At 48.4% G+C, this 143,390-nt stretch overlaps 2 protein-coding genes across 2 annotated transcripts; both read right to left on the bottom strand.

Annotated features, from left to right (window-relative positions):
* Positions 1-7,315: 7,315 nt before the first annotated feature.
* Positions 7,316-65,205, bottom strand: NTSR1 (neurotensin receptor 1; the record flags this gene model as incomplete). Its single annotated transcript, XM_082007355.1, has 4 exons — positions 7,316-7,565; positions 9,924-10,014; positions 21,802-22,003; positions 64,531-65,205. The coding sequence occupies 4 exons, from the start codon at positions 65,203-65,205 to the stop codon at positions 7,316-7,318; spliced, it is 1,218 nt and encodes a 405-aa protein (XP_081863481.1).
* Positions 65,206-97,833: 32,628 nt separating this feature from the next.
* Positions 97,834-111,129, bottom strand: SLCO4A1 (solute carrier organic anion transporter family member 4A1). Its single transcript, XM_082007452.1, has 11 exons — positions 110,269-111,129; positions 109,141-109,231; positions 108,227-108,348; positions 107,797-107,908; positions 102,485-102,639; positions 101,631-101,826; positions 100,865-101,030; positions 100,067-100,239; positions 99,657-99,721; positions 98,967-99,115; positions 97,834-98,157 (listed from the first exon to the last, which is right to left on the bottom strand). Exons 1-11 carry the CDS (start codon positions 111,092-111,094, stop codon positions 98,008-98,010), a joined length of 2,205 nt encoding a protein of 734 aa, XP_081863578.1. The 5' UTR covers positions 111,095-111,129; the 3' UTR covers positions 97,834-98,007.
* Positions 111,130-143,390: the final 32,261 nt, after the last annotated feature.

Here is a 143,390-nt window from a genome sequence, read left to right on the forward strand (position 1 = left end):
GTCCTTTCATCTTCACGCTGCGTTTCACCAAGATGAGGGAGAAAGAAATGGTCCATCCAAGATACTAATGTTACTCACAAGAGATTTCTTTGTTCTTTCTGTACCTTTGCAGGTCTTGAAGCAGATCTTCCAGGCTATGTGTTCACAATTGTTCCTTTGTGTAACTTCAGTTTACAACAAACCTGAGACGTCTCAGCAGTGCACAGCAGAGTAGCAGCTGTGCAAAAGCAGCGTGGACCGTTTCTGCTTTGCAGGAGGGTTTTACATTTTTGCATTAAAAGGGTGAAGGATATGCTTCCCATTTCTTCAGCACTTCACAGAGAAACAGCCATGTGTAATTAAATGTCACGTCACTGGTGATCCAAACTAGCCAAGCCCGCCAGTACTTTCAAGCAAGAGGAAGAGGTCCCTACTGGAAAGACCAAAAATTTACAGTGAGCGTGCGCATGGGTAAGTGTGTGGCTGTTGTATTCGCACCTATGATGATATTCTGTCCGCCTCTGATATGCTTAAGCTTCATTTAAGTTTTTTTTGACTCCTCCCACTTATTTTGCTTTCAGTAAGTCTGTTTTCAGGAACGCAACAATTGTGTTTTCTCCTCCTCTGGTAGCTGCGGTGGGCTCTGTTTGACCTGTCCTAAACCTTCCATCACCATCCTTTCCCCTGGCATTTTGGCTGAGCGAACCCAGGGCTGGGCTGGCTGGGCTGCGCTTGCCCCGCGTGGTTTTTTCACCCAGGAAACAACCCCAGCGCTCTGGTTTGGCCACCCTGCAGCGCTCGGGGCTGCGTCTGTGCTCACGTACTTCTGGAGGGGTTTTGCACTTGAGTGCCCGAAGTCGCTTCACGCTCTGCTTCATACTTCACAGCCCGCAGGAGACCTGTAATAATAACCAGGATGCGCCTTATTGCTTAAATACCCTCGCGAATAGACTCCAACCTCATCTACAGTTCAAACAAATTCAATAAGGCAGAGGAGGATTTAAAGACATTTTAAATAAATTAACTTCTGGATGGATGTTTATTAAGTTTTATGAAGCCATTTACTAAAATGTAACATTACTTTCAAAAGGTGCCTGAAATTTTCCTCTTGTGAACTACGGAAATTACTTTCATAATTGAACTGAGAAATATGGGCCGAATTGAAAGCATTCTTCTTTGCTTGAGGCACAGTCCTTGTGCCTTTATAAAAGAAAAAAACAAAATTCATTGACTCTCCACAGCCTTCTGTTTTCCTTCGTGTCAGTGGGGCATGACGTGACGCCCGATTGCGTGACATGGGGTGGGAGGGTTGCGTGGGTGGAGCGAGGAGCTCTGCTTCCCGGGAGTTTTGCTTTTTCAAGGAGTCAGCCCTGAGCTGGAGAAGTCACGAGCAGAGGGCAACGTTTCTCACCCCAGCTTGAAGGTGGTCTGGATTTCTGCGTGAGCAATGGAGGCTCCCTGGGAGCGTTGTGCCCCGCACGGAAACCTCCTGCAGCCAGCAAACAAGGACGTTGCTGCGTGTTGCTGATTTTCAGGGCTGAAGACACTAACTGCAGCTCCTTAGGCAGCGGAGTGAAAATACACCTTTTAACAGAGCAGGGCTGAATACCAAAGAAAACAATCCATAAAATAAATTATTTGATTCTTTAATAATTGATGGTGTACGGACAATAGAGGCTCCTGCCTTTCTCATCTGGAAGCACACCAAAATGCTTTCAGAGAGGCAGTGCATTTCAGCTATGTTTTAGAAGATGAATTTTCCAGACATGAATGATTCCAAATATTTAAATTTTATTTTGTTCCTGCTTTCCAAACAACCTTTCCCTCTGCCAGAAATCAAACAATAGGGCTGAGTGGCTAAAAACTATGAAGGTTTTGTGGATTTTCCTGGTGCTCAGCTGAGCTATTTCACAACAGAACTTAAATGACAACCAGGAGCTGCAGGGAGAATGGAGGTGACTGATTTTTGCTCATTAAGCATAAAGGCATTTTAATATAGTGGGTGATACCCAAGTATTCTGTTCCCACAAAATTAATGTGTTTTAGAAAAATGGATGCCAGGGAGGAAATGGGTCATGCAAGAGAGGGGAAGGTAGGAAGGGAAGTCTCACTGTTAAAGTGCAGTAAACCTGCTTTGTTTTTCAGCAACACGTTCTCCGGGGTGAGGGCTGTCTCCTTTGCTGTGTGCCTACAGCTCCTAGTGCAATAAAGCCCTGATCTGCTCCGAGGTCTGGGCAGGGCTGCTGCAGAAGTAATGGCCAAGGTACAATCTCTTGAACATTCGCCCTGCGACGGGGGAAGGCAAGGAGGGAAGCCAAGCAAGTCAGGAGCTCAGAAAACAGCCAGACTCCCGCAGCGCCGCGTGGACCTCGGCGCGGTGGCTGCCCTCGGCACAGCGCAGGTCGCTCCCGAAGCCGGGAAGATCTCCACTCCCATCCCTCAGGCTTGTGCCTGCCCCGCGTCCGAAGCCCGGGGGCTCAACCAAAGGGAGCTGGACGCTCTCCATCGCCGCTCCCAGCAGCGCAGCGGGACTGCGAACCGGCGCGGACCCTCTTTGGCTTTGCCAGGTCTCGGGAGGGATTTCTCAGGGCGAACTTCACTGGGGAGCCTCCCTCGGCCGGCGTTTGGGTGCTGTGCCGAATAGCCGGTGCTTGCAGGCTGTGGGAGAGGAGCACTGGGGGCCCTTCTGCAGGGGAGGTGCAAAGGTCAGTTCAAGGTCGATGGGATTTCACCGCTTTAGACCACAGCCAGGTAGCCTGTGCTGGTAGGCAGGCTGTATGAGAAAGCCGCAGCTGCCGTTTCAAGCATAACTAGCCCAAGCCTTAAATTTTGATATTTATTTCTTAGGATCAATAAATGACAAAATAAAATAAAAAATAAAATACAGTACAAAGGCTATATCAGGAAGTAACCATTTCATTACAGTTTGATCAGTAAATACAATATCAATAATAGCAAGTTACACTGAAAGAGTGTTTTCCATTGCTACACAAAAGGATTTCACACCCTCTTCCTTCCCTTTGTCACAGAAAATATTACAAAGGAGATACTGACACACTTTTAACATTCATTTTTTCCCCCATTGCGCAACAGGCCACAGAAAATAAAGCACATCAACGTTTTGTATTTCAGAAAAAGAAAAGGTGCACTTCAAAAAGTATTTGCCATAAATACAATATGTGCAAGGACTATCAGGTGGCACGGCTGGGGAAGGACTCTTGATCACAAAGCCAGGACACAGCGCCATGAAATTTTGGAGTAGCAATTTCTGTTTTCCTACTAAGCGAATCCAGACTGAAAACAGAAGAACTGTTGAGCTGTAATGTTAAGAACCAGACAGAGCTCTAGCAGATACAGCTTTGTTTAAAGAGCTACCAAACCACACAACCAGGAGGATACCGGGCTGGTGCTCTCGTGCCCCGTGGACGTCTGTCCCCCCCGGGGGCAGGTAGCGATGGCAGCCGCACAGGCGATGGGTTCAAACCTGCAACGCGAGCTGTCTGCAGCAACAGCACGCCTTGGGTCTGCGTTTCGCTGAACGTTCGATGCTATAAATGCAACCGTCATGTTTACAGCACGTGTCCTGCTAACCCTCCTCACTGACTTTTCCATTTAGTTTTCTCCTTTACGGGCACAGGTCTCATGTGCTTTACAAAAAAGACAAGCTCAGCAGAGCGTTCAAACACTGATGTGTACGGGGCCTTTGGTGAGAAAGTCCTGTCTGGGGGAAATTTCCGAATAGCGTAATGACTTTGGAAATCTGATTTCACACACAGCCGAATGGATGGCCCTAACAAGAACACTGTGAAGAGAAATGAAACCTCAAAATAATATTTGAAGAGGTCACTTGATAGACTCTCTTCAGATGGGAATTTCTCAGAATCCATCTGGCAGCTCTTCATATCTGTGGGTTCAACAGATTTTTTTTTTTAGTGGAAACAAACAGTTCGAAAACACTTATGGGAAATTTGCATAGATTAACAGCAAGCCGCGCCAACGCGCATCCCTCTGCCCCAGCGGAGAGTTCAGGCAAGACAGGAATACAAAGGATGGGAATATGCATTTTGTCTAAAGGCAAAAGCCACTTATACTCAATTAGGTTTAAAGCTAACCCTTGTTGGGTTAGTACTTCAACCGTTGTCAAAAGGCATGGGAAGAAACAATTTTCTGCTATATACTGGGCAGTTTGTATCTTTTTCTTGTCTATAGTATCATGCTTTCCTTCACAAAACGGTGAGGTCTTGCAGTAAGTGATCCTCTTTTCTTTGAACTCAACAGAACTAAAACTCTAGGTCAAATATAGCAAAACTAGGGGAGAAGAGGGGAGAGGATGAAATCAGCTGTAACTTCCACTTCTCAGCTCAGGTAGTCAGATTTGGCCAGTGGAAGAGGTAGCTTTGAGATGCGATCTCAGATTAAGGCCATAGGCTGAGGTCTGCTCCCATGTTAAACTGCAGGAACAGAGCTGCAGAAGCCAGCAAACTGCTCAGATAAATCCCCCCAAACAGTCAGCTCTTCGGGACTCGAGTAGCCCAACAAACATTGAGGAAAGTTTGTGGTAAGTTTGGTTTTACTCCAGCTTGTTCCCATTTTCACGTCAAACCAAAAATAAACCTACTGCTTTCTCTGAGCTATGATCAAATATTCTGTAAGCTGCCAGTGTATCTCAGTCATGAAAATCTAAGCTGAGCATCTTCTGTGAAACAACACTTTTTGTACAGTGTTTTCCGAGATAATCAAGCACATTTCAGCAGGTTGGTGTTGAGGAAGTATACTAATAATGTTTAACATTTCAAAAGCAACTGAGACATGCAGGATGTGAAATCCTAATGAAAGTCAAAGCAACACACAGTTACAGCTTCTGCGGAAGGTTTCAGAAACCACCTCCCAGCTGTTGACTCTATTTGGAGGTGAAGTTAAAAAATCTGGGTCCTCTCCAGAAACATTCAAACAGTGTCTCGCCTGGAAGGCCAATGTTAAGTGTGTGACATTAAGACTCCTCCTCCGCTGCTCATCGTACCTGGACTTTCCCACGAGGTGGTATGTACAGGTCTTCTAGAGCACCTTCTTTAACCTGCCCAAGCCATTTCTAACACACACACAGATAACATTTGCTGGTTCCTCACAGATTTCCTTCCAAAGAGAGACCAGTCTCATTTTTGCTTATTTTCGGTTGTGCCATTACCTGCTTTTCTTGCCAAAGAGGAGTCAACTGTGCATGAGCAACCAAAGTGCTTTGTTGGGTATAATCTCTGCCCTGTGTTTGGTACAACCAGGGCAAGAAATTAGAAGAAGGCATGACAGGACAGAGCCTGTAGTTTGGCTGAATTAGAAAAAACTAAAGGCCCACTGATTTCTATTTGGAGCCCTTTTGGAGTGATTCTGTACTATACAATAAAATAATCTCCCACTCTGGCAAGTGTGGTTGGAGTCAGGGCTGATGGGGGCCAGGTCTACCACGGTAGCTAGCTATACAACTGCCGGGTTATAAATGCCTCAGAAGTAGGCAGCTGTTACTCACAGCTCACAGCAAATGCCCCACAGGTGTTTTCTCTATGTCCTGAGCCCAGTAGGACCTAAACCATCAGTCCAGGGAGTTGGACTTGATGATCCTTACGGGTCCATTCCAACTTGAGATATTCTATGATTCTATGATAGTGTATCTGTAGCAGGAGAAGTCACCGGTACCCAGTGGATCAGTAAGTGGTCTCCATCATTGTGTGACTGTTCACTGGGGCCAGATTCACATCTCCAGCATTGAGACTTCTGTCATGTACCAAGGGTGCTCATTAGTTGAAGAGCAACATGGGATGGGCAAAGCCCAGAAAGCTAAATTGAGCCAAGCGACTCTTCTAGTTCGTCATCATAAAGAGACAAGCCCTGCTCTCCTAACAGTGTGGGAGGGGACACAAGGTCACCACCAGCAAAATCACAGCAGGGGTTGCACAGGATGGTTGGTTCTAGGTTCATGCAGGTCACCATCTGGTGATGTGACAGTGGTGAAAGCCCTTTAGCTTGTCCCAGAGGCCTGTGACTCCTGTTACTAAAGGCTCTGGAGCAATTTGTTGCATCACATAGTAGGCTGTTAGAGGTGGAACCAGATGGGAGAAAACCTCATGCTACCTATCCTGGCCAGCTGAGAAATTTCGAAGAGACTTTTCAGGTCTTGTTTCTGCTTGTTAAAATAAATTTGTTTTAGACTCCCCAGTTTAGACCTTCTTATGTTCTTCATTTGTACTATCTGAAGATTTGTGTGTGCAGATCAGTGTGCCAACAGGTCTGGTAGCAAAAAGGAAAAAAAGAAAATGTAGAACAAGAGGCCCCTCTGCCTACAAATGCTATAACCTATGAGATGTCAATATGTGAAAATGGTGAGGAAACAAGTAAAACTGGAATAAGAATGGGAAAAATCCGAAGGTCCCACAGAATTGGGGCAGGTTGCTGTTATCTCAGCAGCCTGGAGCCCTCATGAGCCTGGAGTTTTCTCACCTCTTAATGCAGGCTGGCTAACTGTTCTCCCTGGTGAAAAATAGGATTTGGCTGTATGGCATAAGTCATATTTTCATTTCTGTTTTCAGCACTCCAGCTGGGCACAGTTTCTGCATTCTTGACTTTGCCAGAGACTTTTTTATTTATTGGTGTTGCAGTACCAATACCAGTGAGAGAGGGAGCTCACTGTGCCAGGCACCATATATGCCCTAAAGTGAAAGATGGCCCCCATTCCCCCAGGCCACAGCCACCCTGATCTAGGTAAGGCATCATCTGTTGTTATTTAATTTCAAGGAGCCAGAGTGGCTCTCTTGAGCACCTGGGTCATATTACTCATGATTTAGATGTATTTCTAAAATAACCACCTGGCTCCCTGAGTTTTCACTCCTTGTTCATTGAACATCCCACGGATGAGCGCTTCCATTCTCCAGAAACATCCCTTTTTGTTCAAAACTGCTTCCTCCTCATCAGACTTTCTGCTTGGTGCCATCAAGAGACTTGATCTCAAACTCTTGGATGTGAACATGGCATCTCTGCATCAAGAAAAGGATGAAACGCAGTATGATTTTGCCTAAGTTTAAGATGCTTTGGGTTCCCAGTTAACACCGCATCTGGATTTATGCCAGACTGAAGTTACAAAACGTGTAGACATTACTCACAAGAGGCAAGGCCAATGCTTTAAAATAACCTCAGAGTTACTGGCAGAATGAAGCCTATTTTTCCAACAAAAATGACTTTGCTAAACACATTTGTGTTACGTGAATTTGGAGACCATGCATGAAAGTCACCGAGGCCTCTCTCAAGTTTTGACTCCACGATGAAATGCATTTCCCTTCCTCCATTGGCTTCAGTATGTAGTTTCCCTTGTGACTTGGCTGGAAAATGTGTGGTTGCTGGAGATGCTGTTGGATTTCCTGGTGAAGGCCAGTCGTTTCTTCTTCTTCCTCCATGGCAGGCACAGGAGTGTGAGTGTAGAGAGGAAGATCTGTCGGAAGTTTGCAGACACCAGGTTGTAGAGGATGGGGTTGATTGCAGAACTAACGTAGAAGAGGACGTTTGTCAGCATGTAGAAGTAGTGGTAGAAGTTGAAAAGGAAACTGCAAGAACAGATGAAAGATAAAAATCTAAGTAGAGTGTAGACAACTGAAATAATTCAAAGTCACAAGGGTGAGAAAAACATGAGCTGTTTTTTCAGCTAACCTTTATCAGCTGGGGACATGAGCTTACCAACGGGGCATGAGCCACCAGAAAAAAACATCTATATTTTCAACTGGGACTGGCCAAGCATAGGTCAAATGTCTCTACAAACGCCCTACCCCAATCACTAGCGGTTAGAAACTTATTTATGCCCTTCGTCCGGATGTGATATTTACCTTGCGTGTTCATTTTGTCTTCAAAAATAGACATGCTTAAAACTGAGAAGCCAGATGGAAATTTATTTCTGAGTCATGCATATACATTAGCTTGACTTTTCTGGCTGCAGTTCTGGTCTACAGAGCCTGCAGAAGAGCCAAGATCCAGTAACAGATGCAGCTCTCTCCTCTTCTTGGCAGCAAGAGCTGCATCAGCTCATTCAATGGGTTCCTGGGTTGGGATTTGTCTGTAATCTGGGATAGCATTCTCTATTCTGGGGGTAAATTGATGATAGCATGTGTTTGAAACATACCCTGGCCATCACAATATAATGTTTTCAACTAGAATTTGTTGAAAATGCTTAGTTATTGTTTTTATTTTGAAATTATCTTTCCTTGGGACAACTGAGATCAACAGCTCTGAGCTGGTAAAGCATTTATAAACAACGTGGGACTCATTTTTGAGAAGATGTTCCCCAGGATCATTTATCTCAGTGGAAATTGCAGACCTTTTTGTTAGTCTGAGCACTGTCTAACAAAAGATAAATAGGCGTGTGCTGGAGTACATCACTGATCCCCCCACACCCCTTCAGCACTGCCAAGTACTGCATGGCCCATCCAGCTCTTACAAGCAGAGTTTCTCTGTGTAATTGTAAAGAATAAATATAGCAAAAATTTCTCTTCTTCAGGGGCAGGGACACGCATTTATAAATGAACATGTCAAGCTGCTGCAAGCTCTTGATTTGCTACCATACTGATAGTTCACCATTCAAAATATGCCCATAAATGCAATGTTTTCCTAAAATCACTCATGGCTTAAAAAGGGAAAGAAAAAATTAAATGCAGCCACAATGCATAAATTCACACTAACTGCAGACAGACTTCTCTACCCCTCTTGCTCAAAGCAAATGCAGCCATTATATAATTGATTGCTGCTTTAAGTGCTTTCCATATAGGAAAGCAAACAAGAAACAACAGTTTGTCCCAGTGTGTGCTTAAAGCTCTGTTTTCATGATTGAAGATAGGTTTTGGTTTTTAATACGGATGGATGTACAATTCCGTTCAGTAGACTGCTATACCATAAATTACTATATTTTATGCTTGGTTTTTATGAAATTTTAATGTCTCATAGTTGCTCTGCTTTTTGGTATTGTAGATTTTTTTTTCTTTTCCTGTTCATTGCAGGTAACAGACCCGATCCCAGAGAGAAGAGGGATGTAACACCATGGGAGAAAAGACACATTTTTCACTGGGTACACCTCATGGCATCTCAGGCTACCTGGGTGTATATCCTCAGACATCATTACTGCTTAACTGCTTATTTAAAATGAATAATCAGTTCTGTGGCTGCTTTGCTGTGGAACCTGGCCTGCCATGGCAGAAGGGCTGCGCGGAGCTGCTTGTGTGCCCTTGCAGATCTGTGAACAGCGCACGTGCGTTCAGCGTAGGTGTGCAGTTATCCCTATATTCTCTGAGAATTTGGACATTTTCTAATCAGCGGCAACTACCAGTATTTAATTTTGATCCACTCCCTGCAAAACCCAGTAAATAACCTGCCCCAGCCTCAGCAGGCAGTGCAGTTATTTCCCCACCTGTGTAGTCTCTCCTATCACTAAGGAAATGTGGTGTTGAGGAGCTAAATTGTGTGTTGACAGGAGCTGCTCCATCTTAGGGCTGGTGATCGATATCTCCACCACAGAGGGAGCAATCCACTCCAGGTGTATAAACACCCGTGTCCAAATGTCATCGTGTTGCATCAAGGGCTGTCAGAGGTGAATATCCACAGCTGTTGTTAACGGGGGCAAGCCTGTGGAAGGACGAGGTGGCGACGCGTTTCGGTTCAAGCTAATGCTTCCATCACCCACACCCAGGGGATTTTGATGATAAAACTAGGACTCTTAATTTGGCTGGCAATCATGGTAGGAAATCCGAAAGAAAAAACCGAAACAATTAGGAGGTTGAGGCTTTAGCCCCTCGCACGGAGAACGCCTTCGCTCCCAGATCCCCACCTCCATCCCCAAGTCTGCTGGTGGCCCCAGCTCCAGCCTGACCCCGCACCCTGTCCTGGCACGGGGCGAGCTCGTCGCCCGAGCCGTGACTCACTCTGTCCAGTGGCTGGAGGGGACGTAGCAGAACATGAGGCGCCGGATGTGATAAGGGAGCCAACAGACCACGAAGGCAATCACCACAGCACCTGCAAGGTATGAAAAAAGCCCATTACTTTTCATGAGCACTTCTTCATCGGGGTGAGAAAGGGACCTGCCTGTGTGGTCTTTATCGCCGTAAACTGTTTTCCTAAAGCCCCACTTCGTTATTCTATTGCTATTGTGCCAAGAGTTAGTAACCCTGAGGGACACCCAGCCTGCAAATGTCTGTAAAAACAAGCACAGCAGAAATAATAAAAAGCAGCGATAAGCACGGGGGCAGTGGCATCATGAACAAAAGACGGTACCATACAGATAAAGGATTGCCGATGCCTAGTTCAGACACTGGCTTAAACGAAACTGTATTTGCATCTGTCCTTGTGTTTCACGCCCTCGTGGCACGGGGTATTTTGTCCAAAGTAGTCGCAGAGACAGTTCGTGTATGTTGTTCATCCAGGTAGACAGGGAGCCAGGGACACCATGAGCCCATTAGTTTGTCGCGGGGAGCCCCCGGCCGCCGTCCCCACAGCGCTGGGGATCGCTGAACGGCCTCGGGAGCTGCTTTCTGGTGGCAGGGCTTGTCCTCTTGTTCTATGTTTGTGCAATACCTGAGACAGCGGTTACAAGGCGTTTGGGTCTGGACGTTGCCGTAATAAAAACGATTAATTAAAGGGTAAGCGGGGAAAGACGATGTGGTTTTTTTTCCTTTCCACGTTCCTGCTGAGGGACATCGAACGCTGGAAAATAAAATGCAAAAAGTCTGAAGGGTAAAAGAGCTGTTGGTAGAGTGTGCTTGTCAATCTTGATTAAAAAGTAGATACATCAGGCAATCGAGGGAAAGATTTGTTTCCTTTTGTAATATGCATTTCAGCCTCTCTGTGAGACGACAGGATTCTGGCAGAATCCTTGCAGGAAATAAAGAAATCGCAGTTAAAACATAATACAATAAAAGCCAAGAAGAAAATAAAGGCTAAATAAAATAATTATGTTAATTTTTTAACCCAAATTTGCTCTACGGAGAATAAGGGCCACATCACTCTTGTCCTTTATGTGACCTGTGAAGGGCTAGGAAGCAGCAGAGCCCTCTTACACCACCGGTGCGATGCCGATTTGGCAGGTGGAGGTGAAGGCGGCTTTTCCTTCTGCCTTGGGACTGAAAATATTTCTGTGGGTATGTCCCAAACCCAGAAGCTGTCATCCCGCAGGGACTATGCCACAGCTCATGGAGGAGCTATGCAGAAGATGTGTCTCCCTTGAAAAGCGCGGTCCAGGAGGAGCAAGTCTGGCTGTGGTGGCATCTCCCCATCACCGTTACTCGGCCGAGAGGCACGGGGGAGGCTTCAGCAGGGGAGTGGGGAGGGAAGTGTCTGTGCCCTATCTTTGTGGGCGTCATCACTAGCAGGGTCACTGCCGAACTTGTACAGAAACGAAACCATTCCTGGCGTCCAGCCCCGTGCTCACAGACTTCTCTCTTATCAAACACATAACTAACAATGGAGATAGTTATATACTTTTAGCATCATCCTGCACGATGTATGAGAGCATCTTCCAAGAATGCTGCAAAAGCCATTTATTCAATAAAGTTTTAGGCAGCTGAAGGGACATGTTTTGGAAAGAAGGCTGGAGGGTCTGTTTTTATTCTCTTGTCCAAGTGAATTCATTATTTCAATCTGAATATTTCTGGCTGCTATATGGTCATTGTGATCGCAGATGTAATCCATCACTAGACGGCCTGCAGCTCTTCAGATGCCGTCAAGTGAAGGAATTTGACCTGCGTCTGATCCTGCCCTGAGGAGCTTTGCTGGGACTTTGCTGGGCACAGCCCAGAAATGACATGTGGCACAGGAGAAGTGGGGAGGACCACCAGGAAGCTCGGCGGGAGTGCTGGATGCCTGCCCTGCTCTTTCACAATTCTGGGCACCTGCTTTTGCCCACCTCCAGTAATTAATTTCTCTGTCAGATGGACCTTTGTTTTGCCCTGCGTGGAGCCATCCACCCGTGACTCCCCAGGAGATCCCTCCCAGGGGCCACAGGAGAAGCCTCTCCAGCCTCTGTGCCTCCATCCATCAGCCGCGGGCCAGCGGGAGCGAGACCACGTCACAGCTCTGCTCCCTCTGCTTTCCCAGTGCCTGTACCGGATTAGCTGGATGTTCAGGCTGTGAAAGCAGCTTCCCAAATGGCTCCCACCACGGGATCGTTTGTGCAGATCATAATTTTTGCAGGAACCTCCATGCACTGGCACTTTCCAGCTGCTTACCCCTGCACGCAGCTCTTTAAGAACAGCAGGATCTGGATTCTTTCTACAGCCAATTTTAAGTCTTACACATCTGCCTGTTAAATTTACCAACACGTTAAATGGAAGTGGCTTTCTCCTGGGAAAGGATCTCTGCTTCTGTTGCTCAGACAATGCCGTGCCAAATAATATGGAGGCAGGGATCTATAGGAGCAAAAACACATATTGAGAGAAATATCTGCTTAACCTCAGCGAATTAATAGTCAATTAAGTAAACTGTGGTAATTTTGTAATATCACGTGCGATCACTCTGCAATTAAAACGCTATTAAACACATAGTTAAGTGCATCGGGAACACTTATGGTCTGATTTTGACATCCCCGCTGGGTAGCATGCGGTGCGGTTCTGTGCCACCAGCCTCTGCTGTGCAGATTAGGAGACCCTGACCTGTATTTGTCACCCGTAATCCGTATGTTTCAATTTTATCGTACAAGGGATCAAGCAGATTTAGGGTGGCAATCCTGCCCTGTTGGGTCCCCTCCCCAGGGATGAACTTGAAACGCGGGAATGTGTTAACTTTCATCTAACGCAGCGTCAAAATGCCCTTTTCTGTCAGATACCTGGTGCCTTTTGCTTCTGTCTCATGCCTCCCCGGGCACATGCTTATCAAAAAGGATGCGTTGTAAAACAAATGATGGACAAAGTGGCTGCCAAAATGATTCTTTCTCGTTACTGGCTCCTAGGACCTGTTCTCCATCATCTTGAGGCTTCACATGAGGGTTGCTTTGATGGAGTAAGATGGAGCAGGTCAGCCTGCTGGAGCTGAGCCCTGCCTGGGGAAGGGTTTGACCCCACGTGTGGTGGGGGTGACTGGAACGGTGTTTGTGAGGTTGGAGATTTCCTGCCTCTATTTTTTGAACTAAAAATAAACCAGACCCATCCCTCACTTCTAATTAATTCAATGTGGTTTTAGTAGGAGCAGAGCTGCTCCATGAACTTCTGATATTTCCCACATTTGAGCAAAGGAGGTGCCAAACGAGCCCAGGGCTGGGGAGCAGAGAAGAGACCAGAGCAAGCCGACCTTGGCATGCTGGGGATGCTGGGGAATGATCCTTCCACTGAGCTGCATCTTCATTTCCCTTCTAAATCCAACTCCCAATTTAAAAGTGTATTAAAACCTGAATTATTGCATCCTGTGGCTTTCTATTTTCTCTTATCATGGCTCTATTCTCTGTCCATTTGAACTGCATGCCAAGGAAGAAGGGGAGAGAGGAAGGAGAAGCAGGGGAGAGACGAGCCCTTGTTTGTCTATCACGCAGGAAGTCCTGCAGAGGAAAACATAAATTTTGAATGACGTCTTTTTCATTGTGCAAAAGAAGATTTAAACTGTGCCCGTCTTGATTTTCAGACTAAACTAGATGTGGAACCAATCCTGGAAGTTAAATTATATTAGATCGCACTGAGCATTTTATTTTACCGCGTGTGTATCCTGTGGCTGAGGCTGGGAGACAGCCCTTCTCCAGGGCCAACATCTCGAAAAACTCAGGCTGGGTTAGCATGAGCAGGGAGCAATTCATCGCATGTAAAAACTCCTTGGTGGGGGCTTGGTGGCCAGCTCAGCTGGGCATGGGAGCCACGCTCAGGAGGGATTTTCAGCCCTTCCGTCCCTCTTCTGGGGCCACCCGAGGCTCGGCGTAACGCCGAGCACCGGGGCGGCGGTGGGTAACGCGCTGCCACGGCCGCCTGACGCGGGACCCCAGGGATCTGCCGCGGTGCGAAGCACTCGGATGGTGTTTTCCTCCTCGCTTTAGCCCCTCCATCCCCTCCAGGGTCCTGCTGAGTTACCGCCCGGCGGCTGCGGGGTGGCCATCCCTCCGTCCTGTCCTCCTGTCTCTCCAGGAGAGGGAGAAAAGAGATGCTGCTCCCTCTTTTAACCACCTCTGCTGCCGGTGAGGCCTCCAGAGGAGCTCAGATCCATCCTTCCTTGATCGTTTTGTTCAGATTATTTTGGCCGATTTATTCTTTTTCTCTGCATTTCAAGGGGAGCTGAAATGCATACAGCTGGGCGACAGCGCGTTGTAATTTTTGAGCAAAGTCGGGAGCTGTTTGGGTATGTGCTGACCCGTCTGAACATCATCTCAGCCATTTCTGCATTTCAGCTCAGCAGCGGCCGCGTGTCTCCGACGCTGCCCGAGGAATGCACGCTCCAGCTGCAACGTATATGACAGCGTTATGGGGCTCGTGTCGGGGATTTGCATTAATGCTGGTTTCTGGTCTACTCAACGCTCATGGGTTTTATATACTTATTTAGTCAATGCCGTTACAAGAGAGTCTCTCACGAAGGGGAGCAAGTTTCACCGTGCCGCCTGATAGGAGGGGTGGTAAAAGCTGAGCCAAGGGTAGATGTAGCTGGCACTGCTTCGCTAAACCTCGAGGCACTGTTTGCATTAACGCCATGCACTACCTGACAGATCGGAGGCAATATTTATACCGGCGGGCCCCAAACAAGGGATTGTGGCAGCCTCAAGGGTGAGTATGAGCCTAGTAAAATTAAAACTGCTTATGCTGGTATTTGGGTCACAAGGCTGCGGAACAAAGGATTTCCATAAAAATCAGAGGGGATGGGGACCACCAGTATGCACCAGTGGTACTCAGGAGAGCAAAGAAGGAGAAACTGGGAATAGCAATGGGCCTGGGGAGCCCTCAGCTCCTTTAGACACCACGGAAAACATGCAGCATTTGCTGGATATAACCCCCCTGTGCTCTTGCACATGTTACTGAGCAGTGTAAACATTAGATTTGACTCCTTAATTTCCATTCCCAGCAGCCAGAGATCTGCTTTTTGTCTTTCTGTATAATTTTCCTTCATTTTTTTCCTGCTAGGGGAGGATTGTCTGGTTTTACGTATCTTTTTTGGATTATGAGGTAGAAGATGCTATCTTGCTTGAAAGGAGCCATGATCCCCTAAATACCTCTTTGTTAATGGCGGCGAGACAGCAGAGCGAATAGAAAAACTTTTTGGCGTGCAAAACCAGCGTATTTTATATCCTCCAGCCCTGATTTTCAACGGCTTCAGCTGACAGATTTGAAAATGGATGTGAATTCCTGCCCCTGCTCACGCTGGTGATTCAATCATCCACTGGCATTGGTTTCGTCCATAAGGAGCAAGGCAGAAAATGAAGGTTAAAGCTAGCACAAGCACAGGCTCCAACAAGCAGCATGTCACTGCTGACCCAGTGCAAACTGGGGCCTCTTCCCCAGTTTCCGTCAAAGGTAATTATTTTTTTGGAAATTAAAGAATTTTCTTGATTCCATTTAAACTTCATTTGTGCCGTTCCCCCCCAGGATGTCCAGGTGTTTGGAGAAGGAAGAAGAACGAAAGAAAATTTCCCCTTTGAGGGATAGATAAGGGCTCCTGTCTCCTCCTCACCAGATTCAGGGCTCTTTCTATTTGGTAAGAGCAGGTATAACCTGAACTGGCATCCTCTGCAGCCCCTTTCTTCTTTCCCCTCGGGTTTTGAGTTTCACGTGTCCTTTGTTCCTCCCAGAACGGTTTCTGCTCTCCAGAGGGACCCTGGGGCTGCACTTACTACATGCTTCTGCAGTGACTAAGGCCTTGGCCGGACTGGATGTTTAAAAACGCATCGGTTAGCTTTTTAAACACTCATACGGACGGGGTTTAACACCTGGAAAATCTGCTTGCTGGGTGCGACCAGCCCTAGGGATGTCTCCAGAGACGCAGCCACGAGAGCCGGAATCCTGGTAGAAATGCCTGGCCAGGCTGAGCTGCGGTGCCAGCAAAGGGACACGTCTTGGGAGAGGAGGAAAAAGAGTCTCCTTGTCCAAGGGGTGCAGCCACGGTCCCTTCCTGCTCCTCAGAGGGTGTTTACAGAGTGCTCCAACACTGCTCTCTTTATGTCCCTTGGCGGGCTGTAAAGTAAACCTACGCATATGAACATCTCTGGGAAATATATACAACTGTTATATAGCTAATTTATCCTCCTGAATTTCAGCGTGACACTTCAGCCGTTAAGCGCAGCTTCCACTCACCTTAACGTCACAGGGGTTTTGCTGAACTCCACTTGGAGTTGCCCAGACTTTTTATTCGGGGTACAAACTGACATGAATTTAGTTCCTTTCTCGCAAAAGAAATGATTCATGGACAAATCTGCTTTCCTTAGAATATAGGAATAATGAAATACGACCGTTTAAGGAGCAGATGTTCAGGCTGGTGCTCTTCTGTGTATTGTGGCTGCAAAGTATTTGCTATTTGTTATTCCTGTTCGCGGGACGGTTACACTAACTCTCATAGCAATATTCTCCTCCTGAAACAGGTTGCTCAGACTTGGAACGTCGGTGAGGAGAAGTGAATAGACTCTTCCAAACATTTGTTCAGAAGGGGAATTGTTAACGCACAAATTAATGAAAGGCAGACGATGTGGATGCTTCATTCAGTAAAAATATATGGTTCGACTTCATCTCCTGAAAAGCATCTTGCTGAGGCATCACCCAGCCAGCTGTGGGAGACTGAAGGATATTCTTTTAATTGGTTAAACCTCTCTAAGTGCTTCATAATTGCTTTCACTAAGCAGCTTCTGTAACGCAGCAAATGCTACCTGGAACTAATCACATTATAATCGGCTTAGCCAGCGTCCAGCCGGGGATGCGCAAACCTCCTCTGGGTGTCCATCAATTTGTCTCAGCGTTGTTATCAGAGCTCAACTGTGCCGTTCAATTACTCCTTCCTTCCATCCACGGCGGGAACCGATCTGACAGGCAGCCGGGAGGTGTTGGAGGCTGCTCGGAGGAGAATGGGCTGCAGGCTGGCGTATTGATGGGGACAATTAGTCCATGTCACAAAACTGACTCCTTTTGAGAAGACGCGTTGGTCAAACGGTGCTTTCAGCCTGAGCCAAGCTCCAATATATCCTGATTTTTGAGCAGCTGATTGGAAATGTGAGGCTGAAACGGGGAGGATTTATATTGGCTCTCTGGGTCTGGATACGGTGTGCAACGGTCTGGGCAGCGTACGTGAGGTGTTGCCTGCTGAAGGCTGCTTATTCTGAAGGGTGCACGTGTGCGTGCATGTGTTTAAGACTTAGTGCTAAAGTCTGGATTTATTTAGGATGTTTTCCACCTTGGAACAGGCTGCCCAGGGAGGTGGTGGAGTCACAATCACTGGAGGTGTTCAAAAACCATGTAGACGTGGCCCTTCAGGACATGGTTCAGTGGGCTTGGGGGTGTTGGGTTGGTGGTTGGACTTGATGATCCTAGAGGTCTTTTCCAACCTTAATGATGCTGTGATTGGGTGACTCTGTGATCACGTGACTGGGGTACCACGCTACGCAATCAGAGAAGCTTCACCCTGCCATGACATCACACAGGAGACGCGGCTTCCCAGCACTACAACACAGCCAAGGAATAATAACAAAAAATGGAGGTGGTTTATAACTGGGGAAGTGGAAGGAATATTGGAGGGTGGCTGAAGGAGGGCAGGAAGTCTCTTGGTGGGAGGTACTTTCAGCGGCAGCACTGGTGCAGACGTTGCCCTGTCATCCTCACAAAAGAGCTGGGAAGCTGCCAGCGCCTCAAGCTCTCTGAATTTGGATCCTCACACCTGGTGAACGCTGACAGCAAGAGAGGGAATTACAATCAGAAATCTCATGCAACTAACGAGCTGGTTCCCAGGCAGCAGCGCTGAAATGTTCTTTGATCCTGATCTCCCTAATTATTTTGTACATCACCAAAGTCAGACAGAACCAAGAAAATACTCAATCGCTAGGAAAGAGGAGGAAAATGATGTTGTGGGTGTTTTGGATGAAGCTGTTAGCCTGACCATTTTTAGCTCCTATTTCAATGTAAATAAATACATAATCTGAGTACATCTGGAAGAAGGAAGGAAGGTGTTTGCCACTCTGACCTCATCCAACAGCTCTGCACACCATGAACTGCAAAAATTTCTCTTCTGAACACTAGTTTTACAAGTTCTGAAACATTTCTTAAAACAAAATCAAGCTCTCTGTAATTCAGGCCAAAGTTCATTTTTGGAAATGGAGAATACTTTGACCCTCATGAAGCTCTGATTTTGTGCCAACAGTTTTATTAGTGTGGACGAGCGTCTTTTTTCTTTTCCCATCCTCTTCCGTAAACTGGCCTAGACTGCGTACATGGTTTTGGCTGCCGCGGATCCCAGGATAAATCATGTGTATCCTTGGTTTGGTTTTTTTTTTGCTACTTTTCAGGCAGCTCAGAGACCTGGTTTATTAAAAAAAAAGTTGCAAGGAACAGGTGAGAAAAGCAAATGTGAATCAAACACCTGCAGTAATCAAGTGCATCTGAAAAATGAAATGAAGCAGGGTTTCATTCACTCTTGCGAGTTAAAAAAGCCTTTCTGCATGATGTGGTGACTCACAGACAGAACTGAGGGTGGATTTCTTATTTGCTGGATCTTCCTCGGTCCAGAAAAGGAGCAAGCGGCCGCACTCACCTTGCCTTCCCAGCAGGGAGGGGAGCTCAGCCCTGCTGCTGGGGTAGCACCGCAGAGATGCCCCACGGGGCCACGTCTGACCCACTTTTACACCGTTTCAGGCTCCAAACGGAAACCCTCACCTTTGCTAACTTTTCTCAGCTTTTGCAGTACATGGCAAAAGCAAAAATTTGCCGGGAGAAGAAGGAGAATGAAATGAAGCTTATTGTTCAGAGAAGGAAGGGGTGTTTTTCAGTGCCTCGGGGGAAACGCGGACCCGTTGGCGAGGGATGCGCTTCCACCACCACCGAGCAGTGCCCCGGGAACAGCAGGCGTACATTTAGGTGTCTCTGTTATTTTTCACAAAGAACTCTCTCCTCTCGATATTAACAGCGTATATAGTACTAAAAGGATAGAGAGAGAGGTGAGCTGTTGTAGTGCAAGTGAGAAAAGGCAACTTCTCACTAAGTGGCAGCAGGCAGAAGCGTTAAGCAACAGAAGAAGATGGGAGGGAGCCAAGGGACTCGCATGGCCCCGTCCTTGCAGGCTCGGTGCCGAAGCAAGACTCACTTCTTATCCCCCTGTGGATGATGGTTAACTGGGGTGCAGAGACAGTAAATAACCACAGCCCCACAAGATAATTACAGGGAATTTAATGTCTCCTGGGTTTTGCCCTCCTTTTTCTCAGTAGGTGTCTCCCAGCGCGGCGTTCGGAGCCAGGGCTTGGCTCTGGCCCGGGCGTAGCGCGCGGTGGGATGCATCCCACGTGAAAACCGGCTGGAGAATCTCATGGAGGTTCTTGGTGCCTTCTCTAGGGATTTCTTTCCTTGTCAAAAATGTGGCCTTGGCCAAAGCACTTCAGTTACCAAGAGCTTTGCCGTGAAAAGCACCAGTGAGAAAGCTTTCTGCTATCAAACTCTCACCATCTGATGCGCACAAGGACTCTTGCAGTTTATAACCAGTGCTGGCATACTTCATTAGATTTTTTGGGATACTATTTTTGAACAGCTTTTGCTCTATCATCTGTCAATTTAAGGTACCAGATTCTTTGGTCTTTTCCTCAGTTTATTTAATTTAATTAAACCACTAAACCAATATTTTGCAGTACAGCTCAATTTCTGGGTGCAGGATCTTTTATTTAACCTTTGTCTGAACCAAAGCTCTGCAGAAAAAGAAAAGGAATAACGTAACGTATGCAAGGCTTAAGTTGCTGTTGACCGAATCATTAAAATGCTGGGCTAATTTTGCTTTTTCAGAGAGTCTTTGCGTATGAGCAGGTCTGTTCTTTAGCTCTACATATCTACAAGCAAAGGCAAAAGAAAAGGATTGTTTGTGATTACCCTAAATGTGGTTGTTTATAAGAATTTAAAAAAACCCTGAATCTCTTTCTGTCTTCATCCATGGAGATCAAAGTTCTGTCTAGTTTCTCCATGGAGTTATGAATACCCACCTGAGCAGTGCATAAGTGGCCACTTGTGCTCACGGCTATCAGTGTTGTTTCAGCCATTGCGTGTGCAAACATGAACCCTTTATTGCGCGTGAAATACGGATGAAGGCATTTTCCAGAACAGGGCTTGGGAATTTGACTGAAACATGTTTAGATAGCCAGCCCTCAAATGGCTGCAAAATGTAGTTACAATCATATAAGAAGCAGCATTTTTAAAAAAAAAGCTCTGCTGCATACTAATTTGGCTTGGGGCAAAAAATGTCTTTTTTTTTTTTAATATATTGCGATTGGCTGGGTTGGAATCTGGAAAACAGTGGGTGCAATATCTGGTGGGAGAAGGTAAAGTGTGACTCACAGAAGGGTGCGCACGTGTCCCTTGGGAACTCTGCTGACTTTATAGTGAGGCATTTGGCCCCCAGGAAAGGCGAGAAATCAGAGTCACCTTAGCCCAGAGCTGAACATTTGACCTGGGGAGACGTCATGGGCACGACAGGAATGGGGGGATTCTCTCACCGTAGACAGCACAGCCGTCGCCCCTGCCACCGTCTCGCTTCGGGTTTCCACGTGTGCGGTGGAGCTGTTTCTGGGTTGGTATAAAACACCAGGCGTGTGGGACTATGCGAGGAATGTTTCGCTACCAAATCAGTTTTGCTATTGTCAGAGTTTTGAGGAGGAGAAACACTAAGAAGGGTCTGATTTAATCAAAAATATTTTTTTTTAATGAGTCATTTGGCCAACTTATTTTCCTTAGAGAGAGAGGAAAATTGAAATCTCAATTAAAGCTGTGATTGATTGTGAGAAACATTTTTCCCCTGTGCGTGTATCTTCAGGGGGAAACTGAATTTCCATAGACTTCTAATGAAGCAGGGGACACCTTCAGCGCAGCTCCCGCATTTACCTTGGGAGCCGGGGGGGAAGGTGCCAACATGGGGTTTCCAAAGTCTCTGCTTTTTTTTTTTCCCCAGAGTTTGCACATGTGATTTACCATGGGTGATGCCAGTGGGGCTGCGTGCCCTGGGCTGTGTGTCCCCTCCAGCTCATCTCTTCGAACCCAATCCCGCAAAATAAGTTTGGTTTTAAAACTACATCAGTCTCCCGGTCACGCTCAGAGCCTAAAACCAGCACCAGCCGAAAGAGCTGGAGCTGGCCAGAAACAGAAAAAGAAACAGGAAACCTTGATGTTATCAAGTTGTTTCTGTTTCACAGAACATGAAATACAGTTTTTTCCTGAAATTATATTTTTTTTCTCAACTTCTCCCTCATTGAGCACAATTAATTAAATAATACTTAAATCTCTTTCTATCTTCCTTTCTCTATATTATTTTCTTTTAATCCTTTAAGGGAAGGTTAGGAATCAGAAAAGTGACTCTGAGAGAAAAAGAAAATAGTGGAAAATAGAGAATAAATTTCCCTAGAAAACTCTTGGTGACTCAGCAAGAAATAGATGAAGGAAAGAGTCCAAGAGAACAAACAAATTTATTTTCCAAAGTTTGGGATTTTGAGACAAGAAATGGACAATTTTGGCAAACGTAAAACTGTTTGGGGGCAATTTGGATTTCCAGAAAAAAGCTAATTTTCATTTAAAATATGTTTCGGGTGAAAGCATTTACCCATTTCAACCTATTGCTCTTCAGATCACATTTACTTAGACACCTCTAGCCAGTTCCATGCTAAAATAAGTGAATACTTACGCAGGACCCTCACGCCGTGCTTCAAGGCTTGCACGCGGCTGGGCTCCATGGACATGCTGAGCATCGTCTGCTGCCCGCCGATGGTGCAGACCTGGTTTTCCTGGGCAGCCTGCTTGAACATGACCATGAGCTGGTTGGCGATGACGGTGTTGAGCACAGAAATGACGACCATGGGGAACACGAAGGAGATGAAAGTGTTGACCTGCAGGGGAGAGATGTGGCACGGTCAAGGGGTGAGAAGGATCAGTGGAGCAGGAGATTGTGTTTTACTTCTCAAAGCAACGGAGGAACAGCCTGCAGTGGAAACCTTTTGCCTCATTTTCCTCTGCTGGCTTTGGCTTTTGAAGGCTTGTGGCACAGGGAGGGAAGACTCAAACACTACTGACACACATTCATTCACATGGGTCAACGCTCAAAAAAGGCAAGTTAATTCACATCCAATTACCTTGTCTTCCGCTTTTCAGTGCAGTTCATTGCCAGAAATGTCTTGACTGAAACGTGCCACTGATCTTTTCATCTTGCGAACTGCAGGACGCTTCTTAGCTTTCATTGTGCGTAGCATGACTTCTAAACAACAGTATGTTATGGTATTTTTTCTTTATTATGAACATTTTTTGAGATCTTTTTAACTAACTTTTTTTTTGGTGTTCTGTCCTTTCCTTGTAGATTTATATGACAGCGTTCTGTAATCTCCTAATCAAATTATCCAATAAACCTCGTGCCTTAAAGCATTAAAATTGATCGGAATAAACAAGTGGAAGTTGTAATGTTTTTAGTACAAATTATTTGATTACTACAGTTTTGATAAAATTAAATGGAGGATCAAATTAAGCAGTGATTGAATCAAGTGGAAGTCACTGTTCGTGTCAAATAAAAGCAGGAAGGCTTTATGAGAACTTTCCATGCGGTCTAGAAACCCCGCTGGAGCTGCGCTTAACAAACGGCAGCCCGGGGAAAGAGAGGCACGTGCAGGATTTGCCTGCATGTCCATGGCAAGGCTGCCGTGGTGGGATGGTGAGCTGCTGTGCTCACCCTCCCCGCAGCATGGAGGGGCTGGGAGCCCACGGGCTTGTCCTCGCCGCTGCACGGCTCGGGGGGAGGCTTAGCACATCACCGAGATGAGTGCGGGACAAATCAAAAGCCCCGTAAATTTTTTAAATTTCAAAATATTAACAATGATTAACCTGTGTGCTGCAAATTACTGCAGAAGCAATTTTATTAAAAGTGATAAAATGACAAAAAAGATAAAACTACTAAACCCAATAGAGTACTTTGCTCTATGGCAGGGTTACAAGGCATGCTAACGTCTTCCCCAGATATAGCCACATATCTTGCACCTTGGTGCTCGAAAACACGGATGCAATCCTGCACTCCAAGCCAACCCCACGTGCCTCTGCAGACTGCAAACCCAAGAAAGCCTCATCTACAAACGGGTGCTCCGCCTGCTCGGACAGGAGACATCCCTCCTTCGCCCACCCACCCATGCAGCACCACCACCTCAGTGTACAAGCATTTGCTGTACGCCCGGTATCTAGTGCAGATGTGTGGGGGATCCCTCTGTAGGGATTCAGAAATGCCGGAGGTGAATGGAAAGATGGAGAAAGAATCCAACCACCCCCCCCGGATGCTAGAGGGGACCCATAAGAAAAAGAAAGAAGCAACACATAAACATATGGGGAGCAGGTGCAATGGCAATCAGAAGCACTTAAGTTTCTTTGTTCATAAATTTGAGAAAGTTGCAACTCATCTTCTGGTGGACTTGATGATCTTAAAGGTCTTTTCCAGCCTTAATGATTCTGTGAAGACAGGCAGTGTTGTTGTTGCCAAAGTTCTCTTTAGATGGATCAAGTCTCTATACAGCTTTGTGCTCCAGAGCTCAATGCCTTCAGTAGAAGTACCAGCTGGGTTTCGTCTCTCGCAACCCATGTGGTGAGAACATCTTCTCTTGTTTATGCTGGTAACAATAATAGAACTCCTCTGCAGACTGAGGAAATTCCTAGATATACCCCACCATTACGAGCTGTTAATGGCCTCTTTTGTTAAATATATAGCAATTTTCTAAGCTTCTAAAAGATAACACATCTCACAGCCTCCTGCGTATAATAAAGAGTTATCTTTTGGAGTTGCCTCAAGACGTGAAGAAAGATCATTAAGCAGTAGGGACCAAGTTCTCAGCTGGTACAAAACAACACGGTTTCACTGAGAGACTGGTTTGTGCTTGTAAAGAACCTGCTTCATTTATTTAACCTTCTGCCATGCATCTGGGTTGCTGGTGCACCCAGGGGTGAGGTGACTTGCTCACACTTACCGGGGCAGACGACGAAACAAGCCCTGTAGTCTCCTTGCTCCTATTTCTATGGCTTTAGCTGCCGAACACCCTTCTTGCCTACTGCTGAACAACGTTTGCACGTCAGCAAAAGGAAACGTTTGCCTCTGGAAATGCTTCACTGCCACCTGACTTTCAGGGTTTATTGGCTTTCATTCAAAAACTTTGCCCCAGCTATAAATTAGTCTTGCCTAATATGATTACACAGAACTCAAAAAGTGTTTTCTGAGCTTTCTTCAAAGCCTTGATTCATTCCATAATTGTATTGTGAAGTCTTTAAAGAGCTTGGAAAATTGTCTGCAATAGCATTGACTTTCCCTTTTATGAATTGTTACAGTAAAAGTGTGAAAATTGCATGCTTTCTATGAAAGGCTATATTTAAAGATTTTTTCCACGTCTTGATTTGTACCAAAACTCTCACATAGTTAAAAAAGAAAAAAAATCGGTATTTTCCCCAGAGGCTGGAGGTTTTAATTTGTGGAAAGAATTATTTGCAAACACAAACTCTCAAGGACAATAAGGGCTAGAAAAGTGCATCTCCCTCCTGCAGACCCCTTGTATTCGGTGCTTTTTCTGGTGAGCTGCTTGCTGGGTTGTGCCAGCCCAGACCCCAGCGCACTGAGCAGGTCAGAGCAGCAACGCTTCATGTCCAGGTGACCTTGCACGCTGCTGGAGCTGACGACTCAAACACCTTTTCAAAGCTCCTTCAAGAGGAGCAGGTCGGGGATCCCAGGACTACATATTCGTACGTCTTCAGGAGCAGGAAGACTCGTGTAGGTGATTAATGGGATTTTTTTACAGTGCTGAAGCTCCTAATGTCAGTGGGACTAAGGCAGCTATGGCTGCCAGTGAACACCTATGGGAGCCCTTGGGTCCTTATATACCTTTACAGATTGCTCTGGCCCTGGGAAGGAGGATTTAGACAGTGTCCAGGTTCATTTTTGACCTGAAGGTCTTGGGCTTTATGTTGGCTCACCGTGGGAAGGACAGCTTGGGTGGTACTAGGTCTAAACTACTTCTGTGTTCAGAGTTGTTTGGATGCAGGAGCAGAGTGGTCTGGCCTCATCTCTGCTGTCACCAAGCATGGCTCAGTCTGATTCTCCCCTCCATTAAAACTGGCCTGTTTGCATCAGTGTAAACCCACCAGATCTGATTCTGCTCAGCGCCGCGATGGGCAGTGACGTGCCGCAGGAGCACAGCGCAGAGGCACCGAGCTCCGCCTGGAAAGGCTTAGCACTGGCTGCTCTCTGGTGTGAAAAAAACCCAACACCCACACCACAAACCCTGTGACCGTGCGCTAAATCCTCATTAAAAAAAAAAAGAAAATCCAATAGTACAATATTTGCCACTGGCAGGATGAAATGAAACACTAACCCACTTCCGTGCTGCCGTCGCTCCTGTAATCAGTGCAGTCCTAAAAGCCATTCAGACACCAGACTGGCAGCATCTGTGGGACGGGATTAGTCCTCGGGACCAATTCATGTTTTGTCTTGTACGGAACCACCACCTTTCCTTCCAGCCTGGGCAGTAACACTCAGAGACCCGAATCACCCTTTGGCTGCGCTGTGCAGGGCGGTGATGCCACGGATGCCGTCGAAGGGCATCCCAGCAGAAATCTCTGCCTAGACCCTGTCCCCGTGAGGGCTGTGCCTGAGATATCCGGTCACTCGATGGATGCAAAGACGTCACAGACTCCGCGGCTCTGACTCGCCCAGTCCTCAAAGGTACAACGCTTGCACGGACCCCCCGGTGGTGACGCTGACCCTGCCAGCCCCGTCTCGGTGGCCACGGGGGTCCTGCCCTGCCCAGGCACCGAGCCTCCCTGACTCTATCGATCGGTGACGCACTTTTCTTCCCAGCTTTCTCTTAGCCTTCTATTGCCAAAGGTGATTTTAATTCCAGCTGAAACATGAAGCATTAAAATTAGGCAGGGTTTTGCAGGACACAGAAGACACAGCAAATCTGGGGATAGGGTTTCATAAGCTCATGAGAAGACAAAGGGGAATTTATGAAACTTTAGTCACACTTCTGGAAGGGAAAAAATGCAGTTACCAGCCTCTCCCGGTCAGCTCAACAAAAATCAGACTTTGTGTGGGACTAGAGAATTCAGCGTGATGTGAGTTTTCTTCTTCCTTCCAAAAAGGAGCACGGGAGAGACACAGAGGAAGGGATGAGCAAAATCAAGTGACACAAAAGCAGAAGCCAGTGCTTAGGTTTGTGACTCTTCCTAAATCTTTTGCATGGAAAACTGCTCCCCTGGCTCTGCTAAGCTTCATGCTGACGTGACTTGCTTTTGCCAAGTTGTCCCTCAAATTACTCAGCTGCCATGGTTTCCCCGGGTTACCACTAAAGGCAGACATCAGCTCCTCGCAACGGTGATGGAGAGGATGAGCATATAACTTCACAGAGGGACTCCCCAGACGGCTTAAATGAGTCCTGTAAATCAGAATTTTTGTGAAGGTTTATTCTTTTGTGCTCTAAGGTGACTTCTGGAGGAACATGGACTCAGAGGCCACCTCGGAAGAAGATGGTTTTTCCATCCCTCCTACGAGCTCAGACTTTTGCCTTCTATGTATCTGAGGGAGAGGAGGGGAAATATTACATCTGTTACCGGCATTTACAGGTCACCTTCACTCCCAGCAGAACTCGGTCACCTGAGGCACCTGCATCTGACTGTTCCCGTGGTCCATCAGCGCGTGGCTTTGGAGGTCAGTTAATGAGTGTTTGTAGACGCTTTAGGAGGTCTTGGAGCACTTAAGTAGTTAAAAGTAAAAAAATTAGGCTAAAGGCCCTTCCTGGAGATACAGTAGCAAGTTAAACACCTCCACTAGAAGTATTTATAATAAAAAATCCCCAAGAACCAAAACTATTCATAATATATTCATTGAAAGAGTTCTGAGGAGAAAATGTTCCTTTACTGAGATCGAAAAAGATTTCTGAACTCGCGTCTTGTGTTTTCCCGCAAGCCAGCCTTTTTTCTAGAGAAGCAAGTAAAGTCGCAGAAAGCGCGTGAAGCGTGCCACGTCGGTCGCGGCAGCGGCACGGCGTGCTGCATCGCAGCGGGGCACCCCCCGAAGCAGCAGCCGGGTTCCTCGGCCAGCAGGAGCAAGACCCCCAGAGGGGACGTCGGGGGCAGCTGGGGTTGAGGGACAATTTTAGCTCTGGGTTATGACAGCGGTTCGGTGGCAGAGACCAGAGATGTTCTGTCACTGCCTGGCAAACGAGGTGACGGCAGAGCCAAATTCCTGGCCTCCGTCAGCGCCGCGTCTCCGGAGGCGCAGCCCCTTCCAGCAGCGAGCTGGGATGTTCAGAGCAATTTTCGCCCCTTCCCCTTCAGGGGTGTGAGAAGGAGAATTAAAACAGAGAGAAGGAGCAGCTCATGAGGGTGAGCTGGTAAAATCTCACCCGGACTGACTAAGCTTCTCTCATACGCCGTTTCCTCGCGGCACGCCTGCCTGCGGCTGGGAAGTGCAGCGAAAGGGCTGTCAGCCTTCCCCTTTTCTGCTGGGGGAGATTTCTCGGGGCAGAGACGCTCCTCGGGTCCAGCCGCCGCTTGCGGGCACGCCTGGGGACACGGCTGAGAAACCCGAAAGGAGCCGAGGAGTCTCTCGGGAGATTTGTCTTTGCTGGTTTCCTGGAAGCGATGATGGAGAGGACCGAGGACGCAGGGTATCGTTTGATTCCTGGGCTTGAGCAAATCAATTAAACCACATAGCTGGGGCTTAACAATCTGCCGCATTCTGGTTCGCCTCATTTCCAATGGAAATGAGCAGTAAATTATCCCCCCCCGGCTGTGGAGGCAGTGTTGGCGGCATATGTCAATCAGAAAAGCTCATTCTGCTACATCAACATTCGGCTGCCAAAAAATATTATTTGACTAAATGTACTTTCAGTGGCCGGAATTAGCATATTTTTAACCACCCCGTGGATGATTTCAGCCTTTAATAAGCACAGTGCCGCGTTCCTGGGCACGGCAACCTGTGGAAGACAAGGCAGGAAAGAGAAAGGCGCGTGGCGGTGGCATGCCAAAAGGAGCGTCTGGCAACGGCACTCGTGTTTGATGTTCACAGGATGTATCTGATGAAAAATCCAAAGTTTTTTTTCTTCTCCCACAGTAAATAAATCACCATCTAATTAAACCCCGTCTTTGCATAGCTTTCCAGATGTCCATGCCAAGTATCTAGCGGTTATCAGCTAAATGCCGTTCCTCAGATACAACAGGAATCTGAGAGGTCTGCGTTTGTGAGTGCTGAAAGAAAAAAAAAACAACTGCTTTTGTAGTTTCCCGTTCCCTGTACCTGGTACAGGGACGAATAGTGGAAGCCAAAAAACTGAAGCCTAGGAAGAGAATTATCTCTTCTGGAAATTTTGGGGGAATTTTATTAATTTCAGAGTGTATTAGCACTAGATTTTAGTAGAAAATCTTTCCAATCTTTTCTCTCTCTGATTGTTTATTTAATAAATATCTAAATTAAATCTGCAGATTCAAGGAGGAAGCTTAAAAGAGTATGGAAGTGAGAGAATGATTTAAGGAATCTGAAATGCTCGAGTGGGTCTCTAGCACTAGTGGGGACCTGTACTGCAGGATACAGGCGCCGGTCCCTCTCTCAGATAAACGCATCCCGGTGCGGGAACACGAACCCCGGACAAACAGGAACAGGGCCAGGCGCTGCAGCCGGCCGGTGTGTCCGTCTGGAGCTCTAGCAGTGTACCTGAGCAGGAGCTCGACCTTCACACGGTGCCGGCTTTAACTCAGGCAGGTTTGCCCGTCACGTTTTATTTCTGGCGGCTGCTATCTGAAGCAGCCCTGACGGCGTGATACGGTGTGACGCAGCCGTCGCCCTCGGACGGAGGCCGTCCGGTGACGTGGGTGGCTTGGCGGCCTGTGCAGGCTCCCTTGGTCGGATTCTGCGTCCCTGCAGGGTCCCCTCCTCCCCGTGACATGAACAAGCTGCCTTCACATACAGCGGGACTTCACCAGCTGGGGGAAGTGACCCTCCCCTTGCCTCGCAACCGGGCTTGTTAATGTGAATATCTGATGAAGGTCCAGATGATGGGACATTCTATTCCATCATTAACTTAATGGATGATCAAAGACAAGATACCAAAATCCAACTAATGTTTCTCTCTTTAAAACAGAATCTCAGAATCACTGAATCATTAAGGTTGGAAAAAACCTCTAAGATTGTCAAGTCCAACCATTGACCCAACACCGCCATGCCCACTGAACCATGCCCCAAAGTGCCATGTCCACACATTTTTTGAATACCTCCAGAGATGGCAACTCCACCACCTCCCTGGGCAGCCTGTGCCAGTGTTTGACCACTCCCTCTGTAAAGAAATTTTCCCTGATATCTAATCTAAACCTCCCCTGGCGCAACTTGAGGCCATTTCCTCTCATCCTATTGCTATTTACTTGGGAGAAGAGACTAACTGCCACCTCACCACAACTCCCTTTCAGGTAGTTGTAGAGAGCGATGAGGGCTCCCCTCAGCCTCCTCTTCTCCAGACTGAACAACCTCAGTTCCCTCAGCCGCTCCTCGTGAGACTTGTGCTCCAGACCCCTCCCCAGCTCCGTTGCCCTTCTCTGGACACGCTCCAGCAAAAGCGTTCTGAGAAATGGCAACAAAAGCCTCTGGTTGTTATCACACCATAAGCCCCGTACCTGGTCTATTCAGCTACAGGTGCATATGGATTCCATACATCCTATCCAAGGTAACAGAAGGTGATCATGTGGGCTGCTCTAATCTCATCCCAAACAGCTCCCCTCTTCATCTCTGGGAGCTGTAAGTGTAGACCGGAAAGACTGAAGAGCACCTTCACTCTGCCCCAGCGAGGCCTTTTCAGAAGCCTTAAATATCATCCCCAGACATTTCAGATAAAGGTTATGATGATGTGAAGCACAGCTCGCAGGCACAGGTATCCGACGCCAAAATGTTATGACCAGCTACGAGTTACGGAGGCAAACCTTGAAGCTAGGACACAGCTGCGCGGGGACAGGGGGACGGGTGGCAGTCACAAGCCGGTGAAGCTCTGGGAGTCGGGGCATTCATGCCGGGGTGAGCAGGACGTCAGATGTGTGTCATTCAGGGGAAAATTAAAAAAAAGAAAAGCCTCAACCACAGGCGCATCTTGCCCAATCCACCTCTGACTGAATAACTCAGCGGGTTTTGCTGACCTCAGCTGGCATTAGCCACAGGAGCTTGAATTGGGTCAAAATTCAAGCCTGGATATTTTAGACCTCTGCAGGAGTCCCAGTTTTCTTCCTGTTTTGGATGGGGTCTGGGAATAGGGGGACTGCAGGCACTGTTGCTTAGGTGAAGAAAGAGAGCGACAAGTCTGAAGATAAACTATCAGATGGATCTGGTGGATGCTCCAAGGGACCGGACTAGGTCCTGTCCCCATGCGGCTACTGCCCTGCAGCCGTTAATGTCAGTGGACTGCTACTCAGTTAAGTGCATGGCAAGGACATGTGAGCCTCTGTTACCGACACATCCATTTGCTGGCCTTATTCTCTAAAGGAAAACCTCTCAAAAGCTCAGAGGACAGCGCATAAAAGCTCAGAGGACAGCGCAAGACTCGTGCATGAGCTCTGGCTGCTTGCTTCTATTTAGATGTTTCAGGTTTTGTGTTGGCAGGTATCTCTATCGGAAGGAAATGCGTGTTCCTCCAAGGCTTACGGTGAGAGCATGCACTGTTTGCAGTCTGTGCTGTACTTTTGAGATCTTCAAGGTGCCAGTATCTGCAACCTACTGCAAAACAGGACTTGTTCCGTACAGCCCGATAACGCGCAGGAACCACTCGCAGGCTAGTGGTGCTGCCCTCCCTCTGGCCGGCTGCCTCCGATGTTGTCTCCAACGGGCTAACGCCAGACGTGAACTCTTCCAAAGGGCTTAATTTAGCTCTAGCACTGAGATCAGAAGGAGGATCTGCTTAAACTCTGTTTTCATTAGCATTTCGGTTTTGCCTCAGAGTAGTGATGTGTTCCTGGTAACGTACCTTCTCTCTTTAGATCCATGGCCATCATGAGAGAGTGACCAGTCAGTGTGGATTAAGATACTAAGAAAAACCAACGTGTAACATTTTCAAGCCTGTGTGTGGTCCCGCACTGATGAACTATAATGGGAATGCAGAGCAGCTAATGAGAAGTTAAGTTCATCACATACTCTGCAGGAGTTAATCAGATACAGAACAGATGGAAATAAATTGCATGGAGACAAAAAAATCGATCATATCTCTATGGCAAAAACATTCCACCAGCTTTTCCATTCATAAATCTCCCTCCACGGAGAAATCATTTGTTCATAAAAAACAACATCTGATGCAGGACAACTTAAATGGGTCTCTTGCTCATGGTGGGTTGGCAAAGATGTCAGAGCACTGAATAATGGTGGCACTCCTGAGCTTGACTAGATACCTGAAGAGATCATTTAACCTCATTTCTATGCATAGTTACAATCCTGTGGCCTAAAGTATTTTCAGATTTGTAATAAATAATAGCAAAAAAGGTATGATTCATACATAACTTGTTTGATATAAATGTTTGATGCTTTATATCAAAATTACAATTCCTAATTATACACAAGGCTAATACCTAAGTATCAAACTCCCTGGGGACCTCAGAGCTCTTCATTACCTTTGCTAAATGCCAGAGAACCTTCTTCATTATAACTACCCATAAAAGAAAACATCCTCCTCTCCTGGTCTTGAGGACAATGATTTCAAACCTGAACGGCTCTTCCGGTTCCAGCTCCCAAGGAGAGAGAGAAGCTGAGAAATTCAGGAAATCCTGGAAATAATGGATTGGAGAATGGGCAAATGGGAAGGTTTTAAGGTTTGCCACTGTGTGTTGCAGAATGGATATCCAGCTTTATCTCACCCAATAAAAATGAAGGATAAAAGAATGTTTGTTTAGAAAAATGAGAGAGTAAAACAGTTCCCCCCCAAAAAACTAGCCCCAAACAAAAAAAACCAAGCCCTCGCTAGGATTACACTTGATGAAAATGATAAAGATGGGTTTGGGGGTCTTGTACGTCTCTCTTCAGTTAATCTAGGGCTTCCTGCCACTGATTTAAGAGGGTTATCTGGAAGCTAAAATGGAAAGGTTTGGACCAGGATGGCTGTTGCCTCCCCATACCTGCTGAGGGAGGAAGGAGGCAGTAACAGAGCAACACTGATGGTCCTCTCAGATGTCATCATTAACCTGAAAGCTTCCAATCTATCCCCCCCAGTCCTTCAGGAAATCTTCCTTCTTAGTTTCCTGAGATTGGGTACATTGAGCTACAAGATTAATTAAATTTGCCTAATTTTGCTTGCAAACAAGAATAAAGTTAATTTGTGTGCTGTCAGTTTACTGGCCTCAGCTTTGCTCCTCAGATCTAGTTATCCATAGCACTGTTTAGGGCAATATTTTTGGTTGAACAAAATCTCAGTGAATAAAGTCCTTGATGTTCCCTTTGAACATGCAGGTCTTTGTTACTATTTCCCCCTCACCCTCACCAGCAGCAGTATTCTACTGAAGGGAAAATAATACTTCAGCTTCAAATGACAGGTTGAAAATATGCTTTAAATAATTTACCAGTGCAGTTGGATTTCAGTTCTCACTATCTGCTGGTATTTTGGTTCCTACTTGTTTTCACCAAAGGGGTATTGCCCATCGCCTATCACAATATATTTTGTTTTCTCAAGTTCTGCTACTTGTCAGCTCTCTACATAACTTAATAAATGTTCATACAGTGCCTAATGCTCCTGACGTCTGAGCAATCCTAATCCAGATTTTGCAGTTATTTTCCATTTATCCTCTTGTCTGTCGTCTTTTCAACCGGCACAAAGCCATAGGGGCTCACGTGATGGACATTCATCCAAAGAAAGTGCCTCCATGTCTTGGTGCTTCTCCTGGTGCAGGCTGGTGTTCTGTTGAGGGTAGCTAATGGTGTCCTTGTCAAGACCAAGAAAATCATCCTCTTTCCTATGCTGTTAGCTGCGACTGCCAGCGCTCAGTACATCTGATGCTCCTGCTCCCGCCGCGTGGGCTTTGCAGCCTGGGACGGGTGCAGGAGTGGCAGCCGTTGCAACCTTAATGAGGGCAGACGACACGTGTGTCTTAGGGGTGTATCGCCGTGCAAATAAATCACAGCAGCTGATTTTGTGAGCCGATACCCGGATCCTTGCTCCTCTCACATCTGCTCGTTATTCCGTACTTCTTCGGTTCGTGCTTGGGGTAGTCATTGCAATGAATGACACCGTTACGCTTGGATATTGTCTCACAGAGTGTGTCAAAAAAAAGCATCAAACCACGGTGACAGTCGATGATCCCCCAACTTTTCTTGTTCTGTTAATATTGAGCCATTTCGTCCCTGATAATTGAAACGGGTGGCTTTTGCCTACGTGAGTGTGAAGCAGGCCGGCGTGGGGATTTCTGGTTAGTGTTTTCAGAGTAAAATAAAGAAATAATGCGTAAGCATGGGAGTATAACACGTGAAGATTTCTAACCGCGAAGAGCAGTAAAGAGTTAAATCAAGCAGTGCTTGCGTTCTTTCTTCCCACGCTCTTGGCAATGCATGGTAGGTGGATCATGACAGAGAAAACCGTGGGTCTGCTCTGCTCGCGTGGTGACTGTCAAACCCCAGTTTTACACTTGGCACGTGGCAGCGCCGCAGCCACGCACGGCTGCGCGGGAGCGGGGTGCCGGGCTCCCCGCTGCTGCCGGCGTCCAAGCTGGGTCTGGGCGGCGGGGTCCCACGCCGGGGCCAGGGCATGGGCGTGGAAAGCAGCAGTAACCCCCCTCTCCTGCTCCTTATGGGGGAAAAATGGGGATGCAACCAGCAGCTGGATGACAGGCGAGCACACACTCATTAGAGCGAGAGTGCAGGGTAATTAATAAATCGGCTCCATCCCCCAGGATGGTACTGAAGAGTTAAGATCGAGACTTTGCTATAAACGAAGCCAGCAATGAAAGCCTTCAGCCTGACGCATGAGGCACGCGCACTACAGAAGGATTTAATGGAAAGTTAATTTAAAAAAAAACAAATGGAAAGAACAAATCATTCTCCTACTGAAAAACACATTGGGCTTGCTTCTGGTTTTGCACGTTCTGCCAGGTGAGGTGGAGGTAGATGAGGGTAAGAGGTGCTGGAGGAGAGAAGTGAGATCATGGCAAAGAATTATTTATCTGTTGAATTATGTTTCAGGATCAAATTTGCTGAAGCTATTTGTAATATTTCACATATGCTGAAAAGTCACATTAATACAGCTGGTAAAATAACAGCTTGTCTGCTTAAAATAATTAGTAGTTGACAAATGGGTTGAATTTTAAATCCATGAGGATCTTTGGTTAGCCCTAATAAATGTTGATTAAGGTAGCAATTAAAATCTAACAATCTCTCTGGGGGTCTGAACTTTAAATCTGAAGTTTGGAACATTCCTCAATTTACAGAGAAAATGCTACAGTTCCTCCCCAAGCTGCGTTATTAAGCTCTGGCTGGGCGGATCTTTTGTCTTTATTTTTTTTTCCCAGTTTACACAGATTAATTGTAACCGAAAGGAGTGCCCCACGGCCAGGGGCAGCAGCCAGCACCTATCCCACTCTAACATCCGATAGACGTAAATACCTCGGCGCAGTGGCAGTGCGAGGTTTTAGCTTTCTCTCGAGTAAGTTAATGCTGTAAGACCCTCTTGAAGTCCCTATTTCCACGGCAGTCCTTCCCAGGAGGCAGCACCCGTCCCTCTTCTCATCAGGCTTTGAAGCGGGCTGGGGAGATCTCCACCTCTCCTTCAAGATGTTCTCCTGCTTCGGAAACGTAGCTGACCTCTCAAAAACAAGCAAGGTCAAGCGGCGCTGAGTGTGCGCTCATCTCTCCCGAATCTCTCTCCTGCTGCTCTGATAGACCCGACTATGCATCTCTTAATCAGGATGATTGGATGAGCTACCAAGCCAAAGCGTTGACTAGATAGCGTCTTGAAGAAGACTAAAATTATCTCCCTCTGCTGCGCTTGAGCAGCGTGACCAAGGCAAATCAAGAAGCACATTTTTGTTTATAGACTTGTTTTACTGATTTATCGTCATGGGACGTTTCACGAAGGTCTCAGATTCTTTACGATCGTACTAAACCTGAGAAAATTTCAGTCACTTCCCTGCAGTGTTCTATTTTTGAAGGAAGAAAGTGCATTTGTGTTTCACGGAGCACCTCTTTTACGCTGGCCAAATCCTTTTGTTTTTTCACTCCTGCTGTGGGCAAGGCATAAATCTAACACAAACCCGGGTTTGTCTTTCTTCCTTTATCACACACTAGTTGTGTGTCCTCCATTAATTCCATTTCCTGCCCCAGTTCATAAGGTGAATGCCAGCGGGGCAAAAATAGGAATACAGTGTGAACTGGGAGCGAGTCGGTCCTCTCGTGCTCCCAGCGTGAGTGGGAGCGCGTCGGTACGACTGCCTTGCCGGGCAGCGTCAGTATGACGTCAGCGTCGGACGCCAGGCGCGTCACTGTATGGTTGTATTACAGCCTGCTTTTTCAGGTCTGTTCCTGCTGACTTTGGGAGCAGTTGAAATAAGATCTTTTTCCTGTAGGGTACTTGCCGTGGCTGCTATCGAATAAATAGACCAGCAGAAAATTTGTGCACGTCGTGGCAACCCGCTCAAATCCAGGGACTGCTCCGGGGGGAAGGCTGGGGGGTCGGAAGGAAGCTGCGTCCCCTTGGCCTCCCAGGGCTCTGCTCAGGGTGGTGGCTGCTGCTTGGTCCTTCTCCTGGCCTCAGCACCCTCAGCTGCAAAGGAGACCTTGGCTGCGTGTGAAACAGCCTCCATCCTGGACAGCTTCTTGTTCCGGGAAGGACCTTTAATAATCTGCGTAATTTTTAGGTGCTTTCTCAGCCCAGCCTGTGCGATCTGAGTGTGGCTCTTGGTTTCTCCACAGCACCGTGTGTTCCTCAGTGCGTTTGCTGAGTCCATCCACGTGGGTAAGGATATTTACAGCAAGAGAGAGATGGAGAGCTGAGAATGTGAAGAGCTGGAGGAGGAAAGGGAAGAAATCTGTCCAGAGGGTGGAAAGAAAAGCTCATTCACTCTCAGTCAATGTGTGTATCACTTTTTTTTTTCTTTTTGTTTTCTGTGTTGTAAGGATGAAATACAAATGGCTCAGATAAATACAGAAAGGGACAAAAATGAAAGCGTGGTAGCTGGGAGTTGCTCGGAGCTATTTTTTTTCAAAGGAGGCATGGGAACTGGGTGCAATTGTGCATTTACATTTGAGTGAGCAATTTCCATGCCTGAAGCTTTAAGACAGGTTGCTCTCCATGCAAGACGGATGCAAGGGTTGAACCAGCCAGGAACCGGAGCCGCAGCAGGACCTGAGAGGCCGGCGGTGAGCGTTGGCTCGGCTCGCTCAGTGCTGCAATAGTGGGGCTTTCAGGGAAAAGAGCAGCTGTGGCAAGAGGTTCCCATGCGGACACGGTCATCCTGGACACCTCCATCCACAGCCATTACCACCATCCACAAGTAGGGGCATCAAAGCTGGCTGAGATGGATCTACCTGTGCTGCAGTGGGTGCTCAGGGCTGCCGTGGAGACACCGCCCTGGGTCTCGAAAGATTATTCTATGGGAAAACATGAGCTCCCTAAGAGAAACGGGGGTGATTATTCATGCACAGACTTCCAAGCTACTTAAAAGGGCCTATTTAATACTTTTATAGTAATACTATGCACTCTGCTGCTCTTACTGTAGAATTACAGGTGTCAGCCTCGGGGAGAAGAGGGAGGTGGCATGTTTTTGGAGAAAAGCCATTTTGCCAGAGAGATGAGCCAAAGAGAGGGGCTGCAGAGAGACCTGGCATCTCCAAGGACCTCAGAAGATCTACAGGTTTTGGAGTGCTGACCTGCTGCCTCACAAACCCGGTAAGGTAAATCAGCAGGTAAATAAACATATAGTAGGGACAGTACGGAAGTACCCGTTGGCTCAAGTGATGAGTGAGGAAAGGTGATAGCAGAGAGATAAATCCTAAATCTAGCGTAGCTAGAGACGGAAGCGGATATGAGAGCCCTCCTTCCCTGGCGACAATATCTCTGTTGGCTAATTAAAACCCACAGCGTTGAACAGGTCAGGTCCCAGTGAGCTGCAGGTCTGAAGCCTAACTGGACAGCTGGAAGGCCACCATAACCCCAAATCCACACCATCTTCCAGAAAACGATCCCAAGGCAAAACATATCAAGAAGGTCTTGGCTCTCTACTGCAAACCATAGCAAAGACAAGTCCTGATTGCATTTCCATTTCTCAAAATTGATTTTTGGTTTTTTTTAAAGGGCAAAATGAACATGTGGGACCAAATGCTGTCGGATAAGTCTGCGAATGAGCCTAATAGGCCAAATGTCAGATTTGTTTCTGGTGTGGCTGCTGAGGAGTCGTTACTGCATACAGTCTTTATGTAACCTACTTCGCTTTGAGGCCTGATCCAGCTACCAGGTGACTGGCATGAGGAAGAGGTTTTGTCTGTGGGTTGGCTTATTTTCTGTTCTAAATTTCTTTGGACCGTACCCCAAAGCATCTGTCTGTAGCCAGCGTTGGAGACTGGCTAAAAGCCTGATGGATGAGGCAAGTTTTGGATTCTGTACGGAGCCCTGGCTGCCGGCAAAGATATAAATTGATATAAGGTATAAAATCTTAATTTAAGATTCTGATTGCAGGTTTCAAAGAATCTCTAAGTATTTCCCCATGGCAGCTCAAACCCTGTGTAGCAATTTGCAGCCTGTTAGGAGTAGGGTTGTTTTTCAGATTTACCTTTCTCAAAACCCCAAGGGTCCAGGGAGGAATGGCTGAAAACATTGACCTAGAAGCTGGAGCAGACATCAGCTTCCAACATCCAGGCTTCCACAATGCAGGAATCAGGGGCTAAACCTCTGCAGATACCCAGTAACTCATGGTCCTGTTCAAGGAGCTGAGTGTGGCTGCAGAGGCTGATGGTAACTCCATTCGCTGCTCACGGAGACGTTGCAGCTGATGTTGCCGGCACTTGCTTACATTGGCCTTTGCTATGCATTAACTAAAATCATTTCCTTTTTAAGCACAAGAATTTCAGTGCAAAAATCACTGCTTTTATCCCTAAGACAGGCTTCCCAGAAACAAGTCTCAATCTCTTGTAGAAACCATTCCTCCTCCAAGAAGCCAGAGTCCTTGCAGAAGAGGAGGTGATTTAGCAAGATGAAATAATCAGTGTCATGAATGCAACCAGGATTTCCCTGTTAATTACCCGACTGGCTAATTAAGGGGCTATTTTTTTATTAAAATTAATTCTCATCTTTGTAAAATACATGGCTTAAAAAGGGCATAGTACAGAAGTGTTTATCACCGATGCCCTAAGATGCTAATTTCCCAGTGTTATGACTTGTAATCAAGATTAATTTTCTCTGACTTACCCTCCAAAGGAAAGACTTTACACCAGTTTTGACATTTAAATTACCTTAGATTTGCAAGTCCAATATTATCATAAATATTCATAGCCAAGAATTGAGTATTTAGTCTTTAATTTTTTAAATTTTTAATTCACTTCTGAAAACTAGTTTCAGATCAAGCGCAGAGGAATGAAGCACCTTTTATTTGGATCACTGGTAGCATCTGGCTTTCCTACCCCAACACATTATGTTTCTGTTTGATGCTGCTGTTGAACACCCCATACACCAAAAATTCAACGGTGGAATCATCCTTCGATCCTTTTCCCTAAGTCTGTTTGCGAAAAGCTACTTTGAACCGCAGCCGCGTGCCGTGGCCGGCACCGCCGTGGCTGGTCTCTCCTCTCGGGCGGGCAGAGCATTTATGCTTTCACAGTTATACAGACAGAAGATGCTTGATTTGCCCTGAAGGCTGTCCCTGTGCACACAGACCCCGGCTTGGCACGGGCGAGATGCCTGCTGAAAAGAGATGCCCGGAGATTTGTGGAAAAATGCCTTTTTGGTGCTTCCTGGCTTTTACGCTGGTATGTGCTGACCCTCCCTGGCCCCGAGCTTGCGCTCAGGGTGACGGTGTGTCAGCCTCAGCACGTTGCCCTCGAGCATCCCAGCTGAACCCGGCAGGCTCCAGGCTACGGGAGGGTCCCCGTACCCTCGCAGGAAGGGCGAGGTGCGCCCTTGCTGCTCTTCCTCAGCCACCCCATTCAGCCAATCTCTCTGGCACCACTTCAGCGCCCAAGGAGAAAGCTGCGTCGCTTTGTGTGGGCACCGGCGGCCTCCCAAGGGTGATGTGCCAAACCCCATCCATCTTCCCTGTGCAGGGGTTCAGCCACTGGCAGAAACCCAGGTGAGAAGCAGGAGAGGTGAGATGCTTCAGCCCCCGTCCTTGCTGGTGGGGGTCTCTGTGGTGGCCGATTTCTGTCTCAAAATGTCTTAAAGATACTCCATTTTTCTCCAGGATTTCCTGAGAACGTAGGTCGATGTGGGATGGGAAGAAGGACAGGATCAGCCCGTACATCGAGGAGAGGGCTGGCTCTGCTCAGAGCCTCGCAGCCGAAAGCTGATGGATCCTGCCAGGCAAGTACTTGCACACATCAGTCTCAATAAAGGGCAAATTGCCTTTCAATGAAACATTCTCCTCATTTCAGTGACTGATGACTACTTCTTTTTTTTACATCTGATACCTTTCAAATGCAATTAATTCCTCAAGTCTTTTTTCTCCTGTCAACAATAAGGCAGGGACAGAGAACCAGCAGTATTACTACTCACTTCTCAAAAACATTTCTATTTGCAACAGGCTAATAAAACCCCAAGACTCACAGTGGCTCTCCTACCCTTCAACGAAGGCATCTTTTTTAAGCATAAGCAGCTACTTCTGAGACAAGCCACTGTCAATGCTTTAACTAACACAAGATGGAATATGACACATATTGCTTTTATGGCACACTAGGATAGCACGCAGCTCACCCCCACCCCTGGGACTATGGTAGCTCTCCTGCTGCCAGGCACCCATGGGTGTTAGTGTCCTCATCTTCTTGTGTCAGCATCTTTGCACCCCAGGGACCAAACTGACTCACACTTGCTGACCTGTTAACAGGCAAGTTACACTCAGATCGATTTTCTGATACCCGAGGTATCTGCTCCTACCTGAGATCAAAGAAGGACTTGCTTGCCCAGGAACTCACCAAGATCTTTTTTTTTCCTTGCTTGCTTTTCAGTTCAGTTCAGTTCAGTTCATTATTTTAACAAAAGATATTTTCTCTGCCTACAAAATCTAGCCTCACAATGGATGACAGAAGCATTTCTAATAGTATTTACTTCTCCCAGTTGAAAAGAAACTGCTTGCAATGAAAGCCCAGACTATTAGAGGGGTGACCTATTCACTTGGGATCTGAGTGTGGCCTTAGAAAATGAAGCTTTGAAGATGTGAGGAGGGGCATAAAAGGTCTGGGATTCCAAGTTCAGGTCTCTCACTGCCAAAAATACTGAAAAATGTAATTATTTGGTGGGGTGATGTTCCCTGTGGTCAACAGCTAGGATTAAATTGAATACCAGGACAATAAATTGAAGTTCTTCCAGATTCCCTTTCCATGAAGGACCAGTCATGAAAAGGATAAGCATCAAAACTGGTGATGATGAAGCTCTTCAGCTCTGAATTGTTTTGAGAGAATCCACTTGAACCACTGTGGTTAGAGAAGACATGTAAGAAATCTTGGACTCTGTGCTCCCAAGCAGCTCGTTGCAATGTAGGAAGAGATGCTCCTGTGTCAGTTTGGCAGAAAAAAATATGACAACAGCCTGAAACTTCTTGATTTCTAATTCAGTAAAAACTGAGAGTCTTTTAAGTGACAAGTTCTCATAAATAATTCCATCTAATGGAAGATACTTCAGTAATTGCGATATTTTAATTTCAGCCATTTAAGTGCAGAGAATTCTCGTTAGCTCTCAGTATTCAGGCACTGCAATGAATTTTCATGGAGAGAGACTAGCATATGCAGCGCTGAAATGGTGGAAGTACGTTGAATTTATTCAGCATTTTATGGACGAAGACATTAAGTGATTCATTAAGCAAAACTGTCCATCTCCTCTGGGTACAAGAAAGTTTTTGTTATTCCTGTTTTTGAGGTAAATAAATGGAGGCAGAAAACAACTAGATGTGATCTAAACCTCTTCTTTACAAGCATTTTCACAGTTACTTTCTCTTCTCAAGGTTTATTTTTAAATGAAGCCTTCAAGTGACCCTGGGAAATCTGACTTTCCATACCTCAATCTGACTCCTGTGTAATATTGCTTTGACTAAAAGCAATAAAAACATCCACGGGGGAGAAGAAATGCCAGGCTGGCAGACTGAGTAAATGGATATTATAAATGAATAAAGCAAAATTTAGATTTCAGGAAAAAAGCACTGCCATTTCACCAACACAGAGAGAATTTGGCCCGCTAGCGATGCTCATGGTTGCTTAAAGGAATTTGCGGTACCTTGGAGAAGCGACTCTTCTGATTTCTGTATGTTACTAACTCTGAAACCGAGTAATGGAAATTAAACCCACCACATTCTCAATTATTCCACTGGCACTGAAAGTGCTGAAGGAGGAGGAGTGATATTAAAGGAGGGTGTGCAAGAATGAAGGTGAGTGCTTGTTTTACACCACACTCTGATCTCTCTCGTGAAGAAATGGGTCGTAATGTCTTGGGCAAGCGAGGCTCAGCAAGGGTGGCATCGTGGGCAAAGCGGGAAGAGCGGTAGCACATTTTCCTTTTGATGGTTTCTCATCTTTTAAGTGGCTTCAAAAATAGGTGTAAGCAAGGATGTAAATGCTTCCTTCATGTCTGATGCAGTTAAATGGAGCTGGTAAAGGTAACTCACTGCAGGTAAAGCTGGTGGGAGTGGGAAGCACCCATGTGAGTCATTCCCTCCATTTAGCTCATATTGAATTACCAGCTCAGGGAGGCATCACTTGATTTTAAGATAGAAATTAAACGTTCTCAAGACTCATCTCCCTGCTGGGCTGTTGTTGACAATCAACATGTGAGTGATACAGAAGAGGACGATGACCAAAGCAGGGCCAGATCTCAGCCAGCCTGGAGGATTTGCTGTGCACCACTTCATCTCTGCTGCGGATGTTCTCCTTTGGGGATGTTTGAGACATGCTGCTTCTCCTTGCTTCCACAGACAAGGCACCGCAGCTGGGTCACTCAGATCCAGACATCTCCGCATCAAGGTGCATTTCTCCTTCATTCTCTCGTTGTCTTCCTTGACCCTCTGAATCTTAGAGGGTTTGCTGCTGGTTACCTTCATTTTTCTTTCATCAGGTCCAGCTCTGATATCCTCTCTTTTATTTGTTTGTATAGCAGCTTTCCATCCCCAGCCCCAATCCAACCGCAATCCCTCTCTGACAGCACCCAGCCTGTTTTTGAAAATACCTCTCTTCCCCATTACTTACAGCTCTTATTCACTTCACATCCTCTTTTCCTCCACTGCTTAATTCGGAGCAGCACAGCTACAATGACAGGGTTATGCCAACTTTGACGACTTTATCAGGTTCGCAGCTCATATGAGGGAGCTGAGAAGCGTAGGTCGCTCCTCACCCACCCCAAACCCATGGGCACTACGTGCGGGTCTCTGCAGCTGCAGTTGCTACAAGCAGTCAAGGCTGCCAGCTCTGCAATAGCCCTTTCAGGGTATTTTTGAAACCATCTTCTCTGATCTTTTCTCCTTTTGCCTGAAGAAATGGCTTTTTGTATAAATGCATGCATGTGATACCAGGACCAGCTTTAATTCTAAGGGTAGAGTTCCAACCTCATTCGAGTGCGTCAAAGTATTTCACAGGCGAGGAGCTGTCAACTTGTCGAAAAGGCATTCAGAAGTTCTGCTCTGCTGCACAGCTCTTGGTAGAGCAGGGATCATAGAGATTAAAAAAAAGGATTTTTCTGATGTTTAATGATACAGTCAGTCTCACAACCTGAGAACAAAAATAAAGAGCCCGAACCAAACAAAAAGAGGGAGAGGCACCAGCCGTTTGAGTGCTATTTGAATGATCATATTTAGAGCCTATGTAGGGACCTTATTAAATACTCTTCCTCCAGGTTCTCCCTGGTATATACCTAGCACAGACAAGGGAAAACATTTGACCTTTAGCAGTGAAAGAACGTGAGCAGGCTAAAAAAAAAGACACACTAGAAGACAGATACTTTAAACAAAATTAGTCAAGAGAGAATGCTAAGAAGATTGTGCCTAACTTTTAGGGGACAATTTATGTCTATGTTTACTAATTTATTATGCATTAATTAAAACGCTTAAAGGAAGTGGAACCTGGCTCAGTGCTGATAAAGCCAAATCAGACATACTTTGATTCAATGCAGTAAAACAGTGAAAACTGTATGAAACATATAACCAGAGAGATCTGTTAGGAGAATTTAAAAGCTTTGTGCATTTAAGGATATATTACACGCTGTTGTAAGGTAATGAAAAGTACAGGGACTAAGTTGACGCAGGAATGAAAGTTATAAAAACAACTGAAAAATGTCTTTGTACTGTAAGGAGCTTCTAATAATTGCGATTTACTATATATTTTACAGCTCATTACAAAACCTTTTCTACATTATAATTTATTGGGGAATTTCATCTAATTCGGTGCACATGAGAAATGGGTGGGTGAGAGTGGGACACATACACCCAGCTGGGTTCCAACCAGCTTTCAGGACTGGTCTGTGCTGTAGCTGGACGGGCAGGCCCTGTCGTTCCAAACATACTCACTCGCTGCACTTTCCGCTTAGTCCCTTCATCTAACACCAACTGCTCCTAAATTGTAATTAATGGCAAAACCACGCTGTGCTGTTTGCAGACTCGGTCAATCAATGAGTGATAGAAACACAGAGATTCCCCCAATTTCTAAGAGAAGCAGGTACATAGGATCATGAAATGAAGAGCAGAGGGACCTACTTAAGCGAGCACACAGCGAGTTCATCAAACCAGAGGTGATTGGGTCTCCTCTTTGCATCAGGAAGCAGCAATGGAGCTTCACTCCAGTATTTTTATTCTTTCCTGAGTTCCTGATACTCACCAGCAGACCAAAACAATAAATGCCACTGGAGGATTGAGGTCCACTGGGGTTTCTTTCCAGCCAGCTGCTGGAAAAGCACCAGTTACCTCTGGCACATGGCTGCCTGGCTCCCAAAGTTCAGGAAATTGCCTCAGTGTAGTTAAAACACGGCCGATGAACAAGAAGAGCAGTCACAAGGAAAGCCACAAGGCGAGTCCCAAGCCTGTGGTACCTGGAAAGAGCGGACTGGTCTGGGCTTGCTCTTCCATGAGCAAGGCGCAGCCTTGAGCAAACGCCTCCAGGTATCTGGGCCGGCTCCCTTGTCTGTCAGGCAGGGAAGGATGTGATACGTGCCTGGAGCGTTCATTATTTCTGAGCTGAGGAGCATTTTGAACAGATCCCCAACACATACAAACTGTCAGGCACCACAAGAATGTGAGCTGACCTTAGCAGAGCGATACCAGTTTTTCCAAGCTGATAGTCCATCTTGCAGTGGGCTTTGAGTGTGCTAAATACCTTGAGTAGGCTAAGGCTTGCCATCTGCAAAGGACTGGGGCCAGGCCGCGGTGCCTAGAATTTCAGTGCACTTCTAATGCTTAGAGATGGGAAGAGGATATTGGTCTTGTCTTGAAAGAACACCTGATGACCAAAACTCATCAAGGATGGCCAGGAGAAAAGGTAAAAATTAAGAGGATGTGTGGGACTCCAAGAAGTCCTGGTCAATCCTCATTCCTCAACTATGCAAGGCCACACTGAAGTCTGGGCACACTTAGGATCTGCTCAGCGTAGAGCTCAGCACCAGGCAGGAACCACCCAGACCCAGTGGTCATAGTCTGAAACAGCAGCCCATGCCCCGCCAGGGACAGGTAGGCACAGCATGGGCAGCCCTAACTTCTTCTCTCTTCAGCTTCTTTTTCAGCCTGCCCTCCCTATCACTTACGACTTTTCATCCTTGGCCACACAAGATCTATATGGAATAACAAATATATTCCAGATATTGATCGAATAAAATATTTGGAGCTGCTACAGTCATGGCTCCAGGGAAGGTCCTGTGGGGTCAAAGGATGCAGGTGGGAGCCTGCGATGTGCCCAGGACAGCCTGGCCGGGGACACATCTCCTCATGTCCTCTCCCAGATGACTCCCAATAACATCAACACACAGTGACACAGCACAATGACATAAATAAGCCAGATAGTGCTGTCATGACTTGCACTCTCTCTCTTCATGCCTGTTGAGCAGCTCTTGCCATTTTGATGGATCTTTCTCTGCAGGGAGCATCAAATATCTTCATTTTCTAGGTATCATCTGGGCTGAGATTAGTCATTCTTGACACGGGCATTTTTTCAGCTAAAAGATTAAGCTTCTCCTACTGGGCACAAAATATTTGGATGTTGTCTTGCAAGATTTAATGAATTTCTTGAAGTTTGCTGTGCACTCAGGCTCCTTTACCCCTGCAAGCAAGGGCTGTTGGTGCAGCTCAGAAGAGATTGAACGAAAGCTAACTGGGAATTCCTGGTGTTGGTGGGATGCTGCCAGTCCCTCTCCCAAGGTGGAGGGTGGAGCTAGATCCAAAACAGGAGAAAATCGACAAATGTGGGCATGGCATTAACACCCAAAGGCTTGCAGAGCCACTGGAAATGGCTGGGGCCAAGGGTTTATCCAACAGTCTTCACGTTTTGAAAAATTATTTCCTCCCCTTCCTTTTGGCCAGAGCAGTGACTGCTGTTTATTGGTTTAGACAGTGAAAGAGTGGGATATTTTGGAAAGAATGAACAAAAAAAAAAATCTGGGAACATTTCCATTTCCCTCAAATCTTGCTTAACTTGCTTTAAGGTTTTATTAAGGACATGAAATTGTTGACAATAAAATGATTTCTCTGTGCTGGGAGAGGTAAAGCAGATTGTTACACACAGAGAAGTGAGCTGACTGCTCTCATAAATAAGTCAATGTGTTACTCCTGCTAGACTGGAAGCGGAATGACAGCCCTTCCAGATGCTGATGCTCTACTTCTCTGCAGCCTTCAGTAAACCTAAGTTTGCTAAAAATACCTTACAAAAGCACACGTGCTTCAGGGCTACAGAAACACCTGGAGCAGGGGAGATTTTAAATGATCAGATTCCAGCTCCCCACCTCAAAACGCAGCCGTGCCGAGCGTTGCAGCTCTGCTCCCGCTGAACCCTCCCAGATCTCCGCCGGTCATCGCCGCCGCGGCCGACGTGCTCTGCGTCGCGGGAGCGGGGAAGCGCGACGGAGCCGGAGGCTGCTGAGCCTCCCGAGGGTGCTGTGCATGCGTGCCCGCCGCGCGCCGGCCGTTTCGGGAGCAAATCGCGGCACACGAGGGGAGGACGGGGCTGCTTAGCCTTGTCTGTGGAGAAGACTATTTCAGATTATGCGTTTGCGTGCACGCTCAGACTCGCTCTCCTCCCTCCCCTGCCTGGACACACCGAAGAGGCAGGCGCAGGGCAGTCGTAAAACATGTAGTGAAAGTTAAAGGGAACGGGAGATGGAAGCACATTAAATTCCAAAGCGGAGCTTCGTTTTGGGATGAAAGCTCCCTCGTTCCTCAAAACGCAACTCACGTGCAGCCAGCGGCTACCCCAGCGGCTACCCCAGCGGCCAGCAAGGGCATGTCGCCGTCCCTCCCTGCGGCCCGACGGAGGAAGCGTATCAAGCGTCATCCAGACACAGGCTTTCCTCCCCTTTATTTGCAATTTGATGTCTGAGATACATAAGGAAAGAGAAAGCATGAGTATGAGACGGTGATTAATGCTTATCTTTACCCACGCGGAGAATAAGTTACTGATCAGCCACTCTGTCCCTATCTCCTTATTTAAAATTCAAACTAACAAACACGAATGAAACAATAACGTTTTAATTAGATGGAAATAGGAAAGCTGCAAGAGAATGATATTGTTGCAGCAGCCTGAGGTTCCTGAGCCACATGTAATTACTTTGATAGATAACGCACTAAAAGGAGAGTTAAACAGCACAGTTTCCACAACACTTTTTGCACTCTGTGTCTCTTCTCACTTACTTAATAGAAACCAGGAACAACTAGAGTGGGAAATGACTTTCCTTCCACTGCAGCAAGGACAGCCTTCTGGGGAGCGAACCCAGCCCACGCTCCCACCCTTCCTGCCACGCTACCTGTCTTGCATTAAAAAAGAAGAAAAAAAAAAGCCCCACAGCTCCAAACCAGACAATGCCCAGACAAAGTGTTACAGGACATAAACCGTGATGCAAATCTGCAGGAGCGCAGGCTGACACGGAACCACGGTGATGAAAAGAGGAGCTGGGTCATGTTGCCAGTGTGGCTCATGTCCCTGGCCAGGGAATGGGGAGGAGGCCGGAGAGCAGCAGCGGGCTCCCAGGGCTCAGAGATGGTCACCCTCATCACTGCCCAGGGCTGAAGTTACTGCAGGTATGAAGGGGGGGGAAGAAAAAAAAAGAAAAAAAAGAAAAAAAGAAAAAAAAGAAAAAAGAAAAAAGGAAAAAAAGAAAAGAGAAAAAAAGAAAAAAGAAAAAAGAAAAAAGGAAAAAAGGAAAAAGAAAAAAGAGAAAAGGGAAAAAGGAAAAAAGAAAAAAAGAAAGGAAAAACTGGATTTAAAGTGTCCCATTAAACTTTATACAAATATAAGGATGTACTCTAACTAAAAAAGGTAATGAAAGACTGCCCTAGTCAGCTCTGATGCTAACTTGCACTCTGGTGTGGTCTAGGGACCAATCCCTTTGCAGCTGGTTCCCCCAGGGTCACTGCAGCTACAAGCCCAAATTTTGGAGAGGCACAGCCCGGACCACATGGCGTATGGAGGCTTTTGAGGCGAGGCCAGTTGCCAACACAAAATGTGTCACCGTGAATCATCCACGCACTGGTTTCAAAGTACAAAACTGTTCCCTGAATCATGGTAAAAAAGCACAAATGTTCTGCTCTGAAAAAGGAAATTCACTGACTCCTTCTTGAGCCAAAAATAAGGAAAAAAGTTATGTAATTAATTTACTTTGAATAATAAGCATTTCAAAGCTATCTAAACAGCACTAATAACAGGGAAATCTCTGTTTATTTAATCAGTCTGGTTTTGATATGGGATTGATGCTGGTGCTCCAGGCAAGCTTGTCTCATTCTCCTTAAAACAATTTAAACACAAAACTACCCAACAGCTGGGAGAGGCAGGCAGGGCAGCAGCCTCGCTTCATATCTGCATTATTGCCTTAACCATGTGCTCCTAAAAAACATCCCATTTTTGTTGAACGCTACATTGTGAGCAGAAGGAGAAGCTGGAAGCATTTTGTGAGTGTCCTGGTTTTGGCTGGGATAGAGTTAATTTTCTTCCTCATAGCTGCTATAGCGCTGTGTTTTGGATTTGGGATAAAACGACAACAGTAAGTCTTGGAACAAGCTGGTTTCTTAGGGGTGACCAGTGCCCATTTCACCGCTGATTTGCCCCATTTCCAGCCTGATCAGCTTGGCTGGAGCCAGATTTCTGACAAGTCACGGTGAGAATTATAAACAAAAAAGCCATGCTTATTTTCAGCTGAGTTTCTTGTCTCCCTGGATAATAACTCTGCTTTCCTCAGCAGGCTTTGCAGTTCGCTCTTGGTGACTGGACACAAAATCCCTGTTTTCTATGGGATCGCTTATCTCCAGCAAAGCTTCAACGGAATATCAACGGAAGGTATGAAAACTCTGTCAAAACAACCACCGTCCCGGCCCGGGAAGTAATTTTTCATGGCTTCTTCTTTGATGTTTGCTGGTAACAACTTTCATCACGTTCATTCCCAGAAAGGGTTGGGGGCTTTTCTCCCCACCAGCCTTCCAGGACACTGGGCACAGCCCTTCACCACCGGTGAAGAGGTCTTTGATCGCCAACCCCGTTCCTGGGGGATTCCCAGGGACCTCCCTGTCCATTCGCCGCGTGCCCATGATTTACGCCAGCGGATGCGTCGGTGTAACACACGCGCACAATAAAAGCAACTTGGCAAAGCTGGTACAGGGCTGGTGCTGCAGGCACGGGGCTCGCCCAGCTCCGAGGAAGGGAACCAGCTTCGCCCCGCCGCAGCACCGCACCCGCGTTTGGGACCGGTGTCTGTTTTTAAGTGGAGGCAGCCAGGCAGAAAGACCCATTCTGCACCTGAGCGGTTTCCCCGCTGCCGAGACGCTGACCTGACAGGCCCCCGACACGAGCCGGCTCCCGGCGGAAGAGCAGCACCGCTCCGGAGGGGATGCTGGCTCTGAAGGGGAGCAGCCAGCCCGCCGGTGTAACGGCTCCACGCGGCTCGGGCAAGTTTTGCAAACGTGCTTGTGTGAGATTCGTGGGACAGAAGTAGAGGGAAATCTGCTAAGTATTAAGGTTTTCCTGTAGTGTAAGGCACTGGGGTGTAGACCACCTCCCCAGAGAGGAAAGGAAGCCCACTGCTGAAAAGGAATTAATGCCCAGGAAATTTTCAACTGCGCTTCAATTTTCTATCAACAGTACCCACAGGGCACAAGTCAAAATAATCTCCGCAGCCAGATCGATAAGCACAGCCTTAAAAGCAGGCTGCTCTCTGCCATCTGCATTGCTCAGGAAGGTGTGACTGCAAATCTGCACGGAAAATCAGGGACCGCACCTGCCAGACTCAGCCCCAGCTTTAAAAGCCACCCATCACAGCCACGCTGGTCCAGCCCCGTAAAACTGGGAAATAGGAAAAGCCACACAAATCACCCAAACCCACCCCTTCTCCTGGCATTAGTGAAAAATCACCTGAAATGTTTTTGGTTTGTTTTTTTTTTTCTGAATTTGAAGGCACATCTCTGCTTTACGTCAGCAAGGGAGAATGGTCCCTGTCTTTGTGAAAAGAGCCGAGCTCGGCTCGGAGGCAGGGGCAGCGGCTGAGCGGGGGCGAGCAGATGCGAGGGAGTCGGTCTGTTTGTTGGCGTACGGCTTCTGTGCAAAGCTACAGCTGCAGTTGTAGAGTTTGAGTCAATAGTTGCTTTAAAAGAAAACCAGTTTTGTTCTGCAGGCACAGAGGCCTCTTCTATCACTACCCAGCAGGAGATATATAAAACTGTCATTTCTTACCCTGTTTCTGCCCTTGTCTCTCTGCTTCAACTTTTTACAGGCTGCCAGTGGGTTTTTTATTGCTTTAGGTTTTTTTGTTTTAATTGAAACTGAGTAAATTACATTTTCCCTAAATACTTGATGAGTTTAACAAAGTTTTCTGTTATTTTACGGGGAAGAAACTAGCAACCTTCAGAGCAGGAAACAGAAACACCATTTGAACTTGTTTTGTGCAAGAGCAAGGAGACATAACCTCACAATGAGGGGAGCAGCCCCTGGGAGCCATTAAAAGCAATTTTTGCCTGGGCGATATTTAAGGGATGGAATTTAGCACAGCACTACATGATAGGAGAAAACCTCTAGAGCATGCCCTGCAATTTTCCCTTTCCCAAACACGTTTGTTTCGAAGTAACGGAGACACAAGCCAGCTTTATTTCTGACTGTAACGTCACTATATATGTAGTAGCATTTCCTGAAACGTCTCCATTGATAAAAGGGGGAGAAAAGGGAAAAAAGAAGCATTCAGGAAAGTGGAAGACCTGCATCATCGCCCTGTGATACAGCCACTCCCTGCAGCTCATGGCAATCTCAGCCTTTTTAGAGGAACTCGGGCTAGGCAGGGAGTGACGGGGGTGGGAGACCTCATTTGCTGGAAGAGACGGAGCTGGCAAGCAGCAATGCACGTGGCATCTCAGTCTTGAAATAAATTGCTCCTGCCATGCTTCATCTTCCCTCTCTTTTCCTAGAGGACCCCGAGCATTAATATCACTAGCGAAGTGGATGCCTGTTCCTTCCTACAAAGGAGTGGAGCAGCTCCTCCGACACAGCTCAGCTACTCTACCCTAAAGCTTGTAACCTGAAATACCCGTCTTGCTGCCAGCACCCCTTAGCCACCGGCCTTCCCCAACGCTGTGGGGAGCCACCCTCGAGAGGGCGAATTTGAAGAACAGGTTGCTAAGGGACTGCAGCAAGCTGAAGCCTTGGTGAAACAGAGCAAGACCGTGGGAAGCGTCGATAGGACCTGGTGGGATTTGGGAGGGTGCAGGCAAATGGGGTGGGGTTGTGGTTGGGAGTTGAGCTTGGGCAGCTGGGTGCTGGGAGCCATGGCCTCGTTGTGTTTGGTAGTTATTACCACCTCTCTGCCCTGGCCCCTTTTAAAAGTCCCATTTCTTTGGATTAACCGTGGTTTTGTTTTCACTGGAAGCACTGCCCTGAGACTCGATGTCAGCGAGGCCCTTGTACTCTGGCTTGGTGATGAACCAAAAGGCATCCATAACGGAGCTCTTGCCGGAAATTCTTGCTGCCCTTGCTAAGCAAAGCGCATTTATTGGTGAGCTAGAAGGTCTAACAAATTTCTGCCATTTTCTTTGACCCTCAGAAAAATGGCTATTGTAGCTGCTCGTGCTCTACCTTCAAACGAAACCCCTTGCTCACTAGACACTAAAGAATTAATTGTATTTGCTTGGCTCCAGGATGCTCTTGGAAGGTAAGCAGCAGATCAGACAGTGTTTCTGGCCATGCTGCCATTGCATTGACCTGTCTCCAGTTAGAGCTGGGCTGGTTATTCCCTTCTGATACCCTAATGCTGCCCTCGGGCAATAGCTGCCTTTACAAGGTCTCATCTTTGCATGATCCCTCTTAGAGAAAGGGAGAGGGGAAGGTTGTTCTCCTCTTCTAGGGAGCAACAAGTGACAGAGCCGGTATCTGAACAATGCCACGTGGAATGAGTGGCATCGTGCCAGTGATCAGACTGTGAGCTCTTCGGCACATGGTACCACACTTTAACGCTGTTTGTGCAAGACCAAGTGTACAGGGCCGGACGCTTGGGCTCCCAATATACACAGCCATGGCTGTTTAGCTGCAGGGCAGCCTGCTCTTCTCTAACACCCCTGCCTGCAATAGCCAAGGAGCAGGTCAAACCCCGAGCTTTGTGTCTTTCCTTTACGTATCTCAGAAGCTGCACCTCGATGTCAATCCGCAGAGCAGATGCCAAAACAAGTCTCAACACAAGTCGCAGAGCCAACATCCTGCAAAAGCCCCTTTGCATTATTCAGGGTGGTGGAGCCCAAAGCAGCTTCTCTGCAGGGCTGGAGTGCGAGCTTGATCCACGGTGAAAAGCAAAACAAGACTGATTCCTGTCCTGGCAACTCTAATGGGTTTGGCCACATTGCACAATGTGATGGTCACGTTTCTCCTCCGTGAAAAGTGAACTTGGGCAGTGACCTGGTGTGCTGGGTTTGGCTGGGGTAGAGTTAATTTTCTTCATAGTAGCTAGTATGGAGCTATGTTCTGGATTGGTGCTGAAGACGGTGTTGATAACACAGGGATGTTTTCGTTACTGCTGAGCAGTGCTTACACAGAGTCAAGGCCTTTTCTGCTCCTCACACCACCCCACCAGTGGGTAGACTGGAGTGCACAAGAAGCTGGGAGGGGACACAGCCGGGACAGTTGACCCCAACTGACCTTATGACGTCATGCTCGGCATATAAAGCTGGGGAAGAAGAAGGAAGAAGGGCATGTTTGGTGTTGTGGTGTTTTGTCTTCACAAGAAACCATTACGCGTGATGGAGCCCTGCTCTCCTGGAGATGGCTGAACCCCTGCCTGCCCATGGGAACGGGTGAATGAATTCTTTGCTTTGCTCTGCTTGTGCGTACGGCTTTTGCTTTCCCTATGAAACTGTCTTTATCTCAACCCATGAGTTTTCTCACTTTTACCCTTCCGATTCTCTCCCCATCCCACCCAGGGGGAGTGAGTGAGCGGCTGCGTGGGGCGTAGGTGCCAGTGGGGTTAAACCACGATACCTGGGCAGAGTGTTCAGTTCTCCAGAGGGTGGGAGGGACAGAGAAGGACCCAGACAGAAATCAGGCACAAACATGCTAATAAAGTTCATAATGAGATGCTGAGCCCACAGTATTACACCTGACAAATTCATCACACAAAGATACAAAGGAATAAAACAGCTCTAGATAATTGCAGGGCATGAGAATATGTTCACTGTCATCTTAAACTTGGTGAGATTAATTTTCCTGACAGCGTGTTTAAAAGAAAAGTGGGCTATATAATTAAAAGAAATAAAACCCTCACAGATGGTTTACTGCCTGACCAGTGGAAGTTACCTTTTGAGGTTCTTTCCTACCTGGATGTCAGCATTTCCCAGAAGTTTTTATGTCTCCAGACCTTTCCTTTGGCTGTGGAACCACAAGCAGGCTTTCAGGCACTGATTTTTGCAAAATGGCAGTCTTAGATATAGATTTCTTGATTCAAATATTCTTAACACTTGCCTATAAAGCACCAAGCACAAATCAGCATCGTATAAACCAGAGTAATAGAAAAGCCAGGCTGTTAATCTTCATAATGTGCCTCTCAGTGGGGATTTAACTTGAATGTTGTTTGCATTAAATATGATACCGAGTGCTGGATATGCAGTTATAAATAAATCAAAGGCTGTATTTAAGCCAAACACTGTCCCACTGTTGACTGCAGGCTCAAGCATGAGAGCTGTTAACAGTGGACTGCACAGATTTGGTCGGCTGCCTGACTTGCTGGAGGAAATGGTAGTGGCAAGTTCCATCACTGGTGCCCCGAGAAACTAATTGGGGGGGGGGGGGGGGGCAATTAACCCCCTTAGTGTGGTTTGTAGTGTCAGCCCAAACTCTAGCAGTGCTCGCTGTATTGTGGATACTTTTGTTTGGGCAGAATAGAGTAAGGTTTGCTGTAGCTGAGGTTCAGCAAAATACCTCAAGTGCATCGGTCTTTTCATTTGATATATAAACAACTTAATTATAGCAACAGAGTCGGCATTGCTCTCCTGGCAATAAGGAAAAAAAGAAGACAGGCTGGGCTCGTGCAACACAAACTGCTCCTGCTTTCCACCTGACCCCTCGGCCGTCAGCGGCCCAAATTCAGGAGGAGATTTTGGGCAGTGAGAGTTGAGGCTTCGGTCCTGGGAAACACGTACCCATCACCCTGAGAAATGCTGTGCTCCCTGCGAACCTTGCCACAGCAGCACAGCTGCCAGCACTGTGATTTTTATACAGTCAGACAGTTTGAAAACTATTAAGAAATGGGAGTTGTGCTGGTCCCCTTGCTCCGTGGTGTGGGAGGATGTCACCTCATTTGGAACCTGGGCTGGAGGAGGGCAGGGTGGGAATGACCATCTTGAGCCGAGCACAGGACAGAAGGGCTTGGGGTTGTTCTGGTTTGCTTCAGATTTGGTAATAGCCACCGGGAATAGTCGTGCTACCTGTGGCAGAGAACAGCGTGGCAGCATGGACGTGAAATGTCCCTCCACACCCGGACACAAATTAGACCACAAATATTTGGAGGAAGGTGCACGATCAATGCAACGTCACACCACATTTCCGTGCCCTCCTGACTGCCTGGTGCTGCCCAGCACGCTAATCCGTAGCTAACTCCCTGAGCAGCTTTCAGACCCTGCGAGCTTATTTTTAAGCAACCTGCTACAAAGCCACAAACCCCAATCCTTTTGCTTTCCTCTCCCCCTCCCCGTGCTCTACTTACGGGTTTTCTTCACGACTATTGTGCAGGCATAAAGCTGTACCTGTTCCTCCTCTTGTACTGCTGAGGACAAGAGCCAAGAAAATTCAACTGGACTTTCAAAGGAGAAAAAAAAGCATATCCCAAAGGGGCAGTGAGCTTATCGGGTACTCTATTGCTGGTTTTCTCCAGTGCCTTTCTCTGCCACAGCTCCTCGCCGCCTCTTGGAGCTTCAGGTATTACCGGATTTGTTTCCCGGCACGGCTTGGTCTCCAGGCTGGACCAGGCCTGCCAGCCTGGCCGTATGCCCTGCCCCGCTGGGCTGCTGCACTGTGATATGCTTTCTGAGCAAATTCCTGCATATTTGTTTGCCCTTTCAAGGGATTTTCCATCCCTCAGCTCTCCTGTGCTGGCCAGGAAGCACCTGCCAGCTGCCAAAGTGGTGTGAAGAAGACCAAGCCCAGGGCAGAGTTTGTCCCTCGGGTTAGTGACTGCAGTCAATATATTAAGTGTTTGGGGCATACACACCACCCCATCATTGTACCTTGAGGTCAAATATCTATTCATTAGCCTGAACCTATATTTTCTCTTCCTCCTACAGTGCTTTATCACACTTCACACACTTGGAGTTAAGGACAAGCAGATATGACAGTGTCATAAGCCCATGACTGACAGTGACAAAAAAATGAAATGTGAGCTTTGAGGAGGGAAACTCAATCCTGTGAGTTTCTCCTTTGAATGAAATGAGTATATTAAAATGCATAAATTATCCCCGTGAGGATAAAACGTAAGGTCTTTGCAGGAGGAATCGACAGAGTGATGTGAGCAAATGAGCTAAACGTTCCCAGTGGCTGTGTGAGCTGCATTTTTATAAGATGGTTTTGAAAAAATCATAGAATAGGAGGGGAAAGCAGGTTAATTTGGTATTGAACATACTCAAACAGTTATGGATTTATTAAACAAGTTCTCCAAGGGAACAAGGTGATATGACAGTCCTACCAAGTACTGAGACCACATTTATTCAGTTCAGCACTGCAGACCTGCATTGCTCTTGATTATGCTACGATTAATAGGATGTGGCATTGCAATGACTGTATTAATTAGCTCCTTGGAGTCCTGATCAAAAGTGGGGGTCTGCTGAGCTAAATGCCATTCTGCATCAAAGCATTCATAGCTGATAAGGCAGCAGGTCTTTGCTCCACAGGTCTGGGTGAAGCTGATAAGTTGGTAGACCCCCTTCTTCAAGGTTAAAGGAGGAAGAAAATCAGGTGGTTAAGGGATGAGGTTGCTTCTCCTGCTGCTAGACACCATGCAAAGCCTTGAGCAGCAGCGGGTGAGCATCCGTCAGGCTGAGCCTGCAAGGGCAGGAGAGGACCCGTCAGGCAGGGTTGCGTTGCCCAGGAAGAGAAGGCAACCAGCACATCCATTGCATGTCAGAAACCAGAGAAAACACTGTAACTTTCTCCTGGAGTCCCACTGCCTGCTCAGAAAACAGAGGTCTGTGCCTTGGCTCTGTAAGCCAGTGTCTATCAGAGAAGGCAACCTCGTGTTAGCCCTTTCTCTTGCAATGGAAGCCATCCTGCAGGCTCCAAAAGTCGGGCAAGCGCTCCAGGCAAAGGGACAGCAGGTTTTCACTGACCCCAAAGAAACAGCACCTGGATGACTTATGATATTTTAACACATGACAGTTCCAAACACACCTGGTGTGGGCGGGAGGCAGGGCTTGTTGGCACATCCAAAGTGTTGCACTGAAGTGTGATTTCTCCTGGGGTCATTCAGCAAGTGGGAAGGCATGGAAATATTAAACCAGATCCACCCTGACCCCCTGAAATGAAGGTCCTCAGACAGCTTCCAGGATCCCAGGAGTGTCTTGATGGGCATAGCACATGCTAAGGGAGTGTTTGCTAATCTTCCTTTCCTCTGGAGGAGGAACAGACCTCTTGAGGCAAGGGAAACCATTTGCCTCAAGAGTGCAAGTTGGTTCTAACAGCAGTGGCCCTAAATTCATTACCTAGAGGGAGTAATAAATGGCAGGAAAGTACGGAGAGGGTATTTGCAAAGAGAAGGGAAAATGTTGCTGAAATCAGGCTATATACCTGGTCTTGTCTGGGCTGCCTGTTCCTCCTTTGTGTATTTAGGAATTTGCTTGGCAAAGAGACACCTGGGAGGTTTTATAAAGGGAGACTTACTGCACAGGGTTCAGCATCTGAGGAGATGTAAATCCGCAGGTTGGGTGCCAGTCATGGCGGGGAGCCGGTGGGCCTGGAGGCTGCCCGCGAGGACGGCGAGGGGCTGCTGAGCCGGCGACACGGCCACGACAAATGCCACCAAACCCAGGGCACGTCCTCCGGCTTAGCTGTCACTCCAGTGCCTCTCTGATTTACTGGTACTGAATATGCTTTTCGCTCTGTGTGTGGCTTTATAGTTTAGAGGTACTCCCAGGTTTTTCATGAGCACTTTGCATAAAAAAGGTACTTTTTCCTCCCTTTCAGATACTGAAGACTTTGTGAAAGTTTACATTGTTTTCCTTTATTTTTTTCCATTTCCACTAGTAAAATCTCATCTCCTTGATTTCTGTCTTCAACTGACAATTGTCTCTAGTCCCTGAGAGCTTAAAAGCTTCAAATAAATCTCATTGAACTTTCTCTCTCAAAAAAAGTTCAGCTAAAAAAACCTTGTCCATTCTATTACTTTTTTTCCCTGGGAGAAAAAGAGCCCCCATGAAGCCGTGCCCGGCAGTGCACTCTGCACTGAGAATTATTGACGCAAAAAAGCCACGGGAGACGAGAAGCAAATCTCACATGCTCCAACCACGTGTGGGAGACCAGCTCCTCCGGCCCGTCAGACGTACCTTCTCCGAAGGCCAAGGCCGAGAGCAGCACTCCCCCGAGGTGCAGCCCTGTCCCGCAGCATCCTCTGTCCCAGCAGGAGCAGCGGGGAGCCACAGGCTTCTGGTACCCGGGAGGGCGGAGGAGCATGGACTGCCATGCACAGATGCACCAGGAGAGCACTTGGATATAGGGATATAATATTGTCTCACCACTGTTTCCCTCCCATCCGTGGAAAACTTTACAACAGATACTTTGAATGCAGGAAAATACTGGGAAGGAACCAGCAGCTCAGAAATTTCTGCTATCCAGACAGGGTTAATACTCCATCACCATCACCTTTTCTAAACCAGCCCCAAGCACTTGTTTCCTGAATAACTCATCAGCTCAACTGATTTATCATCAGCTTTTTTTTTTAATCCCGCACCTAAGATGTTTTGAAATTGAATAGAAGAAATGGCATCCATGAAAGACAAGACGTGGGGGCTGATGCTGTTGGAACATGATGAGTTAGCTGGCCCTCTCTCCCGAGAGCTTCATTTAAGGGAAAAACCCCCAAACCTTTCTAAGTGATCACTCCCTCACACAAAATTACAGAACAGAGCTATTCAGCCCGGGCCACCAGCCATCGTGCTGCCGGACCAGCATTAACTCTGATGCAAAGCGCTCTCGGCTTGCATTTCAAAGAGCTCTGGGACTAGCAAGGATGCCATTTTGTAAGGGAATCTAAAAAATATCAACTCAAACTCCATAATAAAGGCAGAAAAATTTGTCACCTGGGGAAGGGCAGCTCTTCATGAAACCTGGAGACCGGCTCACCCAGGTCCCCTGCTTGGACGTGTTCTTGCAGAGGGTGATGGGGGCCAGGAGCTGAGACTGGACTGGTCTCAGATGGTGACACCAGAAAAGCAACTGCAGGATGCTCGCGTGTGCATAGAAGTAGGGAAAAGGCTAAGAAAGCTCAGAATTTATAATCTGCTTTTCTCTACCGTGCCAGACTGAGGGTGCTGGCTCCCCTCTGAGAGGGACACAGGGTATGGAGGTACGGGCGGATGCGCATTGGAAGCATCTCCAGCTCCACACGATGCAAGTGGCTTCTTCCAGAGAGCCGCCAGACAGATTGGGAATGTAACAGCTCAGCTTCAACCGCTTAAGGCGAGGGAAAGGAGGGGTGTCAGCACTGGGGCCATGGGGTTGGTGTCTAATGGTATCTGCTTTAGGGCTAGATGGCCGCAACACCCAGACTTTCCCACCTTGTCAGCTCTGGACCCCACCACGCGCCCCAGGTACCGCTGCTCACCCGCCGTCCCGCGCCCTTCGGCAAGGGGTAACTTCGCAGCAGGGAAAACGCGAGGGTGGCACCGGCGAAGCCCAAAGCCCGTTCTGCCCCCGCGCGTCCCGTGGTGGGATGCCGCCCATCACGCGCCTCGGGCAGGACGCAGACGCGTTTCTAAGCGTCGGGAAGCGAAAGTGCCGTCCGCGAGCCTCAAGCAGATGCTGCGCAGAGACGACAGTAAAAGCCCTTAAGGGAAAGGAGGGGGGAAGTAGGGAGAAGACAATTAGATAGCTGTTTTAAACGATCTGGAAGAAGATTAAAGGTGGCTGCAGGTTTTGTTTTGGTTTGTTTTTTTTTTCTCTGGGAAGAGGAACCACTAGATTACCTTCGTCTCTTCCGCCTTTACAAATTGCTGTTAAGAGGAAACCCTAAGAGCTAAACTGATCGGACACATTTCCTTGTTCTTTTATTATCCCTCCAGCTGACATCTTGGGAAGGGGGAGGGAAAAAGAAATCAAGTGAATTAAAATCAATTGGGGGAAAAAAAAAGTGAAGAAATTATGTAAGAACTGGCAAAACACAGCAGACCAAGTGGTTATATAAAGCAATGAACACAAGAGCTTATTTAATTTAGATCTAGCTGCAAGACGGACCACAGTATAAACAGGCTGGGATTAGGCAAGCTGGGCTGTCATCATGCATATGCTGAATTAAAGCCCTGGGTTCTCCGCAGAGTCTGTGGAGAAAAGCCAGCTTTTTAGGGATGCTCAGGCCACCACAGATGGGCATCCCCACTGGGGGGGTGTCTCTCTCCACCACTGTGGGGATGGATCCGGACACACTTAAACATCAACACCTTCCTTTGCTTGTCTACCCGAGGGGCTGGCAGCACCGTGACCTGACGGGACACCTTTTGTGGGACACAGTCCTGCCTCAAAGGTGCTGACTTGTTGGAGGGGTTAGCAGCACCCACGCGTGGGCTTCTCTGGTGGGCAGAGATCCTGTGTGTGTGTAGCCAAAATAGTTTTATCAGCCAGGCCCAACGGGTGGGTTTATCACTGCATGGAGCTGTAGGGAATGATTTAAAGCAGTACTGTTATTCAAAGCCGTAGCAGGAATTTGGCTGTGACCTAAGGAAAAGAAACCAACTTCAATCCCTCCAGTCAACATCACTATAAACGCAGGATTCCTGAACTGAAGCCGTTGACTAATCCTGGATATGCTTTGCCAGCAAACCTGGAGAGGATTCAGCCATTGGGTTTTATGGGTTGCTATTTTCGTGCACTACAAAATGATGCTTGCCTTGTTTACTTACATGGCACCACAGATCTGCTGGTGGGCAATGCCCTGCCGCCCGTGGCACTGCCCGTGTGCCGCTGCTGCAGAAAGCTTGTCGCACCACCTCGCCGAGGCACTCCTCACCAGAGGAAAGTCTAAGGGAGGGTTTGCAATATTGTGCATGGAATTAATAACTTTCTGGGCCTCTCAGACAAACGGGAATTGAATAGATGTCCTTGGAAGAGCGTGTAGAGAGCGTGGTAATGGATGCTGAGAGGCCAGGCTGCACCTTGCATCTCCCAGCTCCACACCCTGGTCCTTCCCTCCCATCCCCTTCAGACCTGAGACTCTTTGGCACATTCTTTCAAAGGCATCGCAAGAAGAAACATAAGAAGAAATAGAGCAGAGGACCTCCGCGGGCAAGCGGTTGTTTCACGTGCAGAGTTGTTTACTCTACAAATCATCTGAATTATGAGCAGACTTCCTAAAACATAATAAACAAGGGCTCTGGAGGGATAGGCGAGCTGCAGCCGCGCAAGGGTGGGCTGATGCAGAGCAGAACCGGCCAGCTGTCCGCCCAAACCGGTGAGGAGGTCCAGAGCGGTTCCCGGTGCGCTTCCCGAGAAGTTGCCCTATCAAATGAGCAACGTGGAGCTGCGGGAGCTGTGAGAGTTTATGGAGGCTCAGGGCCTGCCGCCATGTGTTTTAATAAATGGGTTCACGCCAGCTGTCCCCGCAAATAAAGCATTAGCGTGGGTCAGACGCTATCTGCCCAGGCACTTGCCACAACTTAGGGGACATCGTGCAGCAGAGCCATGGGAGCACAAGACCGTGCCGTGCCAGCGGGACAACACACTGCTCTCAATCCCGTGGTACAGGGTAGCAGAGAGCTGCCCACACCCCGGCTCCCCTCGCACGTGTGCCCAATCCAGGCTCAATTAAAATTCTGGGCTTTTAGGTTAAGGAGTTGCCTGGTGCTGTGTGCTGGGACTGGTGGTGCACCAGGACTGTAGGTATTCCGTCCAACTTCCCCTCTTTCGCCAGGTCCACTAAGGACCTCTCCAGAAAAGAAGGTAAGAAAGCAAGAAGCAATAAGGGAAAATTTATTTGCACAGCCATCTGGCCATTAAAATTAAGTCCTTGTTGAAAGACAGGGCTGAGAGTGTAGGGTGTTAATGGCACGCAGGGCAGCGCCTGGTGGGACGGGATGCTCAGCAGGGTCCTGTTTTGGGAGAGCTGGCCCCAGAGCCAACAGCAAGGCTGTGAAGAAGCCAAACCCACCGACCCACAAGTGAACAGAGGAGACATCTCGTTCTGCCCTGGAGCTTTCTTACCTATTGCTGACACAATGAGCAGCTCTTAAAACCTCTCCCAGCTGAAGTGGCATGAAAACATGAATCTACTTGTATGGGGATGGCTCTAAGGGGTGTTTAATCTATGTGGAAAAAAATCCTAAAATTGGCTGCAGTGTGATTTAGAGGATGTCTGCCAGTTAAAGTGTTAACTAGACCTAAATAATGTGGCTATAATGGACTTATTCCTGCTACCAGATCCCATGCTGATGCCAATATTCAAACCAGACGTCCCTGACTGACAGAAGTAACAGGCAAGCTTGGCAGTGAAGAATATATAATAAACCAGATTCACAGGCTGATTTAAGCAGCTGCAAGGATGGTGATAAACAAAGCTGGGAAATAGTACTCTTTTAAAGAATTAAGTATCAGAGGCCACACAGAGCTTACGTCTCGATGGCATGAGGTGAGATAAGCGGTGCCCAGCCGTACTGATCGTGGTGACACATGGTGAGACCCTGCAAAACATCTCACTCACTGCTCTTCATGCATTACATGCTGCGCTGAACAATCTGTAATTACTGGAAGAATATCAGCAATTGCTTCTTACAGTTGTTGTGGAGCTTAAGTGGTACAAATTAAGTAATAGGAGCAAGAATCAACTATGCTGAGCGTCGTTTGAATAGTTACTTACTTTTCTTTTTAAGTGTTACAGGGAAACCTGGTTGTTCACACACAGTCTAGTTTCACTCCGGAATGCCCATTAAAACTTAAATATTCAAAGCAAATACTGAGGAACTTTTTCAAGATCAGAGATGTTAATTTAATACACTCAAATATTCATCCCAGGAAGCTTGCTCCAGTCCAGGGAGGAGTGTTCCAGCAGAACCATAGCTCACGCCGGGCTCCGGGTCTATAAATCGTTACAATTGCTCTGTTCTGGGCCTGGCTTTCAATCAGTCAACAAATAAAACCTCTTGGAATACTAATGGCTTCCAAAAAAATTCCCAATTTGCTTTATACAGTTTGCCAAACAGGAAAAGGAGTCAAATATGTTGAGTGATTTATTACAAGTGATTTGCCAGCTGAAGCAAGTGCAGCATTGCTCTGCTTAATTTGTAAGTCAGCAAATGAACGCAAAGAGATGCAAGGACCTGCTCTAAAGCAGCTTGAATTCACTGCGAAGGACCAGGGCTCCAGATTTCTGACCGACAAGACCTTTGCGCATCGTTCCCACATTACCACTGCCCTTTCTGTCACAGGTCTTCCATTATTTGTCTCCGCACAGCTTACCACGTGAGAATGCCTGCTCACACGCTGCGCAATGGTTTCCATTAATGCACTTCAAACCTGACTTGCAGCTGCTTTGCTTATTCACTCCAGAGCCCTCCCCGGGCCAGGGCTCCGCACCACGTCGTGTGCCGCTTCCCTGTGCTCGGAGGAACGGAGCGAAGCCATTAAACGACCTTCCTATCATTAAACTTCTGTAGCCAGCTCCCCTGAGAAGGAACAGTATGGTGGTTTGGGTTCCCCCCCCGCAACAGCTGCTGCCTTCTTTTTACTCTGAAATTAATTCACAAGTGAAATTAAAAAAAAATGCATGAGGAAAAGCCCCCAGGTGAACTTCACATACTGTGCATTCATTCCTGCCTACCTCTTACTCGGGTAACAGAATAAGGTATAGCCTGAATAACAGCAAGACTGTAAAATATGCAGAGAATTGTTTAAACTATAATCTCCGAAGACGTGGCTAGGAAATAATCCTCCCTTTTTAGCCCTATCATGGTAACAATGAGCATCAGTTTAATCCTAACAGGAAGATGACTGGAAATAATGCATTTCAGGTGCACTGGTCTCAAATCAGATGGCTCACGTCTCCTTAGAGAGTAGAGAATTTGGGTTAAGTATGCTGGGCTGCCACTGACAAAATCTACAAAGCACCTACAAGAGAAATACAACCCCCACCATCTCGAGATGAAGGTTAGCTATCAAGACACAATGCAGAGGGAATCCAGTGCTTCTGGGGGGGCTGGGTTTTGGTTTACTGGAGCAGTGCAGGGGGAAACTTGGAGAGACGTGTCTAAACATCTACAGGCTCTGGGCTTAAATCTAACTGCACGTGCCCTTGCCCGCTTTTAGTGGGAGACATGATTCGGATCCATTTCCATTTAAGTTCCCTCCCTTTAACTGTGAGAGCATCTGTTTAGTACACATGCAGTTTTAAATTCTAATTGGCTGCTGCTTAAACCCACCTGAAATTAATGTTCAAAATAAAAGACTGAGAAGCTCTCACGTGAGAGCCTGGCAGCGAGGGGACCGTGGAGATTGGTGCCTTTTTCTCCTTCCACATCTCTTACATTTTTCAAGCCTAATGCTCCAGTAAACAAATGCCTCAACCCCTCAGAGCACTGGAGCGCAGCAAGTGTTGATGCTGAAATCCTTTCCACGCATGGGTGTGTTAGGTTAAGCAGTGTGTGGAGACCAGCAAAGCCTTTCTGAAATCAGGAGGGGTCCGTTAGTTAAACCAGCTATGGATTTCCCCAAGCCAGCAAAAATACCAGCTTCTGGCTTTGAAGGTGCAGTTGCAATTCGGATGCCTATGCTGCACCTCGTTCCCAAAACTTTCTAAAATTAGTATCTGTCACTACACAGAGGAAATGGGCTCTGGATCAACCCAGGCAACTGGGCGAGGGGGAGGGATGGTTTTATTTCCTTCGGTCTTGCTGGCCGCTTTCCAGCAGAAGGAAAGGAGATGCAGAGAAAGGGTGGAGATTTGTGTGTTTTCTGGCGATGAACTGCTGCCTTTAGGGAGGACCTGAGCATCCCCGCTCCGAGATGGGGATGGAGGGCAGAGCGAGGACCCCGGCATGGTGCTCCCGGTGCGGGACAGCGTGGGCTCGGGGGGCTGGAGCTCCGGGGGTCTCGCACCGGCCCGGGTTAACGGCGGAGCGGGGTTTACGCCGGTGCAGGGTCTCAGCCCGGCGCTGTGGGGCGGGAGGGGGGGCGGAACAGTGCACAGCAAGCGGAGCCGACCCCCCGCCCCAATCTCGCCTGCCCGCAGCCCGGGCCGGTCCGTCCCGTCAGGGCTGCCCGGGACACCCCCCACTCCCGGATCCGGTCCCCCCCTCCTGCCCCGCCCGCCCCCGCAAAGTTTGGTCACTCGGGGCTGGCCGGCGCCGGCTGCTCGGGGCGCCCGGCCGCCGCCGTCCTCACCTGGATGACCGTCTTCAGCGTGGAGGTGTCCACGATGGTGGTGCAGATGAGGGAGTCGGGATTCTGGTCCTTGCCGTAGATCTCCCCCATGGTGAAGATCATGGGGATGGCGAGGAGGAAGGAGGCGATCCAGATGCAGCTGATGAACTTCTTGGTGCGGCTGCGGGACATGATGCTCTTGGCTTTGAAGGGGTGGCAGATGGCCATGTAGCGCTCCACGCTGAGGCTGGCGATGTTGAGCGCCGTGGCGTAGGTGCAGGCGTCCCGGAGGAAGTAGTAGCCCTTGCAGACGGCCCCCCCGAAAGCCCAGGGGTGGTGGACCCAGATGAAGTTGTAGAGCTCGATGGGCATGCAGAGGAGGAAGATGAGGAGGTCGGAGAAGGCGAGGCTGGCCAGGTGGTAGTGCACCGTGCTCTGCAGGTTCTGCAGCGACTTCTTGCGCACCAGCGTGTACGCCGTGATGGAGTTGCCCACGGTGCCCACGAAGAAAAGGGCCAGGTAGATGACGGTCACCATAACTTTGGAGTAGATGTCGGTGTTGACGTCCAGGTCCTCCTCGTCGGGCCCTTTGGGGAGCAGGTCGGAGCGGTTGGAGGTGTTGGCATAGCCGCTGGGGTGGAGGCGGAGGGGGCCACCCGGCACGGCCGTGGCCGTGGCCGTGGCGTTCACGTGCATCTCCGGGGCCGGGCCGGCCCCGCCGGGGCTGCCGCACCGCCCGGCACCGCGCTCGGACCCGCCGCCGCGCCCCGACGTGCCGCTGCCCTCGGCGTGGAAACTTGGCTCGTTTTAATGCGGCGAGGAGGAGGCGCCTGCCGCTGCCGGGCTGCCGTGCGTGTGCGTGTGCGTGTGCGAGACACACACACACACACACACACCTCCCCTCCCCGGAGCAGCCTCGGCTGTGAGCAGCCCGCAGCTCCGGCTCTCTCCTCCCTGCAGCTCCCTGGCGCCCAGATGTGCCCTGGCAGGGCCGGAGCTTCCCTGCATGCACACTCTCACACACACACTCTCACACACACACACGTGTGTGTCCCCCCCCTCCCGCACCCCCGTCCGCGCTGCCTCCCCCGGCCCCGGGGGACGGCCCCCCGTTCGGCCCCCTCCTCCCTCCCCGCCGCCGAGGGGGGTTTGGCAAGCCCAGCTCGGATCACGAACTGGGGCCCGGGGAGGGAGGGAGCACGTCCCGGGCGGGGCTGCAGAGCCCCTCCGCGTTGGGACCCCCAGTTCCCCTTCTCGACCCCTTGCAAAGTCAGGCACAGAGGCACTGTGAGCTGCGGGCTGGTAAGGGCGTCTGAGCACTGCCACCCCCCACCTCGGGGAGAGGAGAGGCACCAGGGATGCTCCATCACCCTTGGACATCCGCACGTCTCACTAGTCCCCAAATACTCACCCACCTGCTGCTGCTAGGAGAAATGAATTTAAAGGAGGGGGAAAAAACATCTAAAAACACCCACCTCTGCCCTGGTCTGTGCGGGGCACCCTCAGCACCACGGCACAGCAGTGACAGCAGCGAGCTGCTTTGCTTTGGTCCCCGTCCACGACTTTTCCCTTACTGCATATCCTCAGATGTGAGGATGCAGAATCCCCTCTGAGCTGCCCCGCCGCAGGGGCAGCACCTGCAGGGGTGCCATGGTGATGCTGAGGGTGACAAGGGGCTGCCCCACAGGAAAGCCCTGCTCTGAGGATGAGCAGTCTGGTGGGGTTACCCTCTCAGGTCGGGGTCCCTGTAAAACTCCAGTGAACGGTTTGTCCGCTCAGTTGTCTTAATGATAAAATCTTTACAAATGCATAGAGGAGATCTAGGAAAATCACATTCAGGGAATCACTGATTTATCCAGAGACGGCCATAATATGTCCCATTCATTAGCAGACGTTGGGTACCTGGTTCCCAGCAGCCGGTGGGCTGTGTGTTTGCTGAGGTCCTTCTTGCTTACCTATTTGATGCAAGAAGATGTGTAACCCTGCAGTCAATCAAATCATCTCTGCATGCAAACAGTGAACTTTCCACAGCCACCCGTCAAAAGTCAATATTCCCCCAAACTTTCCTCCTCTTAAATCCATCCAATAGGATTGCCCCATGGCAAGACTAACCAAAATCAGATTTATTTAGTCATATTATTCATACAAATTTGGAGAGAAATGTTTTCCGGCACTCATCCCACACTAGTTTAAAGAATGACTAATAATCTCTTAACACCAATGTTCCTTTCATTTCAAAGCTTCTGTCATGAAATTTCTGTTAGCCGAGCAAAGTTTGTCAGGGTTGGTTGTTTTTTGGTGTTGTTCCTGGTCCCCATTCTTGGGATGGACCAAGAATATTTATCCTGAAGAAGGGAAGTGGAACACGGAACAAGTGGTGGGTTGTACTCACCTACTGATGTCTGAAGGAGAGCTGCAGCTGGGATGCAAGCTTTCTCTTGGGTGTCCAGTGTCCCTATTCCTCAACCCCCAAGTTGCGGGGAGCTTATGGCCCCATGGTCCAAGCACAAACCTGTGCTCCTGGACTAAAACACTTGTCCCACAGAGGCAGCAAGTGAGTTCCTTTGGGATCTTCGCCTATAATGAAGAGTTATTGTCCTTTCCTGGTCCTGTAACTTTATTTTGGCCTTGTGGAAAGCAGTTCCTATCCCCACAAACAAGATACCCATCTGTTGGTCTAATTTTACAGTGTGGATGTGCACGTTTCTATTAATAGCTGTCTCTAGAAATGCTCTGCTTTGGATCCTGTTGCCTCGTGTTTCTGCACACAGGTGATGCACAGGCACGCCTGCTAACGGGGAGAGGATCACATCTCCCTGCTCCAGCCCAGGAGCTGTTCCCGAGTGCTCCACGTGCTGCCTCCTCCACTTTCCCTCCATGCCAAGTACTGGTGGAGAATATCAAGAGATATAGTTAAAAAATAATTCTAGTTACACACTGAAATATCAGCTACTTGGAATCAATGTGGCTGTTGATGCACGACCAACACTTGTAACAGGCTGGTGCAGTTTGTGCCAGCCAAACCTCAACTTCCATACCAACCAACGAACGGGCTGGGTGCTCCCATCATTAAAGGGTTCATCAGCATATTTCTATGAGCTAATTTAATGAATTCCATTAATTCTTTGGCAACTTTTTTTCAGCCACATGAGAAACATTCTCACTATCACAGGCAGATAGCTCGGCTCTATTCGTTTCCTCATAGATCCGGGTTTGAGCAAAGAGCTCATCTTCTGGGATCCAGCCTTGCCATTCCTCATGCAGCAGTGTGGGTCACTTCTTGTAAAGGAGAAAGTAAAAGAAAGTCTTGTCTCTCTCCAGATGGAAAGAGGTCGACCTCTCCCCTCTCCTTTTCGAAAGCTTTTTGTCCAGGCAGGTTCTACCTTCTGTCCTCACATCACTTTTACGGAGCTGGACACCTACGGCTGGTCCAGACCCGACCCCCTGCAAACCCTGGCCTCGGAGCAGCTAGAGGTTTAGCCTGCCAAAGGAAGACATCAACCCCATTCCTGCCTCGCCGTGTAGTACATCTATCCAACACACCTTTAGTCTCCCCATTGCTAGTGCGTGGCCAAGGGGAGGTGTGAAGTCCCTTTCCTGATGTGGGATAATGAAATGAATGACAAAAGTAGCTCTCCTTGCCTTCGCTTCTGCTCCCTGCAAGATTTTAATCCATATTCCCCTTCAAGCAAAAGCAGGGCTGGAGACGCACTGCTCTCTTCTTGTACGCCAAAGCCTCCAACCTAAATCCCCACTGTTTGTTTCTGAACTAACCGACCTTTTAGCTAAGCTGGGCTCGTTTTAATATATTTTGTAAGTGTGTGTCTGTGGCTTAAAGAGGAAAAGAATCATGGAAACCAAGAGAAGCCTGATCTCAAATGTTACAGCAAGGCATTTACTTAAAATCTTGCAGCAAAATGTCACCTAAAGACCTCATCTATTAAAACTGCCTGGACTTTGAGCTGAGGGTCCCACAGTGCCCAAGATGCGAGGCCCACGGGTTGCCTCACTCCCTTTTATGTTGACCCAAGTGTTTTTCGTCTTTGCTTTTTTCCAGCTGCAACTGGGGACCACGAGGAATTTTTCTTATTAATCCTATTCCTGTCTGATTTCTCCTGGTGGGATTTTCCTGAAGGCCACGGAAAGCAGCAGAGAGAAACCTCAGCAAGAGGTGGGTGCTAACAGACAGCAGCAAACTTTCCCCTGTTGAGGTCCGAGCACCCAGCCCCAAATACCTGTTAGAGCAGGTTCCTGAGTCAGGTAACACTGGGCTGATTCAAGCCTTTAAAATCAGTTCCCAGTGGACTCGCTATAGACAGACTCTCTCTAAAAGTCAGGAGTGTCTAAGGTGGGTTAGGAAGATAAAATCCTGGGGTGTACAGGGCTTTTTTAAGGATGCTGCACTTGAAAAACAAGGAAGTGAGGGAGAAAGGGGTAATAGAAAAAGGGACATATATCAGCTTTGCTGATGACAGTATTGACTGTATCATTACTTACAGGCATGGAAGTGCATCCCTTCCTACACGTAACGTATTGCAAAATAAAGTATTGCTTGTTTGGATGAGCAATAAAAGATTCCCAACGGCTGCATGTTATTTGCTGCCTTTGGCTGAACTGATTTCAGGAGAGTATTTTAAATCAAAACAGTTGATACATGGGATATTTATTGCCTCTGATTTTCATAGCAGAGGAACCTGCTGAGACTCTGCAGTGTGAGCACATTGGTGCCTGTGTTGGCAAGGCGGGCAGACCATACCCAGAGCAGAGCAATGATCACACACCCCAGCATTTGTGTCCCTGGGCAGGTGTAAAAAAAAAAAAAAGGCAATCCAAAAAGCAGAACACAGCGGGATGTGTACGATGATATCGGTAAGAGAATTACCCTGAAGAAGCATCAGTCTCTGGGAAGGGACAGCTGGGAAATGAGACACCTTTTACAGGTCCTATCTTCTGTGTGCTGCATGTTCAAATTCAAAGTCCTTTACCTTGGTAAAACTCCTTTAAAGTTAACAGATGTACTGGCTGATAGACCCTGTAATATTTGTCTCAGACAGACAGGGACTGATACATTTATTGGACGCACAGAGGAGATATCAACTGCTTTAGTTTAGAGATAAAAGTAGTTTTTGGATCCTCCGAGATGTTACTGCAACAAGCCCAAATCGGATTCCTTATGGCAATAAAGGCACTTTTATCTTCATATATGCGATATAAGTATCCAAGACATAAGCATTCTTACTCACACTGCACACAGGGTTTCCCTTCAGAAATCCCCTTTTATTCCAGGAACAAATACAAAGAGAAAGGACGGAGGCGTCCAAAGGGAGAGTTTGCACTTGCTGCAGCTGGGACCCTCTGCCGCAGCCCCAAGCACGGTGCTGGCGCTCTCAGTGCACATGCAGATGGGCAGTTACTCTATTTCTAAAGGATTTAATCTGCTTTTGCAGCCCTGACTCTCTGGAGCCGCAGCAGCTCTGCCGGTGGTGCTTCCAACAGCTCCGCTCAGCGGTGCCGGCTCCGAGCACAGCCCTCGCTACCAGGGAATACTCCAGCTCCAGCTCCAGCTCAGCACCGTCCCTTCCCCCCGTACACCGCATCAACGTTTCCCAGGAAATTTCTCAGAAGACACAGATTAACCTCATTTTCTCATAACCCCAAATAATTACTGTTCTTCAAAATTTCGGTGTGCCTGGCAATTTTAAAATGCAAATGAAAAAGCAGCACAGTAAAAATCCCTGGCAGCCAAACACTCTTCACTGCCTTTTCCCAGTGACTTCCCCATACATTTGAAATGCTCCCAAATGCTTATTAAATGCCTTGGATTTCAGGAAACACACAAAGCACCAGACACGCTTTGTGCTCTTCCCTAGTGTGAGTCTTTTTATTAAATGCTGGCAATACCACGGGCTGGTAGGGCTTTCTCCTTAGCCATATGACACTGAACAGCAGGACATTTGTTCAGGCACCCCTCTCTGCCTTGGTCCCTTGCACCCAGAAAGGCTCTTTCTGTACGGCGGGGAGACCGGGGCGGCACGGCGCGGCGGGGTCAGCCCCGGAGAAGTTCACAGTAGAAGTTGCCCTGGGACGCCCTACACTGGCTTTGAGTCACTCTGTGCTGCTTCAGCAGACTCGAAAACTTGGCACTTCGTGTCTTCCAAAGCACACCGTGACCTGCTGGAAATAGATATTATTTGTTCTCTGCAGTCTGGCTCGCTCCTGCTATTATTCCCTTCAAGAGCCCATATCCTCGCATTTTTCGCAGCACCGGTACCGTGGATGTGCCGGAGCCTGGGCTCCTCCCGAGCCCACGCTGGCATCGCCCTCACTGTGCCTGCAGCCTCGGTGAGCGATGAGAAGGTCCCTCCTGATTATCACCAGGAGGAAGAACGAGGGGCTGCGGAGGCTCCTGCGCCCCCCCCCCGCGCTGCGGGGGCATCGCGCAGCCGCCGCGGCGCAGCCCGACCTCAGCACAGAAAAGTCCCGGTTCTGGTAACGTCGCTGCACGACCTGCTGCTCCGATGGCAAACGTGAGAGGAGAGATTTATTCCGCACCCCTGTGGGCCAGGGAAGTGTCGGGAGCGCTTCTCCACGGGCTCGCCTGCGGACGTTTCTTTCCCAGGGCACTCGCCGAGCTGTCCCGCAGGCCCCGGCACGGCTCACAGCCCCAGGCACACTGGCCCAGCCTGACATCCCCGAGCCACAACCTCGCACCTCCTCTTCGCTGATTTGCTCCCTCCTCTTGGCCAACCCAAGGGAAAGGGCTCCCACGCGCAGATAACACTCTGCCCCAGGCTATAACGTAGAGCTGCCCTGGGACTGCTCTAAATTAAATTGGAAGAAAACAGCCACAGGAGGCAGGAGATGAAAAAAGAAAAAAGAAAAAAATCTGAAAAAAATGGTCAGGGAGGCTAATTCAGTTCAGCCTGCATCAGAGAGGGAGCTCGTTCAGTGCCTTTCAGTCTGATACTGGGCCATGATTGTAGTTGCATTCAGTGCCTGAGATTTTTTGTAAATCTGATCAGAGCTGTTTGGGGAACTGCAGGTACTGAGGAAATTTGGGGGAAAAAAAAGCCCAGCTTGTGTGAAATGAATCTTTGGTTGATTGAGTGGAAAGATGTTTACCAAGAAGGGAACTCTCTGGACAATTGTTATCTTTCTAAACTTTCTCAAAATCACAAACAAACTGTTCTGACTCCAAGGACAAATATTTCCAACTGTTTCATTGTTAGAAAAGAAATTATTTTTACATCTTACAGAAAACAACGGCTGCTCTTGCAGTGTGTGCCCCTTTTTGCTTCTAGAGAGTTCCCCCCTCTGCTTGTCGTCTCGTCTAAACGGCAAATACCTTTTCAAAGCCTAATGCCAAAGCAAAGGGGTGATCCTATGGTATCTTTGTTGGAATTGATCATTTGCTCCTCAGGGCACGCTGCTGTAGCTGTGAGATGAGGGAAGGCTTCTCTTGTGGAAGACTGTAGCAGATGGTGCAAAGAAATCATGGTACAAGCTTTTTCTCAGGTTCTTCTAGAATACTTTCTAAAGAAGACAATCCACCTCTTGCCTTGAAATAAAGAGCCCTTCACTGGTGCAATGGGCATTTAAAATAATAGCTTGTTTCTAGCTCAGACTTTGCAGCATTTAAAGAGTCTTCATGAGGATCCTTATCCAACCTGCTGTCTCACGTAGTCTAATACCACTGAAAAGTCACAGGGATGGATTAGGCTTAATACTGTGCACAGGCTTACTTGGGGAGGAGGGGAAAGGAAATTAATGAACGTATTTCATCCCAAAATGTACTCTGTTAACAGTAACTAATTACTGCGTTTGTACTTCTCCAAACACACGGAAATATGGAGATCTCATACATACTGGGAGAGATTTTAAAAGGGAGCAGAGCAGAGCAGTGTGGTTAGAGTCGAGGAAATCTTGAGTGCGTATTACAGTGAGAGATCCAATAGTTGTATAGGCAAGGCATATTCCCAGCTCACGTACCTATGCAAGAACACAGGCTGCATGTTTCCTCTTTTGCTCACAAAGCCCATGTATGGCTGTTGAAACCAAAATCAGTTCTCTTTTAGTGCAGTACGTGACTTTACAGTAAAATGGAAAAAGCTGCCTACCCAGCCTTGAATCCAGGGCTGAATGCTCGAGGAAAAAGTCTAGAAAATGATTTGGGTAGAAGGGTGCATTCATACAAGAAATTGCTAAACCTCAGCAAAGCCATACTGATGACAAGGATGCGAAATAGGTTAGAAAAATTAGATGGAGTCCTTCTTCCTCAGTAATGCTCGCTTCATCAAAGAAAGTCATATTTCACTGTGTGGTAAACACAGAAGTAATAATGACAATAACTGCCACAAAAGCAGCTGTGAGGTGAACTGGCAGACAGCTGAACAGAGTTCAATTAACAAAAAGTTTTCTTTAAATGATTTGATTCTCCAGAATTTGCTCTGATCCTTCAGCCAATCCTTCAGCAAATTTTGCAGCCACCGGTCAGCTTGGCAATGATGTTGTGTAAGGCGACAGTCGGTGCACAGAGACACTTATAGTCTTTGCCTTTCCTGGACCTACGCCGGTAAGACCAGCGGCTTGACCTCAGTGCAAGGATAGATCTTCCTCTGCCAGTGAGGAACAAGGAGAAACAGAACCTATGAAATTCAAGAATTAAAATCCCCAAATCACGCTGAAGTCAGAGTAGCAGAATCTGTCCCAGATTTGTTTGCACAAGTTATAATTTTGGAGGTCAGCGGATTGCATGCAACAGTTTCTTTCACGTCTACAGTTTAATTTGTAAAGAAATTTGTAAAGAAATTCCAATGCTTGGAAATGCTTCTCCAATGTTTGGGGCATATAATATGTGGCATATAACAAAATGTGGGCTTTGGACCATAAATGTCAGGAGTCACTTATAAAGATTTTTAGGAGTTCTTCATCTGTTGTCTCCAAACAACTTGTCTTGAAGGGTGTCTCATTTCAGTGTCTTGCGAGAGAAACAGAGGCACCTGAGATGGTTCAGTGGTGGATCACAACTGTGAGAATAACAAACCAGCAGCATTTATTGAACCTCTGAAACAACTGGAAAATGAGCTGAGCAAGCAGCAAGTCCTAAATGCATCTTTGTGAGAACTTACATTTTGATGCCTTAGGAAGCTATGTCGTTTCCACCTGCTGGATCTATATTTTAATGGAGATCTTCATTTTCCAGAAGCCCCTCAAAGGAACTTAGAAATATGCCCCTGCCCTCTGCTAGGCTATCTGCTTTCCTTGATAAGAATGCAAACACGTTTTATTACAAGCCTAATATACCAGATAGAATAAGAAATTGAGATAAGGAAAAGAGATTTAAGAATATGCTTGAAAAAGGGCACATCTCTGAGAAATAAAATACACATCCTGTTGCAATATGAAGAGACCATTTTTTTCAGCTGATGTTTCATTGGAATAAAATGGTATTTGTAGGTACTGGGTTAGCTGCATGACACGTCTCAGCCTGAGCTCTAAGTAATATAAAAAGAAACATTTTGATCAAATGTATGCTTAATTCCAGATTTAAAAGGGACTATGTTAAAAGACAATTTTGCATATTTAAGCAAAGCTGGTTTAGAGCAGATTTTGGACAGCAGAGACAGCAGGGGGACAAATCCCACCCTCACCAGCCAATCAACCCACCACAAAATCCAGCTGAGGGGTCCTGTCACAGCTGGCCCCTTCCCTCCTGCTGCCCATGAAGAGAACTGATCCAAGACATTTGGCTCATAACTCTGCTTTAGCTTCTGCAATGGCAGCTCAGAGCTTTATCTTGGCTTTGTCTAACCTCGAAGAGCCGTAGAAGAAGAAGAAGAGCTGAAGATGGGAAGTCCAAGTGGCTACTTTTGCTTGAGGGGTGAAACCTAATCCTGTTCTGTAGCTTCTGAATTTAATCACAGAGGATTTGGGAGACAGTAATGTTCATAATCCCGGAGAGGTGCAAGAGTCTGTTGTTCGGTTACTGATGGGTTTAGTTTCTTCTTCTAGTGCTAAAAGTCAACTACTGAGGTTGGAGGAAGATTTCTCTATAGATCCTTAATTTGCCTAATTGCTGACTTCCTCACAAGTGCGATGCTCATGGAGAACTCAGAAGGAAAGAAGCTATTTTCATTCCTGGTTTAAATCTTCTAAGCCATTAGCAACTGAGATGTGATTAGTGCTGCAAGTTCTCCTGTAAAACAGTTATCCAGTGAATCAAGCCCACCTTCCCACCAGCCTCACCGTGTGATAGCCTACTCTTATAACTCCTCTGGGGACCACTTATTTCACAGAGACAGTCGTCGTCTTCCTCTCCTAGCTAGTAAGGAGCTGCTCTGCTCAGCTCCATGGCAAAGAGCAGCTGCTGACGGAGCTGTCCCTTCCAGACCTTGGTGCATCCAGGGTATCCTCATGGATGGGGCTTCCCCCACTCCCACATCAGAGAGCCATGGCAAATATTCCTGCTGGTTCCAAGGAGCTGATAAAGCTGGAAACAAAGAAATGTGTCTCTGAATTCCTGGAGATCTGCTGTCTAGGACATGCAGGGTCATCTGAAGTGCTGGTTCTGGGTTATGAAGGATGAAGTTTTCATCGCGAGCAGAAGTGTCCCTGCTTGCCTTAGCCAGCTCCAGCTGGAGGACATTCCCTCTAGCATCTGGTGAATACAGCACTCCTGTCCCCCACTCTCTGCCAAAATCAATGCACAACAATGCAAAATCAATGCACAGTGATGTGCACTGTTTCACCCGTATTGTGTCTCATCAGGAGGAGGAGGGAAGAGCAGATCCAGACCTGCTGCAACACCTTGTCCTTCTGTTCCAGTGGAGGGGCTGGCCTGGGCTCACCAGGACCACAGTTGACCAGAAACACTGGTATTGATCATCATTAGATTTTGCTGGAGAGGAACTGCTAATGACAACAATAAACATCATCATTCTCATTATCTGATTTGATCACGCAGACAGAGCACCAAAATGTGCCTGTAAGAACAAGAACCCCCTGTAAGCATCTTTGATTTTCTCTGTGGGAAATCACAAGTTTTGCTGTTGTTCTTGAAAGGCATTACATGAAACTCATTACAAGGCAAATTAGGTTCAAATATTGCCAGTTGATGGAGAGGGGTGGGAGACACAGCTTCATTGAGTGGCTCGTCTCCATTGTATGCGGGACTGGTGGCTGGGTTCCACCAGTGAGCCCCATGCTGCCTCCCTGACTGCCCAGACCTGCTCCAGAAATCATGAATTTCTAATTTTTGCCACCTCCCAGCTGACTCCAGGAGCTGACTAACAGGCTGGGGTTGGGTATCGCCACCAATGTGTTTCAACCTTCCCAATACCACCACCTAAATCAAAATCAGTGGAGAAATAGCAGGGCCAAAATCCATCCCCTTCCTCTAACGCAATGTACGTATATCTTACTATCTTGAGCTAATTATTACAGTTGGTGTTTATGTGGGTTTTGGCAACCTAGGAAATAGCAGCAAATCATCATGCTTGGTTTTGGCTTTGAGGAACCACCTCAAACACAACCTCCCTTGGAAACGGTCCGGTTCCTGCAGCCCTTGGGGTTGCTGACGTCATGGCAGTGATGTTTGGTCCTATATAGCTTAAATGGTGATAAGTGATCTTGTGACGGCTTTCCTGTGGCTCCAACAGCAACCCCCATTCTGGAGTGCAATTTCTACCCTGGCACAGACGGGCGAAGTACATTTTCTGGGATCATATGCAAAGAAACGCTCTTGCTTTGGGATAAAGCGAGGGGAGAGCTAGCAGCTCAGTTTGCAACAAAACTGCGGGTAACCTGCTCTTACTGCTCAGAGCTACCGTTACCGGTATCGGGCCCAGCACCAGCGGTGCAATAAGGCATATAATTATGGATGGTATGCATAACGTATGTAAATACTATACATAATATGGTTTGGCCAACATGTGTGAATTTGGGTCCGTGAGAGGAACGGTAGCCTTTACTTTCCCTCCCATTTCTGTCCACTGAAGATTTTCTTCCACAGAAGGAATATATAAATCCCTACGTCTATAATCAGCTCCGAGCGTGGGGTGAGAGGATGTTAAATGTTAAACGTTTAAATTAAACACAGTAACTTCTGCTATTCAGACAGAAACTCACTCCCTTGAGATGCTCTTTCACAGGTGCGTTTAACGGGACCGTTTTTGTGTCAGCCAAAAGCAACACCGAGTCTGCCGTGACACGACCGCGGAGCTGAAGCTGAAGCCTGTTAGGTCACAGGTTTTGTTCTGGGATCTCAGTTCAGCCTGTGGTGAGGTGAATGTGTATCCGTTCCCAGAAACTCCAAGGCAGCTTCATGGTATAGGGATTAAAATTTTCTGGAGTACTTGGCTATAATTACATGCTTCTTTTTAAATTAAATGCTTGAATAATTCTAGAAATTGGCTTGAGTTGGAAAATACTTCACCTATAACTACAATTTGCTGAGAAACAGGGAAAAAAAGGAAAAGCTCAAGCAACAGCAACTTTTGAGCATAAAGAGGGTTGGGAGAGAGGAATTAAGTGTAAATATTTATCACCAATAACTTACATTTGTGTTACCCTCACAGAAGGGAAAATCCTGAAAATAAAATCCATGAACAAATTGGGAGAAATATTTTTCATCTTGACAGTGCAAATCCTTAAATACGTTAAAAAATATTTAGATTTTTCTAGATACTCAAAGGTTTTGCAGGCATTGCTAAATCTGATTGAAGTTGATGAACAAGTTTGAATATTATATATACATATGCATCTTATTAAACCTTGTGTCCAGCCTAAAAAGCAAGACATTTTTAAGCAGCAGACTATAAATGGGATCCATACGATCTTCTTATGTTTTCTCTGGAAATTTGAACAAAAAAGACATTCCCCAGGAACCTCAGGAGGATTTGACCTGCCTGATACATCTGATCAAGGAAGGAGGTGATGGCTGGAGCAACTCCATGTCCATGTGAAGAATTTGCTTGTAGGATAGAGGCTTTGCTTTGGGAATAAAAAATAGCCTGAAAAATCTTTAGATAGGAGCAGAGAAGACTTACAACAAAGAGATACATCCTCAGCCACAGATGCACAGATCTGGTGCAAATCAAAACAGAGGTGGAAACCCAACGTCTTTTTCTTTAACCTGGAAACACGACCTCTAACATCACCACTTCTCTGTGTGCTGTGCCTGCTGATTTACTCTTGTTGCCCTCCCAATAACATCTGAACCGTCGAAAGAAACTTCCCTTTGTGCATCTCAGATAAGTAACCACAAAGGTGGGAAGAAACATGCCATGTCCAGACCCACAGATTGCTAAAACTTACTGCTAACACCTTAGGAAGGTGCAGATAATGCAGGAAGGGGCCCTGCTTAGATGCTTCTAATGTTATTAGGGCTTTTTTATAAAATAGATGAACAACAGCAAGACAGACTCATAGGACTGTCCACACTGCAAACGCAGAAACAATTGGTAGGAAGGGGGAAAAAAAATCTTCCTAACAGATGGTGTCCCTCCGCTTGCCATTTGTAAATGAATAAAAATACCCCCAGGCTCACAAAAACTCTTGCTTTGCTGTTCTGTCTGCTGACCGACACTTATTTGAAGCTAACATGAAGATTTTATAACCAGCCTTGGAGAGGAGAACAGAGAGAATGGCTGAGCCAGCCAAGAGGTCTGCTTGACGCATACCTGCAAAACCCCTCCCCGTGCTGGTTCCTACCCTGGTCCGGAGCTGACGCGCGGCCAGAGCCGGACCCAGCACCTAGGAAAATGGCACTGGGTTATCTTCTTGCTTCTGCAGCTCCTGATGGCCGATGGAGCCTCTGGGGTGCTTCAGCCCACCTGCACGGCAGCCCGGAGGGCTGGGGACGGTGGGGTCGGGCACTGGTGGAGATGCAGCTACTGCAGCTTCGGGTTTGGGACTTCTCCAGCTCTGGTCCAGGATCTGGCCGGGCTTTCCCGGCTCTCCACTGCCATCTCAACTGCCCCTTGCCTCGGGGCATCCCTCCGGCACGTAGAGAAGGGCCGGAGGAAAACAGGCGGTTTCTGAGCCAGAGGCCGAGTTTGCTGCATGGTGATGAGACACGAGATGGGCATACGCGACGTGATGAAGCAGAGGTGGGAGAACACAGCCTCCCCCAGCAGATGAGCCACATTTTCCTTGCAGGAGGCTGGAGAAGAGGAGCCCAGGACCAGCCGGGCTGTTTCTGTTTAGCGAAAGCTCTCACTCCAATCTGACACGTTTCTGTGCTGGTTCGTTTGAGAATTCGAGTGCGACCCGGGGCTGGAGGCACGGCAGCTGCTAAAAGGCTTGTGATGTCGCGAGTGCCGAGCTGGGGGGTGCTCAGAGCCTATGGGGGTCTCCTGACCTGTGGGCTGCAGCCCCCAGGAGCTGCTCGGTTTTCTCCCTGCCCTTCCCACGGCTGAGAGGAGATGGAACCACAGCGGGGAGATGGCCAGGGCAGGAGCAGGCACCACCCCAGCCTGGTAAGTCCAAAAGGCAAAGGCGCGTTCGTGCTCTGGCCTCAGTGACGCCGGGTCCCCGCCGCTGGCTGCCCCGGGGCCGCGGCGGCAGCTCCATCCCCCAGCCCAGGGCCCTGGTCTGCCCGAACGCTTGTCCTGTGCAAAGGACGAGCGGGTCAGCTAGACCCGATGCAGGGCAGCAAGGACTGCTTGGAGCCACGGGCTGCTTTTTATTTGAGAATTAGATGCATTTAACCCATCCATGACATTGCACCATAAAAGGGGTCCTGGGGCGGCTGCACGGGCTGTGTGCTTGGGCAGACTCAGCACGGGGAAAGACGTGTCCACCGAAGCCTTCCCCACTGTTTCTGGAGATGGGAAGATGTGACAGTGTCCGGATTGACCAGGATGTTGATGATATTTAATCTTCAGACTTGTAAAAGTGGTTACCAACTTGAAATTTTGTTTGACTCATGACTAAAAGCAACATATGATTACTACAGCATTTGGACCAAAGTATCAGTAAAAAAGAAAAGCAGCATATGAGGCAACATATGGTAAATATGTATTTATAAACACAGAAAGTAGACAAACTCATTTGGGTCAAGATTTAATCAGCTAATGTTTGATTTACACTCAGCACTAATGCTACTTAGGAAGCATATTACATTGGAACCAGTATTTAAAACTCTGTTAAAGGCAAATGAAAATAAAAACCAAGAGAAAAAAGAGACAGTGGCAAATGTATGACATGGGAAATTCATATTGCTTTGGCAACCAGAAAATCGAGTCTAATTAATCTGTACACACCCACTTTCTCCACATGGCTTGCAGAAAGGGCTAGCCTAGGTGTTTGTGTGCATGTAATGTGGTTAACAACCAATTTCCTTTTGGTTTCTTCTTCCTTATTCATTAGTTTCCAGATTCCAATGAGACCTAGAAATATCATCTCAGGCTCTGAAAAAGCTCCTGAAATGGAGAAGGTGGCAGGCTGTGACCATACTGGAATCCCTTCATATGTTGATCAAAGTCTTTGTGGTTCAAGAGGTCCTGCAGGTTTTTAAGCATATTATTAAGCATAACATTTTCCCCAAAAACCAATGAATCAGCACGATCAGTACTTTCATGGCTTGGGGTAGTGCTTTAAGACCCCCATGGCCCTGGAGACATGATATGCTCTAATGCTTCCCCAGTGACTGTATAATTTCCCAATTCCATCACTATATATGTCCTTCAACAGCCTCCATAAGCATATGCATATTGTTGCTCCAGCATGCAAGGCACATTGGCCACATTCAGATCTCTCTTACTCTGGTGAAGACAATGGAGCAAACTCACTATCTGCAGGGCGTGAAGCAAATCAGGATCCATCCACAGTCTTCTCCTCAGCCAAATAGCTATAGCTTCAAGCCATGAATAATACAAGATGTGTGGGGTACAAACATGAGCATGCACGAGACTCGTTGTACATATAAACTGTCTCTGCGTCCTGATGGATCAGGTGATTCAGCTCTGTTCTCCACCGCTTCTTTCCCCCCGGGACCGTCGCATCGCAGGTCCATCACCCACCGCAGTGTCCAGAGCTGCAGCACTCCCTTGCCACAACACAAGTCCAGCCACCAGCAGAGCCTCTCACACCAGCTTTCCACCACCTCCTGCTTGAAACAGTATATACTTTGTGATTTTTCGTTATTCCTCTGAGGGTCCTCAGCCAGGATGGGATGAAATATTCACAAAATCTCTCCCCCACATGGTACGGGGTGCCCTACCCAGCTTGCATTAACAGGATGATTTCATTCATGTAGTAAGAACTCAAGTGAGAACTTAAGTATACGGTAAAGATGACAGGGGAGGGCATGGACTGCACAATAGTTAACGTCCAGGAAAGGTGATTTCTGAGCAGACGTGTCGTTCTTTGAGGGTCAGGTTCAAGTTAGGTTCAGGCATCTGATGGGGTCTCTGAATTTCCTACATATTCATGACACTACACATGAGAGAGGTTGTCAGTTTTTATCTTTAGAAATGAAATGAGAACAGTTTGAAGCTTACTCCTCTTTTAACAAAGGCACCAGGTGGCTGGCAAAGAAGCTGTATTACTTAATTAGCAGCAAGCAGAGCAGAAGGCTGTCTGTGAACGAGCGCTAGCGAGCGGAGCTCTCGCTGAAGGAAGCCAAGCAGCTGAAGCTGCGGGATGGAGCCCCTCCAAGTGCTGATAGGAGAAAGCAAGAGGGGCCAAGCCGGTGAGAAAACCCTGGCACCTCTTCCAGGCAGCCACAGAGACCTTAAACATTTCTTTCTTACAGCAGTGAAACCATCTCCTGTCAAGACACATGCTTTGCCTCAGCCTCTATCTTATCTTTCCTAACAAAGGCTGCTGTCCATAGGACAGCGATTGCAGTAACCCCCGGGAGCCATAACCCATTAAAACATATGGCTCTGCTCCTATACATCTGCTCGGCTATGGTAGCATCAGATCTCACACGAGATCCTCAGCAAAGATAGAGACGTGCAGCAGCGGCTCATGGGTACCTATGGCTTTGGAGGAAAAAATTCCACTTGCCTGGTTTTTGGACCATCCCTCCTAATTCCATCAGATTATGGTGTTAGCGAGGGTAGGGGAGGCAATAAGCTAATGCCTCAGGCTCGGGGGGATTTATTATCCTCCTTTTCCTTATATCACAGAGTTGCAACGTGGTTCAACATGGGTGTTGAGAACCGACGCTGAGACTGCAAGAAGTTTCTCCTGAGTCCTGGGAGTTATTCATGTGTCCCACCATTTTAAAAGGTCATGAAAACAACAGACTTCTGGGGGGACTGGAACTTCTGCTATCAAGATTACCAACAGGTATTAAAAAGTATATGGCTTTGCATATGGCTGCAGGAGATCAACCAAATGAGAAAGGAGTATCTCCAATTTTAACCGGAGAGAGGACTCAGATAAAGGATCACAAAGCTCTCAGACACTGCATGCTGCCTCCGAGAGTGCTGTGAATAGCCACAAGTCAGTAAAGGCAATTACTAGGACATTTTCCCTTTCCTTCTTGGTGGGGATTCAGCTGAGTCCCGGCAGTACCAGTGATGACTTCCATTTGCATTAATAGCACGGCAAGTTCGAACACAGTTCTCAGGGCTTCACTTTTGCTGAACACATCAGAAAGGACAGGTATTTCCCAAGCGATTGCAACCCCCAATGAGTTCCACAGGAGATCCAGAAGCTGCGTTATCCCATAATTTCTCCTAGTTTTGCTCGAGCAAGAGTTGCAGCGAGCTGGCTGCAAAGCTTTCCCACGCTGGGCAGGTTGGGTGTCTCCTCCCTGCAGACCCTCGGTGCTCTCTGCTCACCGCCGCCAGCTTAGCGGCGGTCTTCTGTCTATCTGCCGTTCATCTGCTGTGCCAGCCTCCAGAGCTGGCATCTCAGACGGGGTAATCCTCTTCTGGTGCCTTTAACTTGAATTAAAAGGTCACCTTCCAAACGCAAGAGAGAAGAGCCCGGTGCTCCTTTCTGCTGTTCTCACAAAACAAATTAGCCATGAAGCCCTGACTGGGAAATGCAGCATCTCCCAGCAACGATGGTAATTAATCGCCATTTCACTTTAAGGGACTCTCTCGTTCACCCATGACAGCAGCAGTGAGGAAAAGGAAAAAGCCCGAGGAACTGTGAGTGATGATCTTAATACAACAATGTTATTGTCAAGTCAATGAAGCCTTAAGAACAAGTTAACAAACTTGAAACACAAACAGAAAAAAAGCGGAAAAAGAGGAAAGCTACAACTTTGTACTGGCGTGATCAAAAGGAGGAAGGACTTGGGAATATTATTCTTGCACTATAAGCCATGTAATGGTGATTTTGGGCAGGTCACTTTGAAAGCCACTCCCTTTTTCAATGTTCAAGGACCCCGTGGGTCGGCTTTGTGAGCCAACACAATGTAGTCCATTCGTGCTTCATCAAAAAATCTCAGTTACTCCTCTCCTCCCCATGTGCCATCAACCATGAGGTCTCATCCGTGAAGTCCTGGCCCAAGGCACAGCAGGTCAGCAAGGAGCCTTTCCTGCTGCAACGCGGGGATGAGGGAGAAGAGCGATGCTTACAGTCCCTCCTAGCAGAAATAAAACAGAGCAGGACTGCTAAGAAATATGGCAAAATGAGTAGTTAAAGCCACAGGGACAACTTCATAATGCCTCTGGTAATTCGTTGCTGCTCGCTAGACTTTTCCCTCACTGCTATTTCACAACGTCGGCTGATTAAATTTTGCTGTCTGGTATTGAGTCTAAATAATAATTAATAACTTATGAGGAGATCTTCTAATGAAGCACGCTCTGTTCCCTGTGATTCACTCGGTGCAAAGCGTTGGGATTACTGCCCACCAGGCCCGGGGGAGTCAGCCAGGTCTGCTGCCCGTTGCCCGTGAATTCGGGTGCGGGTCGGTGAGGGTCTGTAGCTGCCACCCCAGGGCCATTCACAGCAGCTTCGAGCTACCCGGGGCTGCGGGTGAGGGGACCCCAACCATCGGCCCCGCGCCTGCACTGTGGCCAGCTCAGGAGATGAGGCGACCGATAAAGTAGCCAGGGAAAATAGAAAAACGAAAGCCCACCAGCTGTCCTGGAAGCAGTCGGGCCGTCCCACCAGCTATTTCTTCTTACCCAGCTCTTACTTGGTTTTCCTTTCCTGCTTAACGCAAGTCTCCACCAGAACGAAGCACTGGGCAAGATAATCTGAAATATTTTGAGTCCTACAGCAGGTTTTAGCTCTCCCAGCTCCCGTGTCTGGTGGCAGAAGACATCAACTCTGCCCAGAAATGGTGCAAAAACATACATTGGCTTTGCCCGGCTGAATTAATGGGAACTCCACTACACCTCGCTCCCCTTCCCCCCGGGCAGGGGCGTATTCGTGGGACGTTTAAACCAATTTGCTTCCCTACACACCACGTAGCCTGTTCACAAAAGCAGCTCTGAATTCCCCAGACTGAAACGCACTTAGGCAGCTTTTGTGCAACTTTAGCTCTGATGTTCCACGATCAGACGGGTGATGCAAAGTGCCTGTTTCTCCTCCAGACTGGAAGGCAGCTATTTTCTCAGCTGAAGTGCCGTGTGTGTATCCGATATGCATGAAGAGCTGTTTAAGTATCGGTTGCCAGAGCCTGCCAAACAGGAAATAGATTTGCCTTCTACATTCAAGTGAATTTTTATTTTTGTCAATCTTGCCTCTCTTATAACATGTCGCCCCTGTGAAATGTGTTGAACAGAGATAACCAGGCATAATGTATCCTTGGGGATTTGCAGCGGCAAGAAAACAAGCTTGATATTCACAACGAAAAATGTCAAGTAGTCTTATGCCACTTACAGTATCAAATGATGATGGTTTTTATATTCTGCCTGTGGAGAATATGCTTTGGAAAAAGCTAGGCTATGCGAATTTATGTACGTGTGTGTGTGTTTACTGCAAGCACTGATCAGATCAAAAAAGCAATGAGAAGTCACAAAAAGCCTCATCGTTTCCCCTGCACGCCCCAGGACTTCTTTTCTTTCTGTGCCTTTTTCCCTTCTCATTACAGTGATAATATTACCCAAATTAGCGGCTGAGAACACAGGTCATGGCACTGTAGGCAAACACCCGGGAAGACCTTTGCAGGTTCAGGTGTGATGGCAGCGAGACAAGTGCCACCAAGGTAAGGTGCTGTCGCAGCCAGGGGGGCAAAACATGTGGGATTTGGGGAATCTCCTCTGTTCCCAGTGGCTACAGGATCCCCGAGATATGCTATTCTTTGTTTATTTATTCTTTGTGGACCATAATCTAACCACAGCTTGAAATTCAGAGCATCTCTGAAGAGCCCATGCGTAGGGAAGACAGTGGGAGGAAGGTTTACTCACCAAAGGGGATTAATTAGGAGAAAAGCAGCTGATGAACATTGCATCAATACGAACTTAAGGGTATGAATGAGTAAGAATGAGACAAGAGCATTTCTCTCTCAGCTACTGGTTTCACCATCTATTTTCGGGTTTCTGGCATGTCCTTCAGCAAGAACAGTGCTTAAAAAGCCCAAGTTAGTAAAACGAAGCCCATTATTATTGGCCTGGAGGAATGACTTGTGTTAACTCTGTCTCTCTCATGTTAACTTTTAAAAAGAGAAGTAAAGCTTGTCAGTTCCCAGGAGATTCATGCAGACACTGGAATTTAGGGGGAGGTGTCAGAAATGGATCTGAGCAGTGAGACCCAGACCCAGCAGAGCCCATACGCGCAGGCGGGATGGACAGCCCAGGCGCTGAGTGATGCGATCTAAGATCCAGCCCTCCTCGTGTTTTAATTCCGATCTAACCCTCTTAGAATTAAGCAAATGCACAAATGTTTGCATTATCCGATCTGCATGCAAAACTGAACCTGTCAACGTTTGGTAGCGTTTGGGTCTGATGAAGAGTTTTTAGTTAATCTAGCTCGTCTTCATGTTATACTGAGTCAAAATTTAGCTTCGACCTCACTTTGATCTTTTCCAAGGTAACTTCCAGTCTGGGTCCGTTCAGTGGCATTGTCCAGGCTCTTAGCTAGCCAATTAGCCAGGCGGGTGGCGAGAGGATGCAGTTTCGGGCTCTCCCTGTTGTCGATGGCTCCGCTAAGACGGGGCTGCACCAAACGCCTTTGCCCGCAGACACCCGCGCGTGCGCCGTCCGAGCAGCGTGCCTTTGCACGCGTGAAGGGAAAAGGCTTCGGGCACCGAGACGGGGATGCTGCAGAGCAGGGAAAGGTAAGGAAAGCCCATAACGTTACTGCGGCCAGAGCAGGGCGCAGAGGAAAGGTGAACGTGAGTGATCTCCCTCTGGTGTCTCACTAATCGCCTGCTTTCAATTCTACCCTTCGATCGGCCGCCGGTAGGAAAGGGTGTATTTTTACCACTTTTAGGATATATTTTTACCATCGCTGTTTAGGAGTTTTAATTACATCTGGCACGTTAAGAGAAGCCTAAATCAAAACACTGATTTCGTGTTCTGAAGCCTAAAACAGAACACTTGGCATGCGGGAGGTTAAATGTTGCTCTTTTAAAACTAGGTATTGTGTTTAGATCTATCTCTATAAACAGGGTATCAGAGAAGTGAGCGTTGCAATGCCCGGTGAGCGCTTCCCGCTTAGTCCATGACGGCATTTGCGTGCTCTCAGCTGGTTTCTACAGTAGTTATGTTTCCATTACCTTTAATTCATAACTTGATCTTTCATTTGAAGTGGTTTTTTTCTTCCTCTATATGTGAGTGTGTATGTTCCCACCCACAGTTCTTGCGATACGCAATACAAAGCAAAAACCTAACGCCAGAGGGAAAGCAAGGTGGATTTTTGCAGTGTGAAATTTCCAAAAGAGGTTGACATTTGAGGCAGGATTCAGGTGCCTGAACATAGGACGTGTGCTGCTTTGGACCCCCCATGGTATCGGAGATGTCCCCAGAAGGGCTGGAAGATGTGACAGAAGACCTTTGGGACACCCAAGTCCTCGTGGGGACAGTGGTCCCCCCCAGGTTGGCTTAATAGAGCACACAGAAAATCAGGTTGTCATGGCAATTATTCCTGATGCTGAGCAAATCCAGGGGACGATGAAAACCTCCCGCCTGTCTTATTTCTTTCAGGGATTTGGGGAAGGTGAAGGAGAGAGCTAGCGGCCTCCGTCGCGGTGTGAGAGGGGCAGATGCTCGGGGAGGGTTGTCCCCCACCTCGGGCTACACGGGGGATGCTCTGTAGCCAGGGACCAGGGCTGCTGGCCCCGCAGCCTGGGCAGTATAAGCTGCTCAGACCCGGTTTTAATCTACCAACAGGATTTGTATCAGAATTCCACAAAAGCTGGTAACTAAAGCTCTCAGGAGGTAGAGGATTTGCTGTGATCCTGGGCAGGATAAGCTAAGATGGTGTTTCTTTAAAAACCAAAGCTGGCACAGATGTAGGCAAGAACCCCCAAATCCACAGAAGCTCTGTTTTAGGCTGAAAACACCCCAGAAAGATGTGTTTTAAAAGAATTGAGCCTTCAGGTCTGGGATGTTGTGCTTTTTCCCCGAGTTGCAGAGACATAAAGGGAATTTGCCTGTTTTAATACAGCATTGGGGATTGCTCTGTCGCAGGCTGAGCCTCGCGGCTCTGAAGAGGTGGCGGGAGGGGATGGGGATGGGAGAGACCCCCAGGACAGCTGCTTGGAAGAGGAGGGTTAACAAAGCACCTCCCAAAGCTACTGCTCGAAACCCATCTGTCCCCACCTCCTAACGCACTAACTACACTTATCCAGGCAGCAGAATTGTTCTCCCAGCTCTGGGGTTCACTGCAGTGAGCTCCATCACTTTGGGAATGAGGAGCCAGGAAAAAAAAAACCCACAAGAATAAACTTTAATAACATGGGCAGCGTTTGCAACAGGATCTTTCTTTGACCTGTTGAGCCTTTGGTTTCTCTCTCCCGCTGAAATGAAAAGCGCGGGCGATGCCAGGAAGGCGGGTGTTGAGGAGGAGATGTGCAAAATGAAAGGAAAAAAATAAACAAATGCCAAACCAAAATAGCAGCAGCCTGGGAAGTGGATCCATTGAGCAGCTTATCTGTGAGTCAGATCGCAACATATCCCGTCCTGGTGCCTTGCCCACTGCTTTCCCCAAGAGCCCAAGAATGCAAAAATAATTCTGTAAATACAATTATTTGCAAATGCTTCTTGAAAGTAACTTTTTTCCCCTCCTCAAAGAAACAGAAACAAAATTCGACAACAACTATGTAGGAAGTGAGCATAAAACTCAATCGGTTGCATTAATCTGTTTTGCAATTTTCTTAAACGTACGTCCCTGAAGAATAAACCCCCATTTTTCACAGCCTGAAGAGGGGCTGGCTGCGAGCGAAAGCTGAGGCACACACAGACCGTGCCACTCGTTTGTCACCGTCCCGGCGTGACCCAGATTCACACGGGATTTGTCACCGTTCCCGGGGACGAGACCAAACGCCACCCGGGGAGGCAATGCCTGTGCCACAGTTACGGAGCTTTTCGTATCGCTGGCCTTGCCCTGGGCTTCTATTTGCCCTGAGTGGGCTCAGGTGGGCTATGTGTAACTTGTAGGCTGTTTGCTGCTGCTGGGGAAAACGGGGCCGGGTAGATACAGCTACAGTCCTCTGCCTAACAGGGCAAAGTGGTGGGAAAAAACAGCCTTCCCGGCTGCCCACCTGCAGGTTTAGCCCCATCTCATATTAAACTTACCTCCAAGTAAGTTCCCTAAGAAAGTCTGACGCTCATTATTTTTATAACCTCTTTCATCCCTCTGTTAGGACAGAGGGAAAATGCAACCAGAATTTGCATTTTGTTGCTTGCAAAAGAAAGAATTTGATGATACAAATTTATTCATATTCCTACACTAAGAGCAGCTGCTGAAGCCTGGGAAACCGCTCTGGACGCGTGTGTCAGGCGCTGCAAGGGGCAGCCGGGCTGCGGCAAAGGCTTCGCGGGGTAACGTGGCCCTGGGATGGGCAGGGCAGAGCCCACTGGTGGTAGTGGGGAGAGTTTGGGAAACCTGCTGCAAATTCCCCCATTGCGAGTGCCTTGGGCATCCATGAAAATGATCACAGAATCACAGAATCATGAAGGTTGGAAAAGACCTTTAAGATCATCAAGTCCAGCCACCAACCCAACACCCCCAAGCCCACTAAACCATGTCCTGAAGCGCCACGTCCACAAGTTTTCTGAACACTTCCAGAGATGGTGACTCCACCACCTCCCTGGGCAGCCTGTGCCAATGCCTGACCACTCTCTCAGTAAAGAAATGTGTCCTAATATCCAATCTAAACCTCCCCTGGTGCAACATTTCCTCTTGTCCTATCACTGGTTACTTGGGAGAAGAGACCAACACCCACCTCACCACAACCCCCTTTCGGGTAGTTGTAGAGAGCGATGAGGTCTCCCCTCAGCCTCCTCTTCTCCAGACTGAACACCACCAGTTCCCTCAGCCGCTCCTCATCAGACTTGTGCTCCACACCCCTCACCAGCTCTGTTGCCCTTCTCTGGACACGCTCCAGCACCTCAACATCCTTCTTGTAGTGAGGGGCCCAACACTGAACACAGGATTCGAGGTGCGGCTTCAAACGATGGTGAAAAAGACATCAAGGAAGAAAAGCTGGGGTTATTATCAGATGGCAGTGGTATCAGTCTGATTAAGCTGCTGTCTAATAACAGTCTGCGTAGCTGGAGGAGCTCAGCTTTGACCTGGGACAAGGAGGTAACAGGGATGGCTGTGGCTGCCGTCTGCTGGTGCAGGCTCTGAATAAACCATGGGATGGGATGGGATGGGATGGGGTGGGATGGGATAACATCAGTGCTCAAGGCAGAAAAGGCACCTGATGACACTGTGAAATGGCTGGGGTTATTTCACCTCAAAATTAGATCTCTGCAATGTAGAAATCTGTGTGTGAACCAGTCATCTCCATAGTCAGCACAAAAAAAGGGCATTCCTAGGATGCTGATCATCTCATCCTATGGCAGAAATTCATTTTGATGCCAGGCTTTGCCTGAGATGAGTTGTGCCCTGGAATACCCACTGCTCTGCCAGCACGGAGGAGGGCAGGCTGGGGCTGCTGCAGGCACCCATGTCTTGGACTTCAGCAAGAGACATAAATCTTCTCACATTTATTCTTTTATGAACCGCAAATTCCTGGTTTAGGCACAAAATAAATTAGGTATAAATGAAACTGAAAAAAAAAAAACCCAAAATGAAAATTTAGAAATCTGATTAATTTTGATGAAAATGAGTTGTGCATTTCCAGGTTTTCAGCTTGCTGAAGCCCTAAAGATGAATATTTTTTCCCATGCAGAATGGAAAATCTTTCCAATTGTTATGGGATAGGAGAAAAAAAAATCTTGTTCACTTTTATTGCTAATGAGGCACGAAAAATAACAAACCCTCACTTTTCAAGAACCTCTGCTTAAGCTGTACTTAGGACTCTTCTCCTATCTTCTCCCTTTCCCCTCATCACTAATGATCATATAAAAATGCTAGTTATTTTATAAAGACAGAAATGAGATGTGCCTTCTAGATAGGCAACACATTTGCAACGTCCGGCGAAGAGGCATTCGCAGCTACGAAGCCCCACTAACGAGAGCAACCTTGTGCTTAATGGGAATGTGAATCAATTAGACACGCGGAGCATTAATGATCTTTCTTTTGCCTAATTAGATTAGCAAAACATGAGTACAGCCACTATTTTTTTCCTTCCAGCTCTCCAGCTTGTGCCTCCCGAGGAACACCACCCATCTGGCTCCGGGATGCTCCGGAGGGAGGTATTTCCCCAGGCACCCCCGGGGCTGCGAGCAGCTGGGTCCTGCCTGTACCCGCAGCCCCCCGCGCCCACCCTGGGGACGGGCCAGAGAGCACTGCGGGAGCGGTGTGGGAAGATTTCTAGCTGTCCCTACAGCTTTTAAATTTTTGAGGCTGAAGGCAGAGGTCTCGCAGCTCCTCAGTCTGTTCTGGGCCGCAGCAGGGACCCCCCCGAGCCCCAGCCAGCACCCACAGAGCTGGAGCGTGTGTTTGGGTGAACCTCGGGGAGGACCAGGTGCTCTCCGGCTTCTCGAGCATTCGCAGGATTCGTAAGGAATGTAAAACCCAGCTGGGCATTCCGGTGAGCCATCTCATGCAGAGCTACTGAGATCTCCACGATAATGATAACAACGGGGCTATGAAAAAATGAGATGAGGCTTATCTCCAAAAGCAGAGCATCATTTGATCAGAGCAAGACAAGAAGCAGATAAGATGCCAGAAATGCTCACAAGTCCAGAATAATACTGACCTACAAAGTGTGGGAACCCTGAAAAAACACTGATAAACTGTCCTGATTCTTCACCAATTTTCTTCCCGGCTACCTGATTTACGCGGACGCAGGTAACACACTGCTTAGCGGCCGGCCCTCAGCGTAGAAAGAAAATGAAAGAAATACACTGCGAGGTTTCCACGAGGGGATATACCTAGAGAAGATCCAAATGGAATGTTAAAAGGATTACACAAAACCAAATAATCTTCCCGGTTTGCTGGTTGGGAATTGTGCATTAACATGTAAAAAAAGAGGAAAATAAAGTTTCAATATATTGTTAAAGAACCCTTAACCACACAGCAGAGAGCCCCAGAGTGGGTTTCTTTAGCAGCTTGGGCTCTTTCTCAGGAGAAGCCACTCTTCTGCAAGTCTTTGAAAAACAAGTTTGGTGGGCAACCCCTAATTGACCCCGCCTGATGTAAAAAAGCACAAACTTAACGGTGCCCAACAAGCTTTTGCTCCGAGTCTACACGTTTCAGCGCAATCCACCGCCTTCCCACGCAACGCCAGCTCTCCGCTAGCAATGGCAGAGGGGCACAGTTGCACTGACTCACTTGACCGCTGCCTTCAGCGAGCGGTGCAGACGATGGGTGCCACCACCTGAACTTGAGCTGCTGCGGACTCACTGCTCAGCGAAGGAAGTTAATTGCCCAGCCTAGTAAAGTTAACAATCCACTTTTTTTTGGTGCATCAAGCTCGACCCTATTGCTTTTTTTTCCCCAGAGTAAAACATAAATTAGTGTCTGCATCTCCCAAGGCAAATCCGCCGCCAATCCATCCTTAGGAATGAAGGCATGTAAAGACAATGGGTAGTTTAATTTTCTTATTAAAAACATTTTTCATAGTTATTGCTTAGGTGAAAACTATTGGGCAGATTTTATCTGTAACACCACAAAGGCTCGGATACCGCATGATTTTTAATTCTTACCTCCACTGAGGTGAAAGGCTTTATCTCTGGTTTCATTGGCTTTCAAAGCATTGCCTCACTTGGAACAGATTTTGTGTTTTTAAACCAGATTACTAGAATAGTAAGAGATCGTATTTTTTGTATTAATTTGAACCAGGGCACGTTAGTATGTTGAACGTTCATGTCTAGAATTACAGTTTCTATAGTTACTAGTGCATTAGTGTTTCACTGAACTACTGCAATGTTAATTTTACAGTAGCTCTGCTTCCCCCTTACTAGAAGGGTAGGTCTGTAATGAGAGTTTTTGATGGACTCATCCCACTGTATATACTTTTAGGAGGTTTCTCAGGACCCTGTATTAACTGACACATTTGGCAATGAAGCAGGCAAGATGCAACACAACTGAAATTCTTAATTTAACATGAGATTTAGTCTTCTCTTTGTCCCTGGGAAATTGGACAGAGGGTCCCTGGCTGGAGACAAAACACAGTGCCTCACTGGAAGGAGCAGGATGGTCTCATTTTCATCTTCTAAAATTGCTTTGTGCAGGTCAATATGAAAACTTGAGGGAAGACATGAAAATTTTGGCATTTATTCTGTTCCAGAGGAAATTATTTTGGCCACAGAAAATGCCAGCACATTCTGCTCCCTTGAATCCGCGTGAACTGTTGGGTAGAAATCCAGCGCCATTCCCGCAGCAGAGCCGGGGCCGCCCCACACACCTCCCGGCCACCACGTTCGCTGGGTTGAGTCTGTCCAGGCTGGCAAAACACACGTTTCCTTTAATCTGCCACTCTTCCTTACTGCTATTTGGTTTTAAAGCAAGCCAGAGAAGTTATTAATTATGAGCCCGATCCAGAGCCCGCTGGGCTCAGTAAAAGGTTCTCCACTGATTTCGGAGCACCCCGGGGTTATTGCTGTGCTCCAAAACAAGTGTCCTTTGCAACCAGAGGAGAGCGCAGGAAGGCTTTTCTGGACAACAAAACCAAACAAGGATCTCCTGTGGGGATGTAAAGATTTCATCCTCCTGTGGTTTAATTATTTTTTCACTCCTGTTCCTCACCCCGTGACGCTTAGTTGACTTCAGTCAGTTCGATTTCTGTGCTAAGCAAGAGGAGAGTCAGACCCGAGAAGTCTAACACTGCGTGGGCAGAATAACGCCGCTGGGTCTTGGCTAGCCAAGGAAAAATTTTGGTACGGGGAGAAGCAGCTAGGAAATCACCCGTGAATCCCTCTTTGCGTCGCCCGCATTGCTCTGGTGCTGCCACGTACCCCTCTGCCAGCTCGTGGCGCGGCGGAGGTGCCTCCGCTGCCGCCCCGTCGCAGCCTTTACGCCCCTTCACCGTCGGTTATTAGCTCCTCGCGTCTGCCAAAAAGCCCAGCAGCTCCACCGCCCGGGGCTCCCCCAGCGCTGGGGGGGCCGGCACCCCCTTAGCTAGTCCTTCACCCCCCAAACCCTCCTCACTTTTGCCTTCCAGCTGCCACCACAGCCACAACGTGTGTGGGGGTAAAGGGGGTTCAGCACGGGTTACCCTGCAAGCGGAGTAGATAATCCTCAGGGCTGGATGCAAAGGCGAGCCCGGCGGCTGAGCCACGCTCCGCAGAGAAGGGACGGTGCGGTTTTGGGAAGAGGAGGTGGGGGATTTATCTCCACCTCAGAGCGAGGTGAAAGGCTCAGGCTAACAGATGAGCATCGCAAATGATCGTTTGATAAATGATTATTGCAAAGATCACAGTTGGGGGAAGAAGAAAATCAAGAAGGGAAAATATAAAGAGAGAAAATGCCTTTTGATGAGCAGCTCGGAGCTCTCCGTCCCTGCTTGCGGAGGGAAGGCTTCAAACAAGAATTTATCAACTTTTGTGAAAATAATACAGCTGGTCTGTTTGGACCCTCACCTGCTGCATCACTTTCTGATTACAAATGACATCTCTTTTCCCTGGAAAGACCTGTTCCTAGATGCTAAAACTTTACCTTGGGCCTTATTTGGATCTTCGAAAATATATTTGTGGTTTTGCTGGTGGAAAACTGCATCCAGTGCACCGGTCTGCCTTTCTCCTGTCAGAAAAACAGGGACTTGCTCCGCCACGCTGCCGTCTCCATTGCCATCTAGCGGCCTCGGGCCCCCGGGCCCCACGCGAGACCCTGACCCACTGCGACGGGGTTCCCTGTGGTCAGGAAAAGGGTCTGGCCCCCCTGGAAAAAAAAAGAAAGGTTTTTTCTTTCTTTTGATGCAATCAAAAGACGCCAATGTGTTGGTTTATTGTTGGGGTTCTTCTTCTTTTCTTCTTCTTTTCTTCTTCTTTTTCTTCTTCTTTTTTCTTCTTCTTCTTCTTCTTTTTTCTTCTTCTTCTTCTTCTTTTTTCTTCTTCTTCTTCTTCTTTTTTCTTCTTCTTCTTCTTCTTTTTTCTTCTTCTTCTTCTTCTTTTTTCTTCTTCTTCTTCTTCTTTTTTCTTCTTCTTCTTCTTCTTTTTTCTTCTTCTTCTTCTTCTTTTTTCTTCTTCTTCTTCTTCTTTTTTCTTTCTTCTTTTTTTCTTCTTTTCTCTTTCTTCTTTTTTTCTTCTTTTCCTTCTTTTTTTTCTTCTTTTTTCTTTTTTCTTTCTTCTTTTTTCTTCTTTTTTTTCTTCTTTTTTCTTTTTTTCTTCTTTTTTCTTTTTTTTCTTCTTTTTTCTTTTTTTTCTTCTTTTTTCTTCTTCTTTCTTTTCTTCTTTCTTTTCTTCTTCTTTTCTTCTTCTTTTCTTCTTCTTTTCTTCTTCTTTTCTTCTTCTTTTCTTCTTCTTTTCTTCTTCTTTTCCTTCTTTTTTTCTTCTTTCTTCTTTCTTCTTTTTTTCTTCTTTTTTTCTTCTTTTTTTCTTCTTTTTTTCTTCTTTTTTTCTTCTTTCTTCTTTTTTCTTCTTTCTTCTTTTTTTCTTCTTTTTTTCTTCTTTTTTTCTTCTTTTTTTCTTCTTTTTTTCTTCTTTTTTTCTTCTTTTTTTCTTCTTTTTTTCTTCTTTTTTTCTTCTTTTTTTCTTCCTTTTTTTCTTCCTTTTTTCTTCTTTTTTTCTTTTTTCTTCTTTTTTCTTCTTCTTTTTTTCTTCTTTTTTCTTTTTTCTTCTTTTTTCTTCTTTTTTTCTTCTTTCTTCTTTTCCTTTCTGAATCGCATTATCGACATATAAAAAGCGAATTGGCAGCATCTGCTCCTGTTCCCGGCTACGGCCAGGAGGAAGGCCGGGCTGCAGGGCAGGCAGGACGGGAAGTCCCAGCAGCTCGGGCAGGCATCAAGGCTCTTCTGCGCACCCGGGCGTAGAAGAGAGGCCACCGCAGCAGGAACAGGGTAGGAAGCTCTGCAAAACCACCTGCCTATCACATCCAAAGCTTTTATTTGCTGCCATTTTAAAACCCCTGGGAAGCTTCCAAACCAACTCTTCGCTAGAGAAAAACAGCTCATCGCCTGCCTGGGGTTTTGTCCACAATAAATAATCTTCAGTTCCTCCTGCATGGACTCCCTCCTGGGGGCTCATTTGTTTTACTTCCCTGTGGCTTTTCTTCAATACCAGGCCCTGTTTGTTTGTATTCTTTAACAGCGTGAATCACACCCTAAGCAAACCGTAGGTGACACGGGACTTTGACCTCATTTATGTAGCGTCGGTCTGGGAGAAGCTCCACGGCTCTAAGGGGTCGGTCTGTGGATGGAGGAGGGCAATGGAAGCACTACCTCGCGCTCTTCATTCTTCTTTCCCAGCAACCAAAAACTTCATTTTGCCTTCAACAGCAATTGCCCTCCGGCTCAGGAGGAGAGGGCAGGTCGGTAGGAGACACCAGACCACAGGGTCTCACTGTCACCTGCTGTCCCACCAGTCAGAGGATGCTGCCTGCAGCTCCTGCATCCGTGAGCGGCTTTATTAACACTACGATTTAAGTACAAACCTAAATCCAAACTCTCCTCCTTGGAGACACCACGATGACCTGCAGGGAGGCCTGGACCCCCATGGGGTGGCCCGGACCCCGTTAGCAGGGGGTTCTGCGGCACGGGCTTCCCGGGCAGCGCAGATCCAGCCCACCCCTGCCGAGAACCGCAGCTGGGAAAGGGTGACAACTGATGACAAACACGCACACAAGGATCTGTGAAATACTGATTATATTTCTATGCTTTTGTAGCAATATAATACTTCATATGAGACTGGGGAACGCACTTTCAAATATTTTAAGTTACCTGTACACCTACATAACGCGTTTATGGAACAGGAACACCTTGTTGCTGCTTACTTAAATCCACGACTTACCAGTCCCACAGCAACACCATAAACGCCCAGAATCACACAAACTATTCTTTTGCTCCGGAAGCAACACACTCAGATAAAGCTCATTTCATAAACACTAGAATTGCATTGCAATATCCATATATATATATATTAAGAAAAACTTCTACCTTTCATAAATACATCATACATAAAATATGTTCCCAAAATACATTCATGCATTTTCCCCATCCAAGATCCCTGCTTGTACCCAAAGTGTCTGTAGGCTGGGAAGGGCAATCCCTGGGCAAGGCCTGGAGACAGGCTCGTGTCTGCAGGTGGCTCCAAACCCAGCTAGAGGTTGTGAAGAAGCCTTTGGTGCTGGGGCAGTGTGGGGGTTAACTCCTGCATCCCTGGGTCTAATCCTGCATGCCTGGAAAAACGGGGCTCTCCTGCACATTGTGCCCCATCAAAGCTGCACCAGCTGCCCGTATTCAAGCAGCCAAAAGCCTCCCCCCATCTCACCCCTTAGCACTTCTAGTTTTTCCAGCAGTTACTGGAGATGCTCAAGTCTCTCCCAGTGCTTGACACAGGCTGGGAAACAAGGGCTTTGGAAGCGGGAAGGTCGCTAACATGGCTTTGGTGGAAGGGGATCTGCGAATGGGAGAAGCTGCTTTCTCAAGCACCATCGACCTGAAGATCGACCACACTCCCAGTGCCGCCGTCCCTACCTGCGACGGGAACGGCTTCCGCTCAGAGTCGGCCCTTTGCTAACGAGGGAAACAAATGCCCGTCCGCTTATGAAAGCATAAATACACAAAATATACAAAACCATCGACAAAGTAATTCTACGTGGCAGCTGGCACAAAAGCAGCGCCAGTTTTGCAGCTGCACAACGAAGGTCCCGTCCCCGTGAACACGGTTTAGACAGCGCAGGACTCCAGGGGCCACCCGCCCGGGAGCTGCTCCGGGAGCTCCGCAAATACAGGCAGACTAAGCACCAGCCCCGCCTGAGCCGGGCTGAGAGGGAAGCCAGACACGCGCCTGCCCAAATTCCACTTTCGCCCCCACCTCAGAAAGGTCCTGGTCAATATTGCACGTGCACATTCAAGGTCATTTGGGGAACGCTGCCCTCCCCACTTGCAAGCAGCCCAGCTACCGGTCAGCACCCCCTTTCCACAGGGCAGCCTGTCCTTAGGGCAAGCTCTCTCTTAGGCTAGCGATCTAGAGACAAATTCAATTCATTCTGGCTTTTCTCATCCACCCAAACCCAACGTATTTACAGAGCAGCCGAAGAGAAGCATTGCATAGATCTGTATCTCATGTCTTCCCCCACCCACCAAACAGCAAGAAAGAATTTCAAGTTTTACACAGTACATTACAAAAGGCATTATCTTTCAACAACGCAAGAAAGAAAAAAAAAAAAAAGACGTGTCGGCACGGTGTAAACCCTGCAACGAAACGAGGCCGTGAACGTACAGTGCTCGGCAGCTCTCGGGCTTGGCTGCCTGTAGTGTACCGGTGAATTTGCTAGACAAATCTCATCTCACGCCCACCTCCCGTGGCACGGTAGTACAAATTTGCATAATTAGATAACGTGCCCCTGAACAAAAGGAGCGATGCTGTGTGTCACAGGGAGGAGGAGGACGCTGTCGGGGCCGTCTGCTTTGCACGCGCCGGAGGCCCAGCCGCCCTCTTTGCCACGCGCGCCGCGGGACGGCGGGGCTCTCCGCAGGCTCAGGAAGTCTCGGCAGAAGTTCTGCGGCAGTCGGCTTCACAACTGAGATATTAGGGCCCAGATCCTCCGGTGGTTTAAACCCCACATGCTCCATGGGAGTTACCGGTGCTTATTTCCACGAGTGGAGAACGCGGTCCTTGCTTGTCACAGACAGAATAAAGCTACGGTAGCCCTTTCTTGAAATAAAATTAAATAACTGCATATGGCATCAGCGCACAATTTTAAGTGTGCTTCAGCTGTTAAGAAAATAGCAAGCACACCAGTGGTTAATTAAATTACTTATTTTGATCTAAAAAAAGTGATAATATTACTATTAATTTAAAAACCCCTAGTGACTGCATAACATCTCGTATTTTTGAGACCGAGAAAGTCACTTGCACGCATACAGCATTATATATCCTCTTCATTCGGCAGCGAAGGTTTGTGCTCCTGGAGGTCACTGTTGCCATTTTCAGATGCATCCGAGCTGCCCAGAGCCGATTCTGTTGGCGGGGGTTTGTAGAGTAAACAGGCGACTAGAAAGAAGGTTGTCCCGAGCACCTGCAGCCATGAAAACATCTTTGTTACTCTTTGCTCCCCCCCCCCCCCCCAAACCAGGCACCTAGCCCTCATCCGGGATGAGATTTGCTGACCTAGCTTTGGGGAAGAGATGATGCTGAAGGCCAGCCTGGGCGGCAGACCAGCGCACAGAGCCAGAGAGTGCAAAATTCTGAATTTAGGCAGCCCCATAGCAACGGGAGAGCAAGAATACGGAAAGCTGTTCAGCCCCACGCAGACACGTGGAGCACAGCGCTGTGCAGACCAACACCGCCCGAGCCGTTTGCTGGAAGGCTTTTAAAAGCCTCTTCATCAGAGCAACTGCTAAACACTACTGTCTAGGGCAAGTGCTTGTTTGGGAGCAGTTAAAACGATGGTTTTCAGCCAATAAATACAAAACACACGGTTAAGCGCTCTGATTTTCTAGCTGTGATTGGGGAACTGTTATTTACAGCCTGCCCACAATGTCATCTCTCACTAACACACTGCAGTTAAATATTTTACGCCGTTTCCAGCAAAAAATCACTTTGGTAACTGTTGGGAGAAGAGGAGATATTTCATATGGTAAAACAGGAGCTGTAAGCCTAGAAAGTAATGGGAATTTAAGAGAATGATGGTGCCTGGAGCATGATTACCTGGCGAGATGCAAACGGAGATTTTGCCTTCCCTGAGAACAGTTCTAATTTAGGTTGGGGGGGACAGGGGGACAGATCAGGACAACTCAATTTTGTAAAATTCTTTCCCAGAGCAAAACGCTGTCTCCTAAAGACCTGCTCGCTTCATTAGAGAGTGAAGTTAACGGGCAGCATCACCTTGTAGACCAGTCCAGCGATGAGGGTGTATCGGCTCATGGCTGAGTTCTGGTAAATGTAGCAAGAACCTTGCTCGCCGCACTGGTCCTGCCAGAGCAGGCAGGATTTATCGATCATGGACCCAAAGGCGATGGGGCCAGGGATGCCTCCTGCGGGAAGAGAGAGTGGACCTTCAGTTTGGGCGGCACCTATGCCTTGCGAGACACAAGGTGCTTGCAGAAAAGCAGCAGGCTCCGCTGCTACTGTGATTACGCAAACTTATCCTACAACATCTAGAGCTGTGCCAAGAGCCACAAAGCACCCAAAATACACTGAGTTTCAAGACTTGAGAGTCCAACGAGTCTTTTGACCATCCTGACCCACACGTTGCGCAACAGCCAAAAGACAAACACAGGAGCTTCAACGCCTCTGCTCCTTTTTTCTTAAAATGGGGACACGTTGCCAGGGCGTTGCTCCTCTACCCCACCCGCGACATCTTACAGAACCCTTCGTTCAGTTTGCAAACTATACGCAAAGGAGATTAGGTTTTTCTGAATGACAGCAAACAAGAGAAAACATCCTCCTTTCAACAGCATGTGTCCTACCCCCTTCTTTTCCAACCCAACGTGTTTTATTCTTAGGTAACGGCTTGGCACACGCTCCAAAAAGTCAATGGACTATACCGATGGCTAAATTCCTGCCGTTCCATACCTAGCGTTCGTACTACAATCCACTGGATGCCGAGTGCGAATGACCTTTGCCTGTCAGAGACACACCTGGGGAACAAAACAGCATTGTTTAAAAATGCTGCCAGGCTGCATGGCACCTCCCCACCCCACAACGCCACGCACTCGGTCCGGCACGCTTGGGACCTCCATCCCCTCTGGAGATCGAGGTTCACCCCAGTGCAATGTCTCCCCACCAAACTGCAAACTGGGACCACATGTGGGTGCCCAATGTCAGAGGATAGAACTGCCAGTGCTAAAAATTTGCTTTCACAGGTAGAAAGGAAAGGGAATTAGTCCCAATGTCTCCAGGCTCCAGGTTCCCATCACACCTACCCCATGGCTTGAGCCAGAAGAATAAAGCGGAGGCGGAGGACGAGGCGGTCCCATGCTTACCGCAGAGTGGCGGTCAGGGCAGGAATACTGCTCAGAAAGGTGAAGAGGATCACCACGAACATGAAGAACAGGAGCAGGGGCCTTTTCGCACACGAAGAGGTGCATTTCCCTGCCTCCACGTCCCCAGGGCCGGGCTGGAGGGTTTTCTCAACGCAGCTACACTCGTGATAGACCTGGGAAAGAAATGCTGGTGTGAGCTTCGCCAAGGAGAGCATGGTGATAGTCAAAGCTTTAAAAAGAAAGAAATTCAGGGAGGGCAGAAACCAGCCGGTTTTGCTCACAGAGCTGAGCGAAGCAGAAATCAAGCTGCATTCTTGACACACCTGTTTCAAAACAGGTTATTAAATAAGAGAAATTAACTTTGCCAGGCAGCCCTTGAACAGCGTTGAGTCTGGGTATGTGTGGGTAATGCCATCATTACCCTTCTTAAGCCTTTGCCTGTCTCTGGGCACAACATGCTGGAAGGATGTTCACTGAAGACCCAAAATAAGCATTGGGACAGGAATTAGGTGCCTACCAAGCTCCCCGCCTGCCTGGGTGATTTACCACGGACTTCAGCGCAGTTTGGCCCAGAGTGAGGCAAAACCAGCTGGGCGCACTGGGAGAAGCAAAGCAGGGTGACCTCAGGGTACCTTCTGCCCTCATCCGAGGTGGTGCCTGAGAGCATCCGTCCTGCACTGGGCTTTTACACTGACTGGCAGCAAAGCTCAAACCTGTGAACACTTTTGCAGAGCCAGCCAAATCATTCCAAAGAAGATGTGCCACCACTTTGTTAATACACGGTGCTTTCAAACATACCTTCTTGCCATTCCTGAGGTTTTCAGACACTTTTTTGCACCCGGCATGGCAGGGAGAGTAATACATAATGTCATCGCTCCCGCAGACAGGGCTGTAGGTCTCCTGTAGACAGCCACACTCGGCGTTGCAGGCTGCTGTCAGGTTTAGGTGGCCACCAGGCAAAGCGCTAAGGGAACCACAGGAACAGTCAGTGAGGAGACACTGAAGAGCATTTTCCAGGAGGAAATGGGTAAAGCAAGAGAAGGAGAAGGGGGGATGGCAGGAGATGCGGCGGATTCCCAAGTAGCATACAGCCAGGCTTGGGAAAGATTTCATCTCATCCAATTTTAACCATGAACAGGAATCATGCCCTGGAGCTGTCTCTCTCCCACAGCTACCAAGGGAGTTTACATGACCAGCTCACAGGGAGACTCCTGTGAGAATCCCACAGCAGAATCCCACTTTTTGTCCAGTTTATCCCAGTGGATAGAGAAGGGGGACCTTGTGAAGGCAACTGAAGAGTGGAATATCTCACAGTCTGGTGCTGCTGATCTCCCCTCCCTCGCTAAGGAGGGAGCTTCTTCCATGAACTCCAACTAGATGCAAAAATTAGGACATCTATATTCTGGGTCTCACCATGAGTATCTGCCTGTAAGACTGACTGGACACCATCTCCCATCACCAACACATTCACACATGACTACCACCAGCACTGTATGTTTGGAGTTATCCTTCTAATTCTGACCAGGGCCATGTAGCACAAGACAGATGGGATGATTGTTATTACCTTCCCTCGTACGTCTGGGTTACTCCTGCCATTGGCATGTTAGGGCAGTGAATAAAAAAAATTAATATAGCCAGAAGACTCAACACTGTGCAAAGTAAACACAACTTGATGATTCCTGAACAGCGGAGTTTAAATTTATTCACAAGGAATCCTCCCAGGAATGTGCCTCCTCCTCCAGCTGGCACAACCAGATAACCTGAAAAAAAGGGGACAAAAGAAGTTTAGAAACGTCAGCAAGGATTCTTCATGTCTGAGTACATTAACTGCAGCGTGTACGCATGAGAATAACCCCTTGGTTGCTGTGTGGCTTCTTGGTGGGAGTTCAGTGGCCTTTGCTACCGTAGGTGGTCATCTGTAACAGCTCAGGGAATGTGGCATGAGCTGGTAAGGCAGCTTTTCCTATCCAGAGATCTTAAAACAGACTCTTTGAGGAGCACATCGTCAGTATTGATGCTTGATGGACACGACTTCTTTGGTCTACGATATGGCAGCTAAGTGAGGATCTTCCCAGTGTTGGGATGCTGACAAAACATGTCCCCCAGTTCAGACACCCCTCGTTAGAGGAAACATTTAGTTAATCTTTCCTGGTAATGCACTAGAAGGAAGAGACTACAATTATTTTGCCTTCCTCTAGAGGGTAACAGATGGCTACAGAAGTGACACGTTTCCTCCTGATGTCAGTAAGCTACAGCTCTGAAAACGCACTTGGTACAGATGCGCTGAATGGAAACAATCCTAATAACTGAAGATGATAACAGCCCTGTGAACGAGCTGCAAAGCATGTCCCCATTCCAAATGAGCTACAGTGCTCTTCTCTTTGCAGGCAAAATAATGCAAAAACCTGGTTTCCTTACCAAAGAAGGTAGCAGCTTCAGAGGCACTTAAACTAAACTGAGACTCCAGGAACTTGGGTCCAAATGTGGACATCCCAGCAATGAGGGTGGCTTCGGTCGCTCCCGCTAAGCAGAGGAAGATGAAGGTGGGGTTCTTCAGAAGCAGCAGTACTGATCTGCAAGAACAAGTATATTGGAGTTGAATCACTGCTGCACATTTTGATTTCAGGTCTGTCCTCTATCTCCAAGTAAGAAGGACCACATGTAGGACAAGGCAGCATCCCATCAGACTGCACCTCTCTGAAAGAAAAAAAAACAAAAGGGAGCTAACTGGAGTTTGAAAAAACAGTGAGCTTCTCCACTTAAGCTTATCAAGTCCTACCAGTTGAGGAAGGATGCTGAGGACATGCTCACCTCTCCCTGTGTGCCTGCATTGCAGGCGAGGATCAACAAGTTCGCCCACAAACTCTGCCTTTATATATAAAGCCTCTCATGCGCCAGACTGTTCCTGCTGGGTGTTGTCCTGACTATCTTCAGGTGCCTAACAGACATGATTGCCCTGGCCGTCTTTATAGCCCCGTTGGCTACAGCCAACTGCCAAGGGAATCTGAGGAATGTCCATCAAACACCTAAACCAGAAGAGAATAACCCGGGACTCTTCTCTGTGGCTCTCATGAGGGCACCAGATGGATCTATTTATCCCATGTGCATGTTCAACACCGGGATTGGATACCAGCAGTGTGTGTGTGATATAATTCACACTCAGGGTGCCCAAGACGTCTATATAGATGATTTCAGCGGTAATTTTCCAACCTCTAGGGTCAGGCTGAGTATCTTCCACTCCTAAATGGAGCAATACTGAAAGGACATCATTCCTCACCAAATCTCAATCATTTCAAGGTTTTATTAGTCCCTGATGGCAGTTATCTTGGGACTCCCGTCTCAACCACGAGCAGAGAACAAAGTTGTGTTACATCCTCACACACACACGTGCTACTCATGTGCACCCATGTCCTCATGAGAATAACAATCTGTGATAACCATGGCTGCTTTGCAGCTCAGGGGAAATACCAAGCAAGCCTTTCTCTATGGAGGAAACACCTCCAAGACACCTTGTATACCCCTCTGGGAAACAGAAAGTTGTCTTTCTCCCGCAATCGAAGCACAGTTTTACTTTAAGCTTAAAGTATAAACTGAGTAAATACATTTTACTTTCAACTCACCAGGATTTAGTAGAGAGCCATAGATATGCCTGAAAAATTGCCATGTGTCATTTATATGCAGAAAGATGATCCAGCACCAATTCCATCTCTGAGGCACAGAAACACCCTCAGGCACATGGGATGGTCTCAATTATCTCTCACTATCTCGGATATTGGACTAAGAGCGTTGACACTGCTTTGCAGAAAGAGTTTTGTAACAAGCTTGAAGTTCTGCCGCACGACTTTCCCCAAGCCTCACCCAGACCAGTACCACGGATCATCCCATTTCTGAGACAGGCACAAACCCGTCATCCCATGGCGACGGCAGCAACAGGGAGGCCACGGGATGCTCGCTGACGTGAAAGGCACACTCACTTACCACCTACTGCTTTGGAGGAAACATGAAATCAGAGAAAACCTACTGTAGTACAACCAAGTGAGAGAAGACGTGCTGAGGCTCAGAGTCAGATTTATGCAACTTTACCCACATGAAGTTGGTAAGAATTTCATTATACCAAAAGAACAAAGAAGCTGAAAGACACATTCTTACAACCTGATTACTGGGGGCTTTATACTAGCCATTGTCTAGCTGCTGGGATTAGCTTAATTTACTAAACTAGTTTCTAGGAATGATCGTTTTGACTGTGTGTTATTTGGGAGCACAAAGCTTAATCACTTAGTAAAAAAACACTTGTGGACCTTGTGCCTGGTGTAGAAAATGTACAATGCCTTCACCTTTTTACAGTTCAAGAGAAAAGAGAAGAGTTGCCCCTGGCACTAGCATGACTTCATGCCTGTTGGCCAAAGGCTACAGGTTAGACTTGCAGGTAGGAAAATGCAGAGGACCTCCTTCCAGTGCTAAGAGTAAGGATTTACTCACATAATCTAATCTGTTTGTAGACAGAAGATGTAGCTGTGAGGAGCTATGGCATATAAAACCTTACCAAAGACAACGCAGACCTTTTCACTGCTATCAGTAGGACTTTAAACAAACCCAGAAACCACTTAACTCTTGAATAGTCTTGACTGTCCTCAGTTCTCGCAGCCAGAGGGATTTCAGGAGGCTCAGCACTGCCAAGAGAAGAATCCCACCATCTATAAAAGCCTGATCCTGCAAGTCTTTACTGATACGGGCACATATAGGTACTCTTTCCTCATGTAATGGTCCTGCTGAGTACGCTAGGACCACCGGTGCAATCAGAGCCTGCTCCTCTGAGAAACACTTGCATGCCCAGGGCACCCCAGACTGTAACGGACTACAACCACAAGCTAACGAGTCATTAACGATAGACAGATATTCATGCAATCTTAGAGCACGTGAAGGGGGACTTTTCCAGCACAAAACGACACGTACTGTCACCTCCACCAAGGGAACGGAGGGCAGCACGTACGTCCCGCAGGAACATAAACCAACCTCCCTTCACAACGCACGGAAGCTGTAGTAAAGCCATGGGACAAACCGAAGCCCCACCCTGACACCTAATCCAAGCAGGATTGAGTGAAATATTGACTGTAGCTTCTCATGTTGAAGATCAGGGCTTGACAGACCAGTGAGTGACCCTCACAAACCCTGTCCCATAGCTTGCTCGGACAAAGCCTCCTCTCCTCGCACAGCTCTACGTGTCTTCTGTTTGAACCCCTCTGTACTGACAGCTGGGGTTATTTCATGAGAGCAATCATACGGAACCAAAGGAAAATGCTATTTTATCAGGCCTTTTCAACCAAACAATTAATCCTCTACCCTGAAGAGACTTCTGTCTTAAGTTGTATGGGCTGCATTCCTGTAAGCTCCTGCTCTTAGGGAGCACTGTAAATACAGCAATTCATTAAGCTCGCTTAGAAAGGACCTGATGGCATAGAATAGTATTTTATTTCATCAGTATTTCTGCTTATCTTTGTGAGAATCTTGCTGTCCGTACTCTGAGAAAATGTGTAGCATCTGATACCTCAACTAAAACAAAAGCAAGAGTGTCCTTTGGCCTCACTCTCCAGCCTGGTCCACGTGTCCCCAAGAGCTGCACGCACAGATGTGATCTCCTCTTTAATGCAAGTTTCCAGAATAGCAACCCTTTAAGGCACTTCCCTTTTATTAATCAAAAACAGGGAATACAAAAGTCTGTTGGCTTTTTGCTTTCAAACGAAAACCACGCTAAGGTCTGGACTGATCTGAATTATTTGACAGGAGTTGCCCACCTTCGGGTATTTGTTCTTCAGGAATGAGGGGTGAAAAAAGATGCTCCTGGAGGAGGACGGCCTCCAGACTTGCTGTCAGGCAGCCTTCACTGAGGAACAGTGGGAGCTTTGTTCCAGATAAGCAAGAAAAGCATCAACCACTGAATATCATCCCTCTCTGCTACCCTGTTTGTGTTGGTTTCAGTCATAACTTTATCTAAAAATGCAGGTTTTGAATTTAATTTCCGTGCGGAGAATAAGCCATGACCTCGGAAAATGGCACCCAGTCAAGAATGCCATTTAATAACAGTATTGAAATCTGTTCAATGTAATATTCTTCATAAAACTGCCTTAACCGCTGGTAAACGTCCTACGATGTCCCCAAGAATTTCAGAGCAGCGTGAGTAGTTGCGCTGACAGAACACAGAGCGACTGCTGCTGAAACCTCCCGTACCGAGGACCTGCTTCCATCCTCCTCTGCCAGCAAAGGCAACCACCACAGCTAAAGTTCAGAAGTAATTTCTGGCAGCGGCACAGGGTTTGGCAACATTGACCGTTTGCCTTTGCGTGGGACAGCCGTCACACGCAGATGCGCACTCCTCCCTAAGAACGGTGCTGGGAGAAATACAAAAGAGAAAAATCCCCTGATTGACTGCAAGCTCCGAAAGGAATTGATACCCAGATACCTCTGCAACATCCACAGCTTGCACACCAGCTAAACCCAAGCTGTAAGTAAAACAGCACCTCTCCCCCTGCCCTCCATTTGGAATCATAGCATCCTTTAGGTTGGAAAGGACCTTTAAGATCCAACTGTAAACCTAACGCTGCCACTAAACCCGCCACTAAACCATGTCCCTAAGCGCCACGTCTACACGTCTTTTAAATACCTCCAGGGACAGTGACACAACCACTTCCCTGGGCAGCCTGCTCCCACGCTTGACAACTCTTTTGGTGAAGGAATTTTTCCTAATATCCAATCTAAACCCACTCATGCGCAACTTGAAGCCATTTAAATACAACTCAACACCAAAAAAAAAAAAAGAAGATAAAAGATTTCAAAGATCCGTAGCAAATGTTTCCAGGCTAAAAGACATTTTATTCTGGCCACTTGCTTGCTCCCACCCAGGATCCCTTTAAACCATTCCCCACCAAAGCTCCTTCGGTGCAAGCGTGCTCGCCCGGAGCAGAGAGCCAAGCAGCAGCTCTGTGATTAAGCGCGCTGCTGCGTCACTGCTTTGCAGGAGAGATAAGAAGTAGTAACACATAAAAGGTGGCTGGAAGATACAAAGGCAACAGGAAAAAAAAAAAGAAACTAAGAATAAAAGAGAAAAGGAACAGAAAGCTACAGTGCAGGATATCTTGTTCCCTGGATTTGGAACAGAACTATAAGAGTCGGGGGTTTGTTTCCTCTCTTTTCTCATGAAAAGGCCAAAACATGGATCTATAGATAGAGGAAAGGAAGAAAAGCCCCAAGGGGACAGAGAGGAGGAGATGTTGGACAACACCCAGTCGGGCCAGGTGAGGCCAGACACAAGCAGACAGGAAGGAATAACGCTGCTGGGGAGAGGGAAGGAGATGGCAGCACCCGCGTGTCTCCCACCACCTAAAGGCTGGCACCGAGCCACTCGCAGTGAAACGTGGCGCGTTGCGTACGACTGCGGGTGGATCTTCACACGTGGACGTGAGCTTCCGAAAACCACAGACAGGACCAGCACCTTGTCCCCTGCTCTCCCGCGCAACCCCCAGCACAATTTCTCGTTCAGCCCATTTGCCGAGAGCCCCCGGCTGCTGACGGGACCAGGCGCTTTGCAGCCTCCCGCGCCAGAAAGCATCACCACTGCGTTTGGAGACGGGCAGCACCGTTCGGCTAGCATCGCAGACCGCACGCTCAGCCTGCGCCCACGGCTCTCGCTTCCGGGGAGGGCACCCTGAACCGCACGCGCGGGGCCGTTTTCTCACCGAGGCAGATCTTTAACAGTTTTCCCAAAGTCCGGATCCGACGCTTTTCTGTGGCTCCCATCCTTTAGCTGATGAGCCTCTGACACCCTCATGACAATATACCGCTGGGATCCTAAAAACAAGAGGCAAACGGGAACAAGGAGCACGTGAGACATGGGGTGCGGGTGCTACCGAAGCGGTGGATTTGCAGGGGGCAAACGCAGCTCGACACCCTCCCTCTGCCACCGCCGCAGGGGAGGAGCAGGGAAACAGGCAGCCGGAGAGCTGCGGAGTGAAATCCATGCAGGAATTACAATTTAAACACTGGAAGCTCTTCCTCCGCCCCCATGTCCTCAGCTACACGCGTGCGTAAGGATGCGAGCCCCAAGGCAAGCGTGGGCGCCGGGCGGCCCCAGCCCCAATGCCCTCGAGCCGCGGCGGGGCCACGTACCCGGGAGGCGCTGGGGGTACCCCAGGATGGGGACGGAGATGAGGAGGGAGGCTGCTCCGGCCCCGAGGAAGCCGATCCACCATGCCCCCACCCACAGCGTGTTCTCCGGGGCGATGTCAATCCTGTAAGAAACGAAGCCGAAAGGACAGCAGGGAGAGAGGCGGCGGCTGGCGACGGAGCGGGACAGCTCGGCGTGCCTCTCGCCAAAGCCGGCCGGGCCCGGGGGGACGTCAGCAAAGGCAACCGAGCTCCGGCCGCTCCCGTGGCCACGATGGGCTGGGGATGCCACGTCCACGCCAGGGCGCTGCCTGCCTTACCGGAGAGCACAGCACTTAACGAGCCCCGGAAACGACATCGCTTAATTCGCCGTTAACGGCTGGCGCATTCACCTCTCCGGTTTCATTTGTGCTTTGATCCTTGCTCCCCCCAGAGCCGCCCTTTGCAAGAAAACTGGTGGGAATAACCTGTTCTGTCCCCTGGAAACCCACTTCCCCCTTTTAACCCATTTACCTGCCAAAACCTGTAAGGAGATAAGAATAAATTACAAATACTGGGAAGCAAGGAGGGACTAAGCATCCTGCTGGACTACCAGCAGGACGAGCAGCACTGCTGGTAGTGCCGCCTCATCAGGGAACTCATCCAAAAAATTCACCTGCCGCTCGCAGCCTCGTCAGCGCAGGCAGCGCGGCGTGGGGAGGGATTTAAGCCGACGGGTTTGTCAGCAATTTTCTTCCAGCAACGGCACTAACGCAAACCACCCCTCCAGCCTCGGCACCCCGCGGGAACACTGCCGAACACCACGGGCACGTTTCCACCCAGCCACTGGCTCATTTCTCCAGATTACGATTATTTTTACCCCAAAGGAAACATATAGCATAAAGGAAAAGGAACAAGATTATTTTTTAGCGACTTACTCTCTGCCAATTTCAGTATAAATATTTAGAAACATTCCTCCTACCAGATAACCCGCTGCAGGCCCAAGGATTGCAGCAGTGTAGAAAACGGCTGAAAGAGAAAAGAAGCCGCGTCAGACGCGCGGCAGCGTTTCGGGCAGGACGCCGCGCAGCGCTGCCGGTGCCCCGCGCCCCCCTCAGCCGCCCGCCGCCTCGCACCCCGCGCCCCAAGCCACTGAGAAACAAAGCCAGACGGTTGTGTCGAGTTTTTGCCTCACGCTTAGTCCCAGGCAAAGCTTTGCATCCAGCCTGGGATTATTATAGCGCGGGGCAGGCAAAATTGGTCCAGTGGAAAACCACATTTATGCAGTTACTGTTTTATTATTTAGCAGGGATGTAGCTGACCCCGCTGCCGCACCCCGACCGCCGGCGTGATGAGCAGCGGCATCGCCTCCCCCGTGACAACACGCGACGCCCACGCTAAACGCGGCACCACTGGCGCTGGTTTTGGTTTGCTGCCGTGGAGAGGCCATGAACCTACCGCCGCTCTCCTGCTCTCCCTGCACGGCCTTCGGATCCGACAGCACGGGCAGACTGCTGGGTTTTGGGATTGCTAAAAGGCCAGCCCTTCCAGCGATTTCAGCCGGCAGGCCTGTCGGCGTTCGGCAATCGCTGCGGGATCGGCCGCAGAGAGCAGCGGAGGGAGCGCAGCTTTTCCCCTCGGTGAAGCCTGGCTGCGCTCTGCGCCGGCAGCGCCCGAGCAGCCCAGCGCCCGTCCCGGCTGGGCTGGGGCACCAAGGGGTGATGTGATGGCCCCTCACACGGGCGGGGTACGGTCTTATGGCTGTTGGCCAGAGACGCCAACGCCGCGCACGTGCCGGCGCACGCCGGAGGCGCCTCGCGCTCCGCAGGGCAGGCGCTGCGGGGGTGAAAACACCCAGCTGCGCTTACAGCTCAGAATAACCAACACCCCCGAAACGGCTGCCACTTCCCTCTGATCACCACCTCGCCCGTTATCGGGAACGAAAGACTGGGAGCACCTCTGGTGAAACCGCTCAACGTGGCCGGTTCGGTGCCGAGGCAGGCGGGCCGGCTCTCCCTCCCATCGCCCAGCTCGTGGGTGCGAGCTGCCGCTCCGGCTCGACTCACCAATGTACACGGGGGAGTAGTTGGTCTTGACGTTTTCATCTAAATAGGTGACGCCGAGCGTGTAGAGCGGCGTGGCCCCCATCCCGTGCAGGAACTGCCCCAGCATGAAGACGAACCTGTAGCCGGAGAGGCTGGAGGCAGCCTGGGCGCAGGGCAGGCTCTGGTTCCCCCCGCAGACGCCCATCTCCGCCGCCGAACGTGCCTCGTACGGGCCCGTGGTGAAGTGGGGCAAGGCGAAGAGCAGGGAGCCCAAGCCCATGACCAGCACACCCCAACCCAGCCATCGTGGTTTGTGGCCATTCCCCCCGAAATAGCTGACAAAGGTCAAGCAGACGCAGGCAGCGATGTCGTAGGAGCTGGCGATCAGCCCGCTCTGGTAGCTGCGGAGGTCGAAGCGCCGCTCAATGGAGGTGATGACCGTGTTGATGAAGCCGTTCACCGTCATGCCTTGCAGGAAGGAGGCCACGCAGAGGAAGAACAAGACGCCCTTGGACGTGTTAAAGGGCTGTAAGCAGCCGGGGGTGAACTCCCCCCAGCCACACGCCAGTTCCTCCCCATCAGCCGACACGTATTTAACCCCTTCATGGAACTGGGTCTCCTCCTCTCCCAGGGCGGTGGAGCAGAGGGGTTCGGCACAGGAGTCGGAGGGGCTGGGCACGCCGGACGATGCCGTGCCATTGCTCAGCGGGATGCCGCCCGTCTCCCGCCCACGCCGGGCGTCAAAGGTCCGGCCGGCCTCGCCGGGCGGAGGAGACGGGCGGGAGAAGTCGAGTGTCTGAGCAAAACAAAAGCCATTTTCTCCGGTCGAATTCCGGGGCATTGCCATGAGCGGGAACGCAGAGTTGAGTGGCAGGTCGAGGTGGGGCTGGTGGCCGGGGCAGCTTCGCAGAGCAGCAAGGACGCGCCCACCCGGGAGATGCAATTTTTGGTGCTTATATCAGTAGGGAGATGGCGAAGGTCTGAGCCAAGATCATTCTGATCTGCGAAGAAAGAATTTTTTCACATGCCTTTATATAAAACCAAGCCCCCAAATACTGTTCCTTTTGTAGAACGCTTCTTTTTTTTTTAACAAGTATTAGCATTTAACTGTGTAGTTCAGCTGGATGTGTGCCCCTCACCATGGGGTATGTTGGTACCTCAGGTATTGGGGCACCATTGACATTACAGAAAAGAACGAAACATTCAAGAGCGTTAAAAAAAAAGCACCTCTAAAGGCAGTCTCCTACCAGCTGAAGCCCTCCTCTCGAAGAGACCCTGGTTAGAGGCCGGACCCTCACAACCTCTGTCCCTCTCCTTGCCCCCGCAGAGAACGGCGTGCACAGCAACGAGTTTCCCACTGTTAAAAGTCCTTTGGTCTCTCTTTCACACTCTGCCAATAGCAGTTTATAATTATCCTGAAAAGTTTCCACAGTCGGATTGATTTTATTCCAAGCCCTCAGATCTGTTTACAACTATTCAGTAAAATCCTTTCTATAACTAATTAGACTACATGCCATTTCAGAGTGAGCTGGAGGGCAGAGGCAGCTGACTCTAACCTGATTACCGATGCAGACTGCCTTCTTTCAACCGGTTCCTGTGCATCGCAGCACCTGATCATGCCAGCAACCAAGAGTATTTTTCCTTAAATGCCTTGGCTGAACTATAAATATGCAAACAATAAGGTTCTCTCATGAATGCTGGTCTTAGATATGCAACAAATGCTAGGCAAGAACTGTTTTATTGGAAAGCATCTTCAACGCATCCTGTGTTTCCCAATATTTTTTGCCAATATCTGTTCGAGAGATTCCTATAAAAACGTTCCTCTTGAGATGGCAGCCGGCTTCATCAGCAGGGAATGGGGAAAAAAGGACATTTGTTTCCCAATAAAATGAATCACGTTCAGATCGCTGTAACCTGGGAATATTGCAGCCTTTGGTGAATAAATTAATACTCATCTGTGTGTTGCTGGAAAAAGTTAATGACATTTGCTTGGTAGATGATGGTGTGCAGGAGCAGCCAGGTGCTGCCTCGTTCCAGCGGTTCCTGCACCGGGGCAGGAGGACTTGGCAGAACGTGATGCTTCGAGCAGCATCAAGGTCCTGCTCCCGCCCCAGAAGGGCAGAGGACAGAGGACCCTTAGTGCCAGCAAACTCTAAGCATCCAGGTCAGTAGTGCTACAACAGGTCTGGTCCTTAAGGTAAATTAAACAAATGAGATCCACCTTTCATTGGCAAATAATTCTGTCTTAATCACTCTGTCTGGGGAGCAGCATGCACAGAACATTTCAGGGTCCAGATTTTAGCAGGAGTTTGATGATAGCGCAGGGCAGGGTGAGCTTGGCAGCCAGACGGGCACTGCTCTCCACGGCCACGCGACTCCTCTGGGTAATCTCTACTCCAGCTGGCCGAGTACAGCGCGGGATAACTTTGATGCGCAACGTGTAAATGCAAAAAACTAACTGCAGGCATTGAAAATTTGCTGCAGAGACAGACTGTTGCAATGTGTTGGCACAAAGAGGGATGCAAGGCTATATTTTTTCACTTTTTCATCCCTCCAATGTTCTTACGACTCTTACAGCTCTAAATCCGTTTTCTCATCTTTCAATGCAACATTGGAAACAATAAATAAGAGTGCTTTAGCACTCTAACTTTATTAAAGCCAGAATTATTAGGTACTGGATGAGGCTCCAAGGGGCAGAGCTGGTCATGTTACCCCGGTGTAAATCACACGTGCCTCCTGCACGGCAGCCGGCTGACTTCAGCGGCACGCCTCCCGTATCAAACATAAATCCGATGTTACGTTTGACTCCACTGGTAAGGTTGCTTGGCTGGGGACCGACTGTGCCGTCACTGATTTCAGTAGACAGAAAAGGCCCGTCTCAGCTAGCTGATGCGACCAGGAGCCAAGAGCTCCCAAACTGGTACACCTCCACCCTGGAGGAAACACTCCTACTGCCTCTTTACCAGCACTGGGATATCTCCTTCGATACTTCATGAATATATATGATATTTTGATATTTCATGAGTCAGGAAAGAGATTACAGCTTTCCATTCAAGTTTTCTTTTCCTTGGTGGGACACCAGACCCAGGTGACCACATCAACCTCCCCTTCAACTTTGGTTTCCCTTAGTCCTGCTTGGCAGTAAGCACAGGGTGAAACGTTTCCAAGCAAGCAGCCAGCCCTTCCTCCACGGGGCAGATGCGTCCCCACACACAGCAGCCTTCTCCGCCCGCAAAGCCCACGTCCTGGCCATCTCCCGACGGACCTGGGCTAACGACTTGTACCCAGGTGCCACGGGCAGGAAGCCCACTCCTGCTCGGTGCCGTCCACCGAGCTGCTTTTCATCTCTCGGAGTATTTATAAACTGGCGGTGACACATTCACTGGGAATAGTAGCTTTCATAGGAGCCATATGCCACTTTAGAGGACAAAATATAATCTGTAAGGGAAAAAAACCAACCAACTTCATGCACTTCCTAATCATTCCTATTCATCTGAGCCATCCATTTATTCCTTCCCATTCATCTCTGTTTTTAATGACTCAGCTGGCGATTTCTTCCTTACATTGAGACAGTCCCAATGCTATTATCTCGCAGCTATAGATTGATTCATTTTGCTGCAAGATTTTAACTCCATTTTTTTCAGCTGTACAGCTGGTTCCAGACTGTCAACATTACCAAGTCAACACAACAGAAGCAGCAAGGCAATGAAAGCGTATGATTTGTCTTTTGTGACGAAATCTGTAAAGACTCCCCCCCGCTAATATTTAGTGTCAAATCAATAGTAAAACGTCCAAGCTTTTCATCAGGTGAACATTTAAAAAGTCACAGGACCAATTAAAAACATTTTGTGTCTCTGCTGAGGACTGTGATTAGATTAATGTTACAAATTAACTCATAACTGACATGCAAAATAATCCCATTTGCTGAAGCATGCCCAATAATAGTTAATCTTCCCTTTCACTCTATGGTTGTTGACTTTTATAGAGTATTATTGTGGCAAATAACATCTATTCATAACTTCTGCTTTCCATAGCTGAGCACAGTTTATGGTTTATGGGCAGACTTAATAATTTTTTTCAATTCTATGGCATACGTGGAGATATTTGCTAAGGAACAGAAAGGGGGGATAAAAATTAACCAAAAACTGCACACCAGAGAGGAGCAGCCCCAGGCGATGCTCAGCGGCTGCACTGGGCGGTCTCAGTTATTCTCCCCGATGTGCGAGCGAGCGAGCCTGACCTTACTAAACAGATACTTTTAATTTGGGAAAGTCCACATCCAGGTACCAAGCTCATGTTACTCCACAAAGGGACAAATTCATCGGGGTTAGTATATTTAATTTCTCTTGCTAACACATACTGAATTTTTCTCGGCTTGCTTTGGCTTCAGAGGATTATCTGTATTACTTCTGTCGTAGCTGATAAATGCCATATGGATCATGTGTAATCCACTCACTGATTTAGGAATGGGAGAGCCTCCCAGAAGTGAGATAAATCCACGTCCAGGTCCTGTGAATGGGGCTTGTGCTCAGGGCGCTGGTTGAGTTAAAGGGAGATGAAAGCAAGCACGGGGTGATCGGGTTGTTCACGTGCAATACCGAATTGTTCTCCTGGCAGCTGAGGAACTTTCCTCAGCTCACACGAAGTGTGAACCTTGCACTTTTTAGCACACTTTTAAAAAGCATCCCTTTGGATCAGCAGTACGGAGGATGCTGCTGTTGCCGGGAGCGGCACGGGGACCAGCCTCACACCTCTCGTAAGCAATTCTTACAGGAACAGCATCGTCCTGCACACACGGAAACGTTTCAGGAGTGAGAACCACACCTAAAGAGCAGCCAGCTGACCGTACACCCAACGCCGTGCTGACCATCAGCGCTGCAGGGACAGCTGAAGTGCAGGGGAGGAGGCATCTAGAAGCGGAGGGCGATAGGAATACCCTGGCCCACCCGCCATGTCGGAGACCTGGTCTTGCATGGTGAGTCCCACTGGAGCCTGAAGCATGGAAGACAGCAGTAGAAACTGGCTTCAAATTATCACATGAACAAGGACGCACTTACAATTAAATAAATTCCAAATAGTAAAGCTTAGCACTCACAAATCCTTTGTATGTTTTCCAAGCACTTTCCATTCGCTGGCAAATTAATGCAACAATATGCAAGAAATCAGGAAGGTGGCTTGGATAATTTTCAATTAGCTGCTTGAAAATGCTTTGAAGATAAATCTAGCCAGATTTTCTGAGCTTACTTATTTGTTCCAGCTTATCTCTGCAAATACAATTGGCTGCAGCTGCCTTAGACCATCTTTAAAAACTTGCAGTGCCAACGCACAAAGCAGATTTAACGGGGCCGCTATATTCTGCCATAGCAAAGATCAGCGAGACAAAAGGCTCTTTTACGCTGTAATACCCAACTCCCCCTCCCTAACATCACTCTTGCTTTAATATCTCTTTCCTACCCGTAAGTTTGGTCAATGATGAGAAGGTCTGAGCTCATGCTGGCTTTGTACTGGGCTCTCCAGCCACCGCTACTGCCCACGGAGCCGGGTGTCTCGGTGGCTCTCCCAAGGCAGATACTGGGAAAATTCCGGTGGTGTATCTAGCCCTGCCCACAGCATGGCCTTATCTTCCATCCTTTGGATTCTTACAACCCATTTAAGGACATTCAATATTCAGGATAATGTTTCTGCGTGAGCCCTTAGTCAGCTTTTCCCAATGATTACCACTTCCTATAGCTATCCCTTCTTTGTTTCCATACGGAAGATACAAATTCAGGCAAGTCCTGTATGACACAAGAAACGACACAAAATGACCAAAACCCCAAAGAAGAATGTGAGACATAATTCTGTGCTGCTTCTAAAGATAGAAGCAATACAAATGCAAAAAATGCAACATCCTGTATTACCCAATGCAAGGATGCTGAGTACAGGGTAATAGAATAATGCTGGCATCTACCATCGTTTACAGGAACCCTTTTTGTTCCCAGTTTGGGCATATGAAAGTAAAAAAACCACAAAAAGGGAAAACCAGGGGAAATGACACCATGAAACTTTGTGGAAGCCATACCACAATAAGATGGATTTGGCACAAATGACGAGGCCCTTCTGTTGTAGGTGGTGTGTTGGTATCACACAGAATTACTGCATCCTCCTCCCAACCAGAGGGCACCAGCCACTGCTGGGGTAGCAAAGCCTCCAAAAGGCTTTCCGCAGGCTTTTCTTGTACGTCGCTGCTGGATAACAGCCTTTTCATTGAGATATCTCCTTCATCTGGCTTTTTTATTCCCACTAGGTGATCAATTCATGTATTACACCAGGCTCCGCTCCTCTTGCGGAGTATCGGCAATCTATCTTTGGCTTGCTTGATCATAAAAGCAAGAGCAGAAACACAATCGTGCTTGGAGCCAGAACTATTTATACCCAAACTGGGACCACTACTCTCCTTTCTACTGCCAACCATTCAAAAAACCTAGAGAAATTTGCCCATTTCCACAATCGTTTTTTCCCTCAGAACACCTGCCATGCCTGTGCTACTGCGTGAGCTGTTGGAAGTGGGTTTCACTCAAATCCTCGCTGTTGCAGAACCATTCCTTCAGGGGGTCTTAGCACCTTTTTCCTTTCAAATGGATGAAACAGATCAACATTTGGAGATGAAATACAAATCTTAAATCCCTGATTTCTGCTGCAGCATGGGAAGAAATCTGTGTGAAATTCTGGGGTGTTACGCAGTGCTGTAAAGGGAGAGATCTGGCATGGGGCGTAGCCAGATATGGGTGCTGTGGACAAAGGGGATTGGAAGTCAACATCCAAATTACCCAATACTTCACTTTTTTCTGAGACAAGATTGCCTTCCAAATCCTCTTCTCCATAGTGAGTGGACTTTCTGGAGAAAATCATGTACCACAAGGTCATATTGCTCTACCAGCCAACGACAGCCTTTAGCTTGAGCTTTCTAGGACAAGTTCTCAAGCTCAACCTCACGTTGGTGGGCTGGATGCCCACCCATTCCCCTCTCAAACCAGACAACAGAGCTGAAGAGAGCACATTAGAAGAGCTAAACACATCAAGGAAAAGAGAAACTTGCTGATCATCAGTGTCCCCCGCAACGTTCGCCATCCTCAGTGAGCACAAGAGCGCGTTGAGTCCATGAGATGGGCAGAGAGTGGAAACACTGCGTCAAGAGGGAGCGCGAGAGAAACAGAAACTACAGGAAGGATTCAGCTGAGGGAAAAGCATTTCCCACACAAACACGCTTTTTTTCCAGATCAGCAAGTAACAGCTTCCCCAAACAGCCCCTGGAGCACAAGCTCACTGGTGCACACCGCTTAGCCTGGATCTTGTTTAACATTCAGCGATGCTCTCTAATCCTCTTAGGTATTAGTCTTGAGATTCCTGCCAAGCACGGGAACAGCACAGCCTCCCAGAAAGCACTTAAATGAACTCACTGCTTGAAAGGGGCCATTTTGCAAAATACAGTAGAACTCCAGCTGTCCATTTTTTGCTTAACCTCAGATTAGCACCTAGGAAGTCACTACGGCATGCAAAATGCGAAGTTAAATAACCCCGATTTTTCCGTCTCAGGTGACTCCCTAGGAAGTCATTCTGCATTAAGACTGGGATTTCTCTCTCTTAATTACTTGTTTGAAGTTAAGTACCTAATCTGAGTAGACATTAGTATTGTGTCTCTGTTGCCCACTGCAAGGAGATCACCACACTCAGGTTATCTACAGCCCTGAAGCCACAATCTCTATTTTGTGTCTTACTAAACCACCCATTACTGCAGATGTGATCTGGAGCAGGAGCGGACACATAATCATATTTCTGTTGGATTAGCCAAGCACATTATCCTGAGCTTTTTCTGGCCTCATGTTGGCTACTACAACACAAACAATATTTGATCTAGCACAAAGCCAGATGGTGCAAAATTAACCCTTTCAGCACAGATCTGACGCGGCACAAGGGAGTTTGGACCAGATCAGTGCACAGGCTCATGTAGCTGTAGGACTTCTGCCTTGGCGCTGGCAGCCCCTAAGCTTCCTGACACCAAGTCCTCCCCATCTGCCCTTCAAAGACGAGCTAAACAAAAGCATCACACTTCATCGTATTTAGAATAAATAATAACATAATACTAATAAATACTATTAATACTTACTAATAATATAATAACAAATGATGATAAAATAATAATATAATAACAATAATAATATTAAATTTAGAATAAACACAATGTCAGCTTGCAGCTAATTTGCATTTGATCATGCAACACCCTAGATCTTGACACACTGTGATATATTTGGGGATTTCTTTGAAGAGGGCACATCCCTTTTATGTAATTGAGAGGAAGTGATGACCACTTTCAATGGTGGTCATCCTCTGAGTCAAAATCCCAAACCAGTACCGTAACCACAAGCTACAGCCACAACAACTATGAATGAAGGGTAGGAATTGGGTTCAAAGGAATGGGACAGAGCACGAGATCAGCACGCTGGCAGCGTGCAGGGCTGCTGACCACTGCCACCAAGGATGGGCAGAAGCAGCCAACCTGAAATGACCACTTCCTCAGAAACCTCGGGGCCGTTTCAACAGCGAGTCCTCATGCTGCAGCCTCCTACAGTGGCTACAGCAAACGTCTGACGTAGAAAGCACTTAAAATCTCAAGGGTGTTGGGTTTATGGTTGGATGTGATGATCTTAAGGGTCTTTTCCAACCTAAAGGCTTTGATGATTCTACGATGGCCACAAAGCGCAACAGGTTGCAAACGGGCAGGTACACCTCGGCCGTGCTGTCCTCGGCTGCCTGCTTCTTCCATGGCTGGCTCCATCTAAAGAAATAAAAATCCCTGCTGATGGGAAGCGGCGAGACTCCACCGATTCCGCCGAGAGACGCTGGCGGAAAAACGCCGAGCGATACCGTTCTGCATTAACGGGCCTCTCCAAGAAACCCAGCTCAGTATTAAACAGCAACCCCATACAAACGCGTATCGATGTACGTACCAACGTGCAGAGAAAGGCGCAGGCGCGCGCACGCTCTCCGCAAGCGCCACGCGCTTTGCAAGCTGGCACGTCAATGCCCAGTTAGGTCAGTAATTCATTCTTACTGCCAGGGAGCAAATTGTTGCCAAATGGTGTTTCTTCCTGAGATAAAGGAATAAACAGGCATAAAATGTTCCCATTGTCAACCCAAAACATCTGCTGGAATTCAGAGAGGTTTGCTGTCCGTGCGCAACGTGGAGACGGCTTCTACTTCATACCCTCCCTTTTCTCACGCGTGAGGCATCGCAGCCTTAGCCAGCAGCTGTTGGACTTCCTTGGAAATCTGAAAACTGCCTTCAAGGAATTCCTGCTTCCCCGCGGCAGCGTAGTGGGGTTGTCATTTCTGACTCGGGAACTTTTTCATTTTTCCTTGCTAAGGACCTGCTCGTATCCTACAGCCCCTGCTGAGGTGCTGCGACAAACGGACGCGGCGGGATAACCTCGTTCTTGGCCGTCAGCTTGAACGAGGTCACCGAGGACTGATTTTCATCAGCGTTCCCTAAGAAACGATGGGCCTGATCCTGCCATCGCTGCTTACCCGTGAGCAGCGTTTGCTCCCACAAGGCGTTCAAGCAAGGTTCCCAAGATCCCTCACAGAAACTAAAAGGCAGTTCGAAGGAATAAAAATTGGCTGGTTTGTGGTGGTAGGCAAGGAAGTTTTGTTATTGCGTCTTGAAAAAAAGGCAGTATTTTAGGTCCTTCAGATGTTTTAGGGACTTTTTATTTCTGTCATGGGTTGGTATCATTTATCAGAACTCTAGAATCTAAACATATTTTTAATCTCTTAATGCCACCTAGAAAAATAAACTCCTATCTCATAGCATACCTAAAGTACTTTAATTCACAAGTATGAAGCCACAGCTATAAAAATGCCAAAAAGTACTTTTTCTTGAATTTTCTTCAGCTGGAACATTGCAAAGTCAAAGTATTTTTGGGGAAAAAAAGTGTTTGGCCTCGCTTTCTCAGCATGAAAACGGCTCCCTTAAGTCCTTCAAACCACTGGACGATGGTTAAACAAAGCTTGTCAGCATTTCATTTTCTTTCTCGAAGTAACCAAGCCAAGCTCTGAGAATTCAAATGACTGAAGATCATTGATGCCATATAGCAATATACTTTATCCATTAACAATAGCAGTCAAATTTGGTTTTACTGTAACTAGACATATGTCAGTGGAATAGCACAAGAGAAGAAATGGGACTAGTGTTTTCACTGCTCCAGGAATTTAAAAAACTGCTGGAAAGGCTCAGCACTTCGCTGAACAAGGTGAAAAAGAACAAACAGCGAGTATTTCCCTCTGCTAACATATTCCCATTGCTCAAGCTCATTTACAATCTAGAAGTGGAATGACATCATTTTTGACAGCAGCAGCATAGTAGTACCCCAGATTTAGGGGTACTTCTGCCTGAAGAGAGATTTAAGGTTAGAATAACACTACTCTGTTAATATTAAATGCTTCACTGCCTCATCTCATGCTCTCCACTGTACTAACAAGAGGTCTGACGTAAAATCTATTAAAGTTAGTGGCCCTCTCTGAGTACTCGTCTACAATCACTCATCACAGCTACCAAAGCAGGATGGATGCTTTTGTCTGAGATTCATAAATCAGATGAAGTCCTTGACCTCTCTCAGAGCATTTTCCCCAGAAAGTGTTTGCAGAAACTCTTTGTTCTCAAATCCCCCAGTTCAGCATCACCACTCATACGCCCGGAGGTCGCTCAAGGCCAAGATGGAACAAAACTAATTATATCGTGGGGAGGTCTAGCAATAAATCAGTTTTGAAAAGGGAAAGGAGAGTGGCACCGGGACAGGAGCAGCTCTTGCATCTAGAGATCCTGCCAGAGAGGGCTGGGATAGCTGGGGAACCTGCCGAAAGACAGGCACAGGGAGAGCCGTGCTGCCACCGACCCTGCGGACAAAGCCCCTGATCCTGCCTGTGGTCTGGGCTACCACCGCTCCCAAATTCTGCTCCTCTGCACAAGGATCAGCCCCTCACTGGGCCAAGATAACGTGTGTTTTAAATGTAGCACGGGGCGGCCATCAAAATCAAGAGCAGCACGCCAGTGCATTTCAGGGCAGCCCACACCCGAGACACCCTGTGCACGGTTAACAACTCCCACACGTTGCCCTAACCCAGCAACCGCGGTTTATTAAGCATAGAATCCAAAAGGGGAACCTTTCCCCTGAAATCACAGGCCGCATCTCAGTAATCCACCAGCAACAAGCAGTCAGCTCCATTAGGTGTTTGCAGAGTCTGGCAAAGCATTTCCACCGTTCACTGTTGCATTAATGGGATTCTGCAAGATGCAAATGTCCCAGGCTCTGAATAAGCAACTTACATGCAGCAGCTCAAGGCACCAGGTGAGGAAGACAAGAAACCCAAATGGAAAAGCAGGATATTTGGCAATCTGGCATACAAGCACCTTCACCTGTGGGTTGTGACCAAGCCTGTAGGCAAAGGCAGGTTTCAGGGCTTGGTACACTCAATTAAAGGAAAGGAAAGCAAAACAAGAGCTCAGTGATGCTTTTTGGGGTGGACCGAGCAAAATAAGCAGTGTAAAGCAGAACCACGATTCGCTTTTTGTGCTACCGCAGGGTGTAAAAGCCCCAAACCGGAGAGCAGGATCCTCCCCAGCATGCTCCATGCTGTAAAGACACACACACACAAAAGATTAAAGCTGCCTTGAGGAGTTTGCAATCGGAAATCATGAGGCACTGAGCAGCTGGATGCTGATCTCCCTAAGCTGGTGGATATTTCTTTTGTTAGTGGCTGATCCCATCTTCCCCCTTGCCTGTAAATCTCTAATCTCTTTAAAGATTTCTAGTAAGTACTTGCTCAGGTAGTTCCTGGTTCTGCTGGCCAAGAATATCCAGCCCTCACTGCTGCTTCCCATCTCATCTGGCATCCTGGGATCACGCTTCATGTTTTTGCCACCATCACTTTGTGGTTGGATCCACACGTGTGGGGCGAATCAAGGCAAAACCAGTGGCGCAGCTATCTCACAGGGCTTCTGGCGAGGCTGTCACGCCTGGGCACGCTCGTCGCGCGCCAGCGCAGTTTCGGCTGAGCCGTGGCAGGGCAGGTGGCTGTGGTCTGTCCCTCCGCAGCCCAGAGGGCTGCTGCTTCAGTTTCCGATCATTTTTGGTAGCCTGCAGGGTAGACCTCTTTGCATATAAACAGTTACATTATTTTTTTTTCCTTTTCATTATTCGACTAGCCCTCTCTCCCCACGTTTCATCCTTTTTCCTCACGTTTACAACAGCTCAAAGCATCCGTCTTTAAAGATCTCTTTTTGTGTTCGTTTCCTCTCAAATGCTGTTTTAACGTGTGCTTTTACAACCCAGTGGCACTATAGAAAGTAGGAGCCCAGAAATAAAAAAAAAAAAGGAGGTGCCAGACTGGGATAACTCCATATTTGTAGCATGTTGCCTGATAAAACCAAGCAGCCTATAAAACAGTAATAAAATGGTAATGCAATAAGCTCATGCAATTAATGCCCACTTGTGCCTTTTGAGCTCTCAGAACTGAAAAAGCACTATTTTTTTTTTATAACAGTGCTTTTGATTTGTATCGTCTGAACAAATAGGTTAGTAAAAGTAATACAGGTCAGCAAAAGTAATATAGGTCAGGCGACGAAAGTGCTCCGGGCTCGGCTCAGCACGCTGCCGGTGACTTCCCTCTCCAACTTCAGCCTCTGCCCTCTCGAAACAAGGACGATTTTGCCATTCACACACTTTTTACTTCTTGTAAGGATCATTTCTACATGCCACCTTACTAGCTTTTCTTACTTTCCGCCTTTTCTCTTCCATCTTTTTAATTTCCCATAGAAAAGCAAGGTTTTGATAAACGGGAAAAACCCCAAAAATGCAAACAACCCGTGAATCGGTTCTAACGAATTTCGGTTACAGGCTGGTAAAACTGCCGGTTTTGGAGCATCACGGAGATGGCTCAGATGGAAAATCGCAATGAGTTTGGCTGCTGGCGTGGCTTTTCCCGTCCCCCCCCGATATCAGACGCGCTTTTCCCGGCGCGGACCACGACCTCTTGCCATCAGCCCACCGACCACCGCCACAAGACCGCACGCCCGGGGCTGGAGCGCCGCCGGGCCGCCACCAGCCCCATCCCGGGGCTTTTCGACCCCCGGCGGGCAACGGCGGTTGACCCGCGCCCATCCCCGCCTCCTCGGGGCTCCCCGCGCCGCTCCCGCAGACACGTGCGGCACCGCTCGGTGTGGCCTGTCCCGTGTGTGGCGGGGGGGCTCTCCCGGGCAGCCCCCACCCCGTGGTGCCCGCCGGGTGCCCCTCCATCCCTCCCGTATCCCTCCCGCGCCCCCGGCCCCGGTACCTGCCGCCGCGCACCGCCACCGCCCTCTCGCCGCCACCCCCGCGCTCAGCCGGTCCCCGCCGCTGGGGGCGGGCACCTCGCCCTGACGGACGCGCGCTTTCTCCAATCGGCGGCGGCTGCTGGCGGCGTCTCGGCCAATGGCGGGGAAACCGAGGCTAAAGCGAAAGCGGGGGTAAGGCAGGCGGTGCCGGGTGAGCCGGAGATGGGGAGGGGTAGGGGAGGACGGCGGGGGGAGAGGGACAGGGCTAGGTGGGAGCAAGGGAGGGGGAGAGGATCCCACGTTGGGGGGTAAGAAAAGGGGGAGGGGGCAGCGAGGGAGAGGGATGGGGGAGGCAGAGGAGACGGGGTACGGGGAGGGCAGTGGCGTCTTATGAAAAATGCCCGATTTCCCGTCCCGCTGCGCACCTGGGGCCTCGCAGCCCCCAGGCAGGGCTTGGGGTGACCCCACCCCCAGGTATCCCAGCCTCCCTGCATCCCCGGGCCGCTCAGGGGGAAATTCTGGGATACATCCGTGCACCAGACCGGGGGGAAACTGTTGAACGGAGCTACGGCCGCGGCTGCGGCGGCACAGGGCGTAAGGGCAGGAACCGAGCCTTTACGCGCCGAGGAATAACCGGGAGAGCGGTTATTTGCTCCGGGGCACAGGCACCGCTGCGGCGGCGGCACCTGCGTGGGCGCAGCGCGGCCAGGCGCCGGCAGGCTGGGGTGACGACGGCCTCCAGAGCCGAAGGGGCCGTGCAGAAAAGCCGTGGGAACACAGCGAACCCCTTTGGTTTGCATTAACACGTGTGTTTGGGCCTCTTTTCTCTGCTGCTTGGGGCCTTGCTGCCGCAGCGGTTGGTTTATAGGCGCGGGGGGGGGACCTGGAGCCGTTACACAGACGGGTCTCCGGACCAGCACCCACACCTAAGCACCCCGCACCCTCCAGGACATAAATCACCTGGGTAGGAAGAATCTGAGCAGATGTGACGTGTGTGAGTGTGTAACCGCGCGGCTCGTGCGTGCCTACCAGCACAGCTCTTGCAGCCCCCGTTGCGTTTCTTACCAGGGCCGTTTCACATCACTTGGGAATTTGGCCTGTTTCTGCATGTTCAAAGATAAATAATTCAGGCACTATATGTTTAGCTCTTTAAAGTGCGATCGGCTCTCCATTACCGAGAGTGCACGCGATAACCTGGGCGATGGAAAACCCCAGCTAACGCCGCACGCGGCGGCGAGGAAGGCAAAGGTACGGCCAGAGGTCTGACGCCCAGGCACCACGGCGAGCCCTGCGGTACCCATCTCTGCTCCGTGCAGAGGCAGCAGTGCTGCACCTTTCCCACGCCTGCTGCCGGAGCTCGGGGACCCCCCGAGACCTGAGAGCTGGGCCAGGAGCCGAGGCAGAAGCAGACCCTGCAGCTCGACAAGGCTCGTCCCGGGCTGCGGCAATGTGCGTTTGCATCGCCGCCTCGTCATCATCCTCTGAAGCAGTGGCTCCAGGATGGAGCTGGAAGGTGCTGCCTGTTTTGTCCCATCCTTGCTGTGCCCCTTGGAGTTGGAGATGGTTGGGATTGTTGCAGGTTTTGCTTTCACTTACTGGGCTAAATTTGGAGCTGTTGAATAAGCTTTTAAAGCAAAATTAAATGTGGGAGAGCCTGCTGCTTGCGATACGCTGTGGTCAGGAAAAGCAGGAAGCATTTGCTTCGTGAACACACACTGATGTGGGTTTATTATATGTGAATCGTTTCCTGAGCACTGAAGTTAGGGCATTGTTTTGGCTTGTGCTGTACAATCACTGATGAGTAAGGCCCTGTTGCAAACTCCTTATATTTTAAATAAACGAGGTGGAAGGGACAACAGATGTGCAAAGGTGAAGCGGTGCGTCAAAAGCCTCCGAGCTGGGGACCCCCCCCCCCATTTCCTGCTCAGTTGTGCCAAAGGCACTTGTCGCTGGCTCCGGCTTCAGGGTGGTGCATCCCTGCTCCTCAGCTCTGCTTATGTCTCCACGTACGTTTTGGTCCATCCTGCCTTTGCTGAGGTTGTCCTCAGAGGTGCAGAGTAATTCTTTTACTTAATTTGTGGTGATTTTTTTGTACAGCTTCTCAAAATACGTTACCTCTTGGGTGAGGGAGATGTAAAGATATGGAGCTTGTCCTGTGGATTTGCATGAGCTAATGGTAACTAAGATAACGTGTCCGAGGGAGAAGGTATGGCAAGGAAGGACAGAGGTCACCTGAAGAAATCTGTCTCCTACAATAATCTTCAGAAGGTGCCGGGCAGCAGCATGGCAAATCAGTCTTGCCAGCTCTGCTCAGGCACGTGTAAATGAGAAAGAATCTGTCCCAGGGGCAAGTTTGTTCTAAACTCTGTTTGAAAGCCCGTGGGGCTCAGCCTGCGTGGGGCGATGCCTACCTTGCTTCTCGACGGGCAGAAGGCTCCTCCAGAGCCCGGCGTCTTCCAGGACTGGGCTCATCCAGAGGATCTTTGTAGCAGTCTTAGCGGGTAGGAGAAGCTGAAATTCATTTGCCGAAGCTATAGAAACGCGTGAAGGGTGCATGATGCAATGGAAGCTCGGGGAGGCAGGGGTGGAAAGGACGGGCGAGGTTTGGGCAGAGCCTGGATGAGCACAGAGCAGAGCACCGCAGGGTGGCAGGGACCCGAGCGAGAGGGTGCTGGGGGGTTTGGCGTGAACTCGGGTCGTGCCTCGCTCGTTCTCTCCTGGCTCTGCAAACCTGCAAAAGGGGAAGGGATGCAACGGGAGCAAAGGTAAAGATGTGTTGCAGAGGAACTAGAAAAACACTCGCCAGAGCGTAGTCCTTGTCCTGCTGCGAGCCGCCGCCGCCTCGCCCAAGGGGAGGTGGGGAAGGGCGATGGGGAGGCACAGCCTGTCCCCCACGCTGCCTGGGACGGGTGTCAGCTGTTCATGACAGCACCTGGCCTAAATCTTCCTCACCTCTGCTCGTCTCTCGTCCCAGGACCATCTCCTTTCGCTCCCTCGCCTGTCAAGCTCAGCCAGACTGGATACAGAGCTCTGCTAGCGACTGATGCTGCTGGTGGCTTTTCTTTTAAAATTGAAGGGGACAAGGCTTTTCCGTGGTGTGGGCTTGGTGGTGGGCACCAAGGTTTCTGAAAGGATGGGGCTGTCTCTGCCCCTGTCCATCATTAGAGCTGGGAATTATCAGGGCAGTGATGGTAATAAACAAAGATGAGGAGGCTGGTAATCGTATTAGTAGTATTATTACTAACATTATAATCATATTATTGTTATTATATGCGTTACTATCTCCTCGGGTTTGGGAAGCTCTGATCATTTTAGTTTGACTGAAACTCTCATTTTATGGGTCATGTTAACGCTTGTGGATATACCTGCAACGATTTTCATTTGGTATTTCACACTGGGATGGATTTACGATGTGTTGTACCTCTGTCAGAAGCTTTGGAAGTGTCAGGAGCTCTGGGCTGCCATTTTTTATAAATCTCCATAAATCATTAAAACTCTGGTTTTAATGAATGCAAATTTAGTGCCACAGAAGAGAAGGGAAGTCAGTTGGCTGCAGGCACTCCCAGAGCTGGAATCGTTCCGTCTCCAGCGGCTGTTGAAAGATGTTTCTTCAAGTTCAGTCCTGTAAGCCACGTGGGACCCAAGGTGATCATGACAATCTTTGGCGTAAAGCTGTGCAGACATAAACCTTATTAATGCCCATCAAATGAACCTATCGTCGTTTTTCAAAGATCCAGAGAGCTGACTAGGAGAGAAAGGGAGTTATTGTATATTTATCATGTAAAGTCCTGTTCTGGGAACATTTACATTTTTAATGTAGTTATGTGTGTATGTATTTACAAAATTAGGTTAACATAGTAATAAACAATTTATTTAAAGCCATAATGTCTAATACGGATTTCTGGTGCCTGAATGTTCATTTCCTAATATTGCTGTTATAAATACTTTAATGATTCACATCTCCTCTTGCCGAACAAGCAACAAATCTCCGGGAAGCAAGTACAGAACTGGATTTTTTTCTAAAAGAAGTGGTTTTTCAGACTTTTGTTAAAACTCTCATTTGAGCCAGAAACTCATTCACAGGAAACATATAATGAATAACAAATAAAGATGGGATTTTTCAAGAGCGCTGGCTAGTGCTGGCTTGCAGTGGGAAATGCACTTGGGAAAATCCCCCCTGGGATTTTTACCAGACTTTGTTATCCTACCTCTGTAAGACCCTGGTCATTTTGCAAACCAGGGCATCAGAATCCATCCTGCTCAGCTCTGCGAGCTGCATTTATCATTACGAGAGCAAAGCCTCCCGTAAATGAAAGGCTGAGGGAGGAGGTTTAAAGCAAACTCTTGCACAGCTCTTGATTAAACAGTGGCAACCCTTGCCGGGGGGCATTGCAGGGCCCTTTTTTTTTCAGGTCTTTTCCATTAGGTGATGTGCAGACACCGCAGCCTTTTTTTCCTAAGACAGAGAGGAATAGAAGTGATTTCTCGCAGTCCAGTCAAGTTTTATTTGAATGAAATATGACATTACATTAGCAAGAATGATGGAAAAGTCCAAAGATGGCATCATCCAAAGAGAAAACACGTTGAAGCTCAGTGCGGCAGCCGTAGGTTTGTTCCCATAGGGTCTGAACAGTACGTGGCACCCGGCAGCTCTGAGTCAGCATCAAGGTAATTGCAAGTTTAGGAGTTAAAAGGGAAATTTTGACTGTGGTGATGATAAGCACAGTATTTTTCTAAGCGTTGCTTTTTGGCAGAAAGCAGCCCAGATTGGCAAGGCCACACCACGGGAGCGTGTGTTCTGGGTGCTGTCACCGTAAGTACCCCCGGGCCCTCGGGTCCGGCTCCGCTGCTCCAGGCAGGCTGCGGGCTCCTTTCTCTGCTGCACCGCACACAGGAGCTCCCGAGCTGGACGTGGGAGTCCTACAGAAATGCAAACAGTTTGTAATAATAACAGTCATTACAATCCAGATCGTTACATAGGTCATGTCCGGCTCAAAAATTTAAATTCTTTGAGCATAATTAACCTGCTAAGTTCTTATCTGGGAGGGACTATAAACCGTGGCGTGTCTCCCGAGGTGAGGGCTGGAACAAGGCACGCTCTGCAGCTTACCTCCATGGGCTGCTAGACCCGACGCTCCGCTCCGGGATGAGCATCATCACCTCGGAGAGCCACGGGTATGGGTGCCGCCGCGGCAATCCCCCGGCTTCGGGAGGGAGCGGGGGCAGAGGTGGACCCCGATCCCACCTTTCCTCTGCTGGATTCACTGGGGGGAAAAAAGTTATGACAAATAATCAGAGAAAAACATATAAAACAAGCAAATCTTTTGTGGTCTTGTGACCACAGAATTCATCGCTCTGTTGTACCAAGCGGCAACGCAAACGGGAGCGGGGGGAAGATGACCTGTACTGTGGCCTTTGCTTCTTACCCGCTTGCTGAGCTTTTGGCACCGTGTCTGACGGGAGCGTTTACTCTTCATTTAGCAGCAGCACAAACTCCCCCGTACCAAGGAGGAGCACGCGGAGCTCTCGCGGGGCACGAGCGAGGCGGCGGCGTTTCGGGTAAGATCCCAGCAACGCCTGCGGTGCGCGGGAAGGGGAGCAGAGCATCAGCACGAGGGCTTGGGCTTTGGCTCCAGCTGAGCTGCCATGGTCAACACAGCATGTTTGTACAGCAAGAGGAGATAATATTCACCAGAGCAACACCCTTCCTCTTCACGTGGCTTTTTGAATTGTAAGCAACATTGAACTACCCATTTAATGCTGCTTCTCCCTTGCTAGGAGGCTAGAGAAAGAGGTTATTTTCAGTCACTAAAGGTTTAATTTTTTTTTTTCATAAAGCTTGATGAAAAACCAACATTATAACTGAGGCATGAACTTTTAATGACTTTGTTTTATAATCTTTTTGAAGATTCCTGTTGAACTAACCACGTCTTTCAATTCTTTTTTTTTGGCTTAAAATGGTGGCACAAACGTTGCTCCAGATCTCATGTACGGCGCTATTTGCTCTGCCTAATCCCCACTGCAGATTTTGGTAAATGTTGCCATTCAGTGTAATGAAGTACAGACACTTTTTGACAGTGATATCATCTGCCCGTATGATCTGGGAGATGGTCATGAGCATCATGTGTATGTGAAGAATATATTCCAGCATGATATGTAGCGTGCTTAGTTAGCTGTATTGGAAAGATTTCCGGGTAGCTATTGATTTTCCAGTCCTATAATTAGTTCAGAGATTACAAGCATAGCAAATATTGCTCCAGAAATTGATTTCTTTAATTGTTCATAGCACCAAAACTACGTTGTGACTGCAAAGCCTGTCACATGCTTTCTGTAGAGAACGACTTTGAACTTCAGAAAAATATTGCCCGGTAATAAACAGAGAAGAATCACGTGGGTGATTCTGTTGCTATCTCAGATAAGGCCTGGGTCCCGCTCGTTCTGGCTGATTTTGACAATCCATCCCTACAGTTCCTCTTGCAGGATCAAGGTCTACAGGAGAGATCGGACTCTGCATCCGCGAGGCCGGATTGTGTCCCCGGCGGGAGCTGCCTGTGAGGGTCGGGGCCAGGGTCCGAGCAAGCGCCAGCCGTCCCCCGTGGTGCAGAGCCTTCCGTCCGGGGACACCCTGGCATGCTAGAGCCGACGTTCACCCACGTAAGAGTTTCCACTTAATTTGTGCTCTGTGCTTACCACCACGCAACGGCCCCTCGCCCCTCCAAACGGGTGCCAGCCCCACGGAACACATCCCACGCAGGTCACCAGCACACGCACCCCTCTGCGCTCAGCTGGGAGCTCAAAATGCCCCCGAGGAGGAGGTAGACTCCTCTGCCCGCTTTCCAAATCTGTGGAGCTGCTCTTAATCGCCGCCGTGAGGGTCCACGTGGATGCTGTGATGCCGGGAGCCAGCTGCTGGAGGGCTCTGGCCGCAGCTTGCGTCGACGCCGCATTTCTGAGCAAGCCTGCGTTTCTCTAGTCTGCTGCTCTGTCCCGGTCTCTGCATCGGTGCTTTATAAGTTTAAACTTTACACTCTTTATATCGTCGCTGGAGCCGCCGGCCGGCGCAGCAAATGCCGTGTGTGCACACGTGATGCGCCGGACTCTGCCCCAACCCTCTCCCGGGGCTCCCGGTTCACAGGTAGCCGAACTCCCAAGTCCCACGGACCACAGCTTGGGCCATGCTCAAATCTTTTCTCCTCTCCTTCCCCTGCGGCAGCAGCAATTCACGCCTCAGCCTCACGTATGGGAAAGGTTTACAGGATACAGCTTTAACTTGGTGACTGCCACGTGTTTGTTGTCCGAAGCAACGGCACCTGCACGTGCCGTTTTCCTTGGGAAACGGAATCAGCTCCGCTCCTCCTTGCTGAGGTTGCTGAAAGCCATTGGATGGCGACAAGCCGCAGCATCTCCTGCGGTCAGCAGAGGCCAGAAGTCAGTCTCTGGTGTCCTCGTCCCTCCGGTCGTGTGTCATCACAAGGGTGCCCCAGGCCACCGGTGGCTTTGTAGCTCCTCTCCCCAGTTAGTGCTTTTCCCGGTTTTTAACTTCCTTCTAGCATGGTAAGAGGGAGGTAAGAGGGGAAGGGGACGTAACGACCAGGGTATAGCAAAGCAGGTCGGAGTTACCGCAGCGGTCCTGAGTATCTGGGACGTTTCCTCCCCACGTGCTTGCCCAGCGTTTGGCACCTGAGGAGCTCAGGGAGCAGCAGGCGCTCGGCCCAGGGCGGTACCGTCTCCCACAAGCGTCCGTGGCCAGAAGCAGAGGTATGAATAGCCATCTCTTAGAGGCATCCTATGGCTGCTCTCACCGTCACCCCCAGGCAGAGAGCGGGGGGATCCCCGGCCCCGCTGCGGCAGGGGATGCTCCCACCCCAGCTCTCCTGTTCGCTGCCGTCACCCCGGGCTCGCCCCAGCCCCGGGAAGCTGCGTTTGCACAAGCGAACATGCCCCGGACCTGCCAGGTCTGGAATGTCAATTTTTTTTTCTTGCTTCCAGGCAACATTTTTTCATCTGTAATTATCAGCTGAGGAAAGATGTCTCTCCTCTCGTTTGGAGGGGGCTTTGGGCCCTCCCCGGCGAGGTGCACGAGCCGGTCAGGGCTTCGTGCTGGTGACTCAGTGGCCTCGTTGCACAAACAGGGTGGGGTGGCTATTGCTTATGGAAAAAGGAGTAGTTACATCCAGTAAAAAACCCAAGCTGTTTCTTCCAAAACAGCTGTTATTTCTCTCTAACAGGGTAATGGTAGATATTTTCTGTAAGGCAAAGGCAGGAGATTCCCAACAGAGGCAACAAGGGCACTGCAATTAGGGAAGTTCTTAGAATTATTTCATTTCAGTGCCCAAGTGTGCCAAGCATTAAATCAGTTGAGTCACTTCTCTAAAAATCTTGCAAATTAGGAAAGTTGGGCAGACAGCAACCCCCCCCACCCTGATAATTACCAAGTTACAGGATTACATATTCTGCCGTAGTCACACAGGCACTTGGAGAATTTGCCTACTATGAGGTTTCTTCCAGAACTTGTGAAATCTCAGGAAGGAAGAGATGCTCATTTTTAAAAACCCCAAACCTTATAATAAAAATAGTCAAACTGAGCAATCTTTGATTTGGTTGAGCAAGTGCTTCTGCAACTATGTAATTTCCAAACATACCCAGTCCCAGCAAAAGCTCAGGAAACGTCCCGGGAGATGGGAAATGCTCCAGTGAAAGTAAATTTAATAAGACGTTAATGAGTCAGGTGCCCTTGCCCACAACAGCTCCCAAGGCGAGTGGCATCAGTCCATGGCACGAATTCTCTTCCTGCACGTGTAATCTTTGCACCAGCTCATTTTTAATCTTTGCAGGAAAATGGTATCGCTGGGAATATCATTACACAAGAATCCTAAAGGAGGAAGGTGTAGAAGGAAAGGAGGAAAAAATGCTGCTTTATTTTTTTACCTCCCAAAGCAATTATCGGGGTCACCCCGCTTCCTGGGAAGCGGGATTTGGGGGTGGGATGTGCAAGCACTTTCCCCACCTCCCTTTGCTCTAGGACAGGTGGATATGAAAAAAAATGAAGTATTTCACCCCAAGAATATATCCAGTCTTTGTGTAAGTGATTCCTCTTTGGATCAGGGCAGAGGGGCTGCTACCGCTGGGACACCCGTACCGAGGGAAAGCACCAGGCAGGCGTTAGTCCCCCCTGACCACGCACTTTTGGGGCTAGGCAGTAACCACGCATTTTGGTGGTTACCCACTCCCTTCCCGAGGTGGGAGGATTTGCAGGATGACCTGCGGGCATTTCTCCATTTGCATCTCCCTTCAGAATTCCTACCGGGATGAGGACGGGAGCAGCCGAGTTAGCCCAGTCTCACTCTCCCATCTAGTGGTAAAACGAGGAAAGGTGGTCCGGGCAGAAAGGGAGCAAATTTAGCTTTCGGGGGCTTTTGGAGGGAGTATCGTTGTTAAATCCATCTGGGGGTCGGGAACGTCACCGACCTGATCCAGGGGGAAAACACAGCACAATGCAAAGGCGGTTGCAGGTCGTTCCTGGGTTCGCAGGGTTTGGGGGGCCTCTGCTCTGGGAATAAGCCACGAAGGAGATACCCGCACACTGGTGGATACACCCCAGGTAAAACGCTAACAGTCTGGACCTAAAAGCCTGCACTTCTTGAGCAAAATGATGTCTTCTAAACCACTTGTGATGGGTGGGAGGCGGAAAGCTATAGAGCAGCGCAAGAGCTGCATCTTCCCACGAATAACCTCCTAACTTCAAATAGCCCTCGCTGCTGCTCCGGCCCCGATGCAGACTCCCCGCCCCAGCCCCACAGCCACCCCACACATGAACCCCACAGCCACCCCACTGCCTTCCTGGAAAGACCTCTGTGGTCCCCTGAAATAGCAAAGGCTGATTGTACGGACAAGATTAGGTACCTGCAGGCACCATGCTCAGGAAGCGCGCCGGCGGAAGGGCGAGCCAGGGGCTGCGCTCACTGAGCATGGCATGCAGAGCCCGAAATTTTGACAATCACAGAATCACTAAGGTTGGAAGGACCTTCAAGATCATCAAGTCCAACCATTAATCCAGCGCCATCATGTCCCCTAAACCATGTCCTGAAACGCCACATCCACAGGTTTTTTGAACACTTCCAGAGATGGCGACTCCACCACCTCCCTGGGCAGCCTGTGCCAATGCCTGACCACTCTCTCAGTGAAGAAATTTTTCCTAATATCCAGTCTAAACCTCCCCTGGCACAACTTGAAGCCATTTCCTCTTGTCCTATCACTGGTTACTTGGGAGAAGAGACCAACACCCACCTCACCACAACCCCCTTTCAGGTAGTTGTAGAGAGCGATAAGGTCTCCTCTCAGCCTCCTCTTCTCCAGACTGAACAACCCCAGTTCCCTCAGCCGCTCCTCATCAGACTTGTGCTCCAGACCCCTCCCCAGCTTTGTTGCCCTTCTCTGGACATGCTCCAGCACCTCAATGTCCTTCTTGTAGTGAGGGGCCCAACATTGAACATAGGATTCGAGGTGCGGCCTCACCAGTGCCGAGTACAGGGGCACGATCCCTGCCCTGCTCCTGCTGGCCACACTATTCCTGATACAGGCCAGGATGCTGTTGGCCTTCTCGGCCACCTGGACACACTGCTGGCTCATGTTCAGCTGGCTGTCAACCAGCACCCCCAGGTCCCTTTCCGCCGGGCTGCTCTCCAGCCACTCCTCCCCAAGCCTGGAGCGTTGCATGAGGTTCTTGTGACCCAGGTGCAGGACCCGGCACTTGGCCTTATTAAACCTCATACAGTTGACCTCAGCCCATCAATCCAACCTGTCCAGATCCCTCTGCAGAGCCCTCCTACCCTCCAGCAGATCAACACTCCCACCCAGCTTGGTGTCATCTGCAAACTTACTGAGGGAGTACTCGATCCCCTCATCCAGATCATCGATAAAGATATTGAATAAGACTGGCCCCAGAACCAAGCCCTGGGGAACACCACTTGTGACCAGCCGCCAGCTGGTCAAAGGCTTTATTAAAGTCCAGGTAGACAACGTCCACAGCCTTTCCCTCATCCACTAGGCGGGTCACCTGGTCATAGAAGGAAATCAGGTTGGTCAAGCAGGACCTGCCTTTCATGAACCTGTGCTGGCTGGGCCTGATCCCTCAGTTGTCCTGCACATGCCCTGTGAGCACTCTCAAGACCAACTGCTCCATATCTTCCCCGGTACGGAGGTCAGACTTACAGGTCTGTAGCTCCCAGGATCCTCCTTCCAGCCTTTCTTGTAGACGGGCATCACATTGGCAAGCCTCCAGTCTTCTGGGCCCTCCCCTGTTAACCAGGACTGCTGATAAATGATGGAGAGTGGCTTGGCAAGCTCCTCCGCCAGCTCTCTCAGTACTCTCGGGTGGATCCCATCAGGCCCCATAGACTTGTGGGTGTCCAGGTGCTTTAACATGTCCTTAACTGCTTCCTCCTGGATTATGGATGGGTTATTGTGCTCTCCATCCCCATCTTCCAGCTCAGGGGGCTGAATATCCTGCGGATATCTGGACTGGCTATTAAAGACTGAGACAAAGAAGGCATTAAGTACCTCAACCTTGTCCTTGGAGACAATGTTCCCCGCCATATCCAGTAAGGGATGCAACAGCCTTTAAACCCTCTCCCAGGAGGCGAGTAGGGGAGGCTGAAGCAGAGCAAGGTGGGTTACTTCAAGCTGTTAAGCCGTGTTTTATTTCAGCCAGACCCACAAAGCTGGATGGGAAGGGTTTAATCTCTCCCACAAAACTTTAAGATGCTCAAGGTGATTCAGGCCTAAGAAATCCCAATTTTTCCACTGGCTACTGGGTAAAACCAGCTCAGTCAGTGACTAACCCCATGAGGCTGTTGCTCCCCGGGCTGGAGAGGTGCAGGGCTCAGGTCCTTCTGTCCCAGATTCAGGATGCTGCGATTCCCACATTCAGGATGCTGTGATTCCCACTCCAGTGCCCAGCACCCTGTTCCAGAGACCCAAGAGTTTGACCAGAGCAGACGCACTCTTACAGAAGATTTATGTTCTCATGTCAGACCAAAGAATCGTGGCATTTCCTGGAATGTTAGATGATGTTTCATTTTCAGCAAATAAGGTCAAAAGCACATGAAAAAAAAAGTTATCTCTCTTGTAGATCAGCTGTTTACAAACCCCAGAGGTACAAGTGCTCAGCTCACATTGCTGTTCATACAAAAAGGCTTTCCTGGAGCAGCACGTTGCTAAACTTGGCTCTCCCAGGGCGTCACCCACATAGTCTGCAGCATGGATAGCCTCATCTGGAAAAAGGCAACTCAGATGAGCGTGATACTCCCACACTGCCAGATTATTAAAAAAAGAAAAAAAGATGTTGAGCAGGTTTGAGAGGGCAGGAATCAGCCACGTAAGAGGGAAATCTTCCGCCCGAAGGTATGCAGTGCTCCGGGTGGTTTCCCAAGCCGCACCAACATGCTGCTGGAGGAGCGGGGGATGCAGGTTGGACATGGCATGGGTAGGAGCTGATGATGGGGCCAGGCCACCTCAGGGGATGCGTGAGGCCATGTTGGCCTGTGCTCACTGGGATGGGACATCGTTGGGCTGTGCTTGGTGCAGCTGGGAGTAGGGGGGGTGCTGGCTGAGGGTGCTGGGCCCCCAGCGCTGCTGGGGTGCAGCTCAGCCACCGCGTCCCTCAGATACTCCGCGTCGAGAGAGGGCAGCCTGCGCTGCGGAAGGATGCGCCGGGAGGGCAAGAGGCATCTGCACCCAACGGCCCCAGCACAAGCAGCAGCCGTGGCTTTTAAGAAAATCTTAAATGAGAAAGTTTAGGTGATGACTAGTATGGAAAAGAGGGTTACAGAGATGAAAAGGGCACCTTTCTCTCATGAAGACACCACCAGGGGTTAAGCACTGACCCATCTGCACCCTCGAGGATGTCCCAGAATGTGATTCACATGTCTAAGCTAGTGAGGCAAAAGGGCCCCTGCAGTAAGGCTGGCCACAGCTTGCTGCTTCAAAACTCACCCTCCAGCAGACTTGTAGATACGTATCAGGTTTCCCTTCTTCACTGCAAGCTCATCTACATGCAACACAGACCACCAGGCACCGCATGTGCCACAGCCTGGGGCCCCGGGTGGGACACCCTGGGCTTGCATCTCCAGTGATGGCCCTGTAAACCCTCCCTGGAAAGCATGTTCCTCACTACAGCAATAAAAAAAAAGGTAATGAAAAGACATGCTGGGATGATGGAAGCGCAGTTAATGCTACCACTGTGATGCTTCATTTGAGCTGCAAAGAGAAGATAAAGTTCTGCCTCCCACTAGAGGTGTCACCGGGGAAAATTATTCCTTCCTCCTCTAAATGGCATCATATTGTTTCTTCTTTTCAACTTGCTGCCAACTTGGTGTCACAGTCTATTTTTTTATGAAAATAATCTGGTTACCTGGCTGTGGTGGTACCCTCCATCCAACCTCCCACCCCCCAGACAAGATCAGTACAAAAGATATTCAAAAATAGATTCACCTAGGAAAGAAGACTAAATAAGGATTGCTCTTTGCATGTGAATAGCTAATGAAGACCCACTTAGCAGTGTCAGCATATTCATCAGCTCCAGCAGATGATCCTTGATTGTGTGTCTGCAGCCACTTTATTCTTCTTTGCTCATTATACCCAGGTCAAATGAAACACACACGAAACCATGGCAGAAATGAGAAGAGCCGATGGAGATGGCCATAATGGTGACCCATCCCAATTGGAAAATTACCAGTTAGGACTTTTCATAGCCCGTTACATGGAGCTGTTTCACCTAGCAGCAAGAGGTAGGTCATTTCTAATCACTGAGGGTGAGATCCAGCTCATCACACCGTCCCATGTCTCTCATTAACAAGAGATGGATCTGAGCAGTCCTGCCTGGGAGACCCTTTGGAGAAGCACCAGGCACACATTTTGGGGGTTCTTTAGGATTCACCACTACACTAATGTGCTGGTATTGCCCAATGGACTCGGAGGTGTCTGCACCAACCTGGGTGCAAAGGCTGTGGGTGAGGATTGAGCAGGGTGACAGGTCTGCTTGGCACCCAGCTCCTGGGAGCAGCTCTGGCAGCGACTGCCACCCTCACCAGTCGCTGCACCGCTCTCCTCCACCCAGAAGGACTTTTCACCTCTTAGCAAGAGGTTTTTCAGCCAGCTGTTAGAGTCCTGTGAAACTTCTAGTGAATAACATACATAAATACACCATAAGCTATATAAATATAGGGAAACCTCTAACAGGATTTTCGTAAACACCTTAGGGCACTGATTTCTCCGTGAAACCAAATCTGTAGGGCTCAGGGACAGCAAGGTGATTGAAGTTTTAATACTATATTTGCTACTAACCTGGGAAAGAAGAAAGGGAACAAAAAAGTAAGAAAGAGCCAGACAGATCCACAAACACCCAGGTCTCGATTAGTTGCCACTAAACTTGTGGCAATGGATAAAGTTGGGGTGCTGCAACATGAAGCGCTGTTGCCACAGGACCCTGCTGCAATCCGGATTACATTGCTGTAAAATCTGCTGTTTCCACTCCTCTGAGCCAGCCCCAGACCTCATAGTCAGCGATTACTCCCAGACCCTTCGGTCTCCGCTCCTCTCCGTTCCTAGCCCAGTAAACCATCCTCTCCTTACCAGTTCTGGGTCAGAAGAACACGTTGTTACTAGGCTACCTCTATTTTATGGTCTTTTAATTATTTCTACCTCTGCGATTACACTAATTAGCTAACTGGTTCCTAAGGGCTGTACAGTAGCTCACATTACACTTTCATTAATTACGGCGTTAGCTAGTCTTGTTAAGAGTCCCTGATTTTTTGCATTATGATTTGAAATTATTCAATGCAAAAGTAATCTGAAGGGGGAAGAGAAGTCAATAGCAATAGACAGCGTCTTCGCCAGCAGCTTGACTGAGAGCCTCTCCGATATATTTAGAAATGTTGTGATTTACAAGAGCCCGCCAACCATTTACTTAGTGTCTATAAAAAAAAGGTAAGTTTGAAGTTTCCAAATCACAACTATTAAAGGCTCCTTCTCACTTTCTTTGATTTGGAGGCAGTTGACTGACACATTCAAATGGGATCAAAAATAAAACAACTGACAACACATCTCCTTCATCCTGATAGCTGTAACCAAGCACTTGCTGCAGCTACACCGTCTCTTCATCACATGGCAAACCCAGGACAAGGCAGAAACACAGATCTAAGAGGAGGGTAAGTTTTCCCTGCTGGAAAAACATTACTCTGACAGCTCTGAAGATCTTCCTGTAAATTTTCATCTACAGGGATTATCTGATGTGCTAAATGACTTAAAATAATCAAAATCAAGAATGAAGCAGCCCACATTGGATAGCTTAAATACATGCACAGGGCAATGCTTGCCACTGTGGCTATGATGAAGAGTAATAATAACAACACCCGCTTAACAGGAGAAATTCAAACACAGACCTGCCAGCCTGCTCTGCATCGGGCAGGGGAAGGGTGACGGTGAGAAGACAATTGCCCAGAGACCTGCGAACTGCCAGCAGCGAAGGCCAAGCTGGAGTCACCACTCGCAGGCAGTGCTGCCTGTCCACGAGCTATTTGCTTTGCCTCCACTTCCACGGGTGATCCTGGAGCCTCCCTTTTGCCTCCACTGCAGCCACCCTGGGGTCCCTGTAAGACGTCGCTGCCTGCACCTCCGCCATCACAAGAAGTCCTCCGAGGAGAGGCGTGCGGGAAGGCACAGCTCTGTTCATTGGAGCGCACTCCCCTCCCAAATCCCTTGCAAGGCAACAGAGACACGAATCAGAAAGAAACCAGAAGCAGACCCTTATCTCAGCTTCTGAGAGCTGAGAATTGGCCATGATCTCTCCCACCAGAGATGCTACAGCTGCACGTAACCAGCGATTCTCACTCCCCTTCCCCACCCTGAGCCAACCCTGCACACCAGCCCCGTCTCAGGAAAGCCACCTCCACCCGGCAGCGCCCGGCAGCCCGTTCACGGCGCGGCCGTCGCTGGAGGAGCGCGTGCTGGCGGGCGCAGGGCGGGCTGCGGCACCAGCGGCGATGAACTGGCCTGGAAAAGTAGATCCCGAAGGAAAGGCTGCAGGCAGCAAGCCAGGGCAAGCACAGGAGGCTACTGAAGCTTCTGCAGGGGTGAAGTAACGGCACTTAAAAGCTGTTCCCCAGGCAGAAATCAGCACTTCGCTCAGCTGTTAGTGACCTCCATCAGCACCTCCAGCACAGGTGAGCCGCGGTTATCCTGCCCTGCTTTTTGGAACCGGGCACACTGACCACCCTGCTTGCTCAGGGTGAGGACAGGATAACAGCGCTGCACAAGGACTAACTAAACCAGACCTTGAGCAGCAGCTGCAGCATCTCGGCTACCACAGGAGGGTAACCGTTGGCTCCTGTGGATTTTCTTTCTATTTAGTTATTTTGCATCTCTTCAATCTCCAACCAGTAGTCTTCATCTGCTGCAAAGCTGAGCTCTAAAGAAGGATGCCTGGTCTGGCTGCAGGTGTGTGGCCCTTCTCCGGTGCCTGGGCAGGCCACTCAGCTCTGCGTGATGATGAAGAGGATGGGCAAGCCCCAGTTCAACGAGGTGCTTCGATGCAGTATAATTTTAGTGAGCACTGAGTAAAACTTTTTTGGCAGGAGGGCCAAGGGTGGTGTTGCTCTCGCCTGCCAGGGCTGGCTTTGACAAGGAGGGAGAAGCAGGGAGCCTTCATTTCCTGCAACTAAGAGGTTGAAGAGCCCCCGTGACAAGCAAACCATTAAAAAGAAAAAGTAACAATAATACTGAGCAAAATACTGCTTCAGGGAAAAATTTCTGCCTGGTTTTAGCACAGATGTTGATACTGCCCACTCGGAAATGGCTGTGTGGAAACACATTTGCAGTGTGCTATTAGATGGTGCACGAAAGCAAAGAGCTGCGCTTGCAAGGGAGAAATTAAAGCATTTAAAAATTAAAAGACATTTTAAAAACGCCTTCTGAAAGGCATTTTCTCCTCTCATAGAGAAGTTATGAGCAGAGAGACTGAGCTTCCCCAATTCACAGACCCTTAAAGCCAGAGTCTGTGGCTACCTTGAAGTGCTCGTCCAACCCTTCGCTTTGCTTCTGCAGAAGCGAGCCCGGGCAGCGACCAGCCAGCGCCTGCGCAAATCCCGCGGGAGCTCCTCCGCTCGGGGCGAGGCTGTGCCGGGCTCACCCCTGCAAACCAGCCAGGGGTGGGGGCTGCTGCCCACAGCTCCCTGCCTCACCCCATCGGCAAACGGGCATTCACGCCCCCAGGAGCAAATCTGGAGTGGGGGGCTCCACACCATGCCAAATCTCCCCAGGGCAAGCCCTTCCCGTGCTGGGAGCCAACACCCGCACCGATGGAGATGCTCTGCGTGTAAATTCAAAAGGAAGCTTATCCATACAGTGCCCTTAGTACCTCCACGTGAAGATCCCAGAAAGCATAAGGGGATGCTTTTCCAAATTCATGGATGTCATAATTTCAAAACCCGAAGCCCTTGCGGGGAGGGAATCCCGAGACCCGTGGGATGAGGGAGTTGCAGGCGGAGGCTGAGCGGAGCTTTTCGGGCATCGTGCACCTGAAGGTGGCACACAGCAAGGCTCGTGACCAGCGGTGATTGCTCTGCACTTTGCATATTCCCTCCGTGCACCGGGCCAGGATTTTTCATTTCATCCATAATTCATATCTTGCTGCAGCGGTTCTACGGAGGCAGCACAGGACCTCAGCACTGGTGATAACAAGGAAAAGAGAGAAACGCTTTCCGCCGCCAGACAGAAAACTGTAGAGCTTGGGTCCAGCCAGCACCGCCGCTTTATCCCAATTGCCCTGTAGACAAAGATGCGAACAGACAGTGAAATAAGGGCTGCGGCTGGGTTCGGGGAAGGACAAGCTGCCGGTGCGTGCGCAGCCTGCTGAGGGGTGCAAGGAAATCCTCTGCGCCGCGGGAGGGCCAGCCCGGCTCCTGGCTGTGCGTCCCGGCAGACCCGTGCTCTTGCGTCGCTGGCAGCCAAGGCTGCAGACGGCTGCTGCAGACCCCACATGAGCCCACCCTCGCAGCCCCGTCTGGGCTCTCTTTGTAGCCAGGAGCGGCTGTCGCAGCAGCCGGCAGCGCGGGGCTGCTCGTTCCTACAGCCCCGGACCTTTTTCCTAGACGCAAACGCCATCGCTAACCACGCTCAGTGCTAGACGCCCGTGCGCCGTGAGCTTTTGGGGCCGGGTCACTTTTCTTTTGCATCTGGCCCCAGCAGTGCCGAAGGGTGACAGCCTTTGCTGTGGCCGCGGACGGGGAGGTGACCGTGCCGCTCCGGCCGTGTCACATATACGGAGCCGCCTGCGCTCGCTCCCAGGGCTTTAAAGCTTTCTCCTGTAACCCTGCTGCCTTTCCTCTCTGTAACACGCAGACCGAAAAACCCGGTTTGTCAGAAGCTGAAGTGTTTTTTGAGATTAAAATGTAAATGTTGCGCTCGGCTTTTGAGAGAGGGGTTGATATTTTACTTGTGGCTCTGCGAGGAAATAGATTTTTGATAACTCTGTGGAACTGCTGCTGCCCAGCCGCTACTGCAAACAGCCGAAACCTTAATAAATAAATCCTCCGTCAGCCAGCTCTGAAAAACCAACTTGCTGGTGGTTTAGAGAAATATTGGGAATTTCAAAGCAGCCTTTGCACAAGGGGATCTGTAATTACAGCAGCCTCTCCTACGCTCCCTGCGTTTGAGAGGAGAGGGGGACTGCAGAATGTCCTGTGTGACACTGCTGGCAGTAAACACTATATATTAACTTTTTATTGTGTTTATTGACTTGCAAATCTGGGGAGAGGGCAGTGTCAGGTGTCGTGTTTTACACTGTCACCCATGAATACCAGAATGGGACATTGAAAGGGAGTGTGAAAATAATTCACAGGAGATTCCTGCCTGGCTTGGCTCCCCTTTGCAGCCTCATCTCTGTAGGACACCTGCAAAAAGGTCTGGCTGAACCCAAAACTAGGTCCTGCCCAAGGCAATGCTTTTTCTTATCTTTCCATGATGGATCCAGGTCTCTTCTCCTCTGGACTCTCTGACTCTGTAGAAACTTGCACCGCACTCAGCATTCGCCACCATGCGCGGCTTTGGCTACGTGGCACCACGGCCTGTGAACTATCCAGGCACCTTGTTGATCCAGGCTGCTGCAAACACCGGTGAACTTGGGGAAAAAAATAATCAGGGGGAGTTTTCTGACTTTCCGCTGGCCACCGAAGCCCTCAGCTCCCTGTCAGCGTGGTCAGAAGTGAGTTGCCGGGATTTTTGCCTCCCCTGTTAGCACAGGTTTAAATGGTCGAACCTTGGTATAAGAAGCTCTTGGCTCACAGCTCTCAGTTGAAAACTGTGACCAACATAAATGTTCACAGCTTTATTACCAAAAAGCATCATGACTTTAAATTAACCTTTCTTGCATAATACATATAATAACCTGAATACGACTGCTGCACAGCTCAACCAGCGGCACTTGGAAATTATCAGTAAGTCAAGAATCACTCATAGGATTAATTTGGAAAATAATTTCAAACAATTGAGAGATATACGAAAAAGAACAGACCACACATTAATAGGGCTTGAGCCTGATCTGTAAACTTAGCTACTTACTTTTTATCCCTTAAGTAAACTAGGAAGAGTAATGTATTTATAGCCTCTTGACGTAAGTAGCCTCAGTGAAATATTGTATGTAATAAATCTTCTGCCATCTCCGAAAGCCTATAGGACAACGCGGTACTAAGGTACTGCAAAGGCAAACTCTACGTGGCTAACGAGTCTTGGTGAGCTGCCA

The sequence above is a fragment of the Phaethon aethereus genome, assembly GCF_964289735.1.
Source record: "Phaethon aethereus genome assembly, chromosome: 16".
NCBI lineage: Eukaryota > Metazoa > Chordata > Aves > Phaethontiformes > Phaethontidae > Phaethon > Phaethon aethereus.

Bases quoted from the DNA above. Each gene is read 5' to 3' on its own strand.
- SLCO4A1 (XM_082007452.1), bottom strand. From the start codon at position 111,094: ATGGCAATGCCCCGGAATTCGACCGGAGAAAATGGCTTTTGTTTTGCT. The intron at 102,640-107,796 runs GTGAGAAAACGG...TTGTTCTTGCAG, and splicing joins ACTGTTAAAGATCTGCCTCG to ATCAGTACTGCTGCTTCTGA. The intron at 99,116-99,656 runs GTATGGAACGGC...CTCTTCCCGCAG, and splicing joins GATTGTAGTACGAACGCTAG to GAGGCATCCCTGGCCCCATC.